General features: G+C 48.7%; 4 protein-coding genes and 1 non-coding gene across 19 annotated transcripts; 3 read left to right on the top strand and 2 right to left on the bottom strand.

Moving 5' to 3' along the window:
• Positions 1-11,027: 11,027 nt before the first annotated feature.
• On the top strand, positions 11,028-13,975 carry Drd4 (dopamine receptor D4). Its single transcript, XM_052173717.1, has 4 exons — positions 11,028-11,303; positions 12,742-12,854; positions 12,942-13,510; positions 13,678-13,975. The coding sequence occupies exons 1-4, from the start codon at positions 11,028-11,030 to the stop codon at positions 13,878-13,880; spliced, it is 1,161 nt and encodes a 386-aa protein (XP_052029677.1). The 3' UTR covers positions 13,881-13,975.
• A 2,024-nt stretch (positions 13,976-15,999) lies between these two features.
• On the bottom strand, positions 16,000-49,083 carry Deaf1 (DEAF1 transcription factor). 13 transcript variants are annotated; one of them, XM_052195541.1, is made up of 13 exons: positions 48,690-48,989; positions 45,364-45,461; positions 44,439-44,568; positions 44,039-44,185; positions 43,506-43,645; positions 42,702-42,767; positions 36,310-36,436; positions 35,774-35,902; positions 35,217-35,345; positions 34,770-34,847; positions 32,001-32,248; positions 22,620-22,709; positions 16,000-16,432 (listed from the first exon to the last, which is right to left on the bottom strand). In XM_052195541.1, the coding sequence occupies exons 1-13, from the start codon at positions 48,976-48,978 to the stop codon at positions 16,328-16,330; spliced, it is 1,776 nt and encodes a 591-aa protein (XP_052051501.1). In that variant the 5' UTR covers positions 48,979-48,989; the 3' UTR covers positions 16,000-16,327. The 13 variants fall into 13 exon arrangements, 11 of the variants coding, with proteins under 11 accessions (XP_052051501.1, XP_052051510.1, XP_052051553.1 ...); XM_052195550.1 differs by having other exon boundaries at positions 22,620-22,706; XM_052195593.1 differs by lacking the exon at positions 48,690-48,989 and adding an exon at positions 45,717-45,896.
• Positions 49,084-49,182: 99 nt separating this feature from the next.
• Tmem80 (transmembrane protein 80) lies at positions 49,183-58,572 on the top strand. Of its 2 annotated transcripts, XM_052195641.1 has the most exons (5): positions 49,183-49,674; positions 54,703-54,722; positions 55,389-55,482; positions 55,563-55,655; positions 57,342-58,572. In XM_052195641.1, exons 1-5 carry the CDS (start codon positions 49,656-49,658, stop codon positions 57,545-57,547), a joined length of 432 nt encoding a protein of 143 aa, XP_052051601.1. In that variant the 5' UTR covers positions 49,183-49,655; the 3' UTR covers positions 57,548-58,572. The 2 variants fall into 2 exon arrangements, with proteins under 2 accessions (XP_052051601.1, XP_052051609.1); XM_052195649.1 differs by lacking the exon at positions 55,563-55,655 and having other exon boundaries at positions 49,600-49,674.
• On the top strand, positions 58,063-84,546 carry Eps8l2 (EPS8 like 2). Of its 2 annotated transcripts, XM_052195523.1 has the most exons (23): positions 58,063-58,125; positions 59,535-59,776; positions 60,683-60,840; positions 63,688-63,769; positions 63,850-63,905; positions 64,709-64,773; positions 76,407-76,568; positions 77,114-77,263; positions 77,335-77,414; positions 77,565-77,713; positions 77,793-77,863; positions 78,005-78,131; positions 78,297-78,385; positions 78,486-78,560; positions 78,794-78,942; positions 79,038-79,170; positions 79,445-79,557; positions 81,810-81,915; positions 82,492-82,611; positions 82,867-82,939; positions 83,100-83,280; positions 83,389-83,521; positions 83,654-84,546. In XM_052195523.1, exons 4-23 carry the CDS (start codon positions 63,726-63,728, stop codon positions 83,759-83,761), a joined length of 2,184 nt encoding a protein of 727 aa, XP_052051483.1. In that variant the 5' UTR covers positions 58,063-58,125; positions 59,535-59,776; positions 60,683-60,840; positions 63,688-63,725; the 3' UTR covers positions 83,762-84,546. The 2 variants fall into 2 exon arrangements, with proteins under 2 accessions (XP_052051483.1, XP_052051490.1); XM_052195530.1 differs by lacking the exon at positions 59,535-59,776 and having other exon boundaries at positions 58,072-58,125.
• Positions 84,547-106,643: 22,097 nt separating this feature from the next.
• LOC127676572 (small nucleolar RNA SNORA17) lies at positions 106,644-106,776 on the bottom strand. Its single transcript, XR_007976040.1, has one exon. It is a non-coding gene; the product is annotated as a small nucleolar RNA SNORA17 (small nucleolar RNA).
• Between the last annotated feature and the right edge of the window lie 5,463 nt (positions 106,777-112,239).

Below are 112,239 nucleotides of genomic sequence, written 5' to 3'. Positions count from 1 at the left end.
CTACACAGAGAAACCCTGTCTCCAAAAAAAAAAAAAAAAAAAAAAAAAAAAAAAAAATCAAATTACAAACCTAGAGAACTGTTAGGCGCTAGCTCTTGGATTAAAAATCACATTTTAAAAAAAGATTTATTTTATTTATATGAGTACACCGTAGTTGTCCTCAGACACACCAGAAGAGGTCATCGGATCCCATTACAGATGGTTGTGAGCCACCATGTGGTTGCTGGAATTTGAACTCAGGAACTCAGGAAGAGCAGTTAGTGCTCTAACCACTGGGCCATCTCTCCAGCCCCCCACACATGGTTTTTATTACTGGGGATTGTTTGTTTTTGTTTGTTTGGGGGAGACAGAATATTTAGCTCAGACTGCCTTTGGTCTCACTACATAGCCCAAGCTGGACCGGAACCCTCAACGACCTTGCCTTATTCTCTCACAAGCAGAATCGCAAGCCTGAGCTGCCAAAACCGGCTCTACTTGATTTTGGGGGGAAAGGTTTGGCAGCTTGGGAGTGCTTTGCATTTTTGAGACAAGGTCTCATGTACCCCAGGCTGGCCTGGGATTTGAAACACAGCTTGGGGTAACCCTGAACTTCACATCTTCTTGTCAGTACCTCTGGGGTACTGGTGTTACGGGTGTGCCTAGAGTGATGTGGAGCTAGGAATGGCACTTGGGGCGTCACAGGTGTTGTGCTGGTGCTCTGTCAGTGAGCTTCCCGCTCCCAACCCTGTCCGGGAGGTTTAAAAACAACGAGAAGACATGTTTTAGAGCAGTTTTCAGTTTACAGAGAAACTGAACCGAAAGCATGAGAATCAGTTCCCTCCCGTCCACACATGCCCTGGGAAACTCTCTCTTTCTCCCCCTCTCGCTTTCTGTTCTGGAACTCATTCTGTAGAGCAGAACTCACAGAAATCCACCTGTGGCTGCCTCCCAAGTGCTTGCACCACCACACCAGGCTTGAACCACTGTCAACACAGCAGTACCATAAAGCCCTGCAGTTGTCACCAGGGGCCACTCTGTTGGTTTGGGCAGTGTAAACTGGCATGGATCCAGTTCCATGACCAAAAGCAGTAGGGTCACAGCCCTGCTGAACTTTATCCCTTCTGCCTGCAGACTCCTGATCTCTTCGCTGAGCGGCTGCTGCTGCCTTTTTTTGCTTTGCTGTCAGTGTTGGAAGCATAGCTTGCATCCTTTCACAATGGCTTCTAAATTTCAGAAATTACATCTTCCTGTGTGTGGTTGGGTTGGTGGGTGGGCAAATGGAAGTCAGAGGGTAGCCCGTAGGGCGTGGCTTTCTCCTTCCTTGTGGGTTCCAGGGATCAAACTCAGGTGGGCAGGCTTGGCAGCACGGGCCCTTAACCACTGAGCCATCTTGCCAGTCGCACACTGGCTTCTTTCATTGGACAATCATCATTTACATGTGCTTTGAATCTTTTCATGGCTCAGTAGCTCAGTTCTTTCTAGGGCTTAGCAACGTTCCACGGCTTGCGTGGACCAGTGTGTTTATCCTTTCACCCAGGTAGGACATTTGCCTTGTTTCCAAGTTCAGGCAACTATAAATAAAGCTGCTATAAAATGCGTGTTCCTGTGCATGCATGCGTGCATGTGTGTGTGTGTGTGAGAGAGAGAGACAGAGAGGGGGGGGTGTCTCAGTGTGTGTTAGAGCCACAGACACAGCTCAGTGGTAGAGTGATTGCCTAGTATGCATGAGGCGCAGGTTCAGTCCTCCAGACTCCAGGGGGCAGGGGGAGACATATGTCAGCCCTGACCAACGGAACCACAGAAGTGACACTAAAATCAAATCCCTGAGTAAATAGGCAGAAGGAAGAAAGCAGGTGGTTAGTGAGCAGTGACCTTCAAGAGCGGTAGTAGGCAGGAGGTAGTCCTCTGCCAGCCGGGCATCCTGATATGCACAGGGCCTCATCAGGAAGATAGATGGTCAGGCCGGGGGGAGGTACTAGGGCCATGGCAGCTGCCCTGCAGAGGCCACTATACACTGAGGTCAGAGGAGGGTGGCATAGATGGTTGAGGTTGTATTTGGAAAGGGCTTAAGAAAGACTCTGAGGGGGCTGGAGAGATGGCTCAGCAGTTAAGAGCACTGAGTGCTCTTTCACGGATCCTGAGTTCAATTCCTAGCAACTACAAGGTAGCTCAGAACCATCTTTAATGGGATCTGATGCCCTCTTCTGTTGTATCTGAAGACAGGGGCAGTGTATTCATATATATATATATATATATATATATATATATATATATATATATATATATATATATATATATATATATGAATTTATATATTGGCCCTAGGTCTGGTTTTAAATTGAGCCTCAGCCTCCTTCAGGTCTTGCTTGAGAATGCCCCGCCCAGCCCACACCGAACCAGAGTACATCCTGAGCCATGTTGTTGGAGATACAAAAGTTCAGCCATGCTGGGGACAGTCAGTGCGAACTATCTGAGTGGTCCAGAGCCCTCACGCTGGCCGGCAGTGTCCAGCAATGTCCAGGGGTCACAGGAACTTGAAGCAGAAGTCACAGGTGTCACATACAGGTGTTGAAAAACATGCTTATTGCCCAAAAACTAGGGGTTCAAGTGGATTCTTTCTTTTTTAAAGATTTATTTATTTATTTCATGTATGTGGGTAGACTGTTGCTGTCTTCAGACACACCAGAAGATGGCTTCATCACAGATGGTTGTGAGCCACCATGTAGTTGCTGGGAATTGAACTCAGGACCTCTGGAAAGGCAGTCAGTGCTCTTAACCACTGAGCCATCTCTCCCACTCTCAAGTGGATTCTCTTACCAAATTTAGCTTCCAGCCTCTCATACAGATAAAGACAGGCATCTCTCATGTGAGCTTACGAAGCCTCACAGTTCCTAGTCACCAATTCAGTGCCTTTCCTGAGGCCAGCAGTCACAGGGATGCTTTCTGTCTGCCTTTTACTCACTGCTCACTTCAAAACATCATGGAGTTTGGGGGTGGGAGGGAGAGGGGCCAAGCCCTGGCACCGGAAATGTACCAATCCTATAGGACCACAGAACTTGCACCCCTAGCTATCAGGAAGGTCACACCTATGTCCTCCATATCCATGCATTTCCCCCAATGCTTACACAGTGTGCAGAGGTCATATGCACAAGGATACCTTACAAGGCTGGCCAGAGCCTGTTTGCCTGTGGCTAACTGTTGTAAAGGGCATATTGCTCTTTAGGGACAAGCTCATGACACTGGTCTCATTCTTAATCACCATGATGGTGACCAAATAAGGTAGACAGGCAGCTGCGGAGCTTTTGTCCTCCTCTGTCTGCTTACCTTAGACGTGGTGACAAAGGTGATGACTGTCCATTTTTCCCAGGTGCTTCTGAGGCAGATAGATCAAGTCATGTGAACCCAGAGCAAGTAATGAAGTGGGGCCCCTGACACAGGGCTGTGAGCTCAGCAGTGTTCGCTTTGGTTTTGTTGGAAACGTTTCACCAATTTAGATTACTAAGTTGTTTGATTCAGGTCTGCCGATATGAAGGTGACTTGTTTAGTGAGACTCTGGTTTCTTTAAAAACCCAGTTATGTTATATGACTATGCTTTTGTTTTAATCCCAGGTGTCTGATATGGGGCTGCTTCGCACTGTACACAGCAGCTGACTATGATTTGTCTCATGCTCTGGCAGGGGCGTGGTTATGCCAGCTGAAGATAGTTTGCTTTTGGAATTCTGGGAACTCTTAAGAGTGTATTAAGATACCAGAGCCCCGAGAGAGGTGGAGGTTGCTGCTCCAGGTTCCTGTTGCTGTGGTTTGTCAAGTGGTCATGAGCAAAGAGAAGAGAAGAAGAAATTGTATATCCTGACAAGGAAGATTGGGCTTGCCCCAAGCAACTCTGACCAGGCCTGCGCTGCCACAGTGCCAAGCATTGGGCATAGGCCTGGGGGATTAACAGAAAACACACACACGGGTCATTCTGTAAGGAGAATGCCAAAGCTTTACTGAGAGACCAGCAATATATATACTAGAGTCCAGGGAAGGGAACAGGAAAAAACAATTATAGCCATAGGTCAGGCACCTGGGAAGTCCCTACCACACCGGTAGGAAGGCAGGAATCAAGCTAAGCTGCAGGATGTTTTGCTCAGGAAACCAGTGCAAACAGCTCAGCTGGGGCGTTGAGCCAAGCTCGCTGGTTCCCAACAGAACTCAATGCCCCTAATCAGCAGGAAGAAGTCTAAGGTCTGTGCCCCTTTTCCGCTCTAACCTTTCTCTCCCACCCAGTATTGAGGGTTAGAAGAGATAAGGGTGGTAGATATAAGAACCCAATAAAGGACCCAGAAAGTACAGTACTTTGGGAAAGCCAAAGTACATCTTTGGCTTCCCATCTATCAGTTTTACAAGGAGTCTTCCAAACTGCATTTATAATGTCCTTGGTCTTCTTACCTGCTTCGTAATGATGGCTGGGACTCGGCAGGTTGCGAGCATGACCTATCTCAGTCTGGATGAATTACAACTCCAGGAGGTTGTGGTGTTATAAGCTGTGTGTGTGTGTGTGTGCAGGTATGTATGACATGCAAGTATACATGCATGTTTTACATGTATGTGAACACATGTGTGAGTGTGAATACATGTGGGTGCCTATACACATAGAGATCCAAGGATGGTGTCAGGAATGGCTCTCCATGACACTTCCACCTCGTACACTGAGGCAGGGTTTTTTGGTGAGTCCCAGAGCTTGCCCTGTGCCTAGTCTCATGAGCCAGCTTGCTCTGGCAACTTCTGTCTCTACTTTACATGGCTGGAATCACAGCCAATCTCCATGTATCTATGGTGTGTGCAGCACCACTTTAAGAACTTAGCCATCTCCCCCACCGCTTCCATCTCAGGCCTCTCCCCAGTCCCCACCTGTCCCCTGCCTCCTCGATTATTTCCATAATTTATTTTGCTATTCTAATGAATAAGAAAATGTTTTGAATGCTGGAGAGTTGGCTCAGTGGTTAAGAGCATTGGCTGCTCTTCCAGAGGTCCTAGCAACCACGTGGTGGCTCACAACCATTTACAATGTGTTCTGATGTCCTCTTCTGGCATGGAGGTATACATGAGATAGAACACTCATATACATAAAATAAATCTCTTAAAATAATGTTTCTAATTGTCCCTCGCATCCTCCGTGTTGGGGATGGAACCCAGGGCTAAGGCATTGGACAGACTAGACAACGTCTCTACCAGCGAGTTGCATTCCCAGATCTTAGTATTTTCAGAGAGGTCTCCCTGAGCAGCCTAGACTACCCTCCAACTTGCAATTCTCCTGCCTTAGCTTCTTGAGTACTGGATTTACAGGTATATGCCACTGCACCTGGTTTAGAATGGTAGATTTTTGCAAAATGCTTTTTCTGATTCAGTTGAGATGGTCATGGGTCAGTTTATGACATGTTCAAGAAATAAAATAGGAGTTGAGCTCCTGCGAGGTGTATTTTTGTTCTGTTAGTGTGGTGTGCTGTATGGGTTGTGTCTCAGCTCTGGGACTCTTGCACACTTGGGATAATTCCTCCCGGGTCATGGTACACAATCTTTAAAAAACTGCAGTGGGGCTGGAGAGTTGGCTCAGTGGTTAAGGGCACTGACTGCTCTTCCAGAGGTCCTGAATTCAATTCCCAGCAACCACATGGTGGCTCACAACCATCTGTAATGGGATCTGATGCCTTCTTTTGTTGTGTCTGAAGACAGCTACAGTGTACTCACATATATAAAGTAAATGTATTCACATATATAAAATATTTAAAAAAAAGACTGCAGTGGGATTTTGCTGTCTTTTCTCTGAGAGGTTTTTAAAAGACATGTTCATTTATATTTTATGTGTTTCGCTTGTATGTGTGTATGTGTGTGTGTGTGTGTGTGTGTGAACCATATGTGTTCAGGTGCCTTCTGAGACTAGAAGAGGGTGTTGGATCCCCTGAAACTGGAGTTACAGACAGCTGTGAGCTGCCATGTGAGTGCTGGGAGCAAAGGCCCCGCCCTCTGGAAGAGCAGCCAGTGGTTTGCTGCTGAGCCATCTCCAGCCTTGCTGAGAATTTCCACATTTGCATTTAAAAGGAGATTTTAAATTATTTTTATCTATCTATGTATTTTATGTATATGAGAACCTGCATGCACCCTGTGTGCCTGTACACCTTTGTGCCAGAAAAGGGAACTGGATCCTCTTACAGATGGTTGTGGTTGCTGGGAACTGAGCTTAGGACCTCTGGAAGAAGAACCAATGGTCTTAACAGCTAAACCATCTATCTCTCCAGACCCTTAATAGGGTATTTTAAAAAAGAGTTTTCTTTCTTGTGATGTTATTGCTGTTGGGTTTTGAAAATTCTTTATATCTTTTACATAGAACTCATATTGAAAATTTTAAATGTACAAGATGCTTGCTGGATGTATAACATGCTAATATCACCTTCCAACCTGAGGCTAGGAGTCTAGGAGTTTTCTTTTCTTTTCTCTTCTCTTCTTTTCTTTTCTTTTCTTTTCTTTTCTTTTCCTTTCCTTTCCTTTCCTTTCCCTTTCTTTCTTCCTTTCTTCCTTTCTTTCTTCCTTCCTTCCTTCCTTCCTTCCTTCCTTCCTTCCTTCCTTCCTTTCTTTCTTTCTTTCTTTCTTTCTTTCTTTCTTTCTTTCTTTCTTTCTTTCTTTCTTTCTTTCTTTCTTTCTTTCTTTTTTTTCTCAAGACAGGGTTTCTCTGTGTAGCCCTGGCTGTCCTGGAACTCACTCTGTAGACCAGGCTGGTCTCGAAATCAGAAATCTGCCTGCCTCTGCCTCCCAAGTGCTGGGATTAAAGGCATGCGCCACCACTGCCCGGCTAGGAGTTTTCAATGTTGACAAAATTCAGGTTGCTTGTTTTGTCATTTGTCTAATCCCAGGTCACAAAGATTTTCTCCCCCCTTTTTTTTCTACAGTTTTCCCCCCAAAAGCAGGGTTTCTCTGTGTAGTCCTGGCTGTCCTGGCATCTGCTCTGTAGACCAGGCTGGCTTTGAACTCCTAGAGATCTGCCTGCCTCTGCCTCCGTAATGCCGGGATTAAATGGGTGGTGGGCAGGCACCACCATCGCCTCTTAAGGGTTTTAGCTTTGAGTTTTACATTTAAATCTCATTTCAGTCTAGGAATGTAGCTGAGTACATTGAGTAAAAAGCTGAGTGCTTGCCTAACGTACTCAAAGCCCCGGGTTCAATCTCCGGCACCACAGTACAGACAACTGTAACCCAGGACTCGGGAAGTAGAGGCAGGAAGGTCACAAGTTCAAGGTCATCCTCTCCTACATGATTGAATTTGAGGTCAGCCTGGCCTGGGGAGATAGCTTAATCAGGAAAGTGCTTGTCAGGACTTTATGTGAAACTGAGTTCAACTGCAAGAATCCACAGACAAAACAACAGAACCCAGCAGCACATATCTGCTGCCCAGCCTGTCTAGCCTATCCAGTAAACTCCAGATTCAGGAAAACACCCTTCCTCAAAAAATAAGGTGAAGAGCAATTAGGGAGACCTCCATGTGTGTGTGCACACACACCCATACACACACATCCAATTAATTTGAATTTTTTTTTTTTTTTTGGTTTTTTGAGACAGGGTTTCTCTGTGTAGCCCTGGCTGTCTTGGAACTCACTCTGTAGACCAGGCTGGCCTCAAACTCAGAAATCTGCCTGCCTCTGCCTCCCAAGTGCTGGGATTAAAGGCGTGCACCACCACTGCCCTGCTTAATTTGAAATTTTTTACTGTTTTTGTTTGTACTGTTACCTTCGGACTAGCTATATATCTAAGAACAGCCTTGAATTCCTAATCCTCCTGGACACCCCGTCCCCATGCTGGGGTCACAAGTGTGCACTAACACTCAACCCACATTTCAGGCTTTGTTTTAAAAACAGGGTCTCACCTTGTGGTCCAGACTAGACTTAAACTCATATTAGTTCTCCTGCCTCAGTGTCCCCAGTTCTCTGTCAGTCATCCCCTATCGAACAAGTGTTGGGTCTGGGGATCACTGCACAAACCAGTCAGGCACTGATCTCAGCGTGGCTTATTGAAGGCCACACCCCAAAGCTGGCCAATCAATCAGGCCTTGACGTTGAGTTAAGATCCTATAGGGCTTTTAAGCCTAAAATCCACAAACATCTGTGCCAAGTTATTTTACCAATCAGGATTTAGGGAAGGGGGATTTCCTTAGAAATGTGTTTGTGTTGTACACTTACCCTGTTCCCATTGGCTGGGGTATTCAGCTATGGCAGGGGACCTGGCTTACCTAACATTCATGTCCTAACTGGCCAGCCAGGGTGTTATTACCCCATACACGGCTCTTTCTGACAAGCAGGATGTCAGGTCCCAGGGAGGTCTTGGGAACTTACTAGACTCCTATCCAAAATGGAAGTCTAATTCCAAATAGCTTCTTATACTGTTGCAAGAGTCTCTCTTATGACGGGGTCTATCCCAGGGACAGTTTATAAAGGCAAGAAACCTTAAAAGCTCATACATAGGTGCAGGAAGTGCTGCTGGGTGGTTGGTTCTGGTCCAAACTTACTGTGGCTAACCATAGAAAGCAGTTCTAATTGATTCTGTTGTGATTGGTTTCCAAGAACACCAAAGCACAGGACATTCTAGTAAGCGCAGTAACAGCACATGAGAAAGTTTCCTTAGGACATTAGTAGATACATACACAATCGTACAAAATGGCTGGGCGGTGGTGGCACATGCCTGTAATAGCAGCACTTGGGAGGCAGAGGCAGGCAGATTTCTGAGTTGGAGGTCAGCCTAGTCTATACAGCCTAGTCTATAGAGTGAGTTCCAGGACAGCCAGGGCTATACAGAGAAACCCTGTCTCGAAAAAACCAAATTAAAAAAAATGTTATTATTATTGGTGTGTGTGGGTGTGTGTATGCAGAGGGGGGAGGGCAACGACACACACACACACACACACACACACACACACACACACTAGTGCACACACGAATGTGAAGGTGCAAGTGGTACAAGCTTGTGCAGAATCTAGAGGCAACTTTTCTATCATAGTTTCTGGGGTTCTAACTCATGTGCTGTGTTGGGTCACTGTTCCAAGAGAAGGTTTCAGCAGGGAGGAAAGTCTACCTGTTCCCTATATCAACCTGCTAAGGATGGGTGAGAGGGATTTAGGTACCTTAGTCAGGGCATCTTCGGGTGCCTATCAGCATGAGCATCAGTATATGTTCTTAGAGGGATGGTCCAATTCCCCTTAAATATTTTGTATTTAATGCCCCCTTTTCCTGGAAGTACCTCCTGTGGCATGCCAGGAGGTGAGGAGACAGGATGGTCATTAGTCAGGGAGTGATTTAATCCACTGTTCTGAAAATTCTGGAAAGTTGGTGAAATTACATGGGTATTTTCACTTAAAAAAAAAACAACAACACAGAAATACAAGAAAATGTTTTCATTTTAATCCCAGGTGTAGGATATGGGGGCGCTTTGGACTGTCTGCAGCAACTGACTATGATTTGCCTCGTGCTCTAACAGAGGCATGGTTTTGCCAGCTGCAGATAGTTTCTGCAATTGTGTGATGTTTGGAATTCTGGGAACTTTTCAGAGGTTATATACATGATAAGGCCCTGAGGGGCAGGGTGGTTGATTGATGGTCAGGGGTAGGGTAGATGCTGTTTGTTGGTAGTCATGCTCAAAGAAGAAACAAAGTGCTCTCTCTTTCTCAGGGGTGTAATTAGGGGGAGGGGAGATAAAGGGTTGAAAAGAGAACCCATAAAGTAGCCAAGACCAGCTTGAGTTAAAGATAGTCCTTTAGTCACAGGACTCCAGGAAATCTCAGCATTATTAAGCCCATGTACAAAAACTCTTTCATCAGCATAGTCCCCAAGTACTTCTACTGCAAGGGCTCCCAATCTTCCAGGGACTGTCCTTGCTGCTGTCTCTTTTCCTGTCCTGATTCTACAGTGTCATCTCAGCCATTCCAGGGACTCTAGGTTCCTGTAGTCCAGTGCTGGTACCCAGTGAGAAGTGTGGTCTCCAGATGTGGCTTGGGGAAAGAGCTCTCATGTGAGAGTTCTCTCAGCTCAGAGTCCTTGTCAGGTATCCCTGGTAGTCGGTGGTCCATATGGTCTCAAAGGCAAGGAAGCCAAGGGTCAAGTGAGTCCTAAAAGATAGGAAGTGGGGTAACCACTCAGCTGCCCACAGAGGATGGCTAAAGGTTAAGGCTGAGGCACACGTGGTGGGCCACTCTCTTTAATTCCTGCACGCTGGAGGCAAAAGCGAGGCTGAAGGATCTGAGTTCAATGCCAGCAAGCTCTACAGAACAAGTTCCAGGACATTCAGAACCACACAGGGAAACCCTGCCTTGAAAAGTCAACAACAACAACAATAAAAATAATAATAAATAAAAAGTTAAGACTAGGCCTTGGAGGTGCCAAGTATCAGTTTCACCATGGTCGCTTACGCACTGACTGATGGAGGCTTGGGAAGAGAGATGTTAAGAACTGTAGGGCCAGCCCCAGCCTGGATCCCAAGAGTTACTGCATATCTGCCTGTGTGTGGACGTTACATGGAGAGTGAGCTTGATGTGCCAGATTGTTCAGTACTGCTGAGCCCAGAACCCTTAGAGAAAGAGGCGAGGAGCCCTTAGCCCGTTCCAGAACCAGAGTTGATGGTTTCCCACATAGGAAGGACCCCATTGCAGGACTACAGATAGGTTCTGCCTCACGCTCCAAAGTATCTTGGAGAGCGGCTTTTGAGAGGTAATTTAGGGGCCGGCCTCCTGGCCGGGTTGGCTGGCTCTGACGAATTTGGTCCAGAGAACCTGCTTTTCCACCAAGGTTTCTGGAAGCACAAACTAGCCCCGATCATGGAAAACACCAGCCGCTGCTCGGCCTTTTTATGCCCGTCACTTTGCTCATTTCTCTTGAATTGAAGCGTTTCTCCCTCTGCCAATTTCCTAGAGTGCAGAAATTTAAGCTGAGGCGGGGCGGGGCTGGACGCGCTAGGGGCGGGATTCCGGATAGCCCCTGCCAGCAAATCCCCAGGCTCAGCGCCTCACCGACCCGGTTCAGCTGGGGCACCATGGGGAACAGCAGCGCTACTGACGATGGTGGGCTGTTGGCTGGGCGTGGGCCAGAGTCCCTGGGGGCTGGCGGCGGGCTTGGGGGCGCGGGCTTGGCTGCGCTGGTGGGGGGCGTGCTGCTCATCGGCATGGTGTTGGCCGGGAACTCGCTCGTGTGCGTGAGCGTGGCCTCCGAGCGCACCTTGCAGACACCCACCAACTACTTCATCGTGAGCCTGGCGGCTGCCGACCTCCTCCTCGCCGTGCTGGTGCTGCCTCTTTTTGTCTACTCCGAGGTGAGCCTCGGTGCGCTCTTTCCCTAGCTCCACCGCTCCCAGCCCCCAGACCCATCGCGATTTCGCTCTTGGACCCTCAGCAACTTTGAGCTAGGTTGTTTGCAGGGACGCCAGGTCTCCTCGCCCTTTACTACCCACTCTCTCCTGCTCTTCAGAATCTTTCGCCTACTTTTCCTCTGTCTGTCACCCTACCATCCTCTGGATCCTCCCTACTCTGCCTGAGAGAGAGGACTCTGTCTGTGTGAGAGAGGATTCGTGTCCCTAAAACCAAGGATTGCAGAAAATTGTCCTTCCTATTTAAGCCCTGGATCCCACTGCAGAAAAACTACACATACCCAGCACTCGCCAAAATACAGTTAGGCGAATGTGAAGACACACATCATTGCCGATGACCTTTTGGAAACACACACACACATACACACACACACACACACACACACACACACCACACACACACACCAGCCTGTGCCAGCTCACCCTTCAGAAGAAGCCCAAAGCCTGCAACCTCCTAGCTGACAGGAGCTTGGAACAGTGAAGGGTGCAGACAGAGAGGCCTGGGCAGGACAGGATACTGAAACTGAGGGGGCACTAAAAGGGAGTGGGTTCAGGACCTTTTGGAGAGTCCTGGAACAGAGACACCGCAGACCAGGTCTGCCTCTTAGGTGCGTCTGCTGTGGCTATTGCCATTCTTATCTGCCTGAGGTTTGGTCAGAGAAAAGCTGTTAAGGAGAGGGATGGGGGGGACATAGTAGCCTGGACTGGGGGAGGGCGGGGTGGGCTGCATGGGATTCTAAGGAAGACCCTGATTTTGGAGCTAGAGCAGAGCCCAGTGGCCACACTTGACCCCAGGTCCTCCCCAAGGCACAGACGTCACTGGGATGATTCTTAAGCTCCTAATCAGTGTGAAGGGATTTGGGGATGGGTGGCTTGAGACGGCTGCATGCTCCTTTTTGCCCTTGAAAAAGAATCCTCCATGCTGCAGATTCACAGAGAGCCCTGTGAGGTGTTTGTGCTTTTAGGACACATTTGTCCTCGGGACAATTGTCATGTGTCCAGCAAGTGAAGAGACCTATCCAAAGCCCCATAGCAGTGACAGTTCATGCAGGCAGGATAACTCGAGTCTTGGAGGTGGGTAGGATTTGTGTTTAGGGGGCAGAGGGTCAGGTCTAAGAATTTAGGGGCTCTTCTCCCCCAGATGGTATCGATCCTCCTGGGTCTTACCCAAGCTTCTCACCTAAATAAAGAAGACCTAAGTCAAGAGCCAGGTCTGTTTGGCCGCTCTGTCTCCAACACATGTCTCGGGCTCACGTCGGCCTTCTGTGCCCCCTCCCCTCTAATACACAGCCCTCAATTCCCCTCAACAAGAGTCGCGGTCAGAAAGTCCGGTGGCTGAAAGGTCAGGTCTTGAGTTTCATTTCTGCAACCTCTGTGCGCCCAGGTCCAGGGTGGCGTGTGGCTGCTGAGCCCCCGCCTTTGTGACACTCTCATGGCCATGGACGTCCTGCTGTGCACCGCCTCCATCTTCAACCTGTGCGCCATCAGCGTGGACAGGTGGGTACCCCGGACGACCCCTCTCCCATTCCCACTTCCCCATCAGCCGCCCCGCTCGGCGGCCTCACCACTCCTGTGCTCCTCTAGGTTCGTGGCCGTGACCGTGCCACTGCGCTACAACCAGCAGGGTCAGTGCCAGCTGCTGCTCATCGCCGCCACTTGGCTGCTGTCTGCCGCGGTGGCTGCGCCCGTGGTGTGCGGCCTCAATGATGTGCCTGGCCGCGATCCAGCCGTGTGCTGCCTGGAGGACCGCGACTACGTGGTCTACTCGTCCGTTTGCTCCTTCTTCCTGCCCTGTCCGCTCATGTTACTGCTTTACTGGGCTACTTTCCGCGGCCTGCGGCGCTGGGAGGTTGCCCGGCACACCAAACTTCACAGCCGCGCGCCGCGCCGACCCAGTGGCCCCGGCCCGCCGGTGTCGAGCTCGACTCAGGGTCCCTTCTTCCCAGACTGTCCACCTCCCTCACCCAGCCTCCGGACGAGCCCCAGCGACTCCAGCAGGCCGGAGTCAGACCTCTGTCAGAGACCCTGCAACCCTGGGTGTCTGCTTCCCGATGCAGCGCTCCCGCAACCGTCTGCGCCATCTTCCCGCAGGAGAGTCGCCAAGATCACGGGAAGGGAACGCAAGGCAATGAGAGTCCTGCCAGTGGTAGTCGGTGGGTTCCTGCCCTGGGACAAGAGCAGATAGAGGGAGGGATCCCGGGAGCCGAAGCGGGGAGGGGTGGGGGTGGGGGGAGGGTCCAGGTTGGAAGGGTGAAGGGGGGCGCGTCCTGGGTGAGGGACCTCGTGTGCAGGTGTGCAGGCTCACACCACCCACCCCCAGGGGCCTTCCTGATGTGTTGGACGCCTTTCTTCGTGGTGCACATCACGCGGGCGCTGTGTCCGGCTTGTTTCGTGTCCCCACGCCTGGTCAGTGCTGTCACCTGGCTAGGCTATGTCAACAGTGCCCTCAACCCCATCATCTACACCGTCTTCAACGCTGAGTTTCGAAGTGTCTTCCGCAAGACTCTCCGTCTCCGCTGTTGAAAGGACGTCTGAGGTCAAGGAGTTCCGGGCCTGTGTGTGGAGAGCGCTGGCGCGCATTCTTTCAGTTTGATTAAACGAAATCTTTTCTAACTGTTTATGAAGGCTGGGGGCGGGGTGGGTAAAGCAAGGAAAAGAGGAAAGTCTTGTGTCTGGATGATGGGCCCCAGCTAACTTGTGCCTTTGAGGATGCTGCTGGCTCAGCTCCAGGAGGCTTCTGAAGTCTCTGCCCCAGAAGAGTAGGGAAACTACATCTGCCTGAGCTTCCCCTCACCATGGAAAGGTGTCCGAGAAGAGGAGCCTCAGGGATTCCCTGAGGCTGCTGGGTCCGCAGGATCCTATCCAGGCCAACTTTTGCTCCCCGGCCATCTTTACCCCATGTATGCCCAGCGTCTGGGTATCTGTGACCAGCTGTCAGGGTTCAAAGCTGGACTGAGGGGTCTAAGCAGCCAACATGTTGGAGCTCCTTGGCCAAGGCCCAGTCCTACAAGAAGAGGTGACTCCTGGTAGGGACTGCCTACCCTAACACTTTTCCCTCCCCCATCCTGTCATGGGAGAGACAGGAAGAGTCAGGACTGCTGCGGGCAGGAGTACAGGTGGGCTATGGGAGGGTGGTTGTAGATTGGGGTCCCACATCAAAGGCATCTGGCACAAAGTGACACACTCTGTTCTCAATATTGAAGAACAATGAGCCCTGAGTTCTACAGCAGTGAGTACCCGGCCATGTGTTTTATGCTAGTCCTGGTTGAAAGGGCGATTCCCCTGCACTGAGGGTGCTATGCTCTCACAGGGCTCTAGATGCTCATGCCCCTGCTGTGTCATCTGTTGACCTCTGAGGACACTCCCAGGGGGCCAATGGGGTCTTGGGTTCATGTCTGTCCATAGTCTAATATTAGTAGAATTGGGGCTCCCTTAAGTTTTGCTCCTGAAGACCCTAGGATACCAAATGTGCCTGGCCTTCGCTGACTTCCACTGAACTGGAAAGCTCTACAGATACAAAGGTGAGGTTGAAACTCATGTGAGAGGGACAGACGTCTCTGGAAGCTTGACACAGCTTGGGGAACTGAGCCCTAAGGACCCATGCCCCTAGAGCCTTTGAGTTTCTTCCTTAGAGGAAAGGAAACAATAAATTGGATCAATTCCCAGTGGCATGTGTCGCTCATCCATTGCTCTTGGGTGGCCACCACCCCAAAACCCATCTTGGTGTTCTGGGGGCCCTCGCACGGGTGCCACTCCTTGCGGGTAGATGGCATGGACACCTCCTGCAGGCTGTCCCATGGGGGCACAGGCTGGGCATTTACTTCCTCAATGATCTTGAGGAAGATCACACATTTGGTCTTTTTTCTGCCATTGTCAGTATGTAAAGTGAGCTGTCCCGGGTAACCTCAGCTAACTGCGTGGCTGGGTGGCTGGTTAGAGCTGAGGGCTAGCGATTCAGCCACCAGAAAATGCTTCTGGGAACACTGGCAGGGCTCCTGCCCAAAGGGTTAGAGGCCCCAGGCTTGATTCCAGCAAAACGCAACAGGATAGCTGTGGAGACCTTCCTTATTCAGTAGAAAGGCCTCAGGTGCCTGACTCCGTTAAACTGTGGTGAGGAAGCCGGGACCCCATGGTCTTCTTACTCACATGTATGCCCCTCCCTCAGCTACCCTTGTGATTCACCTTGGGGAAACCTCAGGGCTGGGTGCAGAATGTTCTGGCTGAAGGAAGAACCCTTCTCAGCCCAGTGTGGGGATAGCAATGATTCTTACACATACCAAAGTGTGAAGCTGGAGGATACTGTCATCTCCCAGGGTGTTTTAGAAGTTGGTGTCAGACTGGTGAGTCTGTTTGTTCATCCTAAGCTTGAATGTGAGGCTTCCCTGCACTACGTCGGGGATACACAGGGTCTCCAAAACCCACTTCCACTAGAGAAATAGAGGTTGAAAACTCCTCAGGGGTTGCAGGCTGGCCTGCACTAAGTGCTGGCCACATCAGTGAAGACAGGTCAACAAGAGGATTGCTGGAGGCCTCTACCCCACAGTAGAACAATGCCAGTGTATCTATACCACACTCACGCAATCAGGATGTAGCAGAAACCTGCTGGTCATTTGAATATAAAATGGGTTTGGCAACATCCAGGTATGGGGTGGGAGCTTTATTTACATCTTTATTAACAGATAAAACAGGTATGTACACGTGGCACAGGGAACCCCATGGGTAGTGGGACACTCATGACCCAGGGATAAGAGAGCACCGTGAAAGGCCGAGGGCCCTGGGCTGTGGCAGTGCCCTCTTCTGAGAGCTGCCAGTGTTCCTTGGCCTCTGGCAGGCGTTTGTTTCCAAGGGCACAGTCTGTTAATAACTTGTCCGGCAAGTTTCCCATGGCCCCTCGTCTCAGCAGCCCCCACAGTCATCAGAGGGCCTACGCCTGCGATGGCTTCACAGTGGAGCTCAGGGAGAGGCCTAGCTCAAACAGCAACTTTTTCTATCACACTTTCCTCAACGTGAACGTCATCAGCCTGGACAGTGACAGACGCTGACTGGCCACATACATGCTGATGGTCTTTCCAGTCCTGGAAGAAAAGATAGCCGTGTTAGCAGGAAGGACAACGGGGGCCCACGGTGGTACAGAGCAGTATATCACCTGTGGATGGGCTTGGGGTGGGAGGCTTAGGTGAGCCCTGGATTTCACACTAAGGGGGCTGTTTGTGGGCTGATAAGTCAGGGAATCTTCCCCTCAGGGCCGGTGCGTCACCCTCTGAGGCTACAGAGATCAGATAACAAAAGGCATGCAAGTGACCAGACTGAATATGTTCGTGTGTCCCTGGAGGACATGTATCATGTAGCCCTGGCTGTCCTGGAACTAACTATACCAGGCTGGCCTCGAACTCAGAGATTCTCATGCCTCTGCCTCCTGAGGGCTGGGATTAGAGGTGTGCGCCCACCACCATACTCAGCTGTTGTTAGAATTACAGGCTCAGAGTCTCATGCCTGTAATCCCAGCATGCGGGAAACTGAAACAGGACAGTCGCCATGAGTTTGAGAACAGCCTAGGCTAACACTAAACACAATTAAATTTATATGTGATACTCACAACTGTGAGGATGATCCTACCTGCATGTAGAGGCACACATGCACACAGACATGTACACAGACATGCCCAGGAGAGCAGAAACAAGCACATCCTGAGGTGAGTGGTAACCTCAAGACAGGCCTGCCTTATTTTCATAATAAACAACTGCCCCAGCGAGGTGGTGGTGGCACATGTCTTTAATCCCATGACTCTGGAAGGAGAGGCAGGATCTCTAAGTTTGAGGCTAGCCTGGTTTACAGAGTGAGTTCCAGGACAGCCAGGATTATATGGGGAAACCCTGTCTTGAAAACACACACACACACACACACACAAAATTGCCCCAAATTATAAAATCCATGTCACTGTAGCAGTGTGGGTCAGCAAACCAGATAAGCACTAGACCCTGTCAGCCATATGCATGGCTAGGTTCTTCTCTTATAACTAGTATGAACTGGTGTGGGGCCTTGGAGCTGTGGACCCTGGACAGGTCCCTTAGGGAATTCCAGACGAGGAAGCCAAGGCCCATGCCAGTGCCCGCCCAACCAACAAGCAGGCCTCCGTCCAGGTCTTTGAATAAAATGCAAATATCCAAGATTGATTCTTGAAACCTCAAATTCTGGGGTTGGAGAGATGTCTCAGACTAAAGAGCACTGGCTACTCTTTCTTCCAGAGGTCCTGAGTTCAATTCCCAACACCCACATGGTAGCTTATAACCATCTATAATGGTATCTCATGCCCTCTTCTGGTGTACAGACGTACATGCAGACAAAGCACTCATATAGAAACAAACAAGTCTCCTCCTCCCCACCCCCCCAAGACAGGGTTTCTCTGTATAGCCCTGGCTGTCCTGGAACTCACTCTGTAGACCAGGCTGGCCTCGAACTCAGAAATCTGCCTGCCCCTGCCTCCCAAGTGCTGGGATTAAAGGCGTGCGCTACCACTGCCCGGTAAGAAACAAGTCTTAAAAAAAAGAAAAAATAAACAACTCAAATTCTGCATCAAAAACAAAGCACAAACAAATACAAACTGTTCTATCTTTAACTTCATTGTTTGAAAAGCCAGAATTAAAAAATCAGTCTTGGTAGCAGAAAAATGACTCAGTGGTTAAGAGCTCTGGCAGAGAACCTAGACTCAGTTCCCAGACCCACCTGGGGGCTCACAACTGCCTGTAACTCCAGTTCCAGGGGTTCAAGACTCTCCTCTGACCTCTGTGGGCACCCCTACCCCACTTCCCCCAGTGACACTCCAGCACTCAGGAGGTAGAGGCAGGCTGATATGTGAGTCTGAGGCCAGCTTGGTCTACAGTGAGTTCAAGGCCAGCCAGCACTACCTAGTGAAGAGTTGGAGAGATGGTTGGGGGCGGGAGGGGGAGTCAAGTGTGCTCTTGTTGTGACATCACGAGGACCAGAGTTTGGATTTATGTAACAGGCCAGGCATTCAGTATATGCCGTGACCCCAGCTTCAAGAGAAGCAGAGACAGGATGAAGATAGCTGGGCCTGCAGGCTTCCAGTTTACAAGGAAGAGTTCGGGGAGAGACTGTCTCAAAGGAGTGGGTAGACGCCCTCTGCGGGTCTCTTTGTTGCTGGTCTTTTTGAGACAGGGTCTCTAGGTAGCTTTGGCTAGCCTGGGATTTGCTATGTAGACCAGGCTGGTCTTGAACTCATAGAGATCGGCTTCCTAAGTGCTGGAATCAAAGGTGTGTGCCACCATAGTGGGCACCAACATCATATACTTTTAAAACAATGATTCTTTTTTAAAAATGCATTAAGAAAAAGTCTCTGTGTGACTGAAAATGCCCCTGGCTCATAGAAGCAAGCAGTGATGTCTGGCTTGCTTCAAAATATTCAACCCTGGCCACACGAGCAGGTGCATCGCTTAACAAGTCTTTCTCTGAGAGGCCAACCGATATGGACACTTCAGATTCTCCACAGCAGTGAGGCAGGAAGGCCTGGCACAATGGTGGGAAGCAGACGTCACCATTCTAGAGTCCTTGGCAGAGGCAGGTCGTGCTGTGTGAGTACGCATGCGGCTGAGTGAGCAGGCTGTTCCTAACCCTCCCCGCTGACAGCCTCAGGGGCACCGCCATGTCTGCACAATCTGTGGATGGAGACACATCCTCTCCTCTATATGCCAATCCATATCATCAAAACCTTAAAGTTTACATCCCCTTTTCAAATGCTGTTAGTCAGGGATGGTGGTGAAAGCCTCTAACCTTAGCACTTGGAGGGCGGTGGCAAGGACTCACCAGTTAAAGGACAGCCTGGGATGTGTAGTAAACCCTGTATCCAAAAAAGGCCAGCAGTTAAGAGCACTGACGGCTCTCCCAAGGGTCCTGATTTCAATTCCCAGCAAGGTCGCAGCTGGACGGTGGTGGGGCATGCCTTTAATCCCAGCACTTGGGAGGCAGAGGCAGGCGGATTTCTGAGTTTGAGGCCAGCCTGATCTACAGAGTGAGTTCCAGGACAGCCAGGGCTACACAGAGAAACCCTGTCTGGGGGGGGTGGGGGGGGGAGAAAAGATCACTTGCTGTCTAGCCTGATGATCTGAGTTCAGTCTCTGGGACCCATATGTGGAAGGGGAGGACTGCCTCCTTCAGGTTGTCATAGGATATCCACGTGTGTACCTTGGCATGTGTGCCCCACTGGCATGCTAAATAAGTAAGTAAATACATAAATAAATAAACAATGTAATTAAAAGCAAGCAAAAAAAAAGGGGGGGGGGCTTGGTAGCTCACTGGTAGAGTACTTGCTTGGCCTAAGTTCAAACCCCAGTACAATAACAAAACAACAAACGGTGTGCTGAAGGAGTGAGCTGCAATAGGCCATGTGCTGGGTGATTTCTTCAATAGGAAATGTCTAAAACAAGCAGATGCCCTTAAGGAAGGTTGATTATCCTCACCAGGGCCCAGGGAAAAATGAGGGTGGCAGGGGTGGGTGGGGGCTCCTGGGATTCTTTGAGGGATGTTTCAAACCGCACTGGATTGTTGTACCCCTCTAAAGTTAAATGTACTGCCTATCTGAATACAAAGCAGGTGAATTTTATGGTAATGTAAATCAGAACCAACTAATACACATGCTCACGAGGGGTTTGAAGGAAATGAATACTGTGCAAGTTAAAAGCAAAAACACTGTGAGTGTCATCTAGCTCAAAAGGGGAACAGAGAGAGCCACCTCTTCAGGTGACCAGCTAACACTGGTGAGGAAGTTAGTTCACAAATTACATGTTTAAAGTGGCCTCTGGCTTCTGCTTCTTCAGATCCTAGCTACTGTTCCTTTGAAGCCCACAATAAGAACGATTTATTATTTTTACTTATGTGCATGGGTGTTTTGCTTGCATGAATGTCTGTGTACCACATTTGTACCTAACGCTCATGGAGGGCAGAAGAGGGCATCTGTCAGCTATCATGTGGGTGCTGAGAACTGAACCCAGGTCTTCTGCAAGAAAAAGCAGTGTTCTTAACCACTGGAGCCATCTCTCCAGTCCTCTACACTCATTATATAGCAATTCAAATGAAGAAATAGCACATGCCTTTATCCCAGCACTTGGGAGGCAGAGGCAGGAGGATCTGAGTTTGAAGCCAGCTTGGTCTCTACAGAGTGAGTACCAGGTTAGCCAGGGCCATACAGAGAAATGCTATCCCCTCAATCAAAACCAAACCAAACCAAACCAAACCAAACCAAACCAAACCAAACCAAACCAAAAAAGCAAACAAACAAACCAAAACCAAAAGAAAGCTCTCCAGTTTGTGCTTACTGAAGCAGGACATCAGAGGATGGCTGAGTTAGCATAGTGGCTCCAAAAAATGGAATCTCACACCAAGATTATCCCTAGAATCAAAGCTCCCAGAACAGGAAGTGAAGGGTGAGACAGAAGTCTGCACTGTGACAAGGTCTCACTGAGATTCCTGTGCCTGCACTTCAGGAAGCTTCAGATTGAGTTCCCCGTGCTCTATGAGCTCACCACCAGTGGCCCTCACTCATGTCCCAGCATCCCCAAGTACCAGTAGAACAACTTGGCTGAACTTTTCTCAGTGCCAAAGTTTGTTAGTGGAGTTGAGAAGATGAACTTCTAGCCAGGCATGGTAGCCATGTCTTTAATCCTAGCACTCAGGAAGAAGAAACAGGTGGGACTCTGTGAGTTTGAGACCAGCCTGATCTACAAAATGAGTCCCAGGACAGCCAGGCTACAGAGAGAAACCCTGTCTCCCTTTAAGCCACCTCCCAAAGAGAAGATAAACTTGTGATTTTGCTCTCCAAATCTCTGGCCCCTTGGAGACAAGTGCAGCTCTGGAAATGTCCAGAGAACACAGCCGTCCACCTCTCTAAACCCTGGAGGCAATGGCTCCTGAGGATGCAGGGCAGGTAGGACTGCCAGGTCCCATCAGGGTGGGACATCATTTTCCTTGTGACAGGTGAAGCTCTCTGAAGTCCCCACAGACCATGAGCTGCCCTTTGTGCCTTGTTAGCTAGCCAGGGTCTAGCAAGCCCCCAGGCCAGCAGATGCAGCTTGAACCTCAAGTGGCTACTGAGCTAGCTCTACAAAGGAACTCTTAAGGCTCCTACATCTTTAAAACTTGAGCTAGACAAAAAAGAAGCAATCAAATCAGTAGGGCACAAGGAACAGAAATGACTCCATGGAGTGTTGGGAGGCCACAGCAGCTGCCACAACCCAGACCCGGCTTCATGGCACTTCCTAGGGGAACCATGGGCTGAAGACTTTGGAAAAAGTAAATGGTGAGGTTACTAACAGTTCCAGAGTGCTCTTGGGAAGGGTAAAATTGTTAATGCTGTTCTAAGTGTTCCACTTACAGCCTACTAGACTCTAGGACAGTATAACTGCAGCCGAACACCATGAACTCATTTAAACTTATTTAAAACATCATGAAGCTTTTGTTTTTGCCCCCCCCCCCCATTACTTGATTATGTAGTTCTTTTGTTGTTGTTGTTGTTGTTTTGAGACAGGGTTTCTCTGTGTAGCCCTGATTGTCCTGGAACTCACTCTCTGGACCAGGCTGGCCTTGAATTTAGAAATCTGCCTGCCTCTGCCTCCCAAGTGCTGGGATTAAAGGCGTGCGCCACCACTGCCCAGCGGATCTCTGAGTTTGAGGCCAGCCTGGTCTACAGAGCAAATTCTAAGACAGTCAGGACTACACAGAGAAACCTTGTCTCAAAAAACAAAAGAGAAAAGAAAAAAAATGAAAAACCCCTCTTTGCTGTTCTAAGAGCCAATGATTACTAGAAACAATGACACTGGATGCCCATTCTTGCAACGTTCTGTGAGACCTGCTGGGCTAGGACACGGTGAGAGGCCCTCAGAACACGGACTCCTTACCGGTGGACTTCACCTAGTGCAGGCCTCACCATGAGCACACAAGTGCTCGTGTGCTTTCACCTCACAAATGTAGCTGCAAGCCTGCAGAAGGGGAAGAGAGAACCCAGACCCAGCAAGGGGTGCGGGCGGGTGGGGTGGGGTGGGTAAGAGAGACTGCTGAGCATTCTGAGGGGCTTTTGCCCTTCTGCAGAGGACCCAGCAGGCAGCACTAAGCAAACACTACCCAGACCATAACCCTGAAGCCAGCGTTCTGGCCTGCAGGTGCTTGGAGTGAGTCCACCTGTCTAGGCACCTGTCCAGGTCACTAGGTCGGGGAAAGGCTGAGGTGACGCAGGCATGTGAGCAGGCACACTACCTTGCGCTGGCAGAACGTGGAGCAGTAGTTAACCTTGTGGCAGCCGGTACACTCACTCATGGCCTCCCGGCCGCAGTTGACACATGACTGCTGCAAGAAGGACAAACAAGTGTCAGCGTCACAGCAGGCGCTAGGCTCCGTGGCAGTCACCCACAACCAACAGAAACACTAGGGACAGTACAACTGTGGACTGTGTCCATCCCAGGGTTGATCAGCTGTACAGATCTGGCTTCCCTTTATGTGAGTTTACTCTGTACAATGAAACACAGTATCAGCCATGAGGGCATAGGAAGCCCAAGTCGGGAAAAGTTCTCAACCCTTGAGCACACCTCCTGAGTGCTTGAGGTCCCAGCCTGCAGACGGGCGGGGACAGCACTGTGAACTCCGAGATGCCTTAAGCATTATCAGATCTGCTGTGGAGTCTGGGTCCAGTATCCCCAGTGGCCTTGGCATCCCGATGCTGCTCTTCAGAGTCGCTTCATTGAAAGAACACTAACTGTTCAATGTTTCGTGCACTTCTTTAAGCCACATTAGTGGAAGATGGTTAATAAACTGAAGCGCTGGACACAACCTCTCAGTGACTTATTTTGGGGAAATAATGAATTATGTATGGCATTCATTCGACAACTGTAAGCTTGCTATTAACAAACACGTTCTAGGATGGAGAGAACCAGAAAAGCTGAGACTGGGCTACAGAGTTGGGATGGGCATCTGTTAAGGTCACACAGGCCAAAGGGACCCATGCTGGTAGGCAGCGGGCAGCTAGCTGCTGTGACCAATATACACAATATACGCATGTGACTACTGGGCTCACAAGCTACCCAGTCCACTCTACCACTGTTTTTGCAGGTATGCTGGAAACCCAAGCTACTTGTAGGCTCTTGTTCTGAATTTTAGGTTCCCTCTGTGGTCTTCACCGTGATCACCATCTTCCTATCTGTGAAACATCAACTACCTCTGTCCCTTTAGAAAGCGTTAACTGCAGTTGGATCCTGGGAACTGAATTAGCCTGGTCTCCAGCACTGGACCAAGCCTCTAGACTGCCTTCACCTTAAATGACAAAATACTGTAAAAAAGTCCGTAACCACGTAGACAGAATTGGTAGACCAGAGTTGGGAAGGCACTATGGGAAGAGTGGGGGTCCAGACACACAGTAACTAGGAAGACAGCACTGGCTATAACCAGAGATCTTAAAACATCACTGGGTTCACCCTGCTAGAAATATGTGACCAGACAGAGATCAATAGGGCTGGAGACAAATTGGTTGGTTAACCCCGACTCCTGTCCAGGAGAGGACAGGAATCAGGAATCCACCTGTCTCTTTGACTCCTGTCCAGGAGAGCTCCCAGGTGAATTTGCTCAGTGACCAGGTCTGCAGAGGGAGGGACAGCAGACAATGGCAGGCATCCTTGTCCAGGCTGCAAGGATTGCCACTGAACACAGGATGTGGCAAGATAGGATGTGTTCTTCCTGCTGAAGCCTTCTGTCAGTTCCACTGTGAGAAGCCAGTCTGAGCATGTCCAACAGATGACTTGCCAGACTTCAGAGCTGTTGAAGAGGGGAGCAGCCTGGCTTATGCAGCTGAGGAAATCTAACCTTCCCTTCTTGTGCTGGGATAGCTTGTGTGCCCCAGACAGCCCTGAGCACAAAATGGCAGCAATAATGAAACTGGGATGGGCATCTGTTAAGGTCACACAGGCCAAAGGGACCCATGCTGGTAGGCAGCGGGCAGCTAGCTGCTGTGACCAATATACACAATATACGCATGTGACTACTGGGCTCACAAGCTACCCAGTCCACTCTACCACTGTTTTTGCAGGTATGCTGGAAACCCAAGCTACTTGTAGGCTCTTGTTCTGAATTTTAGGTTCCCTCTGTGGTCTTCACCGTGATCACCATCTTCCTATCTGTGAAACATCAACTACCTCTGTCCCTTTAGAAAGCGTTAACTGCAGTTGGATCCTGGGAACTGAATTAGCCTGGTCTCCAGCACTGGACCAAGCCTCTAGACTGCCTTCACCTTAAATGACAAAATACTGTAAAAAAGTCCGTAACCACGTAGACAGAATTGGTAGACCAGAGTTGGGAAGGCACTATGGGAAGAGTGGGGGTCCAGACACACAGTAACTAGGAAGACAGCACTGGCTATAACCAGAGATCTTAAAACATCACTGGGTTCACCCTGCTAGAAATATGTGACCAGACAGAGATCAATAGGGCTGGAGACAAATTGGTTGGTTAACCCCGACTCCTGTCCAGGAGAGGACAGGAATCAGGAATCCACCTGTCTCTTTGACTCCTGTCCAGGAGAGCTCCCAGGTGAATTTGCTCAGTGACCAGGTCTGCAGAGGGAGGGACAGCAGACAATGGCAGGCATCCTTGTCCAGGCTGCAAGGATTGCCACTGAACACAGGATGTGGCAAGATAGGATGTGTTCTTCCTGCTGAAGCCTTCTGTCAGTTCCACTGTGAGAAGCCAGTCTGAGCATGTCCAACAGATGACTTGCCAGACTTCAGAGCTGTTGAAGAGGGGAGCAGCCTGGCTTATGCAGCTGAGGAAATCTAACCTTCCCTTCTTGTGCTGGGATAGCTTGTGTGCCCCAGACAGCCCTGAGCACAAAATGGCAGCAATAATGAAACTCACTGTGGAGCTGGCATTTGTGTTCAGAGGCGGGACAAGAGGGCTATGATTGACACACTCCTGGAGGACAGCCTGTGGTGGTCACAGGGACCCTCTGTACTAATGCTTCAGTTTTTCTGAAAAAATGGAAGAAGGCCCCAAGATTAGTTTCTTTTTTCAGAGACAATATTACACCATGCCAGCATGTCACACCAATGACAACCATTGGTGCTGTCAAAGCACCTCAAAAAGATTCCCTGAATTCCTAGAAACCTACAGAGAGTCTTGGAACCACACAGTGGCTTTCCATGGATGAGCCTCAACAGAAGAGGCTCACCACTCTGATCTCCAGGAACGAGGCCACAGGACTTCCTCTGGGCATGTGGTCTGAAGAGCCAGGGGTGAGCCCAGAGTCTCTAGAAAACCACACCTCAGCCCAAAGGCAGGCAGTCCTCGGCTCTGCCCCAGAAAGAATGGGTCCGCAGACCCTGCGCCCCACAGGGAGGGCCGATGAACTGCCCACAGGCACAGTACACAGGCTGGCTTCAATGTCACCTTACGTGGCAGGAACATGAACACGACCAGCTACACCACCGATTGCTTTCAGCGTCCCTCATTTCTAAAGTATACAAATTGAATGCCACAGGTAACTGAGCAAAGTCCCACAAAAGAGCCAAACAAGAAGATGAAGATTACCCGATACAGTGCTCACTAATCCCAAAGCACTCAATAATGTATTTGTCATCAGTTCTGCAAATGTTAAGTCCTAACTTGAACTTGGGACTGGCTAATGTTCAATGCCTGTCCCTAGATAACTAGTTGTAGCTAGCCTGGAATTCACTTTGTATACCAGGCTTGCCTCGCCCTCAGGAATCCACTGGTCTCTTTGCTCCTGACTTCTTTGAAGGTTTTCATATTTTGACTATATTTACTTATGTGTGCATGTTTGCACATATATGACATGGTACACGTGGAGGTCAGAGAATGACTTGTAGGGGAACGACTTGCATGCTCCCATTCCAGCATGTTCCTAGTATCCAACTCAGGTCATCAGGCCTGGCAGCAAATGCCTTTGCATACTGCACCATCTCACTGGCCCTCCTCCTCACCTTTAAGGAATGAATAATTTAGATCTGTTTTCAGTGTGAGATGCACCTAGAGGTCACGGGAGAATGGCAGATAAGCAGGAGGCGCTAGGCCACCCTTCATAGCTGCCAGCTGATTATCTAGGTATTCTCAGTTCATCCTGGGGTTCAAAGGTCACAGGGAGTCTGCTATGTGACTGGGTCCAGGGATCAAAAAGGAGGACCTACTGAATCACAGGGCCTGTATTAGATAAGGTTTGTATCCTGAACCAACAGGATGGACGGTAGAATTCAGAGAGGGAGCCACACTACACATTAGGTGAAGGACCCAGCCAATGAGAAGTTTCATACCAGAGAAATGCATCAGGGACTAGAAGAAAGAGCATTTTGCAGCAAATCTGCACAGCAGCTATTTTTGCCTTTTGTCCAGGCTGAGGCCTGGCTCTGCTTGTTTCAGTCTTGCTATCCTGGGTCTCCTATAATTTTATTATGAAGTAAGGATCTTTGTCTCTCACACCTTGACCCCAAGATCATATGACTGAGGACATGCCGGAGGATGGCCCGGAGAAAGCAAAGCCCCTTTCCTCCAGTAAGAGTCTCTGAGACTTTCAAGTGTCCTCAGATCTTCAGGCAGCTCTGCCTCTGCTTGGGTCCTCTCAGACACGTGCGTTCACAGAACCCCAGCAGGTCTGCCCCGTCCGGCCTTTCTGTTTCTGAAGGACCCCACCCGCTAGGGCAAGGGAAGCAAAGATCCTACCAAGTGAAGACCCCAATCCTGCCCCTCTTACAGCAGTTTATATCCATCTCAGCACGTCTAAGGTGTGTGCTCCTTCTGTGTGTATGCTTGTTGGGGACACTGCAGGTGAAATGGGTAGAAGACAGACGTAGCTCCTGCTACAGCATCATTTTTCTAGTCTATTAAAAGCATATAAGGGTATATGTGGTAGGGGGACTGGAGAGATGGCTCAGCAGTTAAGAGCACTGATTGTTCTTCCAGAGGACCTAAGTTCAATTCCCAGTAACCACATGGTGGCTCTCAATTATCTGTAATGAGATCGGATGCCCTCTTCTGGTGTATCTGAAGACAGTGACACAGTATACTCATAAAAATAATAAATAAATCTTAAAAAAAAAATCCTAAGCTGTTAAAAAAAAAAAAAAAGGGATGACAGCCACGTGCTGTGCTGTGTGTTGCGTGCTCTGTGCTGCATGCTGTGTGCCATGTGCCTAGTCATCCCTTAGGATACTAGCCACAAAAAGGGAGTCTTGAGTGTCCTCCCTCAGAACCACCGATAGAGCGTGTTCTGAGGAGCTGGGCTCAGTGATACAAATGGACTAGGTGTGAGTGTCTCCTCCACAGGCAACTGAAAAAGACAAAACCATCAGATCCAGACTTGTCACAAAGCAGGACTTCCAGGAGGCACAGGCCGAAGTAGGGGATCAACAGTATCTCACTGAGGTTTGAGAGATGGCTCAGTGGGTAAGAGCACAGACTGCTCTTTTGAAGGTCCTGAGTTCAAATCCCAGCAACCAGATGGTGGCTCACAATCATCCTTAAAGATATCTGATGCCCTCTTCTGGTGCATCTGAAGACAGCTACAGTGTACTTACATATAATAATAAATAAATCTTTTTTATTTTTATTTATTTTTTATTTTTTGGATTTTTTTTTTTCCAAGACAGGGTTTCTCTGTATAGCCCTGGCTGTACTGGAACTCACTCTGTAGACCAGGCTGGCCTCGAACTCAGAAATTCGCCTGCCTCTGCCTCCCAGAGTGCTGGGATTACAGGTGTGTGCCACCACCCAGCATAAATAAATCTTTTAAAAAAAAAAGTGGGGCTGGAGAGATGGCTCAGTAGTTATGACCACTGATTGCTCTTCCAGAGGTCCTGAGTTCAATTCACAGCAACCATGTGGTGGATCACAACCATCTGTAATGAGATCTGAAGCCTTCTTCGGTGTCTGAAAACAGTTACAGTGTGTTACAGTGTACTCATATAAATAAATAAGTCTTAAAAAATATTTCTTTAAAAAAAAAAGTATTTATTTGGAGGCCAAGAGCAAGTGAAACCACTGTGGATTTCTTGCTCAGCTGCCTAATAAACACCAAACTGAAACCTTGGAAAGGGCCGTGCTGGCTGTGGGGAGAAAGCCATGAATTCTATGGTAGTCTGTCTGGCTTCAGCTTGCTTTGTAGCCCAGGCTACCATGAACTCATTCCCTGTTGGGAACAGGAGTGTGTGCACCACACCTAACCTTTTGTCTGTGCCTTTGTATCCCCTGATCAGATGTGTTCCTGTGAATGAATTAACTAACTCCTGTGAAATAACTGTCTTTCTGCTCAGCCCCTAGGGACAGCTCCTTCTTGAGTCTATGAGGTCAGTATCTCCAAGGTGTTCCCCTCAAGCAGCTTCTGGGGGACTCAGGGATGAGCAGTGGCACCTCTGGTCAGCAGTCAGGAGGAGGACAGTGGAGGGTCATGCTCCTGCTTTGGGACTGTCTCACTCAAGTGAATTAAGTTCATTCTGGAGAAGGCAAGAACAGCTCTTCCTTGTCAAAGTCTGAGCAGATGAGCCCTGCCTGGACCTGGATCTTTGACCTGCTCAGCAAGCAGGCAAAGGCTCGTGGATGCAGTGGTTAGCAGAAGAGCCTGCGGCTGCTCAGCCAGCTCGCTTTCTGTTGGACACAGTGTCCTTGACAGGCAAGGGCATCTGCTTTTCTGCCCTGTTTAGTCTCCGCACGTGTAATCTCTCTCTTTCTCCCTCTCCCTCCTTCCCTCCCTCCCTCCCTCTCCCTCTCTCTCTCACACACATACACACACACATATATACACACAACCTCATTGTTAAAAGTGAACATATATAGACACAAAATCCTGTAACAAATTGCTTCAGCTAGGCTAAATTTGATCTCCTTTAAAATTCCAAATAAACTGTGAAAGCTGGCAGACTCAGGAGCCCTCCAGCCATGCCAAGTTAACTCCTGCACTACCTCCTGGAAGCACCTCAGTGAGGCTGCTCAGCTGGCCCTAGCACACACCCCCACCCAGGTGGAAAGGGTCCCAACACGATCTTCCCACTCTAACACAAGCATTGCTTGCCACTACCTCTTATGTGATCAAGCAGGCCTGATTGCAAATCAAACTGTGATGGCAAGGGATTGTGTTCTCAGAGCACAGGCTCAGAGAACACAAACTTAGCAATGCTGGTTGGTGTGTTTAGGTTCCAGTCGGTGTGTTTAGATGTTCGTGTTTCAGCCAATCTCAAGAAAATCCACTCGTTTTCTACAGGTAAAAAGAAGACACCTGAGCTGTTGACCACGATTCCCACCCCCTCCCATGTTGTACATTCAGGGACCCATGTATAGAGCCTTCAGTCCTCATCTAATGAGGTGCCAGTAGGGCCAGTCCTCAAAAGATCTGAGTTCTAGTTTAGAACCCTCCACTGCCCAAGTGCTCAGGGACTAACTGCTGTGGCCGGCACGTTTATCAAAGCCATCACTATGTATGCTGGGCTGTGTACCAGGAGGTGCCAGGGTTCTTTACTTCCCTCTGGTCTGTTCCCGGGAACCAGCCACGTGACTCTGGTCACACACCAGCAGTCAAGGCCTGTTGCTCACATCACCAGATTCAGTTGGCCACCATGGCCAACTGACAGTTAGTGGGTACTTTCTGTTAGTTTATTTGTACTTACTTATTGTTTATTTGCTTGTTTCTTTAAGAGAGGGTCTCATTACATAGCTCTGGCCTTCCTGGAATTCACTATGTAGACCAGGCTGGCCTGGAACTCACAGAGCTCCACCTACCTCTGCCTCCCGAGTGCTGGGATTAAAAGCATGCTCCACTACACCCAGCTTGTCAATATATTTAAAAAGTTCTATAATTCTGAGTATGACTGTTTTCCTTGCATGTATGTATGAGCACCAATGTATGTAGTGCCCGTGGAACTCTTCAGACTGAGGGAAAGCCTGAAGAGTTAAATAGTGTCAACTTACTGTGACCTGATGATGTTGCAGAATACTGAAACAACGGAGGAAGGAAGCCATGATCAAGCATCGCTCATCCAAACAGAGCACACAGTGCAACACAAAATAACACTAAGGAACGTAAGCAGGACAAGGTGACACAGTCCTGAAAACCAATACCGAGTAGACTGAGGCAGGAGGATTATAAGATGGCCAGTTAGAGCTAAACAGGAAGATCCTACCTCAAAAAACAAACCAGGCTCGGTGGCTTAAGCCTATAATCCTCATACTTGGAGGTTAGAGGGAGGAGTATCTCAAGTTTAAGGCCAGTCTCATTTACATAGAGAGTTGAAGGCTAGCCGGGTGGTGGTGGCACACGCCTGTAATCTCAGCACTCTGGGAGGCAGAGGCAGGCAGATTTCTGAGTTTGAGGCCAGCCTGGTCTACAGAGTGAGTTCCAGGACAGCCAGGGCTATACAGAGAAACCCTGTCTCGAAAAAACCAAATCCAAAAAAAAAAAAAAAAAAAAAAACCAAGAAAGTTGAAGGCTAGCCTGGATTACATGAGACCTTGTCTCAAAACACCCAGGTGGATGTGGTGATGTACACTTTTAATCTCAGCATCAAACACATTCAGTATGCAGGCAGAGGCAGGTGGATCTGGGCGTTCCAAGGGAGCCAGTACTATACAGAGAGACTGTCTCAAACACAAAACAAACAAAAAAATCCAGATAAAATAAACAAACATAGCTAAAGTCCCACAGAAAACAGTCACCAGGACCACCCTAGAATGAAGCCAACTGCCACAAGAATCTCAGAAAATCCTCAACTACCTGAGAATCCCATATATTTCTAAGTAATCTAGATTAAGTGTGAAAGCAGACCCCCATCAAGCCAGCAACTGCTTCTCAGCAGATTTCTGGTGGGGAAAGGAAATCTTCTCCACAATGCTGCTGGAATAATTGAAGGAAATCGACCCTCAAGATCCACAAGTGTTGTGTTGAATGAACGAAACAAGAAAGGAAGGGGACACTGGGGGGCCTCTGCACTGCTGCGCAACGCCACTGCTTGGTACTAACCTCTGACAACAGAAAGAGGTAGGAATGCCAGACGATGACACTGGGAGCCACTGGGGTAGCTGCCCTCACTAGTGTGGCTGGTGATGTTTGCCAAAGCCATAATAGGATATAGGCATTTTATTGTGGTTGAATTGAATTTTGCTTTGATTAAAAAACAGTCCAAAGCACACAGAAAATGTTAGTAATCATTTATCTTTGGAAGCATTGGGCCCTGGTGTGGAGAAGCTACAGGAAAACATGGTGGTCACAAGGTCACAACATCCTCCATGATCCACAGGAGGCAGGGCACTGCAACAGCAAATGGAAAACAATGTGTGTTTATGTATCAGATCCACACCAAGTAACACTTTCCAAAGTTAAAATGTGAGACATGTTTTACTACATAAAAACAGCCTAAATGGAGAAACATCTATGAAAACTATGCGTTCAAAAATAATGGTTGGTATATATAAAAATGTCTTCCCTAATGAAATATGCCAATCTTATACAAAATGTTTCTTTACTGTCTGCTCCCCTCATTTGTATTATTTTCCAGATCTCCCTTCTCAGGGCCAGTGGACCAATGATCTTCGTCAGCCAGCACAGGAATCATAGGCTATCCCAGGGTGACAGGTACAGGTCTGAGCTCACATTACCTCTTTCCTCTCTGCATCAACCTGCATTCTCGCCTGGGTCACAGCAGCTTCCCTGCAAGAGCTCGCCTGCTTGGCTTGTTCAAACAGCGTCTTCAGCTGCTGCGCTGTGTTGAGTAGGGAATTGACCATCTCCTCCAGGTACAGCCAGCTCCGATGTTCTGACATCTCCAGCCCACTGACCACAGTGGGAGAGACGGCTTTGGTGGGAGTGGAGGGTGGCACAGCCAAGGCGGGCAGCGAAGTCAGGACTAGAATGTAGAATGTGGGATAAACAAGAGATTAGTGACTTCCAAGCTTCGTTACAGCCTCAGGTGTGAGGAGATGCACTGGAGATGAACAATGCCCCCACTCTTGCTCACGTTCCCATATACTGTTAATCAAAAATCTTCCCTGAGGGCTGATCACTTCTAAAATAAGGCCTACAGTAGAAGCTCACAGACAGACAAGAAGAAATAGCAAGCAAGTCACTCACCCAGAGAAGGGGTAACCATGAAATACAGAAGCAAACAGCCACAGGACAAGCACACTGAGGGCAAGGAACAGAGACATTCAGCCAGCTCCACACACAGGAAAACCAAGGCTTGTCTGGAAAGGCTTTCTGGGGTCTGTAGTCAATATGGAGGTAACTCAGGACAATGAGAGACATGATTCTCACGGCTGCAGAAGAAAGCCACCAAGACAGACAGTGGGGGACCAGAACACACTGTGATTTTAGATTCAGTAGACACTGTGAACTCCCTCTGCAGGTGGGCCTAGAATAGAGGTGCATGGGGGCAGGGTGCAAAGCACTTTCTACTTTAGTCTACTGAGAAGTCTGGGAATAGATGCACCATGAACACCCAGAGTGACAGGGCTTCTGTGGGATGCTGTTTCTACTGCACAAAGCCTCTTTCCAATTCCCCTGTGAACTGGATAAGGCACCCAGTCATCACAAAAGCCAGTACTCAACAGTTCCAACCTCTATGATATAGGCCAGATATACCAGTGGCTTCTGAAAGGAGAGGGGAATGTAAAACTTGGCATGAGGGCCAATAAGGTTGCTCACTGAGTAAAGCACTTGCAGCACAAGCATAAAAATCTGAGTTCGAATCCCAGGCACTCAGGTAAAATCTAGATGTGATAGTACACATCTGCAACCCCAGCATGCCTCTGAGCTTTGAGGTGAGATTGAGGAGATAGGAGAGACCACCCAGGCTCTGGACGACAGCTAGCCTGGTATTGGCAGTGGAGAAAACGAGAGGCCTGTGTCAACAAGGAGGAGGTGAAGACTGATAGCCGGGTCAGTCTCTGACCTCCACGTGCACATGCAGTACTACACCAGGGCATCAGAAGGCCACACTCACACACACAATGTACATAGAAACACACATGCTGGGTATGGCAGTGCATGCCTTTAACCCCAGCACTCAAAAGACAGAGGAAGGAGATCTCTGTGAGCTCAAAGACAGCCAATATATTGAGTTCCAGCCAGAGTTATATAGTGGGGCCCCCATATCAAAACAACAACAAAGGAACACTACACTACACGCGCACACACACACACACACACACACACACACACACACACAGAGAGAGAGAGGGGGGGGGAGAGAGACTAATGAAAAACTTGGGATGAACCTCAAATTAAGGCAGAAAGAAAGTCCCTGAAGTGAGGGGCAAGTCAACACAGAGGCCACCTATGCAGCTCCTGTTGCCTCATACAGGGCTGGCTCTAAGTGTGGGAGTATGAACAGAAATCAGGAAAGCAGCCATTAGAACTGACTGAAACAAGAAGCCCTATATCCAGCCTAGTGGGAAGTGGGAAGAGGCACCATAGACCTTTGTGGTCTCAGGAACCTCTCATGAGAGTTCCTTACCTTCACTCAGTTGTCAGGATTACCCTCAGCAAGGAGGAGACAGGGCTCAGAAGGAGGACACAGGATCCCAGGCACCCCTGTCACAGGTCTGCACCATCACTGACAACAACCCATTCCACAGGAGCCAACATCATAGTACCAGGGTAAGGGGCAAGCTACACGACAACTGTTGGTAGGTGAAACAGTATTCAGGGGACAGTGTCCGGGAAGCAAGTGCTGGCTCACCCTGCCACTGGGGACTACCATTTCCTGGCTCACGGGTGACTAGTAAATGCTGACTTAATTCCTGAGTTTTATACCATCTTTTTGTGTGTGTGTAGGAAATAAAATAAAACACTGAATCATGTTGGGTAATGCCTGCAACTACTCTTAAATAGTTTGGAGGGGGGAGGAAGTTCTTTGTATTGTATTTACAACTTTTTTGAATATTTGAAATCTATTTTTAAAAACGTATTTTAATGTTATTAAGTGTCTGTGGTCTCCTGCAAGCTGAGTACTAAGATGTGCCGTAGAGAACACATCCTCCTAGGGCAGGATAGGACCCAGGCTGCAGCAGAGACGGAGAGGAGGCTGACATGGGCTGGAAGAAGTGGGCTGAGCTGAGTCTGTGGGACGGAAGAGGTCAGGAGGATAAAAGGGAAGATAATGACAAAGGTGAGGGAAGACTTTATCTTATTTGTTTTTAGCTCTTGGAGTCAAATTCTCAATGCTGAGAAACTGGATAAGTATAAAACCAAATGCCCATCAGCAGGGGAAGGTGCAGGTAATATTCTATCCATAATATGTACCTTTAAAAAGTATCTGACACAGAAATTTGCTCAAGATGTGCCACTAAGTGAAAACCCAAAGTCAAGGTGCCCACAGAGAGGGTCATCTCAACTGTGGGGACACAGATACTGGCACAGACCCTTACACAGACACAGCCTGATCCACTTCCATGGCTCGTCAAGGCAAGGAGATAGTCTGCTCACACATTTCTGTTGGGGTGCACCTGACAATACCAACAATAGGTCATTTCAGTTTCTATGGAAGCAGCCTGATACAAACAAAAGAAATCTTACATATGAGTGAAAAGAATAGTTGTGTGTAGTAAAACTATTTGCAAACACAGGCAGAAGGCTGGACCTTGTCAGCCCTAAGCCAGCACTACAAGAGAAAAAACAAACACATCAGTACAAGCCCTATTTCATTCACAAGAAGCAATTCCGAGGCTGGGGTACTGGGTCAGAGGTAGAGAACACTCGCCTAGCTTGTATGAGATGCTATTGAGTTCCATCCCTAGCACTACAGAAAATAAAAGTCAAACAAAAGCATATTTGTTGAGGACTGTAGCTTGCATGCACATAAATTTTATACTCACCAATTTTGGGATGTGATGTTGGCAATGCAGCTTCTGGAAACGGGGCAATCTGACAACTGTCCTGATAGCCAGGGTAGTGAGGTTCAGGGTGGCCAACCCTGCAGGGAGGCTGCACACCTGCCTCTTGCACTGCAAGAAAGAGGCAGACAGCCTCAGCGCAGCAGACTTAATTCCAAGTCCCTACAGTGGCACACTCAATCCAGAGACCCCACCCTTGGTAGCTGCTGACTGACCTAAGTATATATTTTGAATTGATGGCACACTGGAATTCAGGTGGTTGAGGAAATACAATTTATCACAAAAGATATCAAGTGCTTTGTTAGCATGACTCTTAAGGTGACACATGACTAAGATTGTTTCTAGTGGCTGGTGTTAGTCTAAAGCAACATCAGCAAATGCTACCTATCTCCAGCTCTGTATGTTGGTCACAGTGCTTTGTCTCCAATACCCAGCAGGCTCCTATCAAGATAAAGTCCTGCTCAAGGTCTCTGTGAGGAGTCAGGCAACAGACCGTCATAGGGATTGGGGTGCATCAGGCAGCTCCTGAGACAACTTACCTGTGGCTCCTGCAAAGACATCGCCTTGGGCTGGGCTCTCAGAGATGACAGCAGTGGCCTCTACAGTGGATGCTCGGTCAAAGGTTAGTGCTCCAGAGGTAGTGATCTGTCCTGAGGGTGTCACAGTGACTGGAAAGGCAAAAAGGCATTTTATTCATGGCCACATCAGGCACTGGGCTAGAAGCACCTTTGCAAAGGTGCAGGCTTCAGAGATCCCAGGAGCAGACCCAGGGACATACCCCACATGTGGTATGACATCAGGAAGTCAGTGACCTTGGCTCCTAGGGGAAAGAGCCAGAGAGGGCGGGACTCAGGCCTCTATCCACACTGCCAAGTCTGACTGTGGGGACAGGGAACTGTGCGCTCCAGCCAGAAAATACAATGTGAATGAACTTTAAAATACTTTGCAGTTTGAATCAAAGGAAAACACTTTTCGTTGTCAGACTGTTTCAGCAATGAGGATCCCTGAGTTGGGTTAAGGTAGAAAGACAGGATGACCACTCAGCAAAGCACTGCTGTGCTGTGCGAGCACTCACAGGTGGTGGCCGCTGTGGCAGGAAGCAGCGTGATGTTCTTGGGGGAATCCTTCTTCACTGGCGTCGTAGGCAGCTCATTCTCTTTCTTGCGCCTTTTATAAGGGACGAAGAGCCTGACAGGGCCACTCTGGGGGAGAGGGGTAAGATTGCTGAGCAAGCCACATCTGAAGGACACCACCTGCTTCCCACTCCTCATCAAATTAGTGACTTATACTACTACGGAGAGCAGAAGCCCACAGGAGCCCTCAGAATGGCAGAGAAGACATTTTCTGAAGAAATCCACGAACAGCACTGCTGTCAGGCAAGCACACATCCTCGACATCTGGAGCTTCAGAGTCTTAGAAGAAAGGAAGTGGGCCCAAGGAAAGGAGAACAAGGAAAACCACAGCCTGAAATGAAAATCAGCAGCAGCGGGGGTCATGCAGAGCCATCTGTAGCACAAGGAAGCAGCACCAGGCAGCAGCAGGGTGCGGGCCTATAATCTCAACAACCAAGGCAGAGGCAAGATGACTGCCTCAGGGCGTGTTCAAGTCTGGGTTACAATCTGAGACCCTACCTCAAAAAGAAAAAGCTTAGGGGCTGGGCCCAGTGGCACAGGCCTTTAATCCCAGCACTCGGGAAGCAGAGGCAGGTGGATTTCTGTGAGTTCAAGACCAGCCTCATCTATAGAGTGAGATCCTGTCCTGAAAAGAAAGCAAATAGCTCAGTGGTGGATGATGACAGCACTTGGCACTAAACCTGCCAAGACCTGAGCTTGATCCCTGTCTCCCTCCCACCTCAACCATTAACCAAAAAAATTCCCTATAGACATGCTCATAAAATATCTGATATAAATAATTCCTCAATTGAGATTCCCTCTTCAAGGTTTGTAACATGCCTCCACCTGGTGAGTGCCGCACAGGTGTGCAAAACTTGTGTGTTGTGTGCTGGGGGAGGGGTTTGAACCCAGTGGCTTTGTGCATGCTGGGCAACCATTCTTCCAGCTGAGCTGTAGCCCTAGCCCTCCCCTCCTTATGTGGCTCTTTAGCATCTGGACATGCACCTCTCCTGGCTACAGCTGCTGTGCTTCTGGGCCATGCTTCTTTCTCAGCTCCCTGTCTTAGTTTAGCTGAGAACCAGACCTCACAGTCGACACACTGTGGTGGGAGTGGGTATGGGCACCCACTAACCCTGGCTTTTTGCTCTGTTTCTTGGGGTTCACATTGTCTCCTGCAGGGTGTAATGGCCTCTGAGAGTTCAACCTGGGTGTACAGTTACTTCAGGTAAAAGTAGGCCTCTGGCTAGCTGGTTCTGTCCTTGGCTTCTCTATTAAGCAGTGCCAACTTGTAGTGCTACAGTAGGGCTCTAGAGTTCTTAACAGATTCCTGGCATGTAAATTGCCAGTATCTTAGCAGGTTAACCTATGGCTCTTCAAGGCAAACCTCAGGAGCCAGCTCTTAAGCTGAGTAGGCTTTTCTTAGTTGTTGCTTTTTTAAAAAGATTTATTTATTGTCTGTATATGAGTACACTGCAGCTCTTCAGACACCAGGAAAGGGTATCAGATCCCATTAGAGATGGTTGAGCTACCATGTGGCTGCTGGGAATTGAACTCAGAACCTCTGGAAGAGCAGTCAGTGCTCTTAACCACTGAGTCATCTCTCCAGCCCCAGGCTGCTGCTTTTCTTAATTCTCCCTAGCTAACGCAAGGCAGCATCTTGCTCTGGTGTGGCTACCAACATCCCTAGAGTCTCTAAAACAAAGTCACTTCATTAGAGGAGTCATAGTTCACTCTATCAAAACAGCAGCCACACGGTGTGAGCAGGGATTAAGGTGAAACTCATCGCTGTTGGAAAGTGGTTCTTCTCAGTAGAAGAAACCAAGCAATAGGTTCAGCTTGATCCAGAGGGGCTGAGGTAAGGAGTCTTCACTTAGCACTTTGGGAAGTTACTATAACCTACAGCTATCAGGTGGCCAAGGCGATAGTCCACCGCTATTAGGAAACCTGTCCCTCGAGGGGAGCTGAGTGAGACGGACTAACCTGGAGTGGAGCCTCTCTCACCCTGAGCTGGAGGCGGGTCCCTGCCTCACCTCTGGCAGCTGTTGTCTCCTTTGCACTTGGACCTCTTCTTGGGTGTTTACTGACCTGTGGGGTCCCTCGGGACAATCTCCAGAGACCTGAAGTATTTGTCTTTCAGTTGTCACCACTCACTTCTTTGGGAAGTAGACTAATGTACTTCACAGCCCCTTGAGCAGTGGTTCTCAACCTTCCTACTGCCTCGACCCCTTAATACAGTTCCTCATGTACAGTTCCTCGCTCCCGTAAAATTATTTTGCTACTACTCAATAATTCTAATTTTGCAATTGTCATGAGTCGTAATGTAAATATCTGAGATGTAGGATATCTGATATGCAATTCCTGTGTAAGGCTAGTTGTTCAACCCCCAAGAGGTTGTGACCCACAGGTTGAGATTGCTGCCCTAGTGGAAGCCAAAGCGTAAACAAACCAACAAAGCCCAGATATTGAGCAGTATTTAACTTTGGTTCCATGTCTTAGAAACTCTGGGTCTAACCCTGTCCCAAAGATAGCCCCAGGTGTTTTCTTCTAAAATGTCACAGCATGTCCTCTCACTGTTAGATCTTTGCAACAATTTGAATTCACTTTTATCTACAGTGTAGTTTGGGTCGAAGTTCATTCCTTGTCCAGAAACATCTAATGGTTCAGCAGTACATGTTGGAAGGTTGGGGTTGGCAGCTGGACTCTGTTCAGTTCTCAAGAGGTCCCTGATCCTCTCTGCTGATACACTGTAGATTACCACAACAATAGAGAACCTGTACAAGCTCAGTGTGATCTTGGCAATTTCAGATGTCTTTTTCTATTTTTATCTGAAATACAGTCTCATAATGTAATCCTGGCTGGCCTGAAACTCACTATGTAGACTGGACTGACCCCTAATCTATAGAAATCCACCTGCCTTTGCTTCCTGAGACCTGAGATTAAAGGTGTGTGCTACTACACCTAACTTTCTTTTTTTGATGTTTTTTGTTTTTGCTTTATTTTGTTTTGTTTTGTTTTTTGAGACAGGATTTCTCTGTGTAGTCCTGGCTGTCCTGGAACTCATTCTGCACACCAGGCTGGCCTTGAACTCCCAAGTGCTGGGATTAAAGGCGTGTGCCACCACTGCCCAGCAAGACTTCTTTTTCAAAACTGCCTTGGCTATTTTATCCCCTTCACCCTTTCATATAAACTTTAGAATCAGTCTCTCTGATTCAGGATCTGAGGATCCTGTTGAGATTCTGACTACACTGGGCCTATCAGTTTGGGGGGTTATTGCCCTCACTCTGCTGAACCTCCCAGCCGTGAGGCAGTATGACTTGACTATCCAAGTTTCTGATGAGTGCACTTTCTAGTTTTCAAAACACAAAGCCCACCATATTTTATACGATTTATACCTAGAGACTTATGCTTTGCAGCAGTATCAACGGTTCTGTGTTGTGTCCTGAACCACTTGAAGGACCAATCCCTGCTTGCTACTCTGCAATACCTTAGGCTCTCTGACATCTCGTGTGTGTGTGTGTGTGTGTGTGTGTGTGTGTGTGTGTGTGTGTGTGTGTGTGTGTGTTGTCTGTTTGTTTGGTTGATTGGATTTTGTTGGTTTTTTTTTTTCAAGACAGGATTTTTCTGTGTAGTACTGACTATCCTGGAACTTGCTCTGTAGACCAGGATGGCCTCGAACTCACAGAGATCCACCTGCCTCTGCCTCTGGAGTGCTGGATTAAAGGTATGAGCCACCACTGGCCCCCATTTTTGTTTTGGGTTTTTTAAAAATGTTGTTTAAAATTATATTATTTTCATTAAAGTTTTTATAGTAGAATTATATTAAAATTAAATAAATTTGGTGATGGAAAAGCCTTTAATCTCACTTTAATCTCAGCACTTGGGAAGCAGAGGCAGGCAGATCTCTGAGTTCAAGGCCAGCCTGGTCTAAATACTGGGTTCCAGAATAGCCAGGGATGCACAGTGAGAGTCTATCTCCAAAACGAGCAAATAGAAAATTTAAGTATACTTGGTATTTACAATCAAGAACATAGAATGTCTCCAATTATAATTTCTTTCTACCCCACACTCACATGCATGTGGACAGCACTAATTGAACTCACTATGAAAGAAAAAATAAGAGGAAATGAAGGTGAAAGGGGAACATGCTGTGGAGGGTGCAGGGAAGCGGGAAGGGGAATCGGAAGTGTGTGATCAAGACACATGGTACACACATATGAAACTATCAACTAGTCTAAAAATAGTAAGACATGGTTTCTCTGTATAGCCTTGGCTGTCCTGGAATTTGCTCTATGGACCAGGCTGGCCTTGAACTCATAGAGATCTGCCTACCTCTCACTCCCAAGTGCTAGGATTAAAAGAATGTCTTAAAAATTTCTCTCAGAAGCTGCACAGGCAGTTCAGAGGTTTGGAGCACAGCTGCTCTCTGCAGAGGACCCGTGGTTTATTCCCACACTCACAGAGCGGAGTCCAGCACCCTACAGCGGCTCACACCGTCCACCTTACGGTGGCTCACAACAGTTCAGTTCAACAAGATCTGGCGCCCTTTTCTACTCACAAACATAAACAAAACAAGTACTTTTTAAAATTCTCTCATTTTTAAAAATAGGATCTCATTAAAAAGACTTGGCTAGCCTAAGATTTGTTATGTAACCCAAGCAGGTTTCCAACTTGTAGCAATTCACCTAACTCCATGTGGTGATTTGAATGAAAATGGCCCCCATAGGCCCACAGAGAGTAGCACTATTAGGAGGTGTGGCCTTGTTGAAGAAAGTGTGTCACCCGCAGTGGGCTTTGAGGTTTCAGATGCTTAAGCCAAGCCCAGTGTCACTCTCCCTGCTGCCTGCCCATCTCAGCTTCCACTTCAGCACCAAGTCTGGCTGCAAGCTGCCAAGTTTCCCACCATGACAGTAATGGAAGAAACCTTCGAACGGCAAGCCAGCCCAACGTAAATGTTTTTCCTTTTTAAGAGTTGCCATGGTCATGGTGCCTCTTGGCAGCAAAAGGAACCCTAAATAAGAGACACCCCATCTCCTAAGTGCTGGGATCCAGCCATATCCCACCACGCCTGCCTTAAACTTTTATTTTTATCAACTCGTAACTTACCAGACTATTAATGAAATTAAACCAAGGAGATCATAACTAGGCAGCTTCTACATTATACGTTTAAGACATTTAAAAATAATTTGTATTACTAAGGAGAGTGGAAATAAAAGTAATATGCTCATGCTAGCATCTCATGTTCTAAAACTACATAGTAATACTTAGCAAAATAAATTAAGATCATGCTTCTTGAATCAGTTATGAATTTAAAATAAGGATCTATTTCAAGGACATTATAAGATCTATCGATGATAAGGTAGGAGCTTTTGTTCCTTGAATCTGAATCTGGTCCTTCACATGCTGACTAAGTGCTCTATTGGCCCCCCTCTTTTGTTTTTTTTTGTTTTTTTGTTTTTCGAGACAGGGTTTCTCTGTGTAGCCCTGGCCGTCCTGGAACTCTCTCTGTAGACCAGGCTGGCCTCGAACTCAGAAATCCGCCTGCCTCTGCCTCCCAAGTGCTGGGACTACAGGCGTGCGCCACCACCGCCCGGCGGCCCCCTCTTTTTATTTTATTTTCTTTCCTTTATTTTTTCCTCAAGACAGGGTTTCACTGTGTAGCCCTGGCTGTCCTGGAACTCATAGAGGCTGACCAGGCTGACCTTGAACTCATAGAGATCCACCTGCCTCTGCCTCTGGAGTGCTGGGACTAAAGGCATACGCCACCACCATCTCCTTAACTTTTCTTTTTTTTTTTTTTTTTTTTTTTTAAGTTTGTTTTTTTTTTTTTAGTTTTTTCTAGACAGGGTTTCTCTGTGTAGCCCCGGCTGTCCTAGAACTCACTCTGTAGACCAGACTGACCTTGAACTCAGAAATCCACCTACCTCTGCCTCCCAGAGTGCTGGGATTACAGGCGTGTACCACCACTGCCCAGCATCTTTAAGTTTTTCATTTCAAGAGTTTTACTAAGTTGCCCAGGCTGGCTTAGAACTCACTCTAAGTCAGGAACATCTTGAACATCCAAGCTTCTTGCTTTAGCCTTCCTAGCAGCTGGAATGATAACTTATGCTCCAGGCCTGGCTGTGTAATTACAACACAATGCTGAAAGAGGTGTCATGTGCATGCTTACCGTACCCACTTTAAAGGAGGCATCACTGTGGGTTCACCTGGCTCGGTATAGCTCTCCCATTTCAGTGTCCTGGATTTCCCTACAGCCACCTTCTACCCAGTGAAGGCAGCAGACTTCAGAGACAACAGAACTTTAGAAAAGGAGGGACAAAGCCTCTGCAGGCAGGAGGCGCAACACCTAATGACTTACTAGAGTCATGTCATCACAGCAGGCAGCACAGGTACAGGAGGCAGCATGAGGATTCAAAATACCATCCTGCAAACAGAGAAGAAGCTACAGATACTATATAGGTACAAATATAGAATTATATAGATACATTATACAGGCAGAAATATAGACATAAGATAAGAATCTAAGCATAAAACACAATCACTTCTGGAAAGTTCTTGTCTGTACAATGTTCCATTGCCAGCAGACTTAAGTTTCTTCCTAGGGATGAGACTCCACACTGAGCAGCCAGTCAGGAGCTGACCTGGAGCAAAAATCAAGGCTTTTTCCTAGAAAGTGGGTGTAGTGGTTACGAACATGCATTACTCTTAGAGAGGACCAAGGTTCAATTCTAAGTACCCATATGGCAGCTCATACTGTCTATAATTCCAGTCCCAGGGAATCTGACATCACAGGTACCATGCACATAGTATACATACCCATGTGCAGACAAAACACTCATAAAATAATACACCTAAAGCAAAAATTTCCTTCCTAACAATGAAATTGGAGAAAGTCAAGGCAGGTGTGGCTGGGCCCTGCCACTGCCTCTCAACCTCTCTTCCCATATGATGAGGCGTCCCTCTTCTGTGCCTACTGTTACCCATCTGCCCCCCACAGTAATTCTCTGAGTCAATGCCAGCACACACCCAGGACAAGAACATCTAAAGGGCAGCTCACCTGCTCTGACCACACTGTGAGGACTCATCATCAGATCCCATCTTGTGCCATGTTCTGGGCACTTCCCAATGTTCGTCCTAAGGCTGGTGTGGGCCCAGCACATACCTGGATGAGGCACTGCAGGGGTCTGCCTGCATAACGGATGCTTCTCTTCCAGTCCTTGCTGCTGGCTCTTCCTGCCATGGCTTCAAACTCAGTTGGGCTGTACCAGTTTTCTCCCTGCTTGATACACCGCCCACGGCCACCTGGAATGAAAGAGGCTGGTCCTTAGAATCCATCAAGGCCTGTCGCTGGCTTGCCTGGATGACATCAGTTCCTTCCTTTGCCTTTTTAATTTCTCCACCCTGCATGGCCTCTAATCACCCAATACACACTGCCTGGCAAGTGATCTCAAATCCACTGTCCATGGTCATTGCAAGCTGTACTGGGTCTCCAGTGAGCACCAGCCCAATTCAGGGATCCTCTGTCATCTGAGTGGTCTGAGCTGGCTCCACGGACGCAGGGCTGACAGTCCTCACACATCCGTCTCCTCTACCATATTTGCACATGACAGGCTTCCTTGGCCCCAGTTTACTAAGAGGGTCACACAAAAGAACACAGTCTTAACATGGAGTAATTGTAGCCATGTGCTACCTCACCTGAGCCGAGCCTACTCTTGTAGAGCGTGCCACTGATGTTCCGACAGCGCACAGGCAGCTCGCTGTCATACACCGAAGGGTCCCAGTTGTACTTGGTGCCACCTTTCTCCTGGCCTGGTGCCAGTGGGGTAGGAGGAGACTGAGGACCTGGGCAAAGAGAGGCTATGAGGATGAGTGCACAGAATGACCAGAAAAGTCCAGGATGCTCAGCCCCAAGCACCAAGCCCCTCACAGGTACATAAGGACAACGCTAAGGGGCAGTGCCAACCCTTCAGTGGGCAGCATTCCTTCTCTGCCTGGAAAACAATCTTCCTTTTATATAGACCTCTATTTAGTTTTCAAATTAACCTACATGTACACGCACACACACATGCGGCCTGGGGTCAGGTGCCGCAAGTACCTGGAGTGAGGGGTGCTGCTGGGCCCTTCAGCCCAGTGGTCTCCACAATGCTCCCATCAGTGTGGACAACTATCAGTGTGGCTTTCTCAGTGTTCAGGCTGTCACCGATCTGCAGGGCTGTCCTACCAGACTAGAAGGAAAGGCACACTGGTCAGCTCTAGGATAGCCTGAGGCGCATTACTTGACCCAATGGAATGTTACCCCACTGCAAAGACTCTAGTCACTGATCAGTAAGAGAGGATGTGCACCTAGGCCCACAAATCCTCTTCATAGACAACCCCAAGGCACACAGGGATAGAACCAAGAAGACACAAAGGCCATTACATGTGTGCACATCTGTCCAAGCTGAAGTGTACTGTGTGTTCACATGCACACCAAGCAAGTCTGCCTTGTCTAAGCAGAGTTTCTGAAGGCTGCACATAGAAGGCACAATGATGTGACAGACACAAAAGGTCTCTGATTTTGGACACAGGTGCTACTGAAAGCATCACAGATGCTGATAACCTGCAGGAGTGAACACAAGGAAAGGGGCGGGCGGACAGACACAGTCATTCTTCATGTGTCTATGAAGCAAAACAGAAAGCAAGCAAAGCCAGGCACTGAGAAGGTGCTCTGTCTGGGCTAAGTGCAGCCTGAGCCTGGTAGACGTAGGCCCGCAAGGCTGGCTGGCGTGGAGGACGGCCTGACTGCAGCCTAAGGACTCCTCCTAGGTCTCTACCTTTCTAGACTTACACTGCACCTTTCATGTTAAAGCCCCCAGCTCAAACTGAGCCTCCTGCCTTGCCTCAGAGCACAGGGAGGCGCTGGGTCACATCTAAACCCTGAGGGTCTTGAGGATGAGGATCACCCGAAATGGATGTGCAGCGAAGCTGAGGGCTCTAAAGAGAGTTGCCAGGCACCCTGAACTACACCCAGGACAGCTTACCAGGACATGTCCTGATATCGATGCCGCATTTGCCACTGATGTTGTGAAGACATTATCTGCAGAGGACCCCACATTGGCCACAGTCACTGTGGTCACTTCTACAAGAGAATGGAACAGAATAGAACTTCACACATGGCCAAGGAAGAAGACAAAAGGCAAAGGTCTTACTTGTGAGCCTTAAAGCGCCCCTGTCCACCCAGACATTTAATACTTCTGTTAATGCTCAGCTGACATCTCTAGTGCAGTCTAAAATACTTGCTTCTCCCAGAAAAGGGGATCTCTACCCTTCCCCACCAAATCTTTCACATGCAGCAAAAATGTCCACCATAACCCCCCTCATTCCCACCACTGGCCTTTCTCCCTTTGCAAAGAAGCTGCAAGTCCCATAGGTCTAGGACACCTCCTTGTCGATCAAGACATGGCAGACTCCAGTCCAGCCTCATCCCTCTCCACTGCCATAGCTCAGGCCATCCTACAGTCTTGTGTCCACTGTCTGAGGTCTCCATGACATCCTTCCCCAGAAACTCTTCCTCCTGAAAAACATGTCAGCCTGCCACAGCCGCTCCTGCAACATGAACTTGACTCCTCGGGCAAACAGGTCTACCAGCGGCAACTTCACAGCAGCTCTACAAAGATGTCTCCTGTCCCTGAGGCTTCCTGCCCCAGCCTCCCTAGGTTCTTCTGTATCCTGCTGCCTGCTACTATGTATCCTGTACAGTTGGCCTTCCCAATCTCTACAACAGTTCTGCCTGCCACCCAGCATTCTAAGAGGTCCAATACCCAGGGAAGCCTTTGGCATACAGCAAATTCCCAAAGATGCCAACTGGAGTCCTGCCAGCCCATTAAACGGGCCCTGACCAACCTGCACCCCTTGTACCTACCTAGATCCTGTCCATTATCAATCCAGACATGGAGCACACCTAATTTAGGAGCTCAGCTAGCACTGAGCTACCTGGATATATCAGACTTCAAAAACTTACAACAAGAAGTTAGAAATCTTCTGATACATAAATATACAACTAAAATTCTAATACATACATATATACACATATACGCACCCACTAGAGATGCAATTCTATTGTCACCACAGACAACATCATACTTCTTTCCTGAACTCAGAAAAATATATGCAAAAAAAGGATAAAAACTCCAAGACCCCAAATCCCAATATCAATCCAGAATCCATGGATGAAAATGGAGCATTATGCGGGGGTGGGAGGGGGGTGGGGGGCCGTGGCGCACACGCCTGTAATCCCAGCACGCTGGGAGGCGGAGGCAGGTGGATTTCTGAGTTCAAGGCCAGCCTGGTCTACAGAGTGAGTTCCAGGTCAGCCAGGGCTACACAGAGAAACCCTGTCTCGAAAAAACCAAAATCAAAAAAAAAAAAAAAAAAAAAAAAAAAAAAAGAAAATGGAGGATTACAAACTCCAGGAAAAGCCAGACAGTAGAGGCATTCGTCTTTAATCCCAGCACTCAGGAGGTAGAGGCAAGCAGAGCTACGTTCCAGCCTAGCCTGGACTACAGAGGGAGTTCCAGGATGACCAGGGTTACACAGAGAGACTCTGTCTTGAGAGAGAGAGAGAGAGAGAGAGAGAGAGAGAGAGGCTCCAGGAGAGGGACCAGAAATGGCTCAGCAGTTAAGAGTACTGTCTGCTCTTCCAAAGGTCCTCGGTTCAATTCCCAGCACCTACATAGTGGCTTACAACTCCCTATAACTCCACTTCCAAAGGAACCAAAGCCTTTTTCTGACTTCAAGGGGAACCAAGCAAACATGGGTACTTAGATAATATACATGCAGGCAAAGCAGCCGCACTCATTAAATGAATTAACTTTAAAAAGAAAAAGAAAAAAGAAAGAACTCTGGGAAGAGACCAGGTTGGCTCAGAAATTTCGAGCATACTGTTCTTTCAGAGGACGCAAGCACCCATGTTAGGATCTCACAACCATGTAACCATGTATAAGTCTAGCTCCATGAGGATTGCAGGTGCCTGCAAACACACACACACACACACACACACACACACACACACACACACAAAGCTCTAGGAAGCCTCCCTCACTCCTGTGACTGGATCTAGGCTTCAGGTAGGTAGGGTAGAAAACAAGCGGCAGCAAGGCTTCCCTACCACTGCGCTCCAGTCCCAACAGTCTGAACACCCAGCCACCCAGTGCTAGGCCTCAGCTCTGATGTACCTGAATAAAACCCCATGCCAAACCTGCAGCTTCACATTGGAAAGAACAAAACAAGAAGCATGGCGAAATGATGGTCTTGCAAGGATTCGAATGTACATGAATAAAACATTCAAGAGATCCAATCGGTAGGGAGCTCAACGCTCCGGAAGGTCAAAGGGTGGGAGATGTGATGGGGTTGTAGGAGGCAGTGTGGTGTTGTATCACCTGTACAGGGTGATACCGCTCAGCTCAAGGCTCCATTTGTCATAAAACATGACAATCCGGTGCTCTATGTGTGAGAAAACAGAAGGAACAAAATGGAAAGCTAAGTGATGGAGAAGGAGGTAATATCTGCATAGGAAAAGACTAGAAGCTGCAGCCCAGAGACTCTCATGTCACTGTATAAAGCAAGGCTGATTTCTGCATCATTACCTTTGCAAAGTTGCCTGCCTTGGACGACTCGCTCAGGTCACACTTGAACTGGCCTTTGAGACAGACAGGTCTACCAGCAGTAATGCTGCTGACCATACCTGGAGCACCTCCAGAACAGAATTCACATCTGACCCATCTGTTCTATCAGCTCCCAGGAAGCAGCATGAGAGAATAAGGCAGGTAGTAGGTACCGAGAAAGTTCCAAAGGGTAAAAAAGACAAAGAGCAGAGAGGCACACTCACACAGAGGAAATGAGTCTGTACACAGTGCAGAGCCAGACTAGTGGAGTGAGAGTGTGGTGTGTGTGTGTGTATGTGTGTGTGCAAGATGGGCATGCAGGGCACTGTGAGATGCAGGGCAGGGACTGAGCAAGTGTGCAAGGCATTGTGCGGTGCATGGGCAGGTGCAGAGTGTTAGGGCATTGTGAAGTGCACAGGCAGGTGTGAGGTGCACAGGTGGTGCAAAGCATGTGTGTAGTGTAGGTGTCAGGTGCAGGGCCATGGACAGGGGCAGGGCAGGTGTGCAGGTCACTGTGAGATGCACTGGCAGGGCAGGTGCTGAACAGATGTGCAGCACAGGTGGAAGAGAGCCTTTCCTGGAAAACAGATGTGCATGACAGATGCATAAAGCATATGGGAAATATGTGCATATGTGCGTGGTGCATGTGCTCAGGGCTTGTACGCGGGAACCCGGTGAGGCGCGAGGCCGGCGGGCGCACTTGCCTGCGAAGGCGGCGGCGGCGGCGGCCTCATCGGGGCTGGGCAGAGCCTCGGTACCCATATCCATGTGCCCAGATTCGGCCGCCATCACCGCCACAGCCGTGACCCGCCGCGTCTCGCGCTCCGCCTCGGAGTCTGCGTCCTCCTCCGAGTCCTCGTCTCTGCTTAACACCGGCTCCTCTGCCTCGCTTTCCGCTGCGGCCGCGGCGGCCGCCGCCACAGCGGCAGCGGCCGCCACCGCTGCCGCCTCGGCCAGGCCCAGCTGTTTTGCCGCCGAGTCCGAGTCCTCCATACGGACTCCGCCGAGTCCGCCCGAAGGCGCTGTCCGGGACCGCCCGAAGCGCCAGGCACCGAGCCCGAAGCGGGGCCCGAAGAGGCCGCCCGAGTTGGGCCGAGGCCGCCCGAAGCCACCGCCCGAGCAGCGACCGAAGAGGCAGGCTGACGCCCGCCGAACCGAGCCGAAGCTGCCCGCAGAGCCGAGCAAATGACCCGAGTGTAGAACCGAGGAGCTCCGAAGTTTTCCGAAGAGCAGAATCGATTTAGTACGAATGGTCCCGAAGCTTCACGAAAGCTTACGAGCGTTTCTTCCTCGCTGTATAAGAAGCTGATCTGACTGTGGTCGCTGGCCGATAGAGCTGGCCGGCTCTGGGCGGTTTCTCCCCTGCTTCCAACGAAGTTTGGGTTCGCAGACAGACCCTAGCGCTACTGGATTTTTCCAACCCCCTCTGGCAGCGGCGAAAGCCGAACCCACACGAGGCCTAGCCGAACTCCGCCGAATGCCTCCGAGCAGAGTTCTCCGGAGCCTCAGTGCCCGCCTCCCTCTATCCGAAAGCTCCCGAGTATTGCCGGACGAGAGAATCGGGCCTCGGCCGCGGTCGGACGCTCGCTGCAGCGCGCGGCGGGAGGAGCGAAGATGGCGGGAGGGTGCGGCCAAGAGGCTGCCGGGATTGTGGCGGACCCAGCGGTAAAATGGCGGCCGTTCGGCCAGGTGAGGCGGGCGGGGCTATGCGATCCTCGGGACGGTGTGGTCGTGCCGTTACGATGAGAGGCTGTTTGGGCTGGCTCCGCAGCTCCTCTGATTGTCATCTTGTTAGTCCGGAACCTGGTGGCTTAAGCCCACTAGTCCGGATTTCTGCGCCGGAGTTGGAGAGCGGGGTGGGGGGTGGGGGGGTGGGAGGGTGTGTGTGATGTCTTCCGGTTGGGCGTGGAGGCACTTCGGGTATCCCGGCGGCTGTCCCGAAGCTCGTCTCTTGAATTCCAGTGATATACCTGAGCCACACACTGGGAGACACCCCTCCCCTCCCGTATACGACCATTTTACATCTTCTGTGACCCGGGGTTCACCTATGGATTACCCAGAGTACACTATGGTGGCATACGAACTACACAACCATATTTCACTAAAGCTGACATGCATGGCATACCTATGGCTCATCCTGAGCACACCCATGCCATACCCGCTGGTCACCCCGAGTACGCCCTTGACACACCTATTTCTCATCTTTCGCTGCACCCTTGGCACACCGGACTAGCACATTGAGAATAACAAGAACAACCATATAATATACATTCAGCTCACCCCTGACATATCCACAGTACACTCGGGTACCCCTGTTGCTCACCCCAGATGTAAGAATTAAGAGAGAACAAGTAAGAGCAAGGTTTGTAGGGAAAAATAAATGATGATTTAGTTGACCTCAAACAACTAAAGCAGGCTTATGCCAGGGACATGACTATTAAATTCTGGCCATATGATGATCAGGGCACAGTATCCAGTCACTCAATAACCACAGTTGGTTCAAGACAATAAACTACATGCTTTTGTTTGTTTGCTTTTGTTTTTGTTTTTTGGATTTGTTTTTTTTTTTTTTTGTTTTTTTTTTTTTGAAACAGGGTTTCTCTGTGTAGCCCTGGAACTCACTCTGTAGACCAGGCTGGCCTTGAATTCAGAAATCCGCCTGCCTCTGCCTCCCAGAGTGCTGGGATTACAGGCATGTGCCACCACCACCTGGCCAATAAACTACATGCTTTAGGCTGGGGTTTTTGTAGTAGGGAAAGGGTTCTTGTTAAGTGCATTCTAGATAAGTTAGCTGTTTTCTGTAGACAAACTGGTTTTGGAATTTCAGGATCTTTTGTCTCTTTGCACCCATGGGGCGTCTGGGATAGGGATCATCTGCTTTTCTTCTGGGTCCTGGTGTCTGAAGTCAAGGTCAGCTGCTTTTCTTCTTCAATCCACAAATACCTGGCTTTCTGGAACTTTGAGCTAAAGTTCAGTCCCTTGGATTTGATGAGATTTTGTTTTAAAAGTATTTATTTATTCATTATATGTAAGTACACTGTAGCTGTCTTCAGATACCCCAGAAGAGGGCATCAAACTCATTATGGATGGTTGTGAGCCACCATGTGGTTGCTCATCCTAGGGTCCACCTTGTCACACCTGCAGCTTACCACACATTCATTCATAGCATGCCTCTGACATGCACTGAGATACACTCAGGATATTCATAGCATACATTCAGCTCATCCCAAGCACACCTGTAGTTCTCAGCACCTCCATAGCATACCTGAGGTATACCTGTATACCTTGGGTACACCGTGGCATATCTGGTACATTACAAACACAGCCATGGCATAATGTCAGCTTACTCTGGGTGAGTACACACCCTAACACACACACACACACACACACACCTGTGGCTAACTTGAGTCCCGGGCAGCCAGAAGGTACTGTAGCCAATATTTCACCATGGCTAAGTCTCAGGCTAAAGGAGGTCTGAGCCCAGATGATATGGGCAGGCAGGGTCAAGTGCTAGCAATGTGAGTCAGAAGCTGGTCTCAGCCAGCTCAGACCAGTGTTTGTCCATCCATCCATCCATCCATCCATTTTCCCAATGTTCCTTAATGGAACAAATTTCAGAAATGTGATTGTATTACACATGCAGCCTTACCTGTCAGGCACTCCCTACTGTGTGCTTTGTTTAATAGCTACCACAAACTTGGGAGTGCTGTTGTTGTGTGCATGTTTATAGTACAAAGGGGTTCCTGGGGGAGAAAATGGTCTTGAAATTAAGTCGCATAAGACATCCAATTTCCGGGAGCTGGAGAGATGGCTCAGCGGTTAAGAGCACTGACTGCTCTTCCAGGGGTCCTGAGTTCAAATCCCAGCAACCACATGGTGGCTCACAACCATCCTTAACAAGATTTGACTCCCTCTTCTGGAGTGTCTGAAGACAGCTACAGTGTACTTACATATAATAAATAAATAAATCTTTAAAAAAAAAAAAGACATCCAATTTCCAGTCTGGGCTTTTGGCCATCTCCACTAATCCAGCAATTAAGAGGCTGAGTCAGGAAGATGGCTATGAGTTCTAGCCCAACTAGGTCAGAACCAAATAGTGAGGCCTCAATCTCAAAATTGAAACAAACAGATAAAACAGTATAATCTTAGCATTTGGGAGACTGAGGCAGGATTATAAATTCAAGATCAGCCTAGGCTACATAAGAGATCCTTGTCCAAAAAGCAAGCAGGCAAGCAAAAGCCCAACCAGAAGAGGTAGCTATAACGTTTGTCACACCAAAAAATAAAAAAATAAATAAAAAATTTAAAAAATTATTCTTTTACCTCCCCAGTGAATCTTGTATCTGTTGATAGTCACATAGTGATTACCAAAAATCACTGATAAGAAAAGTGCTAAATCTCAAAAGTCAGACAACAATTCAGCCAAAATGAACTCCCGTAGGTTTGAAAATGTTAGATTTTTTTTGTGTGTGTGTGGTTTTTTTCGAGACAGGGGTTTCTCTATGTAGCCCCTGACTGTCCTGGAACTCACTCTATAGACCAGGCTGGCCTCGAACTCAGAAATCCACCTGCCTCTGCCTCCCAAGTGCTGGGATTACAGGCGTGCGACACCACTGCCCGGCTAAAATTATTTTAATTAATTAGTTATTTAAATTTGCCATTTTGCCAGGTGTGGTGGAGCACATCCTTAATCCCAGTCTGAAGCCAGCCTGGTCTACATAGTGAATTCCAGGAAAGCCAGAGTTACATAGTGAGACCCTGTCCCAGAAAACTAACATAATACCATTTGAGGGTTTTTTGTTTGTTTTATTCTTTAATCTTGTTTTTTACAGTCTATTCTTTATCCCCCTCCCAGTCTGCCCTCTGACTGTTCCACATCCCATACCTCCTCTCCCCCACCCCCTCCAAGAGGATGTCCCCACTCTCTGGCACCTCAAGTCTCTTGAGGGTTAGGTGCATCTTTTCTCATTGAATCAAGACCCATTTGAGGGTTTTTATTCAGTAGTTTTAAAATGTTTCATTGTGTGTACTTGGAGAGGAACACTTAAGTGCAAGGTGTCCACAGAAGCCAGAGGCGTTAGATTTCCTGGAGCTGGAGTTATAGACATTTGTGGCTGCCTCATGTAGGTGCTGGGAACCAAACTCTGGTTCTCCCATAAGAACAGTATGCGTGCTTTTACTGGCTGAACTCCGAACGAACTCTCTCTCTCTCTTCAACCCCCTATACAATATTTTTCCCCAAGTTTTACAATTTTGATCTTTAAAAATAAGCAACCAGCAGATAAAATTTAAATGGTTCTGCCATTTTGGGGGATATGTGGCAGTGTTGGGGATTGGACCTGGGACCTTTGCATGCTAGGCAAGTGTTTTGTCTTTACATATATCTCAGCCCTGGTCCTAGCTATTATTAAAGGATCCAAAAGGAGACTGGCAATATGGCTCAGCTGTTAGGAGCACTGGCTGCTCTTCTAGAGGACTCAGATTTGATTTCCAGTGCCCATATAACAACTCATAACCATCTATAACTCCAATCCCAGGGGATTTAACACCCTCTTCTGGCCTCTGTTGGCATTTCATACATGAGGTGCACAGACATACATGCAGTCAAAACATCTATAAAAGTAAAGGGGGAGTTGTTTTGTTTTTTTTTAATTAAAAAAGGATTCAAAAGAAAGAAAACCCCGATGAAGTTAAAACCAACCCAAATATTGACAGGTATAGCCTAGTTTAGCTGACCTGGAAAAGAATAGATCAGGTTTACAAGAGCACCCTGTGGAAACATAATACTGCTCCAGCCGCTCACCTGGCTTCCTGTCCCACACGTGTGCCTGCTGGGAGGCTGTCCAAAGGCTGTTACTAATGTCCTGTGTTGACCAGTTTATGACTTGCCCATGCAGGAGTCCCACAACTCCAGAGTAAGCAGCTTCAAGCTGGCCTTCAAAGTTAAGTGACCCATAGAAAGTCAGCAAGGCGTCACTTCCTTCTCTGCTGAAACTCTATGGAGCACAGGGAACTAACAGGCAGAAGGCTACAAAGCTGGGGTTCAGCTGCTGCTGCGCTGCTGTCTCTGCTCAGAAGTCAGCCTCTCTTACAGGAGACTTTGACTAAATTCTGGGTTTGTATGGTGTGCATGCACATGTAGAGACGTGCACAGCATGAGTGTGCCGCTGGTAAGAGCCTCCAGACAGGCAGTCTGACCCAGGTCACATCCCATCCAGGGAGGGGCCAGGCAGACTTTCAAATACAAACCGCCAGAGACATGACACGAGGGAGGCTCCATTATACCCAAGAGCTGACTCTCACAAGATGAGGAAAATAACACCTGAATGGATCTGGAGATGGTCTGAGAGTCTGCCTAGCTACGTGGCTGCTTCAGAAAGTACTTCGCTCCAGACAGTTATCTGGGAAGTTAAGTGAAATTCCAGCAGAAAACAATGTCCTAGAAGGGATGTAGAGGCAACTCAAGAACCTAACTGCGAGCACTTGGGAGGCAGAGGCAGACAGATTTCTGAGTTTGAAACCAGCCTGGTCTACAGAGTGAGTTCCAGGACAGCCAGGGCTATACAGAGAAACCCAGTCTAGAAAAACCACCAAAACCAACCAAACAAACAAACCTAACTGCAGCCATAGGCCGCTTCTGTTTACAAACCTGGAGTTAGAGAACTAACGTCCGCCATGTTGCTGTTGGAGTCTTACTGGCTGTCCTTTGTCTTCCAGGGAGAGGCTCCTTCAAGGTGGTATCCTGCTACTGCTTCCCAAGGTCTTGACCAGGCACAGCCCCTCGGGGCTGTACCATGCTAAGCTGCAGACCTGGCACAGTCGGCTTACAGCCTTTTTGTGTTTTTCATGGCCCCACCCCCCATTTTTTCCTTAAACCTGACTAGTAACTTGTAAGAGGGAAAGGTGTTCCATGGTATACTGGCTCTGCCACCCACCAACTCAGCCCCGATCCCTTCACAGGCCTGACACATTAAGGGGATGGCCACTTGCCTGCCACCAACCAAACCAACATGGCAAGAGGCAAAACACCCTTACCTTGAGTGGCCAAGTGATATGTTTTATCTAAAGAAAATTGCAAGGATCCTCTTTGTAACTTGTGACATGAATCAGAATAAAGAACTCCCTCTGTCCTGCCTGCATCTGCCAAGGACTGGGGTACTTTGGCCATGCCCTACCAGGGCAGGAGGGGGTCAGCATCAGTCCTGTGACCATCAGGTGTGAGCACTCCAGGAGTCCATGCAGTAGTAGAAGCCCCGAGCAGGCAGGGGCCAGTGGCTGGGTTCCTGTAGGTGCCTTCTGTGAGAATTTACCCAGACCTGCTGTTTTGAAGCTCTGGGTGGTGCGATGCTACCTGGGTAGGTGTATCCCATTGGTGAGCTTGAGGATCCTTGATTACCTACCAGCTGTCGTCAGTTCCTCTACAGATGCTGTTTCTTCTCAGTGGGCTGTACTATGCCCTCTACTTCCTAGCTACCTTCCTGATGATTGTATACAAAAGTAAGTGACGAGTGCCTGGCCCATCATTGGAAATATGCCCCTAATAAACTGATCTGAGTTCTGGCTGTGTGTGTTCCTAGGTCAGGTTTTCAGCTATCCTTGTAACTGTCTGGTCCTGGATCTGGTTCTCTTGCTTCTGATGGGAATTCTCGAAGTAGCTCAGCTGTACCTAGGTGAGTTTCCTATGAAGCCACAAAATGCTTGTGGTCCCATAGGTGTTCTCTCAAACTCGCTGAACCTTCATGTAGTAGTCATTTCTGAGCATGGGTCTCGGGGACATGTTCGTTCAGGCAGCTTTTCTGGGTGCTTAGCAGTGTCACCTTATGGTGTCATTAAGTATTAACTATTTGTTCCTAAGCCTTGCTCCAAGACTGATTGACACTGGTGACATCCGCCTGTCTGGAAGGATGTGTATACGGCAGCCGCATCAGACCGGAGCCCAGCTTAAAGCTCAGAACACTCCTCTGGACTCCCCTCTTCCCTATTGGCTTCGGCCCTCAGGGAGAAAGTCTGGCAGAGAGGAAGTCTGGAGTTTTTGCCAGGTCCCTTGCAAGGACAGGGGACCTTGCCTCCCCAGACCTGCTCAGTATCATATTAAGAGGTCACTCTTAGCCAGTTGCCTGCCTGCCTATCTATCTATCTGTCTGTATGTCTGTCTTGAGACAGAGTCTCTGGTGGCTAAGGCTGGCCTTGACTCCTGATCCTTCTGCCTCTTCCTCCTGAGTGCTGGGATTATAGACATGCGTCATCACATCCACTTATTGTGCATTGGCAGGATCAACCTAGGGCTCCTGCATGCTAGGCAAGCATTGTGAGAACTGAACTACACCCCAACCCCCCCCCCCACCCCAAATCACACAGTCATTTAGATCAGGGTTAGGGTCAGAACATGTAGGTTCTTCTAATGGACAAGGAATGCAAAAGTAAAACACGGAAGTCTTCCTGCCATAGCTGAAGACTACTAGCTCTGCCCCTACTCTTTCCTGTACTCAGTCACAGACATACGTAAAAGAGGCACCACATCCAGGTCCATTGCACTGTCAGGCTCTGATCCTTCTCTTTTGATTGGATCTGGTACCCCGCATACACACACTCACACACACACACACACACACACACACACACAAACACACACATGCACACACGCACGCACGCACTCGCGGAGCTGCCATGGACTATGCCAGAACTACTTGCACAGCTCGCTCAGTAGGCAGTGCTTCCATGGTACACAAAAATATGCTGTGTAGATGAAGAGTCAGGCAGCCCCTTATAGTACCCTGCAGGGGGCTGTCAGCATTGGACATCTCTAAGCACTTAGTATTCAGCAGGCCCATGAGTAGCCCCCATCTACTAGAGTCAGCCTCATCAGACACCCAGGGCTAGTGTCAGCAGACCTTCAGACACACCCCCAGCAGCTGGGGTCAGCAGACCCTCCGGCACCTCTGGCAACTGGTCTACTACTGGCAGCTCCAAGTTGGCATTTTCCATGACTGACCCATTTGTTTGTAAAGTGGGCAGTTTTGTTTTTCATAAGTATTCATGAAATTTTCCAGAACCAGCCTGCCTTAGCCCAGACTGAAATATTTTTAGGTATTTTAAACAAAATCCCTTTGATCCGACTTGGAATTAGAAAACGGTGGCAAATGCCCATAGCTTTCAAACCAAACTGTTGGTGCCTCGAGAGTACAGAATCTGAGCTTTCCCTGTTGTTTTTTTCTCTGACATAGAGTGGCCCCAATGGGCAGCATTCACAAATCCCACGAGTTCGTTGGCCCTTGGCAAGCACTGTACCTGGCACTGGGCTGTTGGTGAGGTGTCCTGCAGCCCCCGCCTCACTTCATGTCTGCTCTCTTCTCCAGGCACAAAAGGCAACCTGACGGAGGCTGAAGTGCCGCTGGCTGCCAGCCTGGCCTTCACAGCAGCCAGTGGCCTCCTTTGTGTTCACTTCCTACTCTGGCAGACCTTGGTACTGTGGATGGACTCAGTCCTCAGCACCGTTCTACTGGTGCTGCATGGGCTGGAGGCTGGCCTGCAAGTGGTGGTCATTGCTGACTTCATCAGGTAGACGGGCCAGGATAACCTGCACGGCAGCGCTCCTCAGCCTCCAGCTGGTTCCTTTACCCAGACAAGGAGGCTCTCTTTTGTTATTGATCATCTATAGATTGTTTATACATCTTTTGGGGGTTGGGTACAGTAGTCAGGGAGGGACAAACTTAGAAGCCTGAAGATGGCCATCATGGACTGGAGTCTAGTGAATCCTGGAAATGTCTGCTCAGGACCCGTGACTGGGATGCTGGCTATAGTGGAACCACCAGTGATGCCCAGGCCAGTGGAAGCCATCGGCTGGGGGCAGCCCTGCAGCCCCACCCTGTCTCAGCCCCAGATGTGCAGCATCCAGGCAGGAGTACTTGGCTGTGCTGGTCTGCCACCATGTGTTTTCTCACACGTGGATTTATGAGTTCTCTGCTTCCCACAGTGGCCCTGGGGCCTTGTTCTGAGAGCCTGTTGTGCTTAGTTGCCAGACCTGGGTCCCAGGCTTGGACCCCTCTGGAGCTGCAGGATGGCAGCCTTGTGTTCCAGCGTCCCTCCATCCGACTCCCCATCAGGCCGGCCCCGAAGGAAGCAAAAGCAACTGTATTCCAGGTATGGCGGCACACAAGCCTTTAATCCCAACACCCAGGAGGCAGAGATGGCACATCTTTGTAAGTTCAGATCCAGCCTAGCCTGCCTGGTCTACATAGTGATTTGCAGGTCACTCAGGGTTACACAGTGAGACCTTGTCTTTAAAAACAAACAACAACAACAAAAAAAAACACAAAGTACACAGAGAGCTGGGTATTACGGCCATCTCAGCCAGGTTCATGGGTGGGGGTGGAGCAGTTGTAGGGAGCAGAAGACAGAATAAAAAGACAGCTTTTAGCCTAGGAGTCTGGGAGTCACAGTCCACCAAACTGCAGCCTTTGTAGAGAGCCAAGTGAGTTTCATCTCCTGTTTTTCCTTTCCTAGCTCATTTTTTTTTCTCAAAAAGTATTTAAGCAGTATTTTTTAATAGTTTCTTCTTTTCTTTCTTTCTTTCTTTTTTTTTTTTTTCTCAAGACGGGGGTTTCTCTGTATAGCCCTGGCTGTCCTGGAACTCACTCTGTAGACCAGGCTGGCCTTGAACTCAGAAATCCGCCTGCCTCTGCCTCCCAAGAGCTGGGATTACAGGGGTGCGCCACCACCACCACCACCACCCCCACCCCCCCGCCCCACCCCCACTTAAGTTTCTTTCATTCTGTTATGCGTTTTCTGTCTACGATGCTATGTTCAAATATCTAGTTTCTCTTTTAAAAAAAAAAAGTAGTTATGCTGTCATGACTTTGTCTTCATTATAACCACTTACCTTCCCCAGGGTTCAGTGTGGAAGGGCCCCCCTGTTGCCCCTTCTCAGCCCTATCGGGGCTTTCTCTGTAACCTCTGCCTGGCTTCTTTCTACCCTGATAACTAACCAGAAACCTCCCGTAAAGTATGTTGAAGGTGATAGGTTTCTGGGCCATCCAGAGCTTTCTCTGGGACCAGGGAACCTTCTATACACATGGGTCCTGGGCTGATTTCCTTTAACTTGTCTCCCTGAGACGACCAAGGTGAATACCGGAATGGCCTGGAGACCTGCTCTACCTAGCCCACAGGCAGGCTTGGGAAGAACCCTGTCTAGAAAGCCCTTGAGCACTTCCCTCGCAGTATCCCTGTGGCTTGAGCAAGTATAGCCGAGTAGGCAGAATGGGCTAAGGCAGGCGGGTCTGGAGGCCTCAGGCACTCCCCACAGATCAGGTCAGGACCTCTGTTGGGAAGGAAGCTTGTGACTTGCACACACAACTAGCCAGAGTTTTAAGTTTTTAATACCCCTGTTTTTACTGGCCACATGGAAGTGGTACGTCACGTGACCCAGAGTGGACATCAGTTACCACCGCCACAACAAAGGGCTGCCTCACAACAAGGTCTTCTTATGAAGACCAGTAGCAGCACAAAGGAGCCTCACCTGTACGTGTTTTCCACCCTTTACCCATCCCCAGCTCTGCTCAGGAATGTCAGGGTGCATGCATAAGCCGGCTCCTCCATCATACAGCTGACCACTTGACCCCTGCCTGCTGGGCCAGGGCGAGGTCACAGGCAGAGCAAGATTGGACCAGTTCTGTGAGATCAGCAGTAAGGACTGTGAACCAGGAAGCCTCTCTGGGGTTCATCAGGAGCTGGGCTTGGAGTCTACCTCTGCCACCCCTCTGTGGTTCACCTGTGGTGTCCCAAAGTGTGTCAGGTGGGCAACAAGCCAGGTCAGATGGCGCTGTTGGCCCTCTAGGGCGCTGTTGGCCCTCTAGGACAGAGCACCCAGTACCCCAGGAAGTGCTAACTGCCTGCCCAGGACAAACATGCCAGGGCCCTGCCCTTCTGAGACTAGCCTGGGACCCTGACTTCCTGGCGGCACCCATTTCCTCTGCCCCAACTCCAGGAACAATAGCCGGGGCCTTAGGGTCCCTGTTCACATAAGGGCAGAACCTTGGCTAGCAGGCCACAACTCTGTTTATTTCCTCCTAGCCAGCTAGTTGGCTGCTCTAAATTCACCCAACCCTGCCGCCAGCTGCCAAATAGCAAGGTGGGCAGGGTAGCCTGCAGGGATCAACATGGTGGAGACAGGTACCCTCTCTAGAGATAGCTCATCCCGCAGGCGATGCTCTAGTGGACAGAGACTTTAAGAGCTCCTGTATGTGAAGGCGGGAGGGTCTCCCACCAGGAACTGAAAGCTTCCAAACTCAAAAAGCCTTGGACCCAATGTCCCAGGACTAAAACCACTAAAGAGCTACGTCCCTAAGTCCCGGTGCTACTTGGGGGTGGAAGGTACCTGCTAGCGGCTTGAGTGAGACTTCCCCAAGGCTGCAGCCCCGCATAGGCTTCATCCAGTACTGCCCCTGCAGGAGGCAGGCCCATGTCCCCATCTGCTACTGCAGCGTGGCCAGTTAGAGCAGCTGGGGCCGCACCCTGCACTCCAGGGCCAGCTGCTAAGGGGCCCCAGGTGCTTTGGGGACCGCTGGGAGGGCAGTCGGAGGCAGGCGAGGGAGGCGGGAACCTCAGTTGGAGTGGTGGGGGGAATGGTGCCCCAGGCCCGCCCCCTTCCTTCAGCCTCCCTAGTGCCCACTCCCGGGTGACTCGGTAACCTGTCGCTCAGGTTCCTCCTCTCACAGCCCCGCCCCGGCCTATCCGGCCCCAGCAGAGGTCCCGCCTGTCCCGGGAGAGGGAGCTCCACTGGCGCTGAGGCGCTGACAGCCGGCGGACAAGCTGACCAAGGGGCCTAACCAAGCACAGGCGCTGAGGGACGGAGCGCAGGTGAGTGCTTCAGCCAGGGAATTTGCCGATCTGGGGCCTCAGTTTCCCAGAATGGCCGTGGGATGTGGAGCTCTCGCTCGGGACTCTGGGTCCAGACGCTTGGTTTGGAAGGCAACTCAGCCCGGGGAGCTGAGAGCACCTGAGTAGGAGGTTTGGGATGGCCCGGATCGCCGGGACAGCTAAGCTTTGGTTTGGGGGACTGCAGATGTGGCGTGGGACGTAGGAACTTGGGGGAGAGCCTGGGCCGGACCCTTCCTTGGGCTTTTAGCACAAGAACCGCTTGGCTGAAGCTCGGTCGGTCCAGCGGGCGGAGGCCAGTGGTTCGTGATATTTTTAAGCCAGCGGTGTGTGACTCACTCGCCCTGGTCCCGGCCCCCTCCCAGCCCTGGGGCGGATGAGGGGAACCTGGCAGTTGACAAGAGAGGTGGCGAGGAAGGGAGGGCCTTCATCCAGCTGGACCTCCTTCAGGATCTGACTAGCGTACCACCCAGTGCCTGAAAGTTGGCCTTTCCTGGCTGTTTGAGCCCAAAAGAAACCCGGAGCCGGGGGAAACATCAGGCTGAGTCAGTCTTCAGGTCAAAGTTGAAGTATGGAGTCTCAGGGGATGAGGATGGGAGCTGGGAGTAGATGTGGGGGTTGGGGATCAGCTGGTGGGAGGGTCTATGAACTTCATAGCTTGGCTGCTCAAGGTCCCTGGGACTGACAAGTCTGTGGTACTTCATGAAACTGTCCCTGGAGACAGGAAGCGGGAAGCCTGCCCACAGACCACCTCTGCTGTATCCCCTGCACAGCCTTCCTTGGCTGCTGAGGAGACAGGGCACTTCGGGAGCCTCTCCCACCCTAGACACTCAGTGGTCCTATTGTGCTTGGGCCTTTCCTGGAGCTGCCTATTATCTAGGACTGGTTGGCCCATCGCTCCCTCCCAGCCTGCCTGAGTCTCTTCAGATGCACCCATCCCTTCCCACCAATAGCTTTCTGGTTCATCTCAGCCTCTGTTGCTCCCACCTGATGATTCCTGAACTTTGTCCCCAGATTAGGACCCAGCCAGGATCTAAGGGACTCCCCCCTTTCCCATTCCAGGACCACACCCAGCTCCCACAAGGACAGCCAAGATCCCAGGTGACTAAGTCGACCCCTCCCCAAGGTCACTCAGCATGTAATGCTGGAATTTGAACTTGGAGCCAGTTCTTCCGCCCTCCTTGCCCTGCCAGGGCCTCCTCCCGTTCTACTGCTGAATCTACCAAACACACCGGGCTGGGCCTCCCTTCAACCCGGAAAGTGGCTACAGTAAAACCCAGGTTCAGCTGTCGGCCTGAGCCCCCAGGCCTTCTGGGCCTGAGTGTTTTCTCTTCCCCTCTAATGGGTTGTTTGGATTTCCTGCCTCCCTACCCCATTTCAGCTATAGAGGCCTCCAGGGAGGGAACCCTGTGCAGGGTAGAGGTAGCCCCAGTCTTATCCTCCTACCTAGTGCTAAGGTCCTGGCCTAGATTCCCCCAAGGGCAGGGCTGCGTGTCCAAGCCTGTTCAGAGTCTGTGTGCCTTCAGGCCTGGGTCTCTAGCAGTTTGTTTTGTCCCGATGTGTGTATTCCTGGCCCCACGTGCCTGGTGCCCTTGGCTGAGCTAGTCAGGAATCCCATTAAGCAAACACCAGGGCTCACCTACTGAGGTCACGAGCATTCCGGACATTCTCCATGGATAGGTGGACCTAGAAATCTGACCCAGGCTTTTCTCACAAGCTAGGACCTTGGCTGGGGGTAGGGGTGCAGCAAGAAAGCTGGTCAAGGGAATAGCTAAAGCCTACAGTCCTCACCTCCTGGTAGCCCACCCCTCAAGACCTGGTCAAACCAGAAAATACTAGACTACTACAGGCCCACTCCTAAGCCCTCATACCAGTATGCTGGCTGGAGGCCCTACCCTTGAAGACTCAAATGCTAAAGCTAGGAAGGATGGTGGCCTTGCTGGTAATATCAGACAAGGGTGAATTGTATGTGGGTCCAGGGTCTCAGGAAGAGCTGGCCATAGAACTCAAGAAGGACAGCCAGAAATGTTATTTACTTGTTTTTCCAGTGGCACAAAGGCAGCCTATCACTGAAGGTCTCTCTACACCCTTCCTTTAATGTGTCAGGCTGGCCCAGACCACCAAATTCTGCTGTGTCCAGAGAAGGGCTCAAGTCTAGCCTATAAGGAAAGTTTGCTCACATTCATGGCCATGCCTCAGAGTCCCCAAAATCTAGCCAGGGGAGGTCAGAGCTGAAATTCCTACTCTTGAAGAGGTCTTGTATGTGGTCACCTGGGTTTGTACTGGGGGGACTAGTCGCCCCCAAAACTTCTGCCCTATACCCACCCTCTCCAGCGTCTCTCACAGGGGAGATAAGAGCTGTTCTCCTTGCTGGATCTGGAGGAGCTGCCCTCTGTGGGCATGTCCACACTTATGTGGGGGGGGGGGGGTCCCTGGGAGTAAAGCCTGGGGCAAGGGATAAGGAGGGGTCCATCTACACTTTATGCCCTCCTAGGTCTCCAGACTTAACCCTCTCCTTTCTCACTGCCTCAGGGTTTTTTGAAGGAGCCATCTCTCTCAGGGTATTCCCCACCCAGCCCCTCCCTCCATCAGAGCCTCCCTGGCAGCTTCTGGGAGCACCCTAGCAGAGAATCAAAGGTCCTGGGCCAGATGGGTCTCCATTGCCACCACCAACAGCATGGGTCTGGAGGGCTTTGCCTCCTAGAGAGTCTCCTGCGGAGTCTGGCCCAGCATTGAGAGTTGTAGCCCCTGGAGTAGAAAGGAATGAGAGAGGAGACCCAGGCCTAGCCCGGCCCGGAGAAAGCGTCAGCTGAGCTCTTGTGTCTTTAGGTCTGCCCTCCCTGACACTGGCTACCCCTGGGAACATCATGAGCCAGTCAGCATCCATGAGCTGCTGCCCAGGAGCTGCCAAGTAAGTGTTGTCCTACCGCCTCAAGTCCCCAGGGAGGGGTGTGACGTGAGCCCTGCCCTCACCCGCCTCTCCCGCTGCAGTGGCAGTCTGGGCCGGTCTGATGGTGTGCCCAGGATGAGCGCAAAGGACCTATTTGGTGAGTGAAGTTTAAGGATGGACTGGAGGATGGACGTGACCGTGGCGGTCTCATCCCTGCTCGCCCCAGGCCTAAGCTCTATAGCCTGTGTAGTTCTAATGCCTCAGAGGAGGCCTGTGGACCCTACTTCACTGAGAACTTTGGATATCTATCTGCAAGGCTCCTGGCTACTAAACGTTCTCCACTCTGCTGTAAGGGGAGAGGCCTTTACGAATAATTCAGGGAGCATTAATATTGATTCTACTGTGCAGCCCTGCAATCTGATCAAGCAGGTGGGGTCAGATGGGACCCAGCTGCCAGGTATCTGCTCCAATGGACCAGTCTGCTTCTGTTTGGCCATGCCCCTCCCCAACTAGGCCCTTAATTTGTGCTTTTGGATGCTGGTTACTAGTTGCTGGAACCCTGGAAAGCAAGAACTCCAGAGAGGAGGCACGTTCCCATGGAAGCTTATAGCATAGGAAAGCCTTGGCCTGGGCCCCTTCCGTAGGAGATGGGCAGCCTCCACTAGATAAGACTAAATTTCCTGCCCCTCTCCCAAACAGATCCTCAGTGAGAGGCTGCCCCCTCCCTTTCTGAATAAGTCTTTTGACTTCTAAAGCTTCAGGTCCCCAGTGGGCTCTGTGATGGGGCCAAGCCAGAGGGTCTCCTGTGGATCCTCCCTGTCCCCACAGGAGCTTTCCAGCCTTTAGGGGTTCAAAGAACAGCATATCTCATCCCAATTCTCCCCTGTGGCCTCTGGGGGTCAAGTCCCATTAGACTGGGTCTTACTCTTTGGGGTGCATGACATCTGTGTCTCCATCCAGAGCAGAGGAAGAAGTACTCCAACTCCAACGTCATCATGCACGAGACCTCACAATACCACGTGCAGGTGAGGACCAGGAAATACCCCTTGTATTTCCAGGGACAGGTGGAGAAACTGAGGCTCAGGGAGAAATGGGAAGGGAGTGCAAAGGACTGCCCTGCGCTGGTCCTGGACCCAGCCATAGTGGGGAAATGGCTTCCTCAGAGCTGAGGGAGTTCATAGCCATAGCAGGGCCTGCTCGGAACCTTCCCTGTAAGTTGGTACCCAGGGCTCACACCACCCAGGGTGCTGAGACATCACCTATGTCACTGGGCAGCTCAGAAAAGACCATGGAAGGAAGTTGTCATCTTGGCCCCAAAACAAGGAACTGCACTGAGAGGAACATGATGGAACAAAGACACTCTTTATTGAGAGCTACAGGAGCCCGGATGGCACGGCTGAGTCTAGACATAACCCGTGCCCTTTGACCAGCTTCCAGCTTGAGTGGCCCTTCTCCTAGTCACTACTAATTTGCACTGAGAATTCAAGAACTATGCTTTAATGACTTCCCTGGGACCAGGGGCTAGCTGGGTTCCTATCCATACACTGAGCCTGTAAGACAGCGTGAGGAATGACAGAGAAGTGGAAGGAGGAGTCCGGGAGCAGCCAGCGCTGCCTGTGGGGCTCATGTATTGCTGGCTGTCTTCTGTCTCCCCACCCTACACAGGACCCTCACCCTAGAAGTGAGGCAGGCTGCTATCCTCAGAGCCTCACCTCCCCGTCGCTCCTCAACCCTGCTATCTTGGGTGATCAAGGTTCTGGCCACCCACCTGGGCCAATGGCCCATGATCTGGTGACCAAGGACAGGGCATGGAGGCACAGAAGGGTCAGCAATGATCTCTTCCTTTACAGTGTGCCACCTTTCTATAAAGTGGAACTTTGTCCTCCTTGGTGAGGAGCTATGTGGGGCATCCAGCCTGGCTCCTGGACTTTGGTCCACCCTGCTTGACGCTGCCCCACTGCTGCAGGGACCTCTCCTTCCGGCTCAGGGGCCGGCAGGGATGTCTTTCAGCTTTCTCTATTGCCCTCTGATGAAAAGATTGAGGCCCAGAGAAAGAGGCTGGGAAACAATCGGAGCTGTGCTTGCTTCTTCTGACTTTTTTCCTGACTTCTTATACAATAAATAAATGGACAGTGCAGTTCTGTTACCATCAGAGTGGGACACAGAACAGTTCCATCTCTCCTAGGCGACTTTCAGAGGCCCCTAGCAATGCTGATCTGTCTTGCATCCCCAACACTTGTCTTCTTGAGAAATTTACCCTGTATGGGAGAGCCCATGGTTCACAGCCACCTTTGTTTCCTGTTTCATGGACTTATTTTAAGAAAACCGTGTTGAGAGGGCAGAAGGACTTTGTACCATCCTCATCTCTTTCACAGCCCAATCCAGGCTTTCCTCCGTGACTGCCCCGCCTCAGGTGTACAGAGACACTGACTTTGTAGAAGCGTTGTGTATATTGTTAGACATGTAGATTAGAAACAGCTTCCTCTATGTTGGGCATAGTAGTGCATGTCTTTAATCCCAGCACTCAGAAGGCAGAGGCAGAGGTAGGCAGATTTCTGTGAGTTCAAGACCTCCTGGTTTACATAGAGAATTCCAGAACAGAGACCCTGTCTCCAAAAAAAAAAAAAAAGTAAATCGATATTGGTGGCTCACTCCTTTAATCTCAGCACTCAGGAAGCAGAGAAGGGCAGGTCTATAAATTTGACGCTAGCCTGGTGTTCAGAGTGAGTTTTGTGACAGCCAGAACTACAGAGAAACCCTGTCTCAAAACAAACAAAAACAAAAAAGCAAAAAGTAAACCTTCCTCCAGTTGGTAATTTGTTAGCTAATTTGTGTTGACATCTTTTGATAAGCAGACATATTTGATTTGGAAGCATCTAGCCCTCTATCTACCCATCGTTCTTTTCTGGTTATATTTTCATCTGCAAGTGAGAGAACTAAGCCGATCACTGAAGATTTCTGTTGTTTTCAAGGTAGCATAGTCTTTTGCATCTAGACTCATGATCAACTTTATTTTATTTTGTTTTATTTTTGAGACCCTGTCTCTAATTAATTAATTAATTATGCATGTTGCTAGCATTTGATTGGCATTGAGTCCACTCTATCAAGTTATTATCTGTTTAGGGAGAATTGGCATCTTAACAATATTGTGTGTTCCCATCCATAAACATGGGATGTTTCTCCATTTATCATGGCATCTTTAATTTTTTAACAGTGTTTTCTGACTTTCACCTTGGTGGTCACATTTATATTTAAATTATTCTTTAGCTTACAAATGGCACTGTGAGAGGTTTCCCTAGTACAATGGTTACCGAATCCTGTTCACCACATAAATAGGTGTGTGGTTTTAATGTTGCTTTGGTTTTGGTTTTGGTTTGGGACACAGTTTCACTCTGTAATCCTGACTGACCTAGAGCTTGCCATTTAGACTAGGGTGGTTTCCATGGAATCCACGACCTTCCTCTACTTTCCCCGTGCGGGAACTGAGGCATGTACCACCACACCTGGCACAGATGGCACTTTTGGTGTTGTTGTTTTGTTTTGCTTTTTACTTTTTCTGGTGTTGTTTTAAACTTTTTAGATTTATTTGTTATAGTATGTTTGAGTGTTTTGCCATGTATGTATTACGTATGTATGTGCAGCACATGCATGTCTGGTACCCATGGAGGGCATTAAATTCCCTAGAACTATAGTTACAGACAGTTGTGAGCTGCCAAGTGGGTCCTGGGAACGGACCCAGGGTCCTCTGCAAGAACAAAAAGTGCGCTCAACCACTGAGCCATCTCTCCAGTCCCTTTTCATTTTTTGAAATTATAATATAATTACATTGTTTCCCCCTTCCCTTTCCTTCCTCAAAATCCCTCCATGTATCCCTTCTAGCTCTCTTTCAAATTCATGACCTCTTTTTTCATTAACTGCTGATACATATATATACATGTAGATTCCTGAATATACAGCTTGCTCAGTCTATACAGTGTTACCATTGGGTGTGCTGTGCCTTAGGGAAGCCTATCTCTACAGCCCTCAGCTTTCCTCACTTGCATAGGTCTTTGCTAGGATTGATACTGAGGCCTTGTGGGTTTTCGCTGTCCGCTGTAGCATGTCTACAGTTGCTGTCCTTGTTCAGTTCATGTTTGGCAGTCATGTTGATATGATAAGACGTGACGAGTGTAGCTTCTGACACCCCTAGGAGACAGTCTCACAGCAAACTCCTGACCCTCTGGCTCTTACACAGTTCTTTCTGTCCCTTTGACTCAATGCTCCCTGAGCGTTAGGTGTGGAAGCCGGTTTGTAGATTTATCGCTGGGACCAGGGTTCACGACTCTCCATTTTGATTGGTTGTGGTTTTCTGTAATGGTCTCCTTTTGTTGCAAAGGAAAGTTTCCTTGTTGAAGGATGAGAAGTGCACTTATCTGTGCGTATAAGGACAAATATTTAAGATGTAATTAGGGATTATGCTGGTGTAATAAAGTGGCAGTTTCTCTTCCTCCTTCACTAGTCCTGGGTAGCTGACTAGGTTTTCACTACTTGGCATGATTTCCCTCTTGCTAATAGAATCTAACCCAAGTAAACAGCTGTGGTGATCAAGGTATGAGCACCATAGATTGTGTTTTTTAAACTTCATCTTCTAATTATCTGCCAATTACATAAACTAAAAAAAGTAGAGCTTTAGTATGGTTGTCAATTGTCCTGAGACTTTGGTGAATTTAATGATTACCTGGTAGACCAGACTTTCTTCACAGACAATTATATGGTTTGAAAAGGAATATCTTGCTGGGCGCCATGGCGCACACCTTTAATCCCAGCACTTGGGAGGCAGAGGCAGGTGGATTTCTGAGTTCGAGGCCAGCCTGGTTTACAGAGTAAGTTCCAGGACAGCGAGGGCTATGCAGAGAAACCCTGTCTCAAAAAACAAACAAACATGGGGGGCTAGAAAAGGGGAAATCATTTGAAATGTAAATAAAAAATATATAGAATTAAAAAAAAACAAAACAAACAAACAAAAAGAAATATCTGGAGCTGGAATGTCAGCCGAGAGCTGAGTATCGTTTGCTGCTCTCAGAGGACCAGAATTTAGTCCCTAACACCCATGTTGGGCTGCTCAGAAATATTTGTAAATTTAGATCAAGGGGGTATTGGCCCTTTCTAGCCTCTATGAGCACCTATGTACACATACACACACACACACACACACACACAAACACACACAACACAGACACGTTTTTATTTTTGTTTTTAAAGAAGCTAGGTATGGTGACATGCATCTTTAATCTCAATCCTGAAGAGGGAGAAGCAGGTGGATCTCTATGAGTTTGAGGCCAACCTGGTCTACACAGAGAGCTGGCGGGGCAGGGGGGGGCACATACTGAGACACTGTCTTAAAAAGTAAACCAAGAAGTCTGGGCGTGGTGGCGCACGCCTGTAATCCCAGCACTCTGGGAGGCAGAGGCAGGTGGATCTCTGAGTTCGAGGCCAGCCTGGTCTACAGAGTGAGTTCCAGGACAGCCAGGGCTACACAGAGAAACCCTGTCTCGGAAAAAAAAAAAAAAGTAAACCAAGAAATACATGAATGAATAGATGACTAATTAATTAAATTAAAGGCCATTCTTTGTTTCTTATCCTTTGGCCATTTGTTTTTCTCAGCTCCATTCTCTGGTTAAGACAACCAGTCCAGTGCTGAATGAAGAAGAGTAGACAGCCCACCCTACACCCAGTTATACAAAAAATATTCTATAGGTTTATGGATCACATGCTTTTGGAGACATTTCTTTCAATTTTTTTAATCATAAAGGGCATCTGTCAAATGTTTTGTTAAAGCTGCTGAGATTTGTTCACTACTGTTAATATAAAGAACCATACTGTACCAAGCAATGGTGGTGCAAGCCTTTAATCCCAGCACCCCAGAAGCAGTGGCAGGCAGATCGCTGAGTTTGAGGCCAGCCTTGTCTACCGAGTGAGTTCCAGGACAGCCGTGGCTACACAGAGAAATCCTGTCTTGAAAAACTAAAAAGAAAAAAAAAAAGCTCAAAAAATTACTGAATTCTGAATAAATGTTGATATCTAGCATATATTGATTTATTCAAGATGTCTCCCAGGTGTATTGGCTCACAGTTATAATCCAGCATTTTGAGGCAGAACCAGGAGAATCACCACAGATGCAAGGCTAGATGTCTGCCTAGTGAGCTTCAGGTCAGCCTAGACTACAGAGTAAGACCTGTCTGAAAAATTAAGTGAACAGCTGGCCAGGGCAGTGTACTCTTTAATCCCAGCACTTAGGAGGTAGAGAAGTAGGAGAATCTCTGTGAGTTCAAGGCTAGCCTGGCCCACATAGTGAGTTCCAGGACAGGTAAGGCTATATAGAGAGACCCTGTCTCAAAAGAAAAAAAGATAAACATATATATATATATATATATATATATATATTACCCTACTGGGTATGCCGGCACTACTGGATATCTTAACACTTAGCAGATAGAAGCAGGAGGATTAGGAGTTCAAGGCCAGCTAACTGTAATTTCAGCCTCCACAGAGACCAGCATTCATGTACACATACCCACATGCAGCCACACATACCTACACATAACTAAAAATAGTTTTGAAAACAAATATTTTTAAATGATTTGGGGCTAGAGAGGTGGCAGAGTGGTTAAAAGCACTTGTAGCTCTTGTAGAGGACCTGGGTTCAATTCCTAGTACCCATGTGACAGTTCACAAGCACCTGCAACATCAGTTCCAAGAGATCTAATTCCCTCTTCTGGCCTCCATGGAGGGCTGCATGCACATATGAACTTCAAGCACACACACATGCACAGGAAAACACGCAAACAGATGGATAGATGGATGGATGGAGATGGATGGATGGATGGGTGGGTGGGTGGATGGATGGTTGGATGGATGGATAGATGGATAATAAATAAATAAATACTTGTTTTTTCAGATATGTCTAGGCTGTCCTAGACCTTGCTGTGTAGGCAAGGCTGGCCTCAAACATACAGAGATCTGCCTTCTTCTGCTTCCTGAGTACCGAGACTAACAGGGTGCACTACCATACCCAGCCCTGAAATAAATAATAGTTTTTAATGGAGCTGGGAGTACGGTTCAGTGGTAGGATACTTGCCTAGTATACATGAGGTCCTGGATTCAATCCTCAATACTGTAAAGAGAAAAAAAAGATACTTTGTATGTGTTCATAGGCTGATTTAATGACATTTAATAGAAGTTTTTTTTAAATTTGTATTAGTATTTACATGTATGTGCATGTGTGTGTGTGTGTGTGTGTCCAAGGATGTCGGAGAGGAAGCTGGAGTTCCAGGCAGTCGTGAGCTGCCTGATGCGGGTGCTGGGAACTGAGCTCTGCTCCTCTGTGAGAACAATATGTACTCTTAACCACCTAACTATTTCTCCAGCACTGAAGACTTTAAAAGACAAAAGTCAGAGATACTGATCTCAATTTTCTATATAATAATCATGGCAGACTTGCATATCAAGTTATATTGACCTAAGGCAGGGGAGAAGTTATCTTCTGTCCTTTATTTTCAAAAAAGTTTGTGTAGTGTATTGTTTCTTACAAAAATATGTCAGGATTTACCACTGAAGCCTTCTGAGTGTGAGATTTCCTTTGAGGGCATTGTTTGGTTTTTGGTCTTTTCAAGACAGGTTTTTCTGTAGCATTGGCTTGTCCTGGAACTCAGAGATTCGTCTGCCTCTCTGCCCCGAGTGCTGGAATTAAAGTTGTGTGGCACCATGGCTGGCCTGCAAAATTTCCTTTGTAGAGAAGCTTCATTCCCACGTCTGTGTGATTTTTAGTAATATCCCTTCTTTCCTTCGGGTTTTTGGAAATCAGCAGGTGTTTTTGTTTGCTTGTGTGTTTAGCTGGTTGGTTTTTGATTATTGTTGTAGTTGTTTATTTCTTTGTTTGTTGTTGTCGTTGTTGTTTTGTACATCAGCCACCACACCCTGCTCCAACGTTACCGTTGCCTCTATTCTCCCGTGCTGAAGGGTTAACTTTGGGCTTTAATTGTTTAATTAAATTTTGAGTGTTTATTGTTCACTAGTTTGTGGATATTTGCCCTTCGTTTCCTTCCATTTTCTTTGGGACTTGTTTTATAGTGCTTTGTTTGCATTGTTCATTCAGCGTCCTTGCTGGCGATGGAACCCCGGGCCTTTGTGCACACCAGACAAGACCCTGCCACTAAACCACACCCCAAGCAGGTGTTTCTAGCTTGTTGAAGTAAAGGCTTAGATAACTGATCTTGAGTCGCTTGCTTTCTTTATCAATTTTTTAAATTTTTTAAAAAAATTTAATGTGAGTGTTCTGCTGTGTACACATCCACGGGAGGCCAGTAGAGGGCGTCAGATCCCATGACAGATGGTTATGAGCCACCTATGGATGCTTGGAATTGAACTCAGGACCTCTGGAAGAGCAGCCGCTGAGCCATCTCTCCAGCCCCAACTGCCTGATTTTATTTTGTTTTGCCTTCTAAGCCTAACATATTTGTTAAAAGCTAGAGATTTCACTGAAGCATTAGTGATATGTAAGTTTTTTATTCAGCTCCAAATATGCTTTAATCTTCTTATGTTTTCTTTGTGACTTCATTTTTGGTTTTCTTTTTCTTTTCTTCATTTATTTTATTTTTGAGACAATGTCTTTCGATGTATTCCTGGCTGACCTGGAACTCATAGACCAGGCTGTCCTGGAATTCATATAGATCCTCCTCCCTCTGCCTTCCAAGTACTGGGACTAAAGGCATGAGCCACTACCGTTTGCCTGGCTGTGTCTTCAGTTTTGACCCATAAGTTATTTTTTCTCTATGCCATTCACTTGTCCATTCATTTATTCATGTTTGTGAGACAGGGTTTCACTCTCTGGCCCAAACTGGCCTAGACTGCCTGGCCCCCCTGCTTCCCGTCTCCCAAGTGGAGTATCACAAGCAATCATTACCGTGCCCAGCTTTGAGAATTCATTTAAGTTTTGATTTATTTGTTGATTGTTTTTGAGACCGGGCTCCATGGAGCCCAGACTAGTTAGCCCTGAACACTGTGCAGATGAAGAGGACCTTGAGCTCTCTCTATCCCGGTTCTTCTGTCTCGTGTCCTCCGAGTGTTGAGATTACAGCCTTGCCCCACCACACCCTGCTGATGTTTTTTTGTATTGATCTCTGCTCTAATTCCACTAAGGTCAAAAAACTCTGTGCTTTCAGTCTTGTGGCCTTTCCTCAGACTCCTCTGGTCGCCTAGCAGCATGCCTTTGTTTGGTTAGTTGTGAGGCGTTTTGTTTCAGTGTTTACCCTGCCTGCTACAAATGGAGACTTGCCTCCATCCCTCTGCCTTTCTGCCTACTCATTGCTGAACCTGTCCGCAGCCGTCAAGCTAAGCTGTACGAAATCTTACGTCCATGCAGGCTACCTACATTTTTTTTTTTTTGCAAGGGTCAGATTCATACATATGTTTTCAAGGTGTCACTAATTTGTCAGTAAAGAGGCTGGGCGGGAGCTGGATGAGAGCGCTGCTTCTCTGTACACACGCAAGTGTAGCTCACAGGGACTTTGGGCAATGGATAGGAGAAAACCTGAAAAAGTCAGTAGTCATTTCATTCCTGAAGCAATAATCCCCTAAGAGTGTCAGTTTGCATTTTTTTATTCAGTCAGGCTTCCTGCATTTCACTTTGTTAAAAAGTTACAGTAGTGAGGCTGGAAAGACTGGTTAGGAGTTTCACTGATCTTACAAAGAACTCAGGTTTGTAAAGTTACACCAGGGACTGGAAAGACGGCTCAGAGAAGAGCGCTTGCTCTTAGAGAGGACTTGGGTTCAATTCCAAGTATTCACAGGATGGTTCCTCTAGTTCCAGGGGATCTGATGCCATGCCCTATTCTGACCTCCATGGGCACCACGTACTGGTACACACACATATGCAGGCAAACACTCATGTATTATACTATACTATACTATACTATACATGAGTGTGTATAATATATGTATATTATAGACACACACATCAGGGTGTTATGTCATATGCCTGTAATCCCAGCAGCACTTGGAAAACAGAGATAAGAGGACCACTACAAGTTCAAAGCCAGCCCGGAACCCTTGTCAAATTCCAAGCTAGACAGAGCAACACCCTGTCAAACAAACAAACAAGAAGAGATTATTCCTCATTTGGAACCAGGATTTTCTCTTCATAAAGGTCCATTCACTCTGCTTTAAAAAAAAAAGGGGGGGGGGGCTTGGCATGGTGGCACATACCTTTAATTCCAGCAGAGACAGATGGATCCCAGAGTTCAATGCCTCATCTACAGACCAAGCTCTAGAACAGTCAGAGCTACATAGTAAGACCCTGTCTTCAAAACCAAATAAAATAAAATATCTGAGCCATGTGTTGGTTAGGCACCCTTTTAATCCCAACACTTGGGAGGCAGAAACAGGTGGATCTCTGAATTTAAGGTCATCCTAATTTAGAGAGTGAATTCCAGCATAGCCAGAAATACACAGAAAACACTTTCTTAATAAATAAATAAATAAATAAGCAAATAAATAGATGTATAAATGAATAGAATAGATTAAGTGACTGGGTATATACCCACTTGCCTCTCATTCCAATGCTTGGGAGGCAGAGGTATATGGCTTTCTGTGAGTTCCAGGCTAGCCAGGACAACAGTGAAACCCTGTCTCAAAATAAATGAATAAAATAATAAAATATAAAAATAAAAAAGTTACTTATAACCCAGTGTGGTGGCACACACTTATAATCTCAGCACCAAGGAAGTTTGGGCAAGAAGAGAATTGTGAATTCAAGGGCCTGGGCCGTATAGTGAGACACTGTCTCAAAATCCTATTCCAGGGCTGGAGAAATGGCTCAGCAGTTAAGAGTACTTACTCTCGGCTCCTCCAGACATCCAGAATGCAATTCCCAGCAAGCACATGGTGGCTAACAATCATCTATACTGAGATCCGATGCCCTCTTCTGTCATGTGATCATTCATGCAGATACAGTTCTCACACACATAAATAAATCTTTTCTAAAAAAACTGCAGTAAAAAGTTGCTTCTATAAACTTAGGGCTCCTTTCCTTCAGTTATTTTGTTAGGTGTTATCTTTTAATCTTGGTTTGGTTTGGAATGTTTTTGTTTTTGTTTTTTATTTTTTTTTAATTTATTTATTTATTTATTATATGTAAGTACACTGTAGCTATCTTCAGACATACCAGAAGAGGGCATCAGATCTCATCACAGATGGTTGTGAGCTACCATGTGGTTGCTGGGATTTGAACTCAGGACCTTCCGAAGAGCAGTCAGTGCTCTTAACCGCTGAGCCATCTCTCCAGCCCCTAGAATGGTTTATAATGGTGTGGTTGTTTGAGGAAAGAGGTGGTTGTTTTTTTCAAGACAGGGTTTCTCTGTATAGCCCTGGCTGTCCTGGAACTTGCTCTGTAGACCAGGCTGGCCTTGAACTTACAGAGATCCACCTGCCTCTGCCTCCTGAGTGCTGGGATTAAAAGAGTTCACCACCACTCACCACTGCCCAACTGCATGTGGCTCTCTTTATGACTATAAACAAAACTAGCCGAGGGCTGGAGCGATGGCTTTTACAGACAACCCAAGTTTGGGTCCCAACACCCACATCAGGCAGTTCCTAACTCTCTGCACCTCCAGGTCCAGGGGCTCTAATGCCCTCTTCTGAACTCCCCTGGCACCGGGCACAAAACAATCATACACGTAAAATAAAAATAAAGGAAATAAAAAGAAAGCTAGCCAAAATCAAGGAGAGCTAAACCCCAGGAAGCTGAGGTAGAAGGATTACTGGAAGTTTGAGGGCATTATGAGTTACATGGCCAACCTGGGCTACAGAGTGGAACCTCCTCTCAGAAAAGAGGTGAGGGGCTTGGGATGTGGCTCAGTGTGTAAAGGACTTACCTAATATGCACAAAGCCTTGGGCTTGATCCTCAGAACCACAGACCCATGCAGATATGGCAGCACAAGCCTGCAATCACATCACTTGGGAGAATCAGGAATACAAGGTCATACACAGAGCAAGTTTCAGTTTGAGGCCAGCCTAAGATTTTACACACACACACGCACACACACACATACATGAAACAGGGTCTTGCTGTGGATGGCCTGAAACTTGCTATGTGAATCAGGTTGGGCTCAGCATCACAGAGATTTTTTTCCGCCTGCCTCTGCCTCCTGAGTGCTGGAATTAAAAGCATATACCACCATATCCAGCTAAGTCTGGAAAATGATTTAATTTTATTATTTCACATGTATGGGTGTTTTACCTGCACGTCTGTGTCTGTATGCTACATGTGTGACTCGTGGCTGTAGAGGTCTGAAGAGAGCATCAGGTCCCCTGGACCTGGAGTTACTGGGGACTGTGAGCAGCCGTGTGGGTGCTAACAACTCAACTCTGATCTGAAAGAGCAGCTACTGTTCCTAACCACTGACCCATCTCCCCTACCCCAGTCTAAAAGGTTCTGAGGACTTTCGTCAGCAATCATAAGCCACAAAGACACACACCAGAACAGAAAGATGACTTCTCCCACCTGAGGTGTAGCTGTGGCCCTTCAGGATCCCCAGTTGGCTGAGACTCCTAGACTACCTTCTCTTGGGTCTAAGTAGTAGAAGAGCTGTGCTTGGCAGTGACCTCTGACCTTTCCCTTAGCACCTGGCCACATTCATCATGGACAAGAGTGAGGCTATTGCCTCAGTGGATGACGCCATCCGGAAGCTGGTGCAGCTGAGCTCTAAGGAGAAGGTCTGGGCCCAGGACGTTCTGCTGCAGGTGAACGACAAGTCACTGCGCCTGCTGGATGTTGAGTCTCAGGTACTGGTTGACAACAGCGGGTTCAGGGAGCTGATGGACAGAGGCAGGGCCAGATGTCCAGTTCATCCAGATGTGTGTGGCTTGCTGGTCTGTGGAAGGGAGTGGAGCTGAGGGGGGTCAAGGACAGCTGGACAGTGGCAAAGACAGAGTCTGGGCCACTTTTGGCAACCTAGACTGGCTTGGCTCTGTACCTGCTAGGTTGCTAAGCAACAGCCAGGGCAGCACTGTTCCATGCAGGAGCCTTGCTGGGTGTATCAAGCAAGACATGGCTGTGTCCCAGGGCCTATGCTCTAGGGCATCCCCAGTTAGTGTCTATGTCCCTGGCCCTGGGCCAAGTGTGGTCTGTGGTCCTGTTTTACACCTGTGAGTTACACATATGTTCCTATCTGGGGAGCATATTCCACATACTATGGCCAGAAGAACCCATCGCTGGGGTGTCAGTCCCTTTCTCGGTCACATACATAGCATTATCTATCACAATGGCAGCCTACTTCCCTATCCAAGGTCTGTCAGGTGAGGCTGACCCACCATATACCCTCCCGCAGGAGGAGCTGGAGAACTTTCCGCTGCCCACTGTGCAGCACAGCCAGACCGTGCTAAACCAGTTGCGCTACCCGTCCGTGCTGCTGCTGGTGTGCCAGGACTCAGACCAGAACAAGCCTGACATTCACTTCTTTCACTGTGACGAGGTGGAGGTAAGGCAGACAGCCAGGGGGTGGGCATGATGCCAGTTGGCCAAGCTGACTTGACACCCCTATGTCCCCAGGCGGAGCTTGTGCAGGAAGACATCGAGAGTGCCCTGGCTGACTACCGGCTGGGGAAGAAGATGCGGCCACAGACCCTAAAGTAGGGCCCTGGGGGGGGGTGTAGAAAGAAAGTGAGGGATCTTGCCTGTTTACTTGGAGCACTGTAGCCTGGGTTGGGAGGGTGGCAGGGAGGCAGCACCCAGCGGGAGGGTCATAGCCAGGCTGATCTCTGTCTTCCTCTGCCCTCTAGGGGACACCAGGAGAAGATCCGCCAGCGGCAGTCTATCTTGCCCCCTCCACAGAGCCCAGCCCCCATTCCCTTCCAGCGACAACCTGGAGATTCCCCTCAGGCCAAGAACCGTGTGGGCCTGCCGTTACCAGTGCCATTCAGTGAAGCAGGTAGGCTGAGGGATGGGAAGGAATTCCTCTCGGGGTTAACGGAGAACCCTTCAACAGCTGCTCTGTGCGCCCCCAACAGGCTACCGCCGTAGGGAATCCCAGGACGAGGAGCCTCGGGCTGTGCTGGCTCAGAGAATAGAGAAGGAGACGGTGGGTGTCCAGCCTCCCAAGACTCTTTTTCCATCCTTGCCTGCTTCCTGATGGCACTGGGTCGGGTTCATCATTGCCAGAGTGTCCCCACAGCAGGTGGGGGTGACAATGGCTGACCCCTGGTCCCTCTTCCAACCTCAGCAAATCCTTAACTGTACCCTGGATGACATCGAGTGGTTCGTGGCCAGGCTGCAGAAGGCTGCTGAGGCTTTCAAGCAGTTGAACCAACGGAAAAAGGGGAAGAAGAAGAACAAGAAGGGGCCAGCAGGTACTGCCCAGAGCGATAGGGAAGGGGTTGGAGAACACTAGGGCAAGGACAAGAACCGGTGAGTACACACTAGGCTGGAGGGAAGGGGGCAGCATCCACCGGCAGGCAGGACCCAGCAGGCGCACAGCGGGGGTCCAAGGCTCACAACTTTCCACATTTTGCCAGAGGGTGTCCTCACACTTCGGGCACGCCCCCCCTCAGAGGGAGAGTTTGTTGACTGTTTCCAGAAAACCAAGCTAGCCATCAACCTGCTGGTGAGTCAGCCCCACCCTGTGCTGGGAGTGCTGGTGGGGTGTCACACGTGCCCACACACCCACATGCCATCTGTCACCTGTTCCTTCTTCCCACCCCCAGGCGAAGCTGCAGAAACACATCCAAAACCCCAGTGCAGCTGAGCTGGTGCACTTCCTGTTCGGGCCTCTGGATCTGGTGACTGGGGCTGGGACAGGGTGGGGTCAGGGGCAACAGAGTGAAGCAGTGTGGGTTTGGGGTGGAGGAAACAAGTCACCACCTTAGCGTACTCAAGCTCTGTCTGGGTTCCCAGGAGGCCACAGTCCCTCCCTGAGGGACAGCCTGTAGAGCTGTGGCGGTGGTGAGGGGGGTAGGCTGGGTCTGGTGGATATGGTGGGCTGGGCTTCCCCACTGAAACTCACTCTGTCTAGATCATCAATACCTGTGGCGGCCCAGACATCGCACGCTCTGTCTCCAGCCCTTTGCTGTCCACTGATGCTGTGAGCTTCTTGCGTGGCCACCTGGTCCCCAAAGAGATGGCACTGTGGGAATCATTGGGGGAGACCTGGATGAGGCCACGGTATGGATTAGGGGCAAGACATGAACTAGTAGAGGTCTCAGGTGGGTTGGGTCCTGGCAGGGCATGTGACTGACCTTCTGGATTGCTGACCACAGCTCTGAGTGGCCCCGGGAGCCACAGGTGCCACTCTATGTGCCCAAGTTCCGCAGCGGCTGGGAACCACCCCTGGATGTCCTACAGGAGGCTCCCTGGGAGGTAGAGGGACTGGCATCCGTGCCCAGTGATCAGGTCAGAACTCCAGCCCAGCCCATGCCCACCCCTCCCCAGAGCTCACCTCCCCAGCCAACCTGTGTTTCTACCCTCAAGGCTTCTAAAGCACCAGTGTTGCCTACCCCAACCCCTCAATGCCAGGCCACCTTGGCTTACCACCTGCCTGGGCCTCTGGCCCTTTGTTCTCAGTGGTACACATTCATCAAGCTGTGTCCCTTGTCCCAAGACTGATCATAGTCACTCTAGCTATCCTGTACCCCATATCAAGCCCAGGCTCCCTGCTTTCCCACAGCTGACCCCCAAGAGCCGAGTATCCGTACGACACTCCCCGAAGCACAGCCTCACCTCTGAGCCCCAAGTCCCAGAGGACCTTGTACCACCAGGCAGCTCCCCACATGCTCACAGGTAAGTCCCCACACTGTTGTATGTGTGCTACCTTCACACAGAGTCAAATGCCTCATTCTGGTGCAAAATAGTTATTTTCCAAACGAGAATCCAACTTTCTTCTTGTTTAATTCTTATTGAAAACAGTTTTTTTTCTACAGAGAAACCCTGTCTCCAAAAAACAAACAAACAAACAAACAAACAAACAAAAACTTTGCCGGGAGGTGGTGGCGCACGCCTGTAATCCCAGCACTCTGGGAGGCAGAGGCAGGTGGATTTTTGAGTTTGAGGCCAGCCTGGTCTACAGAGTGAGTTTCAGGACAGCCAGGGCTATACAGAGAAACCTTGTCTCCAAAAAACAAAAAACAAACAAACGAAAACAGTTTTTTCATACAGTACATTTTCATCATGGTTTCTCTTCACCTAACTCCTGCCAGAGCCCCCCTCCCCAGCTGCCCACATCCACACCCTTTATTTTTCTCTCTCTCATAACAACAACAAAACATAGCAAACAAGAATAGAACAAAACAAGCAGAAAAAAAGAGAGCCAAAGAAAAAGCACAAAAAGTATGAAAAATTCCATAAAAACATAAACTCGGAAACCATAATACATAAGCAGAGACCCGTGCCATAAAAGCAATGCCCAGGCAAAGCATCGCCTGACAAAAACCTCCAAAGAATACCTCTGAGCTCCCTCTGTGTTAGCCACCAATTTTTATCTTAACTATGTTTTTAATGACTTATTTGTATTTTATGTGCATTGGTGTTTTGCTTGCGTGCATGTCTGTGTGAGGATGTAGGATCCTCTGGAATTGGAGTTCCAGACAGTTGTGAACTTCCAGCTGGGTGCTAGGACTTGAACCTGGGTCCTCTGCAAGAGCAGCCAGGGCTTTTAACTACTGAGCCATCTCTCTAGCCCCTCTTCTTAGCTTTGTAACAAATAATTGAAGGGAACTTTTCAAGTCACATCTGCTTTCAAAATCTTAATTCATATCAATTCTTTCTTTCTCTCTCTCTCTCTTTGTTTCTTTGTTTCTTTTTTCTTTCTTTCTTTCTTTGGTTTTTTGAGACAGGGTTTCTCTGTGCAGCACTGGCTGTCCTGGGGGTAGGCTGGGTCTGGTGGATGTGGTCCACTTTGTAGAGAAAGCTGGCCTTGACTCAGATCTACCTGCCTCTGCCTCCTGAATACGGAGATTTTGGCGTGGACCCCTGGTGCCTGGCTACATTAGTTCTTTCTATACTTTCTTGTTTCATAATCAATGTTAGAAAGGGATGGAGATTGGATGTGGAGGCCCACACCTTTGGTCCCAGGACTCAGGAGACAGAGGCAGGCAGATCTCTGTGAGCCTCGGGCAGCCAATGGCTGCATAGTGAGACCCTGTCAAAATTTCAATTAACATCAAAGTTTGAAACTCACTGAACCGAAGAAGGAAAGAAAGAAACTTATCAGCAGTACTCCTCCAGGCACTGCCCACTGCGGTGCTCCTGGGGACCCAGACTGAGGGGCTCCAGCTATCCCCTCCCCCACTGTGCATCCTACATCTCAGTAAATAAAACAGAAGCCCAAGAAATGGGGGTACCCCTTTTTTCTACCCCTCTTCTGGTTCTTCCTCCTACCCAGGGTCTACCTGGTGGTCCTAGGGTCCCTTTTCAGGGCTAGAAACAAGAATTCCCTGCAAGTTGGCTCCCCTTTCCTTGGGCTTCTTTAGCTTGGTATCTAGTGTCCCTGCCAGGACCACATGTATGGAACATTCTCAACCTATCAATACACTGGGCACAGACCTGAATCCCCCATCCCTCTCTCTCTCCAGTGCACCTGAATAGAGCATTGTCCTGTGTCAAGGCCACACTGACCAGGAGCATGACCTGGCTGGGGGAAAACCATTAGCCAGAGCTCACCCCTGCTGCAGGGATGCAAGGGCAGCTTCCAGAAAGGACACATAGTATCTCTAAGGGGCTGTAACTGAAAATATCCTAGCCCTGTGGTCAACTGGGAACGTGTGACCCTGTCACTCCCTAGACACACCTCTCTCGCCCTAGTCCCTCTGAGGAGCAGGGCAAGAGACTTCCCAAGACAGTTTGAGCTGGGCCAGCCTCTTGGAGTCTGTTCTGCCCCCCTCCTGCCTGCTGGAGTGTCACAGTTTCCATTCCCGGCTGATAAGCACAGCCTCTCTTCACTGCAACCTGGGCAGCAGAACAGGAGGCAGCCGCAGCAGGGAAGCAGGAAGAGACTCCTGTCCAGCCCTGGGTCTCAACTCTTCCTGGTCCTATAGGGGCTACCAGCCGACGCCAGCCATGACCAAGTATGTGAAGATCCTTTATGATTTCACAGCACGAAATGCCAATGAGCTGTCTGTGCTCAAGGATGAGGTCCTAGAGGTGAGGACTCGGGCTATGCAGGGGATGTGGGGCATGCTATGGGACACACCAGGGTCTGGAATCTACCCATCTTCCCGGTGTGGTGTGCTTGACCTGGGCTTCCTCCTGGGCCTCCAGTGGCCTCTCTGACCCCCACCACAGTCTGGCTGAGACACTGAGCTGCCTTCTGATATCTGGGGGATCCCTGGAGATCCACCATGGTGGGCAGCCCTTCGGTAGAAGCCAGCAGGGGCTTGCCATTCATGCCCACCCAAGATCACTACGCTGGACCAACCTATTTGTGCCTAATCTGAATCCAGGCCACCTACTGAGGGACAGAAAATGGAGCAGGCTAGGGGAAGCTCTACATTCAGAATCAGGTTACGAGGTGCCCTGTCTCCAGGCCGGGGGAGGCCAGGCAGGTACTGGGTAGCCCATCCGGCCCAGACATGCCTAGAGGACGGTGCTGGACTTCAGATCCTGGGCCGACACTCTACCCTCTGGAAGGGTTTGGCAAGTGACCCCAGCATCCGACTCTAGCGGTATTTGAGGTCTGCACGAGGATGTTGGTAAGTCTCACATTTTCACACTTGGCAGGTGCTGGAGGACGGCCGGCAGTGGTGGAAACTACGAAATCGCAGTGGCCAGGCAGGCTACGTGCCCTGCAACATCCTGGCTGAGGCTCGTCAGGAGGACCTGGATGCCCCCTTGGAACAGGTGATCGCCTGCCACGGCTCCATTGTGTCTACAACACAGTCAGAGCCCCTAAGGTCAGGGGTGCAGCTGGTCTCAGTGTGATATTTGAACCTGATCCCTGGAAACCTGCTGCCCCCAAGCTGGGCCCAGGGCTGTGTGGGTTCCTGGGGTCTTACTCAAGGGAAGAAAGGGCTGGCCCATTCATCTGGGGTCCTGGGTACACCCGAATATAATAGCCCCTCCCCTTACCCCTCCCCTCTTTCTCACCTCTTTCAGTCTGGCCAGAAATACTGGGGTCCAGCCAGCCCCACCCACAGACTGCCCCCAATTTTCGCAGGGAACAAAGAAGGTGAGTACATCTACTTTGGGGTTAGAAGTGCGGGGAAGCTTGTGGGGGAGGGATAGGAAGCGGGGGCGGGGGCGGGGGCGGGGTGTGTGTGGTGGGGGGCGGGGAAGAGGCAGAGAACGGTCCAGTCCGAGTGGAGGGGCTGAGAGCATGCGCCCCACAGAGTTAATCCACCAAATGGACGAGGTCAATGACGAGCTCATTAAAAGGATCAGCCACATCAAGACACAGCCGCAGCGCAACTTCCGCGTGGAGCGCAGCCAGCCAGTGCAACTGCCACTTACCTTCGAGTCAGGTCCGGACGAGGTCCGCGCCTGGCTGGAAGCCAAGGGGTTCAGTAGCAGGTGAGCCTCCCCACCCCCACTCCCACCCCAGTGTGCACAGCCGGTGGGGCGGGGCCTGGAGGACAGCACCACGCCCACGGCCCCGCCCTCACACCCACCTGCCCTTAGGATCGTGGAGAACCTGGGCATCTTGACTGGACCCCAGCTCTTCTCCCTCAACAAGGAGGAGCTGAAAAAAGTGTGCGGGGAAGAGGGCAGTCGCGTGTACAGCCAGCTCACCGTTCAGAAGGCCTTCCTGGAGGTGAGTAGCTCCTGCCTGCTTCTGAGTTCCTTCTTAGGCATGGGGTCACTGGAAAAACAAAAAAACAGCAGGGCGCTGACCTGTACACCCTATTCCCCAACCTCCTGGCTGAGGTCCAATCTCTGTTTCTAGAAAAGTGGGTCGGAACTGGAGAAGCTCATGAACAAGATCAGGAAGGCGGAGGACAGCCATCCCAACCTACACACTTCGTCAGAGGCAGAGGGGGCGCCGCACCTGTAGTGGCCCAGCCCGAATGCTTGGAGTATTATTTTTATATGTGTATTATTTTATACCAAGGACAGAGTTGGGCTGGGTGTGACTGGCTGACCTGCTTCCAGGCAGAGTCCTGTACAGGAGCCTAGCTACACCTGTGGCTGTCTCCTTTGCCACCCTGGCCCCAGCCCCAGCCCTAACTCACACTCTCCTCCCAAAACCAAGGCCAGCCTCAGCCAAACCTGTACCTGGCAGTGCCAGTCCCTTCTCAACCTGCTGCCAGGGCCCCAGGACTCTCCAGGTGGGCAAGGCCTCTTCCCCTGGTCTTCTCGATGCTCTTGAAGGTTCATGTTCCTTAGGATGCTGGGTCCCAACTCCACAGCTCTCCCTCATGTTTCTTGCTTCTACATTCATGTGCCCCTGCATCCGCTGTGCCCTAACTGCAGGATGGGCCTGAGTCCTCAGCTGGCCAGCTTGATGTCCTTGCCTACGGATTTGCCCACTGCCTTTACGCTGCTAGCACCTCAGGAACAACCTGGTCAGGGGCTCCAGGACAGGAGGCCTGGGGTGACCTGCTGGTATAGAGTATGCTATATTCTTTCTTCTTCAAGATCTAAGAATGCACTAGACATAGGGACACTTCAAATGTCCCGTCCCACGCAAAGAGCCTGTAGTAACACATGTCTCTGGCTATTTCTGCCAGCCTTTATGCTGGTAGCTGGTGAGTTTGCCAGCTCTGAATGCAGCCTCAAACTCAGAGATGAGAGTGGGGACTCCACAGTTATGTCAATAAACCATCTGTTTCCTAGCAACTTACAATATCTGTTTCTTGGGAACAGAAATGCTCTGACACCATTCCCCAAACTGCCTCTTCTTCTTCCTCCTTTACCCCTGAGATAGTGCATTGGCCCTGAACTCTGACTCATCCTGCCTGAGCCTCTTGTGCTGGGATCCCACGTGTAGATCACCAAACCTGGTCATGCCCTTCAAAGAGCTGTCCAGTAGAGAGCAACCCATCCACACAGGTAGTGCTCTGGCCGTGCCAGAGGACACCTCTTGCCTCTACACCCATCCAAAATGGCCCTAAGGACATGTCTGGGAAGGACTCCAGAGGGTGGCTAGACAGCCTCAAAGCCTTCCCACCCATACTGAGTGGGTGGGGCCCATTCTGAGTAGAATAAGAGTTCAGCAGGTCCAGGAATGTGAATCACTGGGAGGTAGAGGCACAATTTAGAAGGCTGTCCCAAGATGACGGATGTGTCAAAAAGAGAGCTGGCGTCTGAAAGACCTCACTGACAAGTTGGAGAGATGCCCAGGTATCTGATCTTTAAGGGTACCTGCTTGACTGGCCAGAGACTCTCCTTTGACACAAGCCTTTGGTGCCATCTGCTGGTAGCTCTTTATGCATCTTTGGGTGACTTAAGATACCTTGTATCTAGTGTGGGGACTGTCCTGCATTCCAAATTGCTAGTGAATCAAATCCTGGCAAGGATCTCCTGAATCCTCCATGTACTGTACAGAGACTGAGATGCAGAGACTGTTCCTCAGCTAACCCACCACCCTGCCAGACCTGGCCTCAGGTCTCAGAGGCTCCAGCCCCGCAGCTCAGACAAGCCCTGGAGGACATAGTCTTTCCAGCAATCTTATCTACAAGATGGTTGGCGCCACCCTTGGGGGGTCTCCAGAACCTGTATCTGCTTCTTCATCTAACCCTACCTGCTCTTCCCCGTCCTCCTACACTTACTGTCACTTCCACATGGCTGAGGCGGCTCCAGAACTCTAAGCCCGAGCAGCCTCCCCTGTCCCACCCCCACCCCCAGACCTCACCCCTGCTCCCACCCACCCCCAGACCCCAACACCTTACTCCCATGTGCTCCAGCCCCAGCTAAACAGCTGGCTCGGGCCTCTGAGTTCTTGGAAGTTGTCCCTACTTCTCTCCAGGGCCTTCCACCACCTCTAGGTCCTGTTAAAAAAGTAGAGAGCTGGGTGTGGTGATAGCATATGCACATTTAATCCCTGAAATCAAGAATCAGAGGCAGGAGGAGGGGGATCTATGTGAATTAAAAGTCTATACACAGCAAGTTCCAGCCAGCTGGGGTTACACAGTTTAAAAACAACCAAACAAAAACAAAAGCGTCAAAAATCTTTACTTTTATTTTTTTAGATTTTATTTTCCTTTTATTTTATGTGCATGAATGTTTGCCTATACATGTTTGTATGTACACCATATACACCACATGTATGCCTGGTGCCCACAAAGGCCAGACAGATTTTCTGAAACTGGAGTTATAGATATTTGTAGATGCTGGAACCCAGCCCTGGTCCTCTGCAGCAGTGACAGCTGAGACAGCTCTCCTTAGTAATTCTGCCAGGCACAAGCTCATATAGCACATGCCAACCTCATACTTTTTTTTAAAAAACTTATTTATTATTATATGTAAATACACTGTAGCTGTCTTTAGACACACCAGAAGAGAGTATGTCAGATCTCATTACGGATGATTGTGAGCCACCATGTGGTTACTGGGATTTGAACTCAGGACCTTATGGAGAGCAGTCAGTGCTCTTAACCGCTGAGCCATCTCACCAGCCCAGCCTCATACTTTTGATGTGGCTGAAGATGGCCTTGATTTCCTAATGCGTCCACCTCTCAAGTGCTGGGATTATAGGTATCACCCAGTTTTATGTGTTGCTGGAGACAGAGGGAAACATTCTGCCAACAGAGCTTCGTCCTGAACCCTCAGAAACTTTCAAAGAGAATAGCAGAAGACCACCCATCACAGACACCTAGAGAACAGATGGAAGGGCTACAGCCTCAGGGCGTGTCAGCCCGGGACCTCCTCTGACTATTTACTTGTCTCTGTTGGGTATCTCTATCTGGGGCCTGCAAAGAGAGATAACAAAGAAGAACCGAGCACCAAGCCGCACCCTCAGCACTGGGTGACCTCAGGCAAGCGTGAAGATGCAATCCAGACTAAAGAATGAGACACAAAGGGCACAGGTCACCTAGGCTGGGGTTCGAGTGCAACTTTCTTTTACTTTTTCTTTCTTTCTTTCTTTCTCCTTCTTCTTCTTCTTCTTTTTTTTTTTTTTTTTTTTTTTTTTTTTTGGTTTTTTGAGACAGGGTTTCTCTGTGTAGCCCTGGCTGTCCTGGAACTCACTCTGTAGACCAGGCTGGCCCTAAACTCAGAAATTCACCTGCCTCTGCCCCCCAAGTGCTGGGATTAAAGGCGTGTGCCACCACTGCCCGGCTGAGTGCAACTTTCTTAATTGTAACACACCTCACAATGATCCCCACCCAGCAAGTCAGCAGGAGAGAGGGAAAAGTGGCCCTACCCGTGGGAACCTAGCTGAAACGGTCCGTAGCTTGAGCAGATTTGCCCTGAACAGGAAGGAAGAATGAACTTAAAATCCCCAAACCTAGAGTTGGTTTCTAAGCTACTCAGCCAATGAGCTGTTCGTGTATGGGGCTGCTGTGGCTACAGCTCTGTGCCTAGCTCCACCACCAGCAAATATTTCCATGAACAAGGCCCATCTCTGTCTGGGGACAAGCATGTCTTTGTGGTCTGCCGGCATCCTGACGGCCCACAGCAGGCCATGGATGCCTGTGGCTACTCAAGCTATTCAAAACCCAGGGCTTCCTATACCACTCAGAAAGGGCTTTTTCTTGTTTCTTAGAAAATGATATAAAATAGTCGTCTTCTCAAGGTATTTGGAGGAAAGACAGAAATGATGTCCCTTCTACCTGGGTGACCCAGCACAAGATGCACATGTTACCTGAGGACAGTGATAGTCAAAGTGCCACTACAAGTCCCATGAAGGACTTAGGCATGGGGGAAGGCCAAAAAAATACTTTGTGTGTAAAGAATCAGAAAGGATCTACCCTGGCCGTAAAGCAAATGTTCTCCTGGGAGTATCCTATACAATATGACAGGCAAGACTGTCAAGTGTCTGAGAGAAGGCAAGAAGACGATCTGTAGCCAAAGAACTTGTGCTCAAACAAGAAGACATGAATTTGAGTTCAAAGAGACAGTGTGTGTACGTGCGCGTGCATGCGTGCGTGTGCATGCGTGCGTGTGAGTGTGTGTGTGTGTGTGTGTGTATGTGTGTGTGTCTGCTGCTATGGGGCACGGAACTGAGAGGAGTGACAGTGAACCTATACAGCTCTGAGCATACAAAGCATAGAGTCCCTTGACATGCGTGCCTGTAATTTTAGCATTTGGAATGCTGAAGCAGGAGGATTACCATGAGGCTAGCATGGGTTTATAATGCTACCCCGCTCCAAAGAACAACCAAAATCACTCTTCTTTTGTTGATGACCGCTCCCCAAAGTGCTGTCAAGAGACACATTACACACTTAGTGGTCTTAGACGCACACCTCACTGTGGATGGTATGAGGGGCACAGCTGCTGAAAGACTTCCTTCAGGGTTTGAGGTAAAAGAATAGCAGGGGAGAAGCTTGGGGTCGAGTGCAAGGGGGACCTTTGGGTACTTGGTTAGGACTAGGCATATAGGAGGCACAATCCCTTCATGTACAATGAGCACACAACTAAGGTGAGTTTCAAAACTAGAGAGCCCTGCTAGGTCCTGAGCAAGAACTTTCTGAGTGGTTAAGACAACTGGCTGCCCCTCTAGAGAAGGGTTCAGTTTCCAGCACCCATGTGGCAGCTTGCAACTGCCTCGATAATATAATATAATATAATATAATATAATATAATATAATATAATATAATATATACAAATAACTTTCTGTACCTTCCCAAATAAGGCATTTGAAACCTCATCTTCCTGCTCTAAGTCCCTGCTTTGAGTGCAACAGAAATGTGTGAATGTGTGTGGTGTGTATGTGTGTGTGTGTGTGTGTATATGTGCACGCGCACACCTGAGTTCAAGAGTCAAAGACCAGAGGTCAACACTGATTTCTTCTCTCTCTACCTTGGAGTGCGGGCCTAGCAGTAGAGATTGAACCTAGGACCTTCTATGTGCTAAGTGTCCCGCTTAGTCATTTTGCCAACTTTACATGAGCTAGATTCATTTAGGAAGAGAAAACACTAATTGCGGAAGTGCTCCACCAGATTTGCCAGTGGGCAAGCCTGTGGGACTCCCCCCCACCCCCCCGGACAGGGTTTCTCTGTTTAGCCCAGGCTGTCCTGGAACTCACTCTGTAGACCAGGCTGGCCTCAAACTCAGAAATTCACCTGCCTCTGCCTCCCAAGTGCTGGGATTAAAGGCGTGTACCACCACCGCCCGGCACATTTTCTTAATATGATGGATGTGGGCGGTGCCATCCCTGCAAATGTGGTCCTGAGTTGTATAAGAAAGCAGGCTGGTAGCATTTGGAATACAGGTCCCTCTTAGTTTGAGGCCAGCCTGATTTACACAGAGAGTTCCAGGACAGCCAGGGCTGTACAGACAGATTGTGTGGTGTGTGTGTGTGTGTTTGTGTGTGTTAGAGAGATGGCTCAGTGGTTAAGAACATTTGTTGCTCTTACAGAGGACCCAGGTTTGATTTCCAGTACCCACAAGATGGCTTTGTAACCCCAGTTTCAAGGACTGCATCAGGCATAGACATGGTGCACATGTATGCATGTAGGCAAAACATTCATATACAAAGTAAAATAAACAAATATTTTATTGTATTTTATTTATTTTTATTTTATTTTATTTTATTTTGGTTTTTTTGGATTTGGTTTTTTTCGAGGCAGGGTTTCTCTGTATAGCCCTGGCTCTCACTCTGTAGACCAGACTGGCCTGGCACTCAGAAATCCACCTGTCTCTGACTCTCAGAGTGCTGGGATTACAGGCGTGTGCTACCACTGCCTGGCTAACAAATATTTTAAAATAAAATAAAACATCTTTTTGAAAAAAAGAAAGAAGGCTGAGCAAGGCATGAGGAATAAGCTATTAAGCAGCTCTCTTCCATGGTGGATTCTTCTTTAGTTCCTGCCTTAGTGTGGGGTTTGAATCAAAATGGCCCTCATAAATCCATAGGGAGTGGCACTAACAGGAGGAGGAGCTTTGTTGGAGGAAGTGCGTCACTAGGGGGTGGGCTTTGAAGTCTGGATACTCTAGGCTGCCTGTGAGATTCTGATGTAGAACTCTCAGCTACTTCTCCAACAACGTGCCTGCTTGCCTGCTACCATGCTTCCCACCATGACCCTAATGGACTAAACCTCTGAGACTGTAAGCGAGTCCCAATTAAATGTTTTTCGTTATAAGAGTTAACGTGGTCATGATATCTCTCCACAGTAATAATACTATGATACTTAGCTACCCTGATCATGGATTGTAACCTGGACCCCAAATGAGCCCTTTCCTCCCAAAGTTGTTTTGGGTCATGGTGTTTCATCACATCAATTAGAAACCCAAGACACGAATCCAGCCCTCTACCACTGAGCTAGATCCCCAGACTGTCAGCCATATTTTCTGAGATAGTTCTCTTACTAAAACTAGAGCTCATTTCTTTAGCTATCCTGGGGAGGGAGACGTTGGGATCTACCTCTGTGCGCCTCCAGTTCTGTAGTTACAGGTATGCTACGGCTACAGATCCCAGGCATCCTGCATGCTACACAAGCCTTGCCGCCTGAGTTACATCCTCAGCCCAGTTCTCATTTTCCTTCTCTTTCTCTTCCATGTCAAGCCTTCTCATTCTTCTTCTCAGGATGGGGGCCCTGTGCGTTCTTACAGGTGGACAACATCTTGGGCTCTCAAGGCTGAATCCCTTCCCACCACTGCCAAGGCAAGCAATCCTTTCATCTGCTGATGCTGTTCATGCCTTGCATGACCTCCAAGTTGACCTGTGTCGTAAGATCCTAGCGATTCATCTAGCAGCCAGGGTTCAAATTCAGGGTGCCCCGGAGGAGACAGTACGTATGCAGGCTGAGCTGGGTGTATCGCAGCCACTGTGATCCGAGGTCCTTGGTTCTCCCTCCCTCCCTCCCACCCTCCTCTTAACTTAGCTTCCCTGCTTCCTACAGCAGCAGGCTTTGGCTACAGCGCTTCCTCCTAGGGAAAACTAGTGAGAAGAGGGAAGTGATAAGGGCAAATTCCTGCCTGGACCTTGAGAGATCCAGTTAAATACTCCAGGGGGCCCACTTAGCTGGAGTTCTCATTGGGCCTGTGGGGACCTCACCAGCACCACCAGTCAGGCCAGCTCTGTGGCAGGAAGAGGAAGATGGTTTTGCACAAAAGAAACCAGAAGTCTCCAGTTTCTCTGTATGCTTGCAAGGAATGCAACTTCAAAACAACCATTTAATTCTCCCATCTGTTCTACTTCCTCATTACTGGAGTGTTTAGGGTCAAAGCTGGGCTTGGCCACTGGGCTTAAATACACCAATTAAAGAGATGGTAGCAGTTCTAAAAGCAGAGAAAGGAGATTTAAGCGGCTACATCAAGAATCATAAGTAACAGCCGGGGCTACACAGAGAAACCCTGTCTTGAAAAAGATCAAAAAAAAAAAAATCATAAGTGAAGGACTGGAGAGATGGCTCAGTGTTTAGAGCACTGACTGCTCTTCCAGAGGTCCTGAGTTCAAATCCCAGCAACCACATGGTAGCTCACAACCACCTGTAATGGGGATCTGATGCCCTCTTCTGGTGTGTCTGAAAACAGTGACAGTGTATTCACATACATGAAATAAACAGATAAATCAAAAACAAAAAGAATCATAAGTAAAGCAGACCAGTGACCCCCCTCACCTCCACCTTCATGGAACTTGTAATGCCCAAAATTAACCTGTAAACCGCACCTGCCCAAGGACCAGGTAACTTCCTGGAATGCTGGGAGTTGTAGTTCTTTTGAAAATAGTAAAGCCTCATGGGAAAGTAGAGTGGCCTATAAGTTTGTCGTCATAGAAACCCCTGGCAACACATGTTTTGGGGCCATTCTGCTGGGAAATCCTAGGGAGTGGTTCTGGTCATAGTCCATCTCTTGGTCAATATTTAATAAAGCTTGCTTTTCAGGTTGGAGAGATGGTTCAAAGGTTAAGAGCACTGTCTGCTCTTCCAGGGGTCCTGAGTTCAATTCCCAGCAACAACTTGGTGGCTCATAACTATCTATAATGAGATCTGGTGCCCTCTTCTGGGCTGCAGGCTGACTGCTGTATACATAATAAATAAGTTTAAAAAAAAAAAAAAAGGCTTGCTTTAAATGAGATCCAAAATGGTGGAAGTGTTTTTTTCTCAGGGTTGGCAAACTGACTTGATGTTTAGGTTCAGACTGTGGTCTGAGAAATTGTCCTAACGCCAGGGCTTCAGAAGTTCACTTTGGTTCCCTTATGCCATGTGGAAGCTATTCTCTATCAACTAGACCCAGGGTCTAGTCACTGGAGAGGAGGGGGCCTCCATTGAGAAAATGCCTCCACAAGACGGGACTGTAGGCAAGCCTGCAGAGAGCACTTCCTAATTAGTGATGATGGGAGAGGGTTCCAGACCGAAACAGGAAGAATAGTTAAAAATAAGTTCCTGTTTGTCCTGTATTAAGTCCTTGCAAGTTAAGGTTTCTATTTGTAAATAAGAGTCAGTTCCTGTTTCTTAGATCTGGTGTAATCTGCTAACAACCCCATTCACAGGATGTAAACCTTGCCTTTGTTCCCTCCCTTTCGTTGTATCTTTCTAACAACATACAACAGCCAACTCTCCTGCCCCTTGTGAGCCCCCCCTGACCTCTTCCATAAAAGGGACTTCAAGAAGCCAGTAGGAACTGCTCTCTCAAATCCCAATTTAGGGTGAGACAGCCAGCTGGCCAGTCCCAGGTGCATCTAAAGTATGGCTTGCTTTAACTGGACAATAGTAGATTTGGTCTTTTCTCCTTGTGTTTCTCATGTTTAACATGGGCCCAGCTTGTTGTGGGCGATGCCACGGTGCCATGGTTGTCCTTTCTATAAGAAAGCAAGCTGATTAGACCGGGAGGAACAAGCCAGTAAGCAGTGCACCTCCATGGCCTCGGCATCAGCTGCCTCCTCCAGGTTCCTGCCAGCTTGAGTTCCTGTCCTGACTTCCTTCAGGATGAACAGTGCTGTGAAGTGTCAGCCAAATAAACCTTCTCCACCTCAGCTTGCTTTTGGTCACGGTGTCTCATCACAGGAAGATACTCCAAAATGGGATTCCTTCACAATTCTTTCAAGGTTTGGGTTTTTTTGTTTTGTTTTGTTTTGTTTTGATTTTTGTTTTTGATTTGTAGTTTGGAAACAAGGTCTATCGTAACCTGGGCTGTTGTGGGATTCCCTAGACCAGGTTGGCCTGGAACTCTGAGATCCACCTGCTTCTGCTTCTTGAGCTGGGACCAATGTCTGTGGTATCAACCCAGGCAGAATTCTTAATTCTTTGGAGCACATTGTTTCAATAATAGTTGAAGTGCCTGTACCTTCTTATAGTATCTTCTTATCCTGTCCTTCTCTCTTCTACTGGGCCCATCTCAGCCTACTCTGGTTTAAAAAAGAAATACTACCTTGTCCCTAGGTAGCCATAGGGCCAGATGGTGGTAGAGCATTCCTTTAATCTCAGAGGCAGAAGCCTGTAAATTTCTGTGAGTTTAAGGCCAGCCTGGTGCACAGATCGAGTTCCAGGACGGCTATACAGAGAAACCCTGTCTCAAAAAAAAAAAAAAAAAAAAAAAAAAAAAACCAACAACCTAAGACTGAGATAGCATTAGGGACTTTGCAAACCACATAAGAACTTGTACTTGTATGATTATGTGCCGAGAGGCCCATGGGATGGTGCATGTATAGTAAACATCATGACATATAACCTGGATTGTTTTCAATATGTATTTACTTGTGTATACAAATGTCTTGCCTGCATCTATGCTTGTGCACCCTGGTACTCTTAGAAGTCAGAAGAGGGTATTGTACCCCCTGGGACGGGAGTTACAGATGGTTGTAAGCTGCCCTGTAGGTGCTGGAAATCAAAACCTGGTCCTCTGCAGCAAGTGCTCTTAACCACCCCTCCAGCCCCCTTAGGTGTTTATTAAACTTTTATTACAGATAGTGAGCTCACCAGAGATGACAGTTTATGGCCAATTGAAAGTCTTTATTGGAGTTGGGTGCGGTGGTGTACACCTCTAATTCCAGCACTCAAGAGGCAGAGGCATGTGGATCTCTGAGTTCAAGTCTGGTCTGGCGTCTTAACATTAACTCCTGGTGGCCTCTGCACAGGACTGTTAGTCACAGGGTCTGTTAGTCATGTCCCTGACATGCCGCAGCCCTCATTAAGGTGGAAGGCACAGAGATGCGTCATTGTCCTGAATGCTTCCTCCTGAGTCACGTCAGATTTCAGAAAGCAACTGATTGTTAAAAAAATAACTCCTTAAGACCAGGACTGAAACTACCACTCAGGTAAGGGCAGCCTCAGACTACAGTAAGTGCAGGGAGCAGCTACTCAGGGTGGCAAGGCTCAGCCGGAGACAGACTTTCTGCTCTGTTTGTCTGTGGGCTAAGCAGAGCGCAGAAGAGCATTTGCTTTTCCTCCTAACTCAGCGGGGGACTGTGTCTTCTCCCCCGGTCTAATCTGATTGGCTAGTCTGAAGAGCCTGAACACAGGAAATGAAGGAGGAAGGGAAAAGAGGTCACTTGCTCCAGACCATCAAATTCCTGGAATGGTGTGGAGGGCCTTGTGTAAACAAAGGGTTTACTGGATGGAGGGATGAAAACCTTTGCATAAAAATCTTACAAGGTTGGCTGGGGAGATAGAGATGGCTCAGCGGTTAAGAGCACTGACTGCTCTTCCAGGGGTCCTGAGTTCAATTCCCAGCAACCACGTGTGGGTGTGGCTCACAACCATCTGTAATAGGATCCAGAGCCCTCTTCTGGTGTGTCTGAAGACAGCTACAGTATACTCATATAAAATAAATAAATAAATAAATAAATAAATCAATCAATCAATCAATCAATCAATCAATCTTAAAAAAATAAAACTTGTCAAGGTTCTAGGCGCCCTCAGTCCCTTGCTCATAAGCCCCCGGGGAGCTCATAAGCCCCCTCCCATTCCTATTTAACCCTGGAAATCTTTCCCCTGTAGCTTCTCCTTGCTTCCCAGCGATTTGGAATAAACTTTTCTCTTTTCACCCACAGAGCAGCTATTTTGGTCTCTTTACTGCACCCATTTTCTTTTCTTTTCTTTTTTCTTTTTTTTTTTTTTCCTTTGGTGTTTTTGGATTTGTTTTTTGGTTGTTGTTTCCTGCCCCCTCCCTCCCTCCCCCAGACAGGGTTTCTCTGTGTAGCCCTGGCTGTCCTGGAACTCACTCTGTAGACCAGGCTGGCCTCGAACTCAGAAATTCACCTGCATCTGCCTCCCAGAGTGCTGGGATTACAGGCGTGCGCCACCACTACCTGGCATCCATTTTCATTCTGAAAGAACCCTCAGTGTTTTTGTTTTGTTTTTTTTTTCTGCTTTTCACTATTTCCTTGTCTCTCTCTCTCTTTTTTTTAAAGATTTATTTATTATTATATGTAAGTAAAATGTAGCTGTCTTTAGACAGACCAGGAAAAGGTATCAGATCTCATTACGAATGATTGTAAGCCACCACATGGTTACTGGGATTTGAACTCAGGACCTTCAGGAGGGCTGTCAGTTCTCTTAACCACTGAGCCATCTTACCAGCTCCCTTCCTTGTCTCTTTAATTGACCTGTTGAGGATCAATGTGAGCCTGTGGTTACTGAGCCTAACTTGTTGGAGTTGCCTTTGCCTGGACTGTGACCCTATCATTTCAGACAAATGCCTCTATCTGCTCTTCCCAGTGTGGCTACATGGATGAAATGTCTTGCTTCGTTTCACCATTCCGTCCTCTTTAACTGGCACTGGGATGGGCAGCCAATTCTAGCCTATTGAGACTTCCACAGCTTCTGTCCTAAAACTCCAGTTCCAGGCTGAAATGGGAAACCTTGAATAAACCCTGCTGTGCTTCTGGCTTCCGTCCAGCGTGAGAGGTCACCCACTCAGCCATTCGTTCCTGTTAGTGTTGCCACAGATCACACCTCTAGCACATGGGACAGCGTGGTAACTGGTACCTACTGGGTGTGCAAGTTGTTTCAGGAAGCTGGAGGTCACTTTTGTCTAACTCAGGATGAAATCACCACCCGTTACGACAGACTTGGTGACCTCGAATGGCAGAGTGTCACACTCCATCCTGGAAGGCCTTTAACCTGATAGAAAGGGATTAGTGAAATTGATGCTATATTGGATTTACTAATGAGCTGGCTTAGGAAATATTAAGTCACACAAAGCAGAATTTAGCTAAAAATTAAAAAAAAAAAAAGCTTCCTTCAATGACTGGAAGACAGTAGTGTACCAGTGTTAGGATCATCGGGCAGCTTCAGAAAGACCACACCAGGCCAAACAGTTCCACAGAAAGAGAAGGGGGAGAAGAGTGGGGGGTCTTTATATATGGATGGTGACATGGTCACAGATAAAGGTGGGAAGTGAGCCAAATGGATTCTGGGAATAGATGGCTGTTGCCTTGGCAACAGGTGTGCAGGTTGTGCTGTCGCCCATATGATGTCACAGGTTTCTGAGGTCCTGATACCAGCAATCAGGCTTGTTAGAAATTATAGGAAAGAACACATTTTGTGCCATAGTTGAAGTTTAGGATTGCTGAGAGAGTTTCTGCTAATGTTTGTTCACCAAGACTGTCCTCCAATTAGACTCCATCCCCACATCAAAAGGAGACAGTCCCGACTTACAACCAGCCATTAGGTTCTGCCCTTATCTAAGAACTTGCCTCTGAGGGGCAGCTCAAGGGGGCAGCCCAGGGTCACACCCACCATTAAATCCTGGTCTGCCATTAAGGCCCCAGAGCTCTTATCAGGAAATCATAATCCTGCCAAGTGGGCAAGACAGACCTGGGTAACAACTACTGGAAAAGAACAACATAGGTGTATTTAAGAATAATTCGGGCAATATCTTTGCTGTGTAAATCTCCCATCTGCCAGGTGTCCAGACTTGCAGTCTCCTGTCTGTCTAAATTGTTCAAAGAGTGACCTGGAGCCAGAACCTGAAGGATGACCTCTTACGTAGACTGTATAAGCTACAGCCTATAGAAGCTGTTAACATTTTCTGTTCCAGAGGCTGGGCCTGCCGGTGGCTTGGGAGGTAGATCCCTCGGCAGGTGAATTCCTGTGAATTTGAGGCCAGCCTGCTCTACACAGTGAGTTCAGGACAGCCATAGTGAAACTCTGTCTCAAAATACAAACCAGGGCTGGAGAGATGGCTCAGTGGTTAAGAGCACCGTCTGCCCTTCCAGAGGTCCTGAGTTCAATTCCCAACAACCACATGGTGGCTCACAACCATCTGTAATGAGATCTGACACCTTCTTCTGATGTGTCTGAAGACAGTGACAATGTATTCACATACATAAAATAAATAAATCTTTAAAAAAAGAGCCGGGCGGCGGTGGTGCACGCCTGTAATCCTAGCACTCTGGGAGGCAGAGGCAGACAGATTTCTGAGTTCGAGGCCAGCCTGGTCTACAGAGTGAGTTCCAGGACAGCCAGGGCTACACAGAGAAACCCTGTCTCGAACAAACCAAATCCACCCCCCCCCCAAAAAAACCAACAACCAAGAAACAAAAAACCCAAAGCACCTTAGTGTTCCAGGCTGGTTTTCTTTTGTACATCAGCTGGAGCTAATAATGTGCTATTATTAAAGAGCTCTTTTTTTTAAAGATTTATTTATTTTATGTATATGAGTACACTGTAATTGCATAGATGGTTGTGAGCCATCATTTGGTTTCTGGGAATTGAATTCAGGACCTCTGCTCGCTGCAGCCCAAAGATTTATTTATTTATCATATGCAAGTACACTGTAGCTGACTTCAGACACACCAGAAGAGGGCGTCAGATCTCATTACCGATGGTTGTGAGCCACCATGTGCTTGCTGGGATTTGAACTCAGGACCTTCAGAAGAGCAGTCAGTGCTCTTAACCGCTGAGCCATCTCTCCAGCCCCCGAAGAGCTCTTTTTTTAAAAAATTATTCTCTATGTGGAGTGATTTCTCACTGGGAAGGCATATTCTATAACAACAATCTTCAGAACATACTCATAACTGGGGTCTTTAGGCTTAAAGCTCCTGTTCTGACAACCTCAATAAGCTAGGTTCTGACATCACCCCAACACGCAGATCAAAGAACTCTCTCATAATGCTGAGAAGGGGATATGTGTCCAGTGTGACCACATTAGGAAGAGAGACACCCAAAGGGCAGAGACCCAGAGTCTGTCTTCCAGGCACTAAAGAGCTTCAGGCTTAAGCAAAAGGGGAAATGGGGCAAGAGGCGTTCCTAATTAGCAGTCCTGGTCTGTGTGTGGTCCTGCCCATCACTCTCAGCTCCAGATGGCAGGGTGGTCTGAACAAGTTCTTTACTTAAGGAGATAACGTGGCTCTCCGTCACTTCAGCTCCAAGGTGCAGCCTGCCTTCAGGGATACTGCTTTCCACTGGTTCCTGTCTTGGCAGGTTTCATTCGTCCTGGAATCCAAGGTTGTAATGGTCAATGAGTAATGAAGAAACATCACCACCACCTTGCACACAAACGCGCGCGCACACACACACGTGCACACACGCACACACAGAGAAAAAGCTGAGATCAGATAGGCTGTGTGATGGAGATATTCCAGCTGCGTGGAAACTCAGCACATTTATTTTATACAGGCAAAACAAGAAGCAGGTGAATCTCTGTAGGGGGTCCCTGTAAGGGGCTATAATTAGTACTTTCTATATACCTGTCAACATCTGCACTCAGACCAGAGGAAGGCCTTGCCACCCCTGAGCCTGATCCAAGGAAGGCCTTGGTCTGAGGTCTGAGGCATCAGTGTGCTTGACAGGACTGTGCTCCTGTCAGCAATACTCGTTCATCAAGGTCCGCCCACTCCCCACACTGTGGGCTTAGCAATGACTTATCTCTGTCTTGAAGAGAATGAGACTGGCTAGACAGACTCCTCAGTGACAGGATGACTATGCAGAGGTAGCTAGTGACCTGAGTTAAAGGAGACAGACTCCTCAGTGACAGGATGACTATGCAGAGGTAGCTAGTGACCTGAGTTAAAGGAGACAGACTCCTCAGTGACAGGATGACTATGCAGAGGCAGCTAATAACCTGAGTTAAAGGAGACAGATATATTTACTCTTCATCCCAAACCTACTTCCAACATAAAACAGCTCTCACCTCAGAAAATAAAAGTGAATCTACTCTCAGCAGAATATGAGTGTTTCAGGATTCCAAGGAAGAGTGGTTACAGGAATCTCTGTAGTCAGGGGTCAAAAGTCACTGGAGAGATGGATAAGCAGTTAAAAGCACTTCCTGCTCTTCCAGAAGACCCAACTTTGGTCCCTAACACTGTGAGGTGGCTCATAACAGCTACAGGGAATCTGACACCCTGCTCTGAGTTCTACAGCATGAGCACACACACACACACACACACAGAGAGAGAGAGAGAGAGAGAGAGAGCGCACCATGGCTTATACACACACAAAAATAAAATTAAAGCCAGGCAATGGTGGCACATGCCTTTAATCCCAGCACTTGGGAGGCAGAGGCAGGCAGATTTCTGAGTTCAAGGCCAGCCTGGTCTACAGTGAGTTCCAGGACAGCCAGGGTTACACAGAGAAACCCTGTCTCGAAAATAAAAAATTAATTAATTAGCTAATTAATTAATTAAATTTAAAAAGAAAGAGTACCTTCTGAGGCCGGGGTTTCAGCTCAGTTGTAGAGTGCTTGCTTGGCTTTCACACAGCCCTGGGTCTGACCTCCAGTGTACTTTAAACCGGGTGTGACGGCACAGTGCTGAATCCCAGCTCTGTTTAATCCCACATGACCCCAGCCTCATGTGTCCCCACGATCCCTACCATCTGTACCCGATGTAACAGTGACCTGACATAGAACAAGAGTTTCTCATACCTAACGTTAAAATAATCAGGGCAGGACAGTGGTCCTAGTTTTGTTTGTTTCTTCTGTATGACAAAAAACAATTTAGGGAAAAGGAGGTTTATTTCAGCACACAATTCCAGGTTACAGTCCAAATATAGCAGGAAGGTCGCAGTGACAAGAATTTCTTTCTTTCTTTCTTTTTTTTTTTTTTTGGTTTTTTGGATTTGCTTTTTTCAAGACAGGGTTTCTCTGTATAGTCCTGGCTGTCCTGGAACTCACTCTGTAGACCAGGCTGGCCTTGAACTCAGAAATCTGCCTGCCTCTGCCTCCACCGTGCGCCACCACTGCCCGGCTCTACAAGAATTTCAAATGGCTGGTCACAGCATATCCACAGCACAGGCAAAGAGATACTGTAGTGGTTTGAATATGCTTGGAAAAATACTACTAGTAAGGAGGTATGGCCATGTTGGAAGAAGTAGGTCATTGTGGGAGTGGGTTTTGAGGTCCTATACTCAAGCTCCACCTAGGGTAGAAGAAACCCCTTTGTGGCTGTCTTCAGATCAATATGTAGAACTCTCGGCTCCTCCAGCACCATGTCTGCCTGCATACTGCCATGCTTCCTACCATGATAACGGACTCATCCTCTGAAACTGTAAGCCAGCCCATTTAAATGTTTTTTTTTAAAGTTGCTTTAGCCATGGTGTCTCACACAATGAAACCCAAACTAATACAGATATACAGACATATTCACACCTTCTCAATTGTGCTTAACTCTATTTCTCCACTTTATAAGTTCAGAACTCCTTGCCTAGGGAATAGTGCTACCCATAGAGGGCGCTGGCCTCTTTTGTTCTGGGATATTTATAAGAAAGCTGTAAATGCCTACTGTGGCCTATATGCTTGCATATCACTACTTTATCTTTCTTCCTCTTTTTTTTTTTTTTTTGTTTGTTTGTTTGTTTGTTTTGAGACAGGGTTTCTCTGTGTAGTCCTGATTGTCCTGGAACTCACTATGTAGACCAGGCTGGCCTCCAACTCAGAAATCTGCCTGCCTCAGCCTCCCAAGCGCTGGGATTAAAGGCGTGTGCCACCATTGTCGGGCTTTTTTTTTTTTCTTTTTTTCCTTTTTTTTTTTAATCACCACCTTATCAACTGAGCCATCTCAGGCCAGGCGGTGGTGGCGCATGCCTTTAATCCCAGCACTTGGGAGGCCGAGGCAGGTGTATTTCTGAGTTCAAGGCCAGCCTGATCTACAGAGTGAGTTCTAGGACAGCCAGGGCTATACAGAGAAACCTTGTCTCAAAAAAACCAAATCCCCCCACACACACACACAAAAAAACAACTTGCGGCTGGGCATGGTGGCACATTCCAGTTGTTTTGTTTTTTTTTTTAATTTTAAAGCTTTGTTATAGAAAAGTAGGCCAGGCAGTGGTGGTGCATGCCTTTAATCCCAGCACTTGGGAGGCAGAGGCAGGTGTATTTCTGAGTTCGAGGCCAGCCTGGTCTTCAGAGTGAGTTCCAGGACAGCCAGAAACCCTGTCTCGAAAAACAAAACAAAAAAAAGTACAGGGAAAGAAAAGAAATAGAAAAGTAAAGAGGGAAAGAAGGGATAGAGAGGTTAGAGTAGGCCATGGCCACGTGGAAAGAGTATAGGGAAAGAGGGGGAAGCAGGAGGGCAAGAGACAAGAAAAGAGGACAAAAGAGAAGGGCAAAAGAGAGGGGAGAGGAGAGAGTGCGGCACATTCCTTTAAACCAAGGACTCCGAAGGCAGAGCCAAGCAGATCTCTTGAGTTCTAGGCCAGCCTGGTCTACAGAATGAGTTCCAGGACAGTCAGAACTACACAGAGAAACCCTGTCTCCAAAAACAAAAACAAAAGCAAACCTAAAAGACGGCATACAGGACTCCCACAGAGACTCTCCCAGCTCCACCCAGACTGCCTGCCTGTGAATAAACTCTTTCTTCTGCAGTCGTCCTTTTGGTGGCTGGCACTGTGTAGCAGGCAGCGTGGCCTGCCAAGGGACAGGATCTATGCCAGGCAATGTACTAAGAACCAAGGAAGCGCCCCTTCATTGCTTTAGGATTTCACGTGGTCAGGAGTGTCACCTTTGTAAACCCAGATGTGCCACCAGCTCCAGCAACTTCTAGGGTTACAGGAGCGTCAAGATTCCTTCATGGCAGGCCGCACAAGGGAGGAACAATTTTGGGAGTTCCTAGAGGAAGCAAACCAGTCAGGTACGAAGTCCTGAGGCACTTCTCTTCTACCCAGTCCAACCCTGACCAGGCAAGTTTCTGAGTGACAGGCAGACTCACCCAGCAAGATCCCTCTTCCCTTTCTGACACAGCACCTCTGCCTCCCTCTGCAAAAGGGAACTGAGAGCCAAGTGTGGTGGCACAAATTTAACTAAACACTCGGGAAGTGGAGGCAGGGCTATCAGGAGTTCAAGGTCATCCTCAACTACACATCAAGTTTGAGGCTAGCCTGGACTACCCGAAACGCTGTTTCAAAAAAGTGGAAGTGAAGCCAGGAGGTGGCTTTAATCCGAGCACTCTTAAAGCAAAGGCAGAAGGATCTTTGAGTTCAAGGCCAGCCTAGTGTACAGAGCAAGTTCCAGGACAGCCAGGGCTACATGGAAAAACTCTGTCTTGAACTTACCACCACCACCAAACTGGGGTGGGGAGGAGGAGTGGGAACTGAGCTGGACACACCCACTTGCTAGCTCTGCTTGCTCCAAACTGACTCCGGAGCCATGTTGAGGCTCCTTTGGCTGCAAGGTGAAGGATGTGGCTTGCGGCCCTCAGAGAGCAGCCAGTGTACCTCCAAACAAGCCTGGGCTTCTGCTGGACTCGGGGATCGGCTCCTTCCATCAGGGCTCCTACACTGTTTCTAGGAGACAGTATACATGAGAAGCCTCTGGGCAGCCTCTACCTCACTCCTAGGGCCTTGTGCTGCCTGCTGTCTCCTCCAAACTCAATCTCAGCCCTGTGGGCCCCTCAGCCTTTGTGGTGTGACTTCTGCTGGAGCAATGGGAACATCTACTAACCCCAGAGAAGACACCGAGAACAGAGCCCCCAAAACTAATCCTATAAATAGACTGGTGAACTCGTTGATTGGGATCACTACAGATTGGGGATGGTTCCAAATGGCTGCATCACCCCAAAAGTCCCACACCAGTGTAGATGACCACTTCCTCAAATCTGCAAGGATGGAGCCCCCCTTTTAGTTGACCTTCCACTTCCTATCTACTTAAGCACCTGCATCTGGGAAGCTCAACGGAGGGAGAACATGGCTGTTCAGGCACAGGTTTGATAACCACCACCCTTCTATGTTCACTATGTTCACGGAGCCAGCCCCCTGAGGATACAGATTGGGTAATCACAAGTGCTCTGGTTTCCGGGTGACAACAGCCATGTTCTACATGCAGGGCAGATTTCCACAACACTTCTCCTTTCTCCAGCCTCTACATTCTTTCTGCCCCTCTAAAAACTCATGGCTGTACCTGTTCTTTGCACCGTGTGGATTGAGTTACACACACACACACACAACTGGTTTTTGGTTGTTTTTTTTAATGCTATGGTGTGTGTGTGTGTGTGTGTGTGTGTACACTCCCTAGAGCTGGAATTACAGGCTGTTGTTGTGAGCTGCCTGACCCTGGCCTTTCCGGCCCTCTACAAAGCACAGTGGGGGTTCTTAGCTACCCTGTCCCCAGACCTCATTTTCACTTAAGTGGATTCACGTAGCTTTAAGATGCTTTTTCTAACACCGAGCCATGGTGGCACATGTTTTTAATCCCAGCCCTTCGGAAGCAGAGGCAGGCAGATCTCTGAGTTTGAGGCCAGCTTGGTCTACAGAGTGACTTCCAGGACAGCCAGGGCTACACAGAGAAACCCTGTCTCAACCCCTGCTGCCCCCCAACCCCCCAAAAACCCAAAACAATGAACAAACAAAAGGTCCAATAAAGCACAAAGGATCCTTTTATTTTTTTTAAATCAATTGCCATACAGTGTTGGGGGGAGGAGGTATTTCTTTATTTAGCTCTTTATAATCCATACTTGCTCCCCGAGAGCGATCCTGCACCCTCAGGCTGGGGCACTGTGCATCTCTCTGTCTTTGAGGAATCTGGCAGGGTGGGCTCTTGTTGCTCTGAGGTTCTGCTCTGGCCTCTTGCAACCACTGAGATGCCGTGTGTTTGACAAGCTCTCTGGTCCAGCACACTGTGAGGCACACCGTGAGGGAGCCACACAAGGCTACTGAAAGCATCCCAGGCTGAGCCTACAATCTCCGAGCCCAGGAGGGAGGAACTCTGAACACTCAGGGGAGGTACCCGCCCACCCTAGGACAAGCTCCACCCTTTCCCCTGCCCTGCGTCCAGCTCCTTACTTGTCTACCTTGCCTCTTGCCCAGATACTTCTAGACGCTGCCAAGAATTAAGGCACACCTGACCTCAATGGTCACCCAAATTTAGATAATCTACACATTAATATGGAACCAGTAAGTCCTCACCTTGACACATGGGCTCTGGGTATGCTGAGTGTCACTCGGGGCACCCTCCTAGCAAAGCTGCTGGGACAGACTCACCCAACTAAGTCTTCCTCCACAGCAGCAGGCACAGCAGGAATCACCTGCACACCTCCCAGGATACACTTGACTTCCTGTCAACTTACCCTGCCCCCGCCCCCAAGACTCTAACTCAACACAAGACTCCACACATTTGCTCCCAAGGTCCCTACAAGGTCCCTGTTCTTTCATTTCCTCTTGAGTTCTTTAGCACCACCATACAAAGCTGATTTACACGCTAGTCTAAGTCATTCAAGTCCAGCAGAGTCTTTCCTACCTGTAAAGATCATGTTCCACAACCCGGCTCTGCAGAGCTCCTAAAGCCACAGACGCATCCCAAGGTCCCTGATGAGTCAACTTCTTTCTCAGCTTTCCAGGGGGTATAGTTGCATCTGACCTGGTGAACCAGGCATGGCACATCCCCTCTCCCATGCCCAGTTTGCTCAGTAATATCACCCCTCTATTCTCCTTCAATCCTTGGTATTCACAGGGACCTCGGCCAGCCATGTCAAGTGTCCTTAGTGTCCTTTCAGAAACTGACTATTCTGGTATGGCCTCAGATTATGCAGCTTTTGTCTCAAGGAGGGAGGAGCAGAACTATTACACCGTCTCTGCTTTCACAGTGCTCAGAAGGATACCGTCCCCATACCCGATACCTGATACCCTCAGCCTTACAAGCCAAGCTGTGGGGTCTTCCAACGCTTCTTTAAAACTTTTGTTAATTTGTCTTAAATTTTAAAGATTTTAAACCTTTTATTGGTTCTTTGTGGATTCCACATCGTGCTCCCCAATCCCACTCACCTTCCCATCCCCTCAAACTCATCAGCCTCCCCACAAACAGAGAAAACATTCTTGTGGAAGCTGTAATGTGTCACGGTGTGTCCCACAGTGGACCCCTTTGTCCACACTTCTTTGCTTGCAAATGTTCATCGCAGTGAGTCGTTGGTCTGGAACGAGGCCTCTGGCTTCTGCTACTCTATCAATGCTGGAACCTCACTGGGACTCCTCTAGGCTATCCTGTTGGGGCCCTGGGCCATGGAGATCCTGTTTTCCAGAAGTTCATCCATGAGGTGGACCAATTCAAAGTCCTGGATCTGGGCCTGAGAGGGATCTGAGCTGTGAGGTGCCTTTCCTGCTCCCGCCTCTGCTGGTTCACCTGCACTACCCACCCTCCCGAGGGATGCAGCTGGTAAGGAACATGACCAGTTCTCCCACTCTCGGGACCCCAGGACCAGCTCTCCTGCCTGTCAGAGTAGGTGAGGGGACACCTGCAGAGCAGAAAAGAGGCAGGGCCAATTCTCCTGCATTCACATCCTGAGAGGCTGGCTCACCGGCAGCTCCCATGTCCAGACCCAGCTCTACTGTGCTGCCCAGGTGAGGCACAGGGACCTGTTCTCCTGTCTGTCGTAGGTGATGATGGGAAAGGTGGGGGCATCTCTCGTTCGCTATGTCACTGCATGGCAGACAAATGGCAGGGCCAGCTCCCCATGCTCACAGCCTTGGGGCCTGCCTGCCCAGCCCTCTGCCAACAGGGTCAGCTCTACTGTGCTCCCTGGGCGAGGTGCAGGGCACACTTCCCTGCTTGCTTTCATGTTCCCAGAGCCAGGTCTCCCACTGCCCCAGGTGATAAGGGGTGAGGGGGAAGGAGGGTCTCTCTCTCTCTCTCTCTCTCTCTCTCTCTCTCTCTCTCTCTCTTGTCCACACCACTGTACAGGAGGCAAGTAAGGAGGCCAGTTCTACCACGCTCATATTCTTGAGGCCAGCTCACCTTTAATTCCAGCAATGGAGTGGGCCAGCTCTGCACAGCCCTCAAACATTAACATGTCCTGGGTGGAAGTTCAGACCAGGGACATCCTCCAAGCCTTTGATGGCAACAGACCTCTGTGGCCATGAATCCAGACATGTTCCTGATGGCAGCACAGGCCAGGACACCCCCATGGTCCCAGGAGACATCACCGGCCACCCACATCAGGCTGTTCCCCACTACAACCCAGTCTCCAGTCCTGCGCCTCCCCATGGAACCCACATTCCTCTGCTTCTCCCTCTCCTCTATTTCTCCACCATCCACCTGCCCCTCTTAATGGCACCTGCGATCTCTGAATCTCTGAGATCACCTCAGGAGTGGTCCCAGGAGTGCTATACCCCACCCATGCATTACAGCACTGGGCGGAGGTCATCTCGAATATGGTCTGGCCCCCTAGGAATGTGCAGCTCCAGACTGGTAGTCATCTCAGGCTAGCCCCCCACTGGTCCCCATGATACTCATCTGGTGGTTGTCTCAGGCTTGCTCCTTGTCTAGGCATCGTGGAGCTGGACTGGTGGTTGTCCCAGGCTAGCCTCCCTGTCTGGGCATCCTGGAGCTGGGCTGGTGGTTGTCCCAGGCTAGCCTCCCTGTCTGGGCATCCTGGAGCTGGTCTGGTGGTTGTCCCAGGCTAGCCTCCCTGTCTGGGCATCGTGGAGCTGGGCTGGTGGTTGTCTCAGACTCAATCTTTTCAGGGACTGTCAGGCTGTGAATGGTTTAGATGTTCACAGGTCAGGACACTGAGAGTAGATATAGCCACTCTCCTCTCTGCCACCTACAGAAACACACATGGCACAGTAGCCGTGCCTGCAATGTTCCTCTAGGACAATGATACATCTGAAATTTTTTTATTTACTTAAATTTTGTATTTAATGTGTTTGAATTTTTTATTTTCATTGTTTTTTATTTTTATGTGTATGAATGTTTTCACAGCATATATATCTGTGTGCCATATATATTCCTGGGGCCTGCGGAGGTTACCCTAGAATTGGAGTTACAGTTGTGAACCACCATGTAGGTGCTAGGAACCAATCCCAGGTCCTTTACAAGAGCAACAAGTGTGAGCCATCTCTTCAGCCCCTCATCACTTATTTTAAAAGTCTTGCTCCGGGCCAGAGAGATGGCTCAGTGGGTAAGAGCACCACACCAACTGTACTTCTGAAGGTTATGAGTTCAAATCCCAGCAACCACATGGTGGCTCACAACCATCTCATAAGAGATATGATGCTCTCTTCTGGTGTTACATATAATAAATAAATTTAAAAAAAAGTCTTGCCCCAAGCCAGGCGTGGTGGCGCACGCCTGTAATCCCAGCACTTGGGAGGCAGAGGCAGGCGGATTTCTGAGTTCGAGGCCAGCCTGGTCTACAGAGTGAGTTCCAGGACAGCCAGGGCTATACAGAGAAACCCTGTCTCGAAAAACCAAATCCAAAAAACCAATAAAAAAAAAAAGTCTTCCCCCAGTTCAGAGGCAGAATATTCCCTGACCATTACTTTCCTGTACTGAGCACAGTTAAAAACTCCTCCCCACCACCCCCCATTTAAACCCGGAGCCATGGATTTCTCTTGGCTCTGATGGGAGTCGTTGGTTATAACTTGCTCTCTCCCTTTCTCATTACTTCTTCCCAGGAGAAACACTGTAGCAGAGTTAATTCATGCTGCTTATCCATTGCACCTCCCCCAGTCATACAAAGCAGAGCCAGTGCCTTCAGATCATTTTTGAAAATGTTTATTTGTCTTGGTGGTTTGCCTGCATGGATGTTAAGATGCAGATGCCCTGGAATCAGAGCCACAGAGAGTCGGGAGGGGCCATGTGGGTGCTGAGACTTGAACCCAGGTCCTCTGGAAGCCAGTGCTCTAACCACTGAGCCATCTCTCCAGCCTCAGCCTTCCCTGCTTTTCCTACAGTTCAGATGCTAATATGGAAGACAGCATCCAAACATCTTTTCCCTGACGTGATCAAATTCTAGACAGCTGAGTCTCAGTTCTATGTCTTATTAGTTCTACAGCAAAGACCACTGAAGCAATGCCTCAGCATGTTCCTCGTTCTGTCCCTTATTTTCTTAGGGTTATTACTGCTGTGGCGAAACACCACAGCCAAAAGCAACTTGGGGAAGAAAGGCTTTATTTCACTTCATCACCAAAATTAGTAAGGTAAGGAACTCAGTCAGGAGGGCAGGAGCCTGGAGGGGGAAGCTGCCGCAGAGGCCGTATGGGGTGCTACTTACTGGTTTGCCCAGCCTGCTTTCTTTTCTTTTTCTTTCTTTCTTTTCTTTCTTTTTTTTTTTTTTTTTTTTTTGGATTTGGTTTTTTTTCGAGACAGGGTTTCTCTGTGTAGCCCTGGCTGTCCTGAAACTCACTCTGTAGACCAGGCTGGCCTCGAACTCAGAAATCCACCTGCCTCTGCCTCCCAGAGTGCTGGGATTGCAGGTGTGTGCCACCATGCCCGGCTGCTCAGCCTGCTTTCTTATAGAACCCAGGACCACCACCAGCCCAAGGGTAGCCCCTCTCATGACAGACTACATCACTCACTAAGAAAATGCCCTACAGGCTTGCCTCCAGTCTAATGGAGGCTTATTCTCTGACGAGGCTTCCTGTTCTCAGGTGACTCTAGCTTGTGCCAGATGGACTTAAAGCTAGCCAGCACATTTATACACTGCTCTGGACACTGTAATATATCTTCTATCCCATGTAGTTTGGGAGCGTCCTCACAGAGATGTGGTGGATCCCGTTTATTTAGAAGGCATGCCACCTTATACCAAGGTTTTCACATTACAACTTAGGCTGTCTTGAAATCCTTATTTAGTAGGGACTGACTGGCCTTAAATGTATGGTAGGTAATAACTCCTGCCTCAGTCTCCTAAGGACTGGGATTTTAGGAATGAACTACCATACCAAGCTAATATTTTCTTTCTTCTAGTTCAATGTTTTTTGTTAGTGATGGTTTTGGTTTTTCAAAGACAAGGTTTCTCTGTATGTAACCCTGGCTGTCCTGAAACTCCATCTGTAGATCAGGGTGGCTTAGAACTCAGAGAACTTCTGCCTCTTGAGTGCTGGAATCAAAGGCAAGTGCCATCACCAGCTTTAGTTCAATGTTTTATCACCCATAGCAAGGCTAAAGCAATGGTCACCACAGCACAGAGATACGCTATACCATACTGTGTAGAGTAAAATGGTCTTATCAGGCTTGTACCCCATTCTCCACTAAACAGTTCACTCTCAGATGGTTTAGGTTAAGTTACATGTCTCATGCCCTCATCCCTTTGTGAGACTATTCCTGGGGAGTGTAAGCAAATGTCTATTCACCCCAGATATGGAACTGACAATAGATCAAAGTACAGATACCACCAAAGTCCAACTTGGTTTTATTGGGGTTACTTACAGAAGCAGAAATGACTCAAAGGCAGCTGCATCACCACGAGTCACCCCCAGCATGGGTGATAATACGCAGAAGCTGGGACTCTGGAGGACGATCTGCATCCTGAAAAGAGCTCAACAGGCGGGAGAATGTCCTTCCCAGGCGGCTCGGTTGGTCTGAGCCCCTTACAGAAAGCTTTGCTGGTCTTTGTTTCTTCTAGGTCACTGCTTCTTCCAGGAAGCTGGGATTGTGAGATGGTGAACACCTTTAGTGCTTATAAAGTCCACTCACTAGTGACATTAAACTGGTCAGTTTCTGGGCCTTCTTGAAGCTATTTTAAATTTACTTCTTGTCTTACTGAGCTTTCCTGCAGATTGGAATGATAACACCCCCATAGCAAAAATTGCTTCTGACTAGGCGGTGGTGGCACATGCCTGTAATTCCAGCACTCTGGGAGGCAGAGGCAGGCAGATCTCTGAGTTCGAGGCCAGCCTGGTCTACAGAGTGAATTCCAGGACATCCAGGGCTACACAGAGAAAACCTGTCTCAAAAAAAACAAATCCTGGGGGAAAAAAAAAAGAACTGCTTCTGTTCCTCCCAACTTAGGGTTAGGGGTTAGGGTCAGGGTTAGGGTCAGGGTTAGGGTTGTAGATTCTACCTATTGGACTAGTAAGTGTTGTGTGACTTCTGAAAATATTCCCTCTGGCAGCACTATTTTGAGCCAAACTGCCGCCATCTTTATCAGATCAGCTGTGCCCACTTGCAAAAGATCATCATAGCTATGCTTGCTGAATGTTGGTGGCTCCTTCATAGGAGGAGGGGTGGGAAGGGTCATTAGATGCTCACCTGAATATCCAATCATTCTTACCAACCTGTTGTAATTCAGCTCTAACCAGATGGGCCTCAGATCCATCCCAAAAGGGTATAGAGTATATAGGCTGGGAAGGACTAGGGAACTTCACCTGTACAGCCATGAGAAAATCATCATCCACGGTGTGTGTGTGTGTGTGTGTGTGTGTGTGTATGTGTGTGCAGACTTTCCAGTGTGGATGCTGTGGGTTTAACCATGCTCTTGTCAGTAACCTATCCAGGATCTGTAAGAAAGTCCAAAAATGGGGCTGGAAAAATGGCTCAGTGGAGAAGAGCACTGGCTGCTCTTGCAAGGGACCTGGGGTCAGTTCCCGGCACCCACGACTCACAGCTGTCTGATTCCAGTTCAGGGGATCCATGGCACCAGACATGCATGTGGTACACATATGTGTGCATGCAGGGAAAACACCTGTACACATAATCAAACTTTATTTTTTGTCACTGGGGTTTTGGAGGGGAGGGGAGGTGGGAGGCAGTCCTTCTACTCCAGGCAATAATTGTCTCAACAGATAGGAACAAACATTTACCCCAATTAGGGCACTGATAACAGACCAAGGGAACAAGTGCATCCCAGCTCAGCTCGGTGAACCAGTAAATGGTTGGTCTTACAGGAGCGTGGGTGACACAAACATCTGCTTCACCGATAATGACCATGCCAGGATGGGTGGTGACTTCCCGAGAGCTCCCTAGGTGGAGTCCCCTTTAGTTAGCCTGACCCTCAAGCACAATAGTTCTCAGCCTTCTAATGCTGCAACCATTTATGGCTGGATGACCCCCAGCCATAAAATTGTGTTTACTTCATAGATGTAATTTTGCTACTGTTATGAACCAAAATGAAAATATCTTTTTACATGCTGGATATCTGATATTCGATGCCACCCCACCCACACCCACCCCTGCAAAGGGGTTGTGGCCCACAAGTTGAGAAACACTACCCTAGAGGCAGCCTCTGTGGCCCCTGGTATATTAAAGTCCACCTTCCAGTGAACTTGAATAGAGTCAGTTGAAGCCAAGTATGGTTGTCCATGCCTGTAATCTTAGCACTTGGAAGACAGGGGCAGGAAGACCAAAAATTCAAGGCCAGTCTCTCTCTCTCTCTCTCTCTCTCTCTCTTTTTTTTTTTTTTTTTTTTTTTTTTGGTTTTTCGAGACAGGGTTTCTCTGTGTAGCCCTGGCTGTCCTGGAACTCACTCTGTAGACCAGGCTGGCCTTGAACTCAGAAATCCGCCCAGCCTCTGCCTCCCAAGTGCTGAGATTAAAGGCGAGTGACACCACTGCCCAACTTGGCTCACAACCACCTGTAACAGGATCTGATACCCTCTTCTGGTGTGTCTGAAGACAGCTGCAGTATACTCTTGAAATATATAAAATAAAATAAATAAAATCTTTTAAAAAGAGATACTAAAAAAAAAAGTGTGCTTGGTCCTTTTTTTTTTTTTTTTTTTTTTTTTTTTTTTTTTTTGTCAACTTGACACAAGCTAGAATTATCCAGGAAGTGGGAACTTCAAATGAGATAATGCCTCCTTCATCAAGATTAGCCCGTTGAAAAGGTCTGTGAGACTTTTGGCTTGTCTGGAACTCCCTATGTAAACCAGGCTGGCCTTGAATCCACCTGCCTCTGCCTCTAGGATGCTGGGATTAAAGTTCTGTATCACTAAGTCTGGCTCCATTTTCTTAGTTAATGATTGGTGAGGGAAGGCCCATATCACAACAGCGGGCGGGCGGTGGGCGGTGCAACCCCTGAGCAGGTGGTCCTGGAAGTTGAGAACTGTAACTCACAACCAAAAAGTAGTCTGGGCAAACCAAGGGAAGCAAGCCAGTAAGAAGTTTTCTCCAAGCCAGGCGGTGGTGGCGCACGCCCGTAATCCCAGCACTCTGGGAGGCAGAGGCAGGTGGATTTTTGAGTTCGAGGCCAGCCTGGTCTACAGAGTGAGTTTCAGGACAGCCAGGGCTACACAGAGAAACCCTGTCTCGAAAAACCAAAAAAAAAAAAAAAAAAAAAAAGAAGAAGAAGTTTTCTCCAGGCCTCTTTCTTGCATTCCTACCTTGATTTACCTGGAAGTGTAA

Source organism: Apodemus sylvaticus, chromosome 1 (genome assembly GCF_947179515.1).
Source record: "Apodemus sylvaticus chromosome 1, mApoSyl1.1, whole genome shotgun sequence".
Classification (NCBI taxonomy): Eukaryota; Metazoa; Chordata; class Mammalia; order Rodentia; family Muridae; genus Apodemus; species Apodemus sylvaticus.
Note: the sequence above shows the minus strand (reverse complement) of the source record. Positions and strands in the feature narration are given on the sequence as shown.

Coding starts and splice junctions, on each gene's coding strand:
- Drd4 (XM_052173717.1), top strand. CDS start 11,028: ATGGGGAACAGCAGCGCTACTGACGATGGTGGGCTGTTGGCTGGGCGT. Junction 11,304..12,741: donor CTCTTTTTGTCTACTCCGAG/GTGAGCCTCGGT, acceptor CTGTGCGCCCAG/GTCCAGGGTGGCGTGTGGCT. Junction 12,855..12,941: donor TGCGCCATCAGCGTGGACAG/GTGGGTACCCCG, acceptor GTGCTCCTCTAG/GTTCGTGGCCGTGACCGTGC.
- Deaf1 (XM_052195541.1), bottom strand. CDS start 48,978: ATGGAGGACTCGGACTCGGCGGCAAAACAGCTGGGCCTGGCCGAGGCG. Junction 44,569..45,363: donor CGATATCAGGACATGTCCTG/GTAAGCTGTCCT, acceptor CTTTCCTTCTAG/TCTGGTAGGACAGCCCTGCA. Junction 16,433..22,619: donor CCACGTTCTGCCAGCGCAAG/GTAGTGTGCCTG, acceptor CTTTTCTTCCAG/GACTGGAAAGACCATCAGCA.
- Tmem80 (XM_052195641.1), top strand. Junction 54,723..55,388: donor GGAGAGGCTCCTTCAAGGTG/GTATCCTGCTAC, acceptor ATTACCTACCAG/CTGTCGTCAGTTCCTCTACA. Junction 55,483..55,562: donor CCTGATGATTGTATACAAAA/GTAAGTGACGAG, acceptor GTGTGTTCCTAG/GTCAGGTTTTCAGCTATCCT.
- Eps8l2 (XM_052195523.1), top strand. CDS start 63,726: ATGAGCCAGTCAGCATCCATGAGCTGCTGCCCAGGAGCTGCCAA. Junction 63,770..63,849: donor TGCTGCCCAGGAGCTGCCAA/GTAAGTGTTGTC, acceptor CTCCCGCTGCAG/TGGCAGTCTGGGCCGGTCTG. Junction 77,264..77,334: donor TTCACTGTGACGAGGTGGAG/GTAAGGCAGACA, acceptor CTATGTCCCCAG/GCGGAGCTTGTGCAGGAAGA.